Here is a 141,337-nt window from a genome sequence, read left to right on the forward strand (position 1 = left end):
AGGAAATGCAGCACAAACACAGCAGAATTCAGCGAGAGAGCAAGCACTGGTTTTGGGCACCTGTAAGACCCCAGAGGGACTGGACAGCCCTGGACAGACTGATTCCAGACACTCTCCAGAAGAACACTGCATCCTCCCTCTAGATTTTACAAATTAGATCAAAAAAAATCATTTAGAGGACCTCGTAAGGCCTTCAAATACTTCAAGAAGCATCCTGAGGCAAAAAAAATGAGCTTATTTTCAAGGTGTGCCGTGACTGTCACAGCCACTGGATGGGTTCAGCGCATCCACAGAGAGAATCTAATTTGCTGTCTGATCAGCAAACAGCTGGAAAAATCATGTAGCCATTGAAACAGTTCCACATGGAAGAGATTTACAGAACTGTAACTTCCCAAATGATTTAGAGAGCAGCAATCTTGGATATTGAATGAGACACGGGAGAAAAAAAAAAAAATTATCATTCGGTCCTTGAAGGATTTGCTAAACCTGCACCACAAACACAGTCCCTGGACAGGTGCAGGGGCAAACAGCAGATTCAAGACAGACGTAGTGGCAAACCCAATAATCTCCTAAATACCTAGTGTTACTCTAACATCTCTTCAGGTTTTTTGTTCTTGGAGGTTTCCTGCCTAAGCACCAACCAGATTAATTCTCTTTAGCTTGCAAAATCGGACAAGATCACAGCCTGGAGGGGAAAGGCTGCCATGATAAATATTTCATGGGCTACATCAATGAAATTTATTTTGCCAAGGAGAATGGAAGGAGAGGAAAAGCAGAGAAATAATTCATTAAAAGAACTTCAGCTTAGCAATGCTGGGGGGAAAAAAAAAAAAAAAAAACATGCTAGGAAAAAAGGAATTAAACACAGAGGTTTTAAATAGGTCAGAAGCTTAAGTACTCTTAACACATGGCAAAGTGACAAAGAGCTGAGCTTTTCAGAAAGAGAGTACAGCAATGTGTGTACTTAACAGTAATTCATCCCCTACCCAAGGAAATATCCCCAGACATACCAGTAACAGTTTCAGCTTCTTGCATGTCATCCAACTTGTAAGACCTGCTGAGTTCACTGAAGTGCCACTGCTCAAAACCCACTGCAGACTGCAACAAATACCTTGAGCTTTCCTTTATTTCTCAGAGGAAAACTTCTCCCTGTGTTCTACTGGATGGGGCAGTAAGTTTTGTTTTCCAGAAGACAAAAAGGCAACATCAAGAATTAAGGTACTGAAGACAAAGCTTAAACATTCCTGTACTGCAGTAACTCAGCAGAGCTGAAAATTTGCAGCTTCCATCATAGAATTTGCAAAAAATAAATGTTTATTCTCTCCTTCCTTCCACTGTTTGATGTAATTTGCAGTGGTGAACACAGTAACTCAGTTTTATGACACCTTTTCCATTTACTCCCCTGCCCCATCCAATCTGGACCTCTCACAACCAGGATCAGCAGGATGGGCAAGGAAAAACAGCAAAATCGTGTTGAGGCAAACTAAACAATCCAGGATCCAGTAACTCCCAAATTCTAATCCCAGATCTGCCAATGACTTGCTAAAGGGCTCTGAATCACTGGATTAGGGATTATTTTTTCTTAAGTGGGTAAATTAGAGAAAGACATACTGTGCAAAGAATGGAACAGTCTCGGGACAAGGAGGTGAAACGGCATTCAAACCCTTCACAGCTACTTCAGTGAGATCTGGTAACAGGTTACATATTCCAAAATTTACCTTTTCAGAAATCTTGTATTTAAAATTACTTAATAATTTTGTGGATGAAGTCACACTACTTAAACCTGGTAAAACAAAGAGATGGTGAGAAAAGCTGAATTATGTTACTAACCAAAACCAAACCCTCTCCCATCAGCAGAGCTGCCATGTGACAAACTGTTTAGTAACATCCAAAAGCCAAATTACTCCAACAGCGATGCTGGGCTGCCCTCTAGTGACGTCAGAAACCACTTCCAGCACCTGGATTTCTGAAACTCAACAGTCTCAGTCCCAGCTAAATTTTAGACAGATTTATTTATAACAGAAGAATCCTATAGCAAGCAACTTAATAAAGTGTGCTTTTGATTTAATTTTACTCTTCCATCCTAGAGTTTTTAGTTTAAGTTTAGCACTGCAATAAGATTAAACACTGTATTCAATTTAACACCTCCACGACATATTCTGCTTTTCCCAAGATTTGTGAATTCAAGTTCTCATCTTATAATGAATCTCTTGGAAAGCCATTTCAAAATCCATTACATCAGAAAACACACTATTTTGCTTTTTAAAACAGCATGACAAGAATGTAACGATAGGCTCATGTATTTCAAATTTTTGACATGGTTCTAGAATTTAATTTTTCTCATGCTCAGAGTGCATTTTCTGCGATGCCACTTTCAGGGACGGCTTAATGACTTCACTGCTGGTTACTGGGCCACCTTGGCTCTTGTTGTTATTGCCCCAAAAGTCACAGTTTATTCACAAAGCAGGGTTTGCATTGCAGCACATTCCTAGTCAACTTTTTGTTCACGTATTTAGGAAGAAAGAAGTGGCCACTTCATGAAGAGAGTGGTCAGAGTTGCAGGATTTGGCAGCAGATGAAGAACCAGCAACACAGTCCCTGCTGAGTGACCCTGATGGCATCAGAATTTCACAAATGATTTAAAAAAAAAAAAAAATCAAGTGATATTTAGGACTCTTTGTTTTCACAGAAAAAAATGACTGGGGTCTTCCTTAAGAATTAAAACCATGTTACAGGGAGTTATTTTGGGGACAGGAAGCACAACATGGGGTGGGTTTTCTTCACCTCTTGGTTTAGGCCATCTTTAAGCTACAGCTGACCCAGGAAGTTGGGCTGAACTTCAACACCTGCATCACCAGGGCTGAGGGGAATGTGCTCCTCCAGGGCAGCAAAAGGCTGTTCCCAACCCAGACTCAAATGAACCAGGCTGAGGGAAAAGCTCATGAGACAAGCATGAGGAGCAAAGGCCAGTTTACACAAAACTAATGCTTTCTTCTCCAGCACTGGAATATTTAATATTTCACAAGCCCATTATAACTAAAGACACCGAAGCATTTCTGCAAATCACCAGCGTGGGTGCCAAGCAATAAAATCTTAGTTGTGAGCATAAAAAAAAAGTACTGGAAAAAGTTGAAACGAGGTTTCCTGGCAACTTACCAGGTATATTTATTAAAAAACCCCAACATTCAAAAATACAGATGTTCTATTAGTATTTTGCAGCTTCCATATAAATAAGACTTGTTTGATTTTGTCAGCATACTCCTATCTGCAGGTTACAACACCTGGGGAAAGACCAGCACGGAGAACTTTGTTAATATTTTCCAAACACTGAGCCATCACAAAATTCTATGCAAGCTTAACATGCAGCAGTCAGACTTGCTTCCAGTCTGAACAAGTTCAGCTTCTCCTCGTTAACACATTTCTTGTCAAACAGAATTACTGTATTACTGCCAAGGCTACAGGTCTTTCCAGTTTCCCAAGAAGATGTTTAAGTGTTCAATAAAATCATATCTGCACACAAACTGCGCTTCAAACTTCTGTCATATTTGTAATCTGAATCTGAAGTGATGCAGACTCCTGTGGGCTCACTTACATGACTTCATAACAGGATCGAGCCAAACATCTGTCAGTGTAACAACACTGCTGAGATTGATTCAAATATAATCAATTACACTATCAATTAACTTCTGCTCAGTCCTGTTGACAGCAGCTTTTAGCTGAACCATCAACTTGCTCTAAGAGTATTATTAGAAAAGCTGGGATTGACCAGGCAAGCCCTACTCCAGCCCATCACTCTACATGAGTGATCCAGACCAGTTTCACATCAGGCAGTTTATGAATTTCTTCCTGCCATCTATACAGAGGTGGAGGTAGCAAAATGAAAATAAGGTTCCTCATGTCAATAGTTCACCTCAGTTACTGGTCCATTTTCTCCTGTATCTTCTTTTAAAAAGATGAATAATGCTTCAGCCTAAAGAAAAGAAAAAAAAAAACATTGAGACAGATCTAAAACTTCTCAGTAATCTGTTGAGTGACCAAGAAAAAGAAACAACTCTTCAGTAGTGTCACTCAGTATTCTTAGACAGCCTGAAACACAGGTGTGGTAAAGGTAGCAACCATTCACATGCTAGAGTTATTTGAAGTGCCTTTATAATACGCAGATCAAGTAAAGGACAAATCATGAGATTTATTTCCATTTTTAAACTTATTTAAGAGTCTTTCTATAAGTTCTCCCTGTCAAAATCTCATTCCAAAAATTTTTTCAAGTATCATGAAGTTCTGAGTTTAAAAAAAGAAATATTCCTGCTTAGAGTTATCGCTGCTCCTGACCACACCAGCAGGGGGAAGAAATGCCAGTGACAGCTTTGACAGGGCCATCTGCAACAACGTGTATTTCACAATCAGACAATAAACAAGGCTCATTCTCCAGAAGGGAAAACCAGCTCCACACTCTGTGAACTCATGGGGTGAAATTCGTATCACAGAGTCAAACCTTATCACTCATCAATCATCTGCCCCACCTCACAGAACATAAACATGTTACCTGGGATTAATGAGAGTAACTCAGCACCTACCTAAATAACAAGGCTTTGCCTTTGTTATTTGCCACAGAGAAATAGCCACTTCTGGGAGAGAAGTCCATAGACTGAGCAAGATAAATCTGTTTCCTTCTGAACACCGGGAAGTTTGAGAACACAGTATATGAAGGAATGTGCACCTATGGAGAAATAGGTCAGAAGCTACAATGAGGAAAAAGCCACCAAAAATAAAACTGAAGTACAAATTTAAAATTGAAGGTCAATGTTAAGCTCAAATGTTTAGTTCTATTCCTACCCTACATGAGTCTATATATAGAACTCTTACTGGAGAAAAGAGGCAGGGAACACATTATGAAGCCAGTTATTGTAATTCTTTTCTTTCTAAGCAATTACATGTAAGCAGTAAAAACAAGCCTCCAAACCCTCAGATTAATTCAACAGTTCCACTGCTGGCCAGAATTCTGACATGGCTGGCAAAATTTTAAATGAGCTAGGGAAAAAAAAAAACCACAGTGAGATGGTTACAGTTACCAGCTGCTGAAAATTCACATTCGTTGCTGAGTTGTATTTACAGAACTGAAACAGAATCATAGAATGGTTTGGGTTGGAAGGAACCTTAAGAGTTCATCTGGTTCCAACTGAGCAGGGACACCTTCCACTTGACCAAACTGCTCAGAGGCCCCATCCAGCCTGGCTTTGAACAGGTCCTGGCATTTAAAAGGGCGTTTTAAAAATGGAAAAAGGTAAATTAGACCATAAGACATTATTTTCAGAACAACTACACTAAAGAAAATAAACTTATATCCTTAAAATCTCCATTATCTTGTACATGTCCTGACCTAGTTGGTCTAGCACATTTATCTGCTTAATATCAGTTTTATTATGTCACCAGCAGTATTTTTATTAAGATTAAAAAAAAGCTTGTAATAAATGAAGCTGAACATACCAATTTCACAGCCTCATCAGCATCACGGGAAGCCACTGCCAAAATTTCCGTGGTGGGGTTGAAGGTCACACAGGTGGCAGAAGTAACAAGGTTCATTATGGCTTTAACTGGCTTAGGACGGTGTTCCTTGAGGCAGACATCAGTGGTATATAAATTCACAACCCCTGAAGATGAACTAAAGAAAGAAATAACAAAGATTATACGAAAAAGTAACGTTTCAGTGCATGTTACCTCGTTATCTCTAGCCACCGTTCACCTCAAAATGCAATTTACAATTCTTTACTGAACTTTGAAATAGCATTTTCTTTGGAGTTTGATTTTCCTTTGGACTTTATAACAGTATTTAGTGGAGGGGTTTAGGATTTTGTTGGTTTGAGGAGGTTTTTTTACTTACATATGAAGAGACTCAACTGTAGAGAGCCTTGATGAGCTCATCTCTTACCAGAATGAATTCAAAGCAATGACAGCTTGGTAACAAAACATTCTGAAATAATTTCAAGCTTTCAGTTGTAGGGTTTTTTATACCTGTAGAATAAGTTCACTTATAAATCCTTTTCCAGAGTGGGCTAAGGAAATATGTACTGTTCTTCAATATTTATGTGGCAGTTTCATTTAAAAGAATCAATACACTGGCTGAAGTTGCAGCTCATTAAATAAACTCAGAGAAACACTTTCAGCTTGTGGCTCTCAGCTGAGGCACCTTTTCAAAGTCTAATGTGCTATCCCTGCAGAAGTCAAATTCAGAGAACAGGAAAGAAAATTAAAAAGGGGGAAGACCCTGAATCAACATCCATATTGCAGAATTTGAGATTTCAAAATAAACTGAAGCCATATGTGACAACAGTAAACCAATAGCAGTGATGCTGGTGTGAGGTGTACTATGGCATTTTATATTTACACAGGAAAAAATTAAATTATCATCATAAACCAGGCAATACTCATCTACTCATATCTACTCTAAGCTTATCAGAACCATGTTCCTACACTCACCAGCCACCACTGAAGAGCTTCAAAATGAGATCAGAAGAACCTGCCAAACCCCGGTCAGTCACTTACCCACATGCCACATACTGGTTGTTTTTTGAAAGAGCAATGCACGTTCCTTCCAAAGAACCTTCATCTTCAAATTTGTGTAGACACTTCCTGCTTCTCACATCCCAAATGAAAACTTCACCTTCCTCTGGTTGCAGAAACAAATAGATTATAGGAACCATACATACACAACACTGCCTATTTTGTTAAGATACCTTTCATTAGATGACAACTAAAAGCTCATTTAAAGCGTCAAATGTATCAACATTATTACATTTTTAAAAAATAAAACAACTAAAGGCATCCTAAATTAGTTAACTCCATTCTTTCATTATTTACCTTTTGGTTGTGTTTTCGGGTCAGATACTGACACAGTTTTTACACAATCTTTGTAAAACACTTAAGTGACTTCTAAAAACTTCTGCAATTTGAAGGGAATTAGGATTAGTGCTGTTGGAATACTCACTTGAATAGCTGTATATTTTACTGCTGTCTGGAGTGAAAGCAGATGCAGTGCACCTTCCATTTACCTTCATAGTGCTGATCAGTTCCTTTGTCTGTAGGATGAAGAACAATGGTGACAGTGATTCTACCAAAAATCTGTAGGACAGTTGTTTCCTGTCCCACAAAAATTTTTATTTAGCTACCTTGGCATTCAAAGAACAAGCTCCTGAGTCCAACAACAGCTGGTCCAACAAACACTCATTTGCTCCCTCACTGAAGGGTCTGAGTTATACAACAGAACTGAACTTTCTTCTTTAAACTCTTCCCTTGTAAGAGTTTAAAACAAACCCAGCTGCCATCACATGGCATTTTAAAATTCAACTGCAAAAATTCACTGTGCATTATGAATCACAGTATCTGGCATGATTCATGAACACAGTACAGCAGCATGCACTACCACGATTCCCAAAAAAGCAGTCCCATATCTCTCCCACCCCCAGATGCCTGTTTGCATGCTGAGGCCATTCCTTTTGCCTGCACAAAGCTGAAGTTCAGCACTCACACAAGACTTTTTCCCAGCTCTGCCCTGAGCCCCAGAGGCCCCAAAGAGCTGCAGAGCAGAACAAGTTCTCAGACACCCCAAAATAATTCTCTAAAGCTGCAGTGAGTTGAGTCAGCAGCACATTTCTGAAGGTTGTCACAGTATGTGTCATGCCTTTGTTTCAACTGAAAGCTAGACTGCTTTGCGGATGGAATAGGGAAAGGGAAAAATACCAAGAAAGTCAAGCTACATGAACCATGAGGAGAAATTACCTTCATCGACAGCAAGTGAAGGTAACCTGAGGTTCCAATTAGCAGCATAAGTGATCCATCTGGAGAGAGCTCAAAGTTTCTGAGAAATCTTTCCTCCACACCTTTAAAAAGAGATGCAAAACTTGAAATAGGCATAATTTATTCTTTTGCCTCAACAGTCAGAGGTGTGATGAATATGAGTAGGGCCTGACTCCACTTCAGCTCTTCACTGCCATAATTCGCTGTCACAGCAGAGCTAAACTCAACTTTGCTTGTGTGTGACAATTAATGTTTAATATCCCAGAAAAACTAAAACTAAAGGGACTTGTTCCCTGAAGACAAGTTAAAAATATGACCTCCAACAATTCACTGCACTTTTTTTTAAAGCAAATTCATGTGCCATCTCTGTTTGGGAAGAGTTTCAACTACACCAAGGTGCTTACAGCACTGTAAAACCTACCTCGTACTTTGGGTATGGGAATAATATTTCCAGCCATCATGTCATACACAAAGAACATGCTGTGGTGAGTACCAGTGGCTATAACTTGTTCTCCATCAACACTGAAACGAGCCTTGTAAATTGGAAAACTCTCCAAATAGATGCTCTGTATTTTTGGATTCCTTATACCATCCACCTTAAAAAAAGAAAATAACGAACCAGGTTATCATATTGAGGAACATGCCAAATACTTTAAAATAGAAAAAACATACCAAGCAGCCAGTACAAGTAAGAGGTAAACCACCGTGAAGCATTAAACTCTTCCTCTCTTCCACAAATAACCTGCCCCTTGGCTCCTCACCCTATACAACAGGCACTCCCAGCCTTCCTGGATACACTTCACACCTCTTGCCCTTCCCTGTCTTGCCCATGCTTTGTTCAAATCATCACTAATATTGTGCTTTTTCTAAATGGAAACATTCGCTTTGAATTGTTCTTTTTTTCTTTTTCCTGCAGCCTTGTGGGATTATCAAATTCCACTTATGCCTGACCATTTCACTGATACTTGGCCATGATGAAAGTTCCTAAAGAGAGTTACGATCTTAGTTTTCAGAGGAGCAGGGCAGTGTCCCAGGATGAGCCCCTTCCTGCTGCAGTCCAGCCTCTCCATTCCCAGCATGATTTCACAGCAATATTAGAGTTCTAAATGCAAGTGGACTGCTGCCCACTCTACAGGCTTATGAACATTAGTTCATAACCTCATTAGTCCAAATCACTGCAAACCTTAAACCCAAATGTTTTTGAAAAACAAATCTTCAACTAAAAACTCGAATACAACTCAGTTTGCCTGTACTCTGTACATGCTTGATATGCAGTCACAGATGAACATGTCTTTCAAAGTGCCTTTAACCAAAGAATTTCCCTTTTTACACCACAGACATTACAACCCTGTGTACACAGGAAGAGGGAAAACAGTCTGTCAGTCCAGCCTATTTCAGATACACACATTTAAAAAAAAAAAAAAAGGGTTCTGTATTAGTGCCCATTTGCACAGAATAGGCTGGAATTCTTCACCTGGAAGAGCGACACAGACCGATCATGTCCTGCAGTCATGACCACTTGAGCTGAAGGATGGAACTGCACCGTCACCAGTTTTCCATTGGCGAAGCGCTCCTGGTTTGCAGGCAGGCAGGTGCTCATCTACAACACAGATCAAACAGGTTAAAAAAAAAAAACAAAGACTTATGCTGATAAAAAGCTCCCAATTCAATTAAAATCCTAATTTAAAGTTTAAATCCTAAACTAAAATCCTGTTATGAGATGCTACTTCAGGGTACATAAAAATACTAATTCAAAAAATACACCTCATTCATGTTTTCTTGTGAAATATTCAATTTGTCCAACATCTACCCTTAAGAGCTTCTAGTTATAGAAACAAGAAATTCACATAATCACTGATTTTACATAGCAACAACAATCAAAATAGGGATCAAAGTGGAAAGAGAAGCCTTATCTTTACCTTCAAAATTCCTCTTGGCAGGGACTCTGAGCTCGATATGAAATTGCCAGTCCTGCGTAGCAGATCATCATCTTCATCACTCTCACCTCATGAAACCAAAGCACGTGAAAACAGTCAATTGCACAAATATCCACAGCAAAACCTACAAATTCCTTACCAAAACAAGTTAAATCAAAGCACACCAAAGGAAGGAATAAAAGGTGGCTTATCCACCAGATTATTACACTACTGAAACCGAGAAAACATCAGAAATATTAATTTTTTCTTTAAGAAGCTGAACAAAGAATCACAGAAGAATTTATTAGAATAAGAATGGAATTATTTACTATCACTTGAAGATCTTTTGGATTTCTTCCTGTTTTCTAGATTAGCCCAGGCAGGAACTCCTCCCATGGCTTGCTGAAACCTTGCAAGAGAAAAGGGAAGAGACAAAAAAATAACTTTTGTGAGAAAGTAATTTCCCTCTGTGAGTTAAGTACTTAGAAGATACATCATCACAATTTCACAGGAACAGTAGTGCTTAGAACACTACGAAAGGTTTATACATTTTTTTAAGACTTCACAGTTTCTGGTGTAACTCCCCAGAAAACAAATTAATTTCTGCAGTTTGACTAAAACAAGTATTAAACAAATTAGTCCAGACAATGCTAATGCACATTTACATAAATGTCACACAAACGTATTTTATCTCAAAGAATCCCAGAATAGTTCGGGTTAGAAGGGACCTCTGGAGATCATCCAGCCCAAACCCCTCTGCCCAGGCAGGGTCACCTGGAGCAGGTGACACAGGAATGCATCCAGCTGGGTTTGGAATGTCTCCAGAGGGGGAGACTCCACACCCTCCCTGGGCAGCTGTTCCAGTGCTTTGCCACTTTCCATGGAAAGAAGTTCATCTTCATGCTGAGGTGGAACTTCTTGCATTTTAGTTTATGGCCGTTGCTTCTTGTCCTGTCACTGAGCACCACTGAAGAGTCTGGCACCATCCTCTGACACCCACCTTGGAGATATTAATCTGCATTCATGAGATCAATTATTTCACCTCAATAAAAAGTCAGCCAGAAAAACATTAATGAAACTCACTGTTCCTCAAGTCTTCTTTTCAGTTTTTTCTTAGTAAGTGTCTTCTCAGCATCGCTTTTCATGAAATCCTTCCTGTATTTATGGGTCATGTCAACACTAGAAGGGGGGGGGAACACACAGAGAACACGAAGATCATTCAAATCAAAGCCACTTACAGTCAAGGTAAGTTCCCAAGCTTGATACACAGCTCCCACCTGCAAACCCGAACTCACTTCTCCTCGGCTTCATCATCCTCATCCACCCAGGCCGGCTTTTTGGGCAACAAGTCGCCTTTCGCCTCATTTTCTACCTCTGAATCGCTGGAGTCTGCTTGGAGGCTTTTCCCCTCCGTGGCAGCAACCTGAAAACAACCGAACGGGGCCGAGTGAGCCCGGGTGGGGGGCAAGAGGGCAGGGAGGGGGCATTGACTCCCCGGGTCGGGGCAGGGCCGGGTCGTACCCTCGGGGGCCCGCCCAGGCGCCGCAGCAGCTCATCTTCCTCCACTCTGAGGCTGTCGCCGAACACCAGCTCCTCCAGCTCCCGCTCGGCGCCCGTCGCGCCGCTCACAGCCCTCAGGTGCCGGGCGCGCCGCTCCGCCTCCACCCGGGCCGCCACGGCCGCCGCCCGCTTCGGAGCCTTCGTTTTCGCCATTTTCGGCGCCTCGCCCGCTCGAGGCGGCTTCCTCGCTTTTTTCGCCGCCTTTATTTTGGGCGCTTTCTTCATTTCCGTGCTCCTCCGCTCCGTCCCGGCCGCCGCTCCCGGCATCGCTCCCCACGCCCGGAACCGGAACACGTGTGCTCCCGTCACGTGCCTCCCCACATGACCACGCCCCCCGCCCGCGATAGGCTGATCCACCGCCCCGCCCATTATATACGTTATCCAAGCACCGCCCCTTCCCCCGCGAGCCGCGGTCACGTGACCTTCTTTCTTTGCCTTCCATTCCCCCCCTCTCCCCCCCCGCCCACCCCGCGCTCCACGTGACGCGGCCGCGGCCGGGCCGCTCCATTGCGCGCCCGCGGGGGGGGAGGAGAATTCCCCAACGGGCAACCCCCCCAAGCACACGCTCTTCAGCGAGCCCTTACTGACCCCCCACAAGCCATCGCCTCGCCCGCTTTGCTCCTCATCAGCGGGCGCGGCCGCTCTTAACGCCCCACCTCGCCCGTGGCGCGCAGCCACCCCCGCCCCCCATGATGTGAATGGTTCCGCCCCCGGGGCGGCCGGGGGAGGGGGGGCACGGCCCTGGTCCCGCCCCTCGCTGCCCGAGCCCGTGGGGGGGCGTGTCCGCGCCTGCGCAGCCGCGCGCTCGTGTTGTTGATGTCCCGGCGGCCGCCGCCGGTCCCGGTCGGTCCGCGGCGCTCGGAGCGGCCGAACCGCCCGGGCCGCCCCCGCCCCGCCCCGTCCCGCCCGGCACGGCCCCCGCCGCGGGGCGCCCCAGCCGCACCGCCCCCGCGGGGGGCAGCGGGCACGGCCAGCGGGCGGCTCCTGCCCGTGAGGGCCTGATGGAAAGCACAAAGGAGCTGCTGGTGAGTGCGGCAGGAGCGGCCCCCGCGGGACCCCCCGCGCCTGAGGGAGGGTGAGGGGGGAGCGGCCTGAGGGAGGGGGAGCGATCCCCGCTGTTCGCGCTGAGGGGGCGGCCCCGCGGGGCGGGGGAGGGGGCCGGGGGCTTCTCCGGGCTGCTGGGGGGCGGCCCCCGGGGCCGGGGGGGTGTGCCCTCCCCGGAGCTCCCCGGGGCGCTGCTCGGGGCCGGCAGCCCCCGGCGGAGGGTCCCGGGGGGCAGCGGGAGGGCCCGGCCGGGGCACGTGGGGGCGGCTCGGCGGGACCCCTTTGTTGTGGCCAGGTTTTTGTCCTTTTCCCCTCCTCTCCCTCCTCCTGCCGTGGAGAAAAGTTCCAGCCCTCTATCCTCTCTCCTGCTCCGCAACTTCCTCGGGTACTCCCAGCCTAATTCAGAGTTTAGTTTTCCAGGCTCGTTTTAAACGCTGTGCACTTTTCTTTAATATCAGCGCTTCAAAAGTTTTGGATTCATTGTAGCCACTTCCTCGCTCCCTGCGATTTTTATGACCGCTGATATTGTGACTTTGTTCCCTTTGTGAGCAGCAGTAAACCCGTGAAACCAGTTTCGTTTTCAGGCTGTTGCTGGAAATGTTTTAAATGTTTAAAATTTAGCAAATTCTCAATTTCTGCCCCAGTGTGGCTTTAAAATTTAAAAGCCCTGCTACAGAAAGTATGCTGATTGTGGTTAAAAACTCCTGTGCGTGAAAAAGTAATTTATTTTAAAATAGCTATTAAAATGTGGGTGGCAACCGTTGTGATTTTTCACATCTAACCCCAGTTAAAACTAAAAGCTGCAGGGCAAGCTCCTGTATTTTAAATTAAAATAACAAGTTGGAGAACCTGCATTTACTTATTTTTTTGTATTTAACAATTTGATTTTGACTTGTAAGGAATGGAATAAGAACGCTATGAGAGAGTCTAATCTGGAACACTAAGTGGGGGAACTAAAACAATTTATTCCTTTTATGGCCTTTAGAAAGGCAATAAAATTTGATAGATTAATCGCCTTTATTCATTGCCTCTGTTTAGGGATAGTTTTGAGGAAGTGTGGCATGCAGGCTGTAGGGAACCATGCAGAGGTATATCCTCTCCTGTGTGGAAGTTACTCTTTATGCCTCAGGAGCAGTTTAGGAGTTGTTCTTGAGGAGGTGTGCGGGCTTGCACACGTGCAGAAGGATTTTAAGCTGGAAGTCAGAATTCTCTTCATTGCTCCCCAAAGAGCGAAGTGCCTCTGGCAGAATGAAAAGCAGAACAGGAGCTCCCTCTCATTGGTTTTTGTTTCTCTTACCTTCTAAAATTTGATTTAATTCTGCAAGGCTTTTGGTACCTTCTGCAAAACCACTGCTGCATTCCTGCATTTCCCAGGTAAGTGGGTACACCCTGGGCATGGGGGATCATTTGCTCAGGCTGGCTCTGAGCACGTGCAATGAACTCAGGTGTTGAAGACTTTGTTTTTTGGGTTGGTGGTGGGTTTTTTTTTTGGGGGGGGTTACATTTAAATTCGTTGTTTTGTTTGTTGTTCTGTTTGTTAATGGTAACACAGTGTTTAAAGTGAAGTATTTGCCTCTTCAAGATATTCCTGTAAGGGCTTTGTAGAAACATAATGGAGTTTGTAACAGATTTTCAGTTTTCTCAAAACTCAGATATTTCACATATTAATCATCACACCCCCCTCCAAAATCCCCTGCTAATTTGATATATTTTTTTATGAAAGAGTCTCCCCTCTTGTGTGAAACCCCCTGGGGAAGAGGCTATGGACAAAACCATTGGCAAACAGCAGAAACTGGCTTCAGACAAAATGCTGTCATACATAGCAAATGAAGAGACAGGAAAAAACATTTCTGTAATTTTCCAGCAGAGATTTTACTTATAATAAGAGTGGAAGGCACATTTCCAGATAGAGGTGAGTTGCTTATATAAAAAAAGTAAGTTTGGTTGGTTCTGATTTCCAGGAATCCCAATATGTTTAGCTTTGGGGGTTTTGGTTTGTTTGTTTTTAATGAAAGCTGAAAGTTTGTTTTCTTTAAATTGGTACCATGTTTGAATTTTCTTTTTTTGTCATGTTCTGAGGCACAATTAGGCTTCAGTTCCACAGGGACAAGCTGGGATTCTACTGTTAATTATTTTGGCCAGCTTATTTTCAGAAGAGTTGTAATAAATTAGTTCCATCGTCTCGTTTCTTTAATGCCAACATCCAAAACAGAGCTTGTAGCAAAAACATCAATGGACTTTTGAAAACAAAAGCTGTGCATCGGTTTTAAGACTAACTTGGAAATACATTTGGATCTGTTAAGGATATATGATTGAAGGGAATCTGTCTTATCACAGCCCCTTGGCTTGAAGGTTGTGGTGACCTCAGTGTTGACCTTGGCCTCAGATACCATCTGTCCATACTTCTGTCATGGTTTGGGGCTTTGGAGCTGAATACAGGCAGTGATCCCTCCGTTTAGGTGCTGCTGGGCCTTTATTAAGCTACAGCTCTTGTACTGGAAGCTCCAAATTGCTGCCATTCTAAATTCGTGCCCCAGATTGATACACTAGTAACAACAACCACTTGGAGTGGTGTGAAACCTTTCTGTGACTGTTTGGGATCATCCTCCCATGGCCAGGTGCACTTACCTGAGGGCAAGAGGTTTGGTTACATAATAAGTGGGTATTTTTTGTTGCGTTTCCCCCCTCAAAATGCTTTGTCGTAAGTTTTGACAATAATTGAGCAAATAGTCTTCATCAAGTCATTAAAGCCATTTCCTGAGTAAGTGTTTGATGTCTAATTAACGTTAAAGAGTTGTATTTTGTGTTTTGGCCATGCATTGCTTACCCTTTGTGACCGTTTTTTTATGCTATAAGAGTAGTTATTATACTCAAAGAACATATGCTGTAATGTACTGATCAAATTTATTGTGTGTGTGTATATATATGTATAAAGTATGTGCTAAAAGAGTGAGAAACTAGTTATTTTCATTTTTGTTTAGAGTTGCCTTCCTGCTTTTAGGGAAACCGGTTTCCTTAACTATATTCTTTTATCATACCATTTGCCTTATGTAATGGTTAATTAAGAGTATTTCTTAAAAATACTCTGTTGCCAAGTATTCACAGGGAGGAGAGGAAGAACAGGAAAATGGGAAGTTGGGCAGAATAAGAAAGCAGTTCTTAAGAGCTCCTTTCTCCACCCCTCCCTTCAGTAAAGAAAAGAATGCAAGAAACCCCCCGAGCAAATAGTGCTGCTCACCCCAGATTTGGTGTTGCTCTGACTGAAACCCTTCCCTGTTGAGGAGCCAGTAATCTTATTAGGAAAATCAGCCTTAGCCAGGGTGCTTCAAAGTTTGGCTTGTTCTTTTCTTTGTGCCTTGCTTCTGCTTAATGTACAGCTCGACTCTGCTAGTGGTGGAGTTTCTGCAGCTACTCCTCTTTTGGCATTAACCCACCTCAAGCTTCTGCTTTGTAGCAAGCCAAGCTCCTGCTCCAAGCAGTTCCTGTGGATAGGCAGGAAAATCTTCCCTCATTTGTTCAAAGGTGAACAACGCTGACTCGATTCTGTTTTGAGGAGAAGAAACCTCCCCAAAGCCTGATTTTTTTAGTCCTAAATCCAGTTTTGAAGAGTAGAAAACTGGCTTGTTGTTGATTTTCGGGTAGGTTTTGTTTGCATACCTGTGTTTTGAAGCTGCAGCTGCCGTGGTGAGGTGCTGCTTCAGACAGACAAGAACTCAGCCAGAGTTACTTGTCCTTCATGTGCCTAGAAATGACTTCCAGCATTACCTGTTCCATCATCTTCCCAGGCAGATGAGATGAGGCCCCTTGGTCTGTCAATTCCTGGATCCTCCTTTTGCCCTTTTTGAAGATAGGAGGGATAACAGCAAAGGAACAGAGTGTCTGCATGAGATAGATGGTTCCAAGTTCTTCATATCTGGTGAAGTTCACCACAGTATATTTAGAGACCACCAGCACTTGAGGAGCTGTCAGTGGTAGAGATTGAGGTCCTCCAAAATCAGGAACGGGCAAATTTTGTACCTAATGTTCAAAAGAGAAAGATGGAACCAGCCAACAAGAACTCAGCAGGAACTGCAGGCTGCTGCTGTACCAAAGCAGCTGCTTTATCTTGCTTATAATTCTGCTTGAGGCATAAATTGTCCTTCTTTTTTTTTTTTTAAGGATGTGGTTTTGACCTGTAGATTCAGAGCTATACCCCAGCTCTTTTAAGTTTCAGGTGTCAGAGCTCCTATTCTTTTATGGGCTCCATGCCAGTTCTGCAGGAAGGGTTATAGAACCTTCCACATCTTGTCCACTTATTTCTACAAATGCTGTGTTTCAACACGGGTTAAAAAAGAATCTTAGTGGTGTTTATTATCAAAATAGAAATGTTTTGGTCTTGTGTAGGAAAATTCCAGCATAGGTATTTGCATACCATCTTCCCTAACTTCCACCTACTTTTTGTGCACAAAATATTTGGTATTTTTTTTCCTGCAAACTTTATCTTTTCTGAGTCTCATGAAACATATTTTGAGTGGTTTCTCCAGAAATGCAATCCAGACAATAACTATAAATTAGCATTAAGAATGTCCTATGTAAATCATCTAGCAAACATGGTCATCTTCTGGCAGAAGCTTAGATAGAAATGTTTTATAGTAAAGTACAGTATTATTTTAAAACCGTAAGTAAAGCTGCTTTTTTGAGTTGTAAATCTGAGTAACAAAAATTTTGAATTGGAACTACGTGGCCAAATATTAAGAAAATGGAAAGGTGATGTGAGACTTGTTTTGGCAGTCTAGTTAAACTGAAAAACTTGATGATTACTACTTAGGAACTTGTATAATGCTAAAGAATGATTTTCTTAGTATAGGGCCCAACTTTCCATTTAGACAGAGAAAATGTTTTCCTTCTCATCTGTGGATTTTTTGGCAAAGAGGGCTTAGCAGTAACACTGAGGTTCTAAATGGATGTGACGCAAAAGAAGAACAAAAAGAGCCAAATGCAGTTGTGGTGTCTGTGATTGTCATCTTGGCCCTGCCTTCAGCCTGGTTCTGGTCCTTCACCTCACCCTCAGCTTCCCAGCCCTTCTTCCCCCTTCCCCTGCAGTGGGAGCAGAGCTGGCTGTAAAGGGTCTCTACTTTAACATTGGGAGTTGGAGGGACTGGGAATGGGCTGCACTTTAATTCCCTCTGAGCTGAGAGAGCATTTCAGACCTCTACCAGCAAAGCAACTGCCCTGTGAGTCCAGGGTTCTCCAGTCTGGAATGGGAAAAGGATGTCCCTGAGACTGCCTTGTACTGCAGCCTCCCATAAAGGGCTGAAGCCATAGAATTACCTTGATGTGGGATGAGGCCCTAATTAGTGAAATGAGGTCAGCTGACTTGGGGAGGATGAGGGAATGAAGGAGGAGATCCTTCACTGTGCTCTGAAACACCACTGGCATCGCTCCATAAAACCTTCTGGGCATCCTGGTGTTTCTGGTGGTGCTGTTGTGAGTGGTTCATATGGAATGACATTTTATTAGCAGAGATTGCGGTCAGGGGAACTTAAATATTGAGAGGTATTCAGGAGTTCATGAAACCTTGAGGAAGATGACTAGTTTTCATCTTCTGATCTGAACATTCCTGGCAGCGTTCACAGGATCCTGTATCCATGGCAACGTTGTGCTCAACTCCTGCCTTGAGCTGCACACACGTGCACTCACAAACAAGTCACTGGTGGTGCATGTTGGTGGCTGGTGGCACAGGGGAGATGGCACAGGTGACACTGCTGCCAGGGCAGGTCAGGGCTGGGCTTTGCCAGCCATGGCTCAGTGTTTCCTCTACCCAGGGGTACCATGGCCACTGCCTCCAGGGAGCTGTCAGGTTATGCCCTACCCTAAGCTTTGATTGGTTTTAATATCAATTTGAGGAATATGTGCATAACTGACATCACGCTGACTTTTTTTTGTTGTTTTGTTTCGGAGCTATTTAAGTGTGTTAAATGTGTTTGCCTTATTGCATAACTGGGTTTTTGGGTGAATTTTTTTTTTTTTTTTTAATAATTGAGTGCTAGCATTGGGTCAGTGTGGAAATCAGTTTTCCCTTTTAACTATTAGGAAATCCTTTCATAATAGGATTTATTCAGATTGCAAAGGAGAATAGAGAGTATTATAATAAAGGGATAGCAGGGCAGAAAAAGGCTCGGATGAGATCCAACAATAAAGATGTTCAGCATATACTCTCTAGGAAAGGGATTTGGGGAATTACCGTGATGAAATCTTAAAGCTATGAACCCAAACGCAATTTAAGAAGGAAAAGCCCAATCACATTATTATTTTTCTGTCTACATTGACTCTTAAATAAAATTAGATCTTAGAAGAGAAAGTAGAGGCAAAGGCTTTCTTAATTTTTCTTGTTTTCTTGGCTGCACTTCATTCTCCTAACTTGTGCTTCTCTTGTAGAATTTTTCTTTGTTTTTTCTTTATCTATTATTTCCTTTCAAACTTAGTAGATACTATTAAGGATTATGGAAATACTTTGAAATTTTAAAAAATATTTTTCTCAGCATAATGAGGGGAGTTTGTGTAGCAGTAGCCTTGTTTCCGTAGAGCTGTGTAAGATATTAATAAAGTGAAAATTGTCACTATCAAAATGCATGTGTTGGATGTGCCTCAGAAAAAATACACCAATTAATCTATTTCTTCTTTAGTGTCTTTGGAAATTGCTTAACTGTCATGCATTCATCAAGAATTTGTTTTTATCTGACTTCAGATTTTTTTGTTATAGAAAAAACTATTATGTAACAAGTTTTTTGTATATGACAGTGGCAAATTAGTCACCTTTCTATCTTTCAGCATTTGTACAGACCCCATTGCCATAGTAACTGAGCTCTTCATAATCATTAATGTATTAATCCCCAGAACATCCCTCTGAGGTGCAGAGGTGTTCCTGCTCCCCACAGGAAACAGTGATTTATGGATAAGCCCCCAAGCCAATGAGAGCAGAGATCCCCTCATTCCTGGTCCTGTGGTTTAAGTGCCCTCTTGGCTCAACTGCCTTTTCTCTGCCCAGCTTTCTCAAATGAATGAGTTGTAGTGGGATTGGCTGCAGCCATCTGGAATGTGCTCATTTGCATATAAGATCCGTGTGCCTGTCAGTATGCAGCACATCAGGTTTAATGAACTCTGAAGATAGCAAGGAAAAGAAATGTATGGATGGCTGCTGTGTGTTCTCAGTGGATTGGGAGGTAGATTTTCCTTCCTGTATATCACCATACCAGAACCTGGCCAGTTCAGATTATACCAGTGCTCATTTAATTGGCAATACATGGCCGTGCTGATAGAGCAGTTCCTTGAACATCTGCTTCTAAAGACTGACCTTTGCAACATTTTAAGCTTGACTTTGAAACGTTTGCATTCAGAATGTCCTGCTATTCTGTGGTGGTTTTGTTGTTTGGTTGTTTTCAATTTCCAGGCAGAACATACTTCGCGAGTGGAGAGGAAACGCCGAGACTCGTTCGGGATGTTTGACGGTTATGATAGTTGTAGTGAGGACACCAGCAGCAGCTCCAGTTCGGATGAGAGTGAGGAGGAGGTTGCTCCTTTGCCATCCAGTCTCCCAATTATCAAGAACAATGGGCAAGTTTATACTTATCCAGATGGCAAATCTGGCATGGGTAAGTAAGTGGTGTGTGAGCACGAAGAGTTACATAGTGATGTTTTTTAGACTGTAGTGTGAGTTGTGAGGGTCCAGTCAAAAATATGGGTCCCATCTGAAAAGGGACTAAAACAGCTGAAAGGGTTGGGCTTTGTTAGTTTTGGGAGGGGGGGAGTAATTTGTGTTTTGCTGCATTGAAATAAGATAGTTTTTGAATCCTCTTGACTGGAAAAAAAAAAAGTATGGGAACATCTGACCTCCCATCAAATTCGTGTTGTCTATATCTGCACATGCATGTGTATGTTCTCATGTGTATTGTTTTTATTCTTTGAGCTTTGAGGAAAGTCAGTGTGTTCTCTCCTGCCAGGGCATACCTTCTCTCTGCCCTTTATATTGTATATACACAATATATTAAATATATTTTCTATATTAATTGTATCTACAATATATTAAATATATTTCTTTCTGTAGTAGGAAAACTTGGTTATTGCTACTGTATAAAGCGTGTTAGTGTATATGTGTTCCCTTCCCACTAGCTGTGAGCTAGAGTATCCTGAGAAAATAAATCTAAAAGGAGAGGTTTCTTTTATTACTGGGAAAAAATATTTTATCCAAAATCATCACTGATCAGTAGAGCTCTCTAGATTAGTAGAGTTTTGGTGTTGTCTCGCTGGCATGAAATGGTCTCAGTTTTATTCATCATGGAACAACTGGATGGGCCACAGCTGTCCACTTCTGAAGCGTGTGTTTCCAGCCAGAAGAGAACATTGGTGGGCTGGGGTACTTTGAATATACTAATTTGTGAATCAAAAAAAGAGATCTGGTTTTATTTCATGTTGGACATATTAAATATTTAGAGGAAATGAAGCTTGACAGGCCCAGATTCAAAGCAGATGTTTCCTTGAGAACCATGAAAACACAGAAAGCTGCTTTAGCTGATTTAGCTGGGCCATTTACTCTTACCAGGAGTAAAATTAATTGGGAACAGAAGGGAGGCACCATTTCACCAGTGAACCTGAGGTGGTTGTTTCACTGACACAAGTGGCGGTGGTTTAAATTGTAAGTTCTTTTTCTGTGCAATTCCCTTCAGGGCCAAACCCTCAGAAACTGTTCAGTTGTACCACCACCAGGACCTTTATTTTGTCATCTCTGCTCTGAATTTTTGCTGAGGTTTTAATTCCCCTCTTAACACTGGTGTTTTTTCTCTCCTGATCAGCCACATGTGAGATGTGTGGGATGGTTGGTGTCCGTGACGCTTTTTACTCTAAAACAAAGCGCTTCTGCAGCGTGTCCTGCTCCAGAAGCTACTCCTCCAACTCCAAGAAGGCCAGCATTCTGGCCAGGCTTCAGGTAGCGGTACAGACCCCGTTTTCTTTACATCCTTACTGTCTGTGCTTGTGAAATGGGTGTGTTTGTAGAGCTTGCTGCACGTTGGAAGATAAAATTAAATTTTCACGTAAGTTAAAGCCACACTTTTAAGTCACAACTGTGTGAGTAACGAGCACATTGCTTTGCTCAGCGGTGTTGTTTGGTGAAAATTGTCGTTATCAAAATGAATTAAAAAATTATAGAGAATAGTCTCCTCAAGTAGTTCTTCTGCAAGAGAAAGTTCAGGAGAAACCTTCGGTCTGCATATGTAGTGACTTGGAATTCCATGCCTCTCATACCCAAAATGGAACAGGCTCCCCAGAGAAGTGGTCACAGCACCAAGCCTGACAGAGCTCAAGAGATGTTTAGACAATACTCTGGGACATATGTTGTGACTCTTGGGGATGATCCTGTCAAGGGCCAGGAGTTGGACTCGATGATCCTTATGGGTCCCTTCCAACTCAGCATATTCTGTGATTCTGTGAGAATATTTCCTTGCTTTAGAGAGCATAAAGGGGCTTTTTTTAGCATTGTTTGTGTTTCTGTTTTAAGGAGTTTCTTAACTATATAGATCTGCAAAATAGGGTTTTGTCTGTTCACTTAAAATATTAATCATCAAGGCATATTTGTAACGTTCAAAAAAAGATACAGAAATGTCAAGAAGTATCGTTGTATCCTATCTCAAATTCATTGCAACAAATGGCAAGAAATTGCTTTGGTATAAGTTAGATTAAACGTTCTTCCTTTTGACCTGCTTTTAAAAGGTATCTTTTTTTCAGGTAAACAACCATGAATCTATAAGGCTGTTCAAGTTGGAATGCTAGTACAAAAGTCATCTTTTGGACATTCTTTGCTACTGGTTTTTAAATTTATTTTATATTACATGTAGTTTTTGTGTTACTTAGTCAACTTCTCTTCTGTGTCGTTCTGATTTTTAGTTAAATCTACCAGAGATATGCTACAGACCTGTGGAAATTTCCTGATGGGAGTTTAGAAAGACGATATTTACTTTGGTTTTTTTGTTGTTTTAGGGTAAACCTCCAACAAAGAAGGCTAAAGTTCTACAAAAACAGCCCTTAGTGGCTAAATTAGCAGCATATGCCCAGTACCAGGCAACTCTGCAAAACCAGGCGAAGACGAAAGCAGGTAACAGCAAATAAACAGAGCTGAGGCAAAAATAATAAAAGATTTGTGACTCATTGGCAGCTTCCTAAATAAAAGAACTTTCTCTTAGCAGCTGTCCCCGTGGAAGGTTTCAGCTGGGGTAACTACATCAATAGCAATAGCTTTACAGCAGCTCCTGTTACCTGCTTTAAACATGTAAGTATTTCTCAGTATGTGTTTTCCTTGGGCGCGTGTTGCATGAGAGAGGGAGTCCAGGGGAATCCTTGGATTCATTTTTGCAAGATGTCCACATCCAAATATGTTTCGTGATCTTAGAAACCTGTATTGTAAACTCTGTTAGTGTGGCTGTTTTCTAGATAGATAAATATTTTTATCTGCCCTTTAAAACCATTCTGAACCCTACCAGTTATATATAAATCATCATATATACTCTCATAAACAAAAAGGAGGGCTCCTAAACACTTGTGGAGTTGTTTTTCTCAAGTTCAAGGCACAAAGAGTAACAACCCAACCAAGTCATGCTGTACTAGAAAAAGTTACAAAAGGTTTTTTAGATTAAGTCAGGCCTGCTCCATTGTGTTGGACTGATCTTTTGGTGACAGATTTGGGATGGTTTTTTTCTTAGTTTTTAGTCAGATTCTCCCTGTCACTTGTGCTTCCAGATAGGGTAGAAATATAAGAAAATAAAGGCTTATTAGAAATCTGAAATTAAAAAGGTTAGTTTTCTTTGTATTAGAGTTACAACAATTCCAAAAAAAAATACCTTCTGTAATGACTGAGGAAATAAGGGGATGAGGAAAATATTTAGCACCATCTGTCTTTAATGTGTTTGTTCAATTCCACTAATTAGACCTTGTTTAAAATATTGTCAGTACTTTCTGTCTCTTAAGTAAAAACTTTGACAGAAAGGGTTTTCTCAGCATATTTTTTTCTCTATTTGGGAAGTTGAAGTGTTCCAGCTTACAAAATTTTTGTTTTGCTCAAAATTATATGATGAAAGCTGAAATCAAAACAAACATTTTATTTCATGGAAGTTGTCCACGAGAGAGGAGAGAGACAGATTTTTCTGTCCAGCTCTGGAATTCATGCTGAGCCCTGTCAGCTCATAAATCAGTAGGAGTTGAGGGCTCCTGGCAGTTGGCACTTTGTGAATAGCACCCTTTATGCTCACAGGCCTTAACTATTACCCAGAACAGAGCCTTGCCTTAGTATAACTTTGGGAATTTGTATCAAATTCCAAGTGCTCCAGTCAGCATGTTTGCATTTTGCTTCCACAGTTAGGTACATGTTGAAGTGATTTCAGAAGTCCATGTCCATTGATAACGTGGGCTCTGCTTTTGGCACCCTTCAGTAGCTCCCACAGTCAGGTCACTTGGGAATTATGCTACAACATTCTATATTAAAAGGAGTTTTATCTCCATTTCTTCCTTCATGAAGCTGAATGATGAACCAATAACATAAAGCTATACCACACTAATGTTCAAATTTTACCTTGGAAGTTTTCACAAGCTTGGTGGCAACAGTGCCACTAAACCTGAAGGTTGTTTTTTTTCTCTCCACTTTTTCCTTTTTTATACAAAATAAAATGCAAATCCTGCAATTTGCTTTGGAGATTTCCACTTCTTTGGTAGACATGAGTTAGCGTTACAAGGGTGTGCTTTGCATTTAGCTTTACTGTAATTATTTCTTTGAAAAATAACAGTCAGAATCTGAAAATACATTTGTGTTCTCTTGGTAGATCCTTCTCTTTATCCCACTTTCCACTGATAGTTAACAGTGCTCTTTTTGTCTCTCTGGAAAGATTATTGCTGTTTTCTGTGTACTGTTGTTTTCATGTGTAAAAGTTTGCACTATTTGTTTGTTTACCATCCATATTATGGATTCCATACACATTTGTGTGTATGTGATGGAATATACAAAGCTTTTTCTGTTCAAAACCAAAGATTTGAGTTGACAGTTAAATCATGACATATCTACCCTTAAATTTGTTATTTAATAAAATATATTTAATTTACCGGTTATAATAACATTGATACTTTGGTTTGGTTTTTTTTCCCTGGGGTATTGTTTCTTCTTCAAGTTGGAACATTTACATTTTAGAATTCAAACATCTATATCTTGGAAGTTCTCTCTTTCTTCATGAGAAGAATTAATTTCTAAGTATTTTGATGTGTGTTTTGTGCTTCCCTGTTACCTTTATTCCAGACATCAGTGTTGAGTAACACTAATGAAATTCAGAGTATGACCATGCCAACCTTATAGTTCAGTAAACTGAAGTAGAGAACTGCTTTGGTTTGTCATGTACGAAACCTGTGACAAAGCCACAATTGCCATTTGTGCACCTTGCAGCTGCCTTTTTAGTCAAATTGCCTTAATCAGTCACTCAGCAGTAGCTGATGCAAGGAGAAAAACTCTTAATATTTTTAATCTTGTGTTATAGCTTAGTCACATGTTACAGGCTCATTGCTGACCTTCATTCCAGTTTCTTTCTCTAAACATTTTTTTACCTTTTTCTGTGTTTGCTTTTGTTAGCTCAAACCATTCCTAGAACTGAAAGCAAATAGAGTGCTTTGAGTTCTTTCTCACTACTACTTATTGTACAACTTAATGCACAATCAAGAGTAATTATTTTCTCCACTCTGTTGCTAGTGAGATGCACCTTTCCTGGAGTTCTTTCTTCCAGGTGAATTTTTTTCTGAGCCAGGAGATTTTCATTCCCTTGGTTTCTCATGTTATTCTGATAAATCCAGTGTAAGGGAGCATTTCCAGGATGCTGCACTGGGTGGCAGTGCTTTGCTTTGAACTTTGTGTTTTAAGCCCTTTTGCACATTTCTCCTCTGGCATTGCCTGTTGTCGGGGTACTGCTCACCCACCAGGTTTCAGCATTCCTTTCACTTGTGGAATGGTAGCATCCCTTGAAATTAAATCAGGATTTTAATGGCCAAGCCTGCAATCATGGCAATGCTGGTGCCATCCATAATCTTAAGAAGCCACTTATTTAACCCAGGAGATCTTTGCTCAGCTGGGCATGTGGGGATATTTGGCCTTTAGGTGCTCCTGTCCAACAGGCCCTCCCTGACTGCACCTTACCTTGCAGAGAAGGCACCTGCTGCTCACAGAGAGGCCCTCCCAGGTCATCTCCCGGAGCAGGAGGCCATGAACAACATCTTCCTTGTCTGGGAGGGACATGAAGTGGATCTCTTCGTCATGAGTCTGAAAGGTAAATTTGTTCTTACCTGTAAATGATGGTTCTGCTAGTTCACACTATGCCAATCCAGACTGCAGAGTCACCTTCCAGCCAGCAGAAAAATAAGAGTTAACACTTTTATAGTGCTTTTTGAGTTTGGAAAAGCACTGTGTAAACCTTGATTGATTAATGAGATGAGACAGAGGAGAGATGAAGGAAGATGGCTGTCACAGCCCTGGTTTATCCAGTCTTCCTCCTTTAAGAACATTCATAATGAGTGGAAAAAGCCAAGATGGTGCAGTGTGTAAACCATCCCTCAGGACAGTAAGGTTGTCTGGCATTTCAGAAGTGATGCTGCACAGGATGGCTTCCTTCTTTACAAGGCTGAGCCATATGGATTGGTGTAGGAGAACTAGCAGAACCAATATTTTCACAGACAAGGACAAATTTAACTTTCTGCTATTTCCCTCTATACCAATCCACGTTCTAGAAATAAAAATTTGTCACATTCCCATTTATGGGTTGATGTCAGGAGAAGTGCTCTGATATACTTCTCTCTCTGAATCAACTGAATAGATGAGCAGGCAGTAAAATATGTTTCAATTGAGTGCAGCTGGATTATTAAATTATTCAGCACTGCTATTTTTGATTGTTTGGCCTCATCTGAATGTCTATACAAGGCAACAAAATTTGCTAAAACATGCGGTTTGAAAAGTTTATTTCCCCAGTTGAATTCAAAAACCTACACGTACGTGTCAGCTTAGAGATGATAGTGAATATGGGATTCATATTGATTAAGAAGATGTATCTGCATATTTTGTGAGTGAAAATAAACTATCATCTTTTGAGTTAGATTTTCCTCTGTCTGCCGATTGGCAGAAGAGCTCTGTGGTCCAGACTGGTGTAGATGGGACATAGCAGAACATGAAGAGACCAGGCTTCAAGACTAAAAATTGGCATACTTGTAAAAACTTACATTTCCTTTAATAGTTAAAATTATTTTTAGTTTTGCATGCCTAGCCTGAATACTAGTGAGGGGTTTCCCTTATTAAGATAACTTTGGCTTTTAGTGCTGCTAGTTGCTATTGCTGATTGCCAGCAAAACTCCAATACTGTGCTTTCCAATCATTCAGGATTAAGCCAGATTTCTTCACTTGTGGCTCACAACAAAAATTCTGTGCAGTTGGAGGTTGTTCCCACAGAGTGGTCAAGTTCTCTGGGTGTGCAGAGAGCTTTGTAAATGAGACACAGTGTAGAACACTCTGCTCACTGCCTGCAGAGCCAGAGCATCCCTTCAGTTGTCCCTGTAATAGCTGGATAATCTTGGAACTGATAACAATTTATGTTTCTCAGAACACCTTAGAATTTATGACTTGTTCTAAAATACCCCAAATGTCAATCTTTCTATTGATGGTTCAAAGTTTAATGCAAAGGGAGTCACTTTCTAGCTTGTTACAAATATAACTTCAGTTGAGTAACTGTTAAGGTTTTAGATTTTTCAGCGCTGTGTATTTCTGATATCTTTGCAATACCATCTTCAGCTGTCTTTTCATGATGCCCTGTTCAACAAAACATTCTTCTTGAAATAGCAACCTAAATGTAATTTCTATCACCGGTTTCTACAAATCCTTAGGAGTTGATCAAGCTTGTTTGTTACTAACACATTCCTCACACAGGACTGTGAGGAGTCTTGCTGTTCCCTTCTGATGTTCATTAAAAAGGTGCCACTCAGAGCCTTCTGTTCTTTTTGCTTGCTTGATGGGGTGATCACTTGCAGGTGGTGTGAAAGCCTGTTCCTCTGAGAGGATGTGAACCAGTGGGTGATAAACCCCACCCTAATAAATCATCAGAATAGACCCAAGAAATAACTTCTAGTTATTTTTTTCCAGCCACATTTCTGATTTACAGAATTTAAAGATTTTCATGTCTGGGCTATAGGTATGAATTTAAAGTACTATAATTTTGTTGCAAGTAGAACTGCAGAGGAATTTTACCATTCTCACTAAAATTGGTAGTTTGTACCTCATTGAGACATAGTAGAATAAAGCTGACTTGTATGCAGATATTTAAACTTGGAATTGTGTAGGGTTTTTTCAGTAAATACACAGTAATAATTGGATACAATTACAATATTACTTATAAGCTTCAAGTCAAAACCAAAGTAGGTTCTCATAGAGTGTTTCCTAAACATATGTTTGTCATTTGTATATTGATTGTTTTTTGTCATTTGTATATTGAGTGTCTTTTTAAGTCACTCATACAACAGTGATATAACAAAAAATAATTATTTTCATGTGGTGAACTGGTGACTTTTTAACCCCAACCTTAAACGACAGGCACCTATGGGGACATGCTGGGGTGATATTGCAGAAGGAGTGCGAGTGGAGGTTCCAAACACTGACTGCAGCCTACCTACCAAAGTCTTCTGGATAGCTGGAATTGTGAAATTAGCAGGTAAGTACATTTTAGTTGAAATTATTAAAATAATCAAAAGAGCTGTGTGAAGGGAGCTAATAACTTAGTGATCACCTGTGTAACATTGACACTGGTCAGGTTGTCAGAGCTGTGTTAATAGGTTGTATATTGCAGTGCTGTCACTGTTACAGTGGCTGCAGTGATGCTTGAGAATCTCTGTTCTTGGTTTGGGTTTGGGTTTTTTTTGAATATTGCCTCAGAGCTGGCAATATAACAGCTGGCAAGTAGCCTCGTTATACAAATCACTTGTCTTGGTAAAAAGTTTAAAATTCAAGGTCTCAAATCTAAGCTACGAAAAAGCAGATATTGTGGGTAAATAATTTTTCCCCCCTACATATAACTTCTAAAGGTTTATAGTTGAAAAATTTTAATTAAAATTGACTTACATGATAGCACAAGCACATTTATCAAAGTAATCCATTTGTGCTTTAATAACATGCAGAAATGTGCCGTAGAAAAACGGCCTATGAAAAGTTGTAATCTAGAAAAACAATATAATATTCATCATGATTTGTAGAGAAATATTAATGCGCACTTCATGGTCTTGTTTAATTTTTGTATCTTCTTAAGTGGGATTGCTTTCTTTTCAGGCTACAATGCCCTGCTGAGATACGAAGGCTTTGAAAATGATTCAAGTCTTGACTTTTGGTGCAACGTTTGTGGGTCTGACATCCACCCAGTTGGTTGGTGTGCAACCAGTGGGAAGCCCCTAGTTCCTCCTCGAAGTATGTAAATTGTAGCCTTATTGATTGATACAAAACTCTCTTTGTTAAACTGAATTTGTTCATGGTCCAGATATCAAAGTATTCTTTTAACATAACTCCTTCGACAGTTATGAATAAATAATTTTAAGTTTTGGACTTGACTGATGTTGAAAGTGTTTCTTGGAGTAGCCCTTCTGATGCAACTTAGGTTTTAGGATCAGGGTGGAAGCAGTTCACTAATCAGTGATGGGAACATGCACTGATTTTGTTGGTATTTTGTTAATAAATTCTTTTCCCTGACCCATACAAATAATCTTGGGTAGCATTCATTCTCTAAAGAAGTTTTTTGTCATTATTGTCATCCAGGCCTTTTAACAGTCATCTGGGATTTCTTCTTTACATATTCCAGACTTTTAATACTGTCTCTAATGGACACAATTAAAAATCAGTGGCTTATTTTTTCCCCTTCATTTGCAACAGCCATCCAACACAAATACACAAACTGGAAAGCTTTTCTAGTGAAACGACTTACTGGTGCCAAAACACTTCCTCCTGACTTTTCTCAGAAGGTAAGGCTGATGCAATATCAATGATGTTCTATAAAAGAAATTGCAGCACAGTTGTGAAGAACTGAAATATTTTACAATGGCACATTAGCTCTTCTTATAATAAGGGTGATACAGTAATTTCTTCCCTTAGATACGGTTTTCCTTGGAATCTCTTCTCCAGTTATGTCCACACGTGTCAGTATGTGTTTGGAAAACTGTTTTCTCTAGAAAAAAATTAGTTGAAAAACTAGTTAGTCTACTTTAATTTTAAAATACCATATTAAAAAAAAAAAAAAAAAAAAAAAAAAAAAGAAAACTTTTTTCTAATTCAGGCATGACTTTAATCATAGACTATTTCAAGAAACTAAACAAAATGTGTTAACATAGCATGGATCTAGATGCAATGAAGTACATACTTTTAAATGTTTATATTTTTCATCTGCTCTGGACTATTTTTTTTTCTGGTTTTAAGTCATCTTCAACTGTGGCAGCTGCTGTATAGTGTGCTGTATGTTTACTTACTAATCTTGTGAGATGATGGTGCATATAGTTCTTAGTAGGAATATGAGACTTAATTTGTTGTTTTACACTGCATCTAATGTTTAAAAAATAACCACCCAAAAAACCTTGCTGCAGTTGTTAATTTTTGTTTAAAAATTGGCTCAGTTAGGAGCCAGATTAATTTGGCAAGATCTCAATACTTTGGGGAGTTCATAATGCAAATGGCAAGTGACAGATACTGATTTTTAACACAATCTATTGTCACAAAGCAGGTTAACATCTATTTCCATTCTCTTCATTTCTTCTGGTATGTTATGAAGAAATATATGAGCAGCCAGTTTGAATTATGTTGAAGATTTGTTTTCCATGCCTTTTATAATGAAGTATTTTAATCCTATTTTTAAAATGCTTTATTTAGAGTGGATGGCCAAGCAAGAAAAAAGTTGTTTATTGTTAAAATTGTGTCTCAAGGTAACTTTATCCATTGTTATCAACTGAACAAACTTTCATTATGTCAGTGGAAAGTTCCTGTAACCTATGTGAGAATTATATTAGGGGATGAACTTGATACAATTAAAACATTGTAGGGTCTGTTTTCTGAAACATTTCATTGCTCCCCACGTACAATGAAATAGAGGAGAAATAATCTGTGTCATTTCTGCAGGCAACAAGTATTTGAATTAAATGACAAGTGCATCAATACTGTGCTTTAATAGGCAGACAAACACGGAAAACCTGAGTATATTCTTACAGAATGGGGTTTTTTTCTGTCACTTTAAGGTGTCTGAGAGTATGCAGTACCCCTTCAAAACTTCCATGAGGGTAGAAGTTGTTGACAAAACACACCTTTGCCGAACAAGGGTGGCAGTGGTTGAGAGCGTCATTGGGGGCCGGCTGAGGTTGGTGTATGAAGAAAGTGAAGACAAAACTGATGACTTCTGGTGCCATATGTACAGTCCACTCATCCATCACATTGGCTGGTCTCGAAGCATAGGACACAGATTCAAAAGATCTGGTAAGGGTGTTTGTGTTTTGAGGTGTTTTGCGGTGTTGGCTGCAAAAAGTCTGACTCAAGCAGTTCTGTCACTTCATACAGTTCATAAAACTAGCTTGAATAATGATATTTAAAAGTGTGTATAACGTGGCCCAGGGGTTTAACCAGTTATATTACATTCAGAAGCTTAAGTTGAAATTATAATTAGTGTGTTGTACAACATTGGAAAAGGCAAAGTAACTCTTAGGTTGATTTGTAATACATCAATATCTAGAAGATTCAATGATAAATAGTGGTTGACAAACTGTTAGCATACATACTGTTTGCTCTGTTGGCAAAACTTCTGAATAATGTTATAATACTGCTATTTCTTGTAGATATTACAAAGAAACAGGATGGACATTTTGATGCACCCCCACACTTATTTATGAAGGTGAGTTTGGTAGCAAGAACACTGTTTGCTCAGAGTTGATTGAGGACCTTGAGTTGCTTTTGTGTGTAAAAACAGACCTGAAATTCTGCTATGCCCTGGAAATGTGCCCAGCATAAGTATTTCTGCTTGTATTACCCAATTTGACCTCCTTGCCATAAGCAGAGATGATAGAACGGGTATTTCAGTCTGTTGCTTTGGCAGTGTGGGGATTCTGTTTTGTTCCAGACTCATTAAATTCTTTGCTTCTGGTGCTGCTCTGTGATTCTTCAGGTAAAAGAGGTTGATGCAGCTGGAGAATGGTTTAAAGAAGGAATGAAATTGGAAGCTATAGACCCCTTAAACCTTTCGGCAATATGTGTGGCAACTATTAGGAAGGTAAGAAAACCAGTGTGGTTTTTGGTAGGCAGATGAGAATCTTTTTTCACTCGCTCACCTTTATGCAGTCTTGAAACAAAAAGCTCAAAACTAAAATCAATGCAGTTTGTTCACACAGTGAATGTTTATGGAATATGTCCATAAATTATATACAACTGCTGTGAAAAATGTACTTGTGTAAATTTGTTTTACATTAATCTCTGGAAATTCAGTCTTACCTTTAATTAGAATATGCTTGTGAGATTAATTTGCAGGGCAATCTTCTGCTAATTTACCAAGTGTTTTGCAACTGTTCAAAACCAAACCTCATCTTGCTGACTTGCAGCAGTCTATGAAGACATTTTAAGGATGTCCTTGATTGAAAGGGAGCCAATCCATGTGAGATCTGTTTTAAAAAAGAAAGAAAATATAAAAAGTAGCTTAGCAGGATTGTACAACCTTACCATTGAGGAATGTGGTTATGATTTTGAGTCTTTTATCTTATTAATGGTGTTCTGAATATCCTTGCAAGCTCAAGAGTAGACTGAGTTATAAAGCTTTAGGAGTAGAGCTGGTGCTCCCAAGAAAAAGTAGAGATCAGAAAAAGGAAATGTTCATCTCATAACTTTGCAGTTATCAAAGGTATATGTGACATTTGTACACAGTCCTCGAGACAGGTATGATTTAGGGGGTTTTTTTGTTAAAATTGAATGTCCTTCCAAGTGTTCTTCCATTATTACCGAGTTACTTTCACTCTTTTGAAACATGGCATGCTTGCTTTCTAGCCTGGTCACGCCATTCAAGGTACTTAATGTCAAATTTTGTTTCTCTTTACAAAGGTGTTAGCAGATGGCTATCTTATGATTGGGATTGATGGCTCAGAAGCAGCAGATGGGTCTGATTGGTTTTGTTACCATGCCACTTCCCCTTCTATTTTCCCTGTTGGTTTCTGTGAAATTAACATGATTGAACTAACTCCACCCAGAGGTACATATATAGCCTTCTGACCACGTTTATTTTGAATATTTCTCCGTGATATTGTATGTGCCATGTGTTTTGTTATTCAACTCAGTCTGCAGAATTTGTGTTGCTTTTTAGGGCTTTCTCAAGTCTGAAACAAATAGAATGGTGTTGCATCAAAGTAGTCTAAAACAGAAATAACTAACTTTTCATTTAGAAAAAGTCTAACTGAACATCTGACTGATTCTCTGGCTGAAATAATTTGCTTTAGCTTCAAGAAATTGAGGATTCTTTGAGCGAATAGGAATTACGGGAGTCACGAAAAGCCCTGTTCAAAATGTGCCTTTGCTTGGGAAGCCCTGGCCTCCAACAGGATTAATGAACATTGTAAAAAAATCTCAGACTTAGGCTGCTGAACAACAATACCAGTTAATTTTTTGGAAGAATATGCTCAAACTTGAGCTTTGAGGAAGCAGCCATGAGGGCTGTGCACTCCCTTCTGTGAGGAAAGCCTGTCTGCCCACTGGCACAGGTGCCTGTGGAAGACTTTGCCTTCCTTTTCCCATGTTACTGTCTTGGTCTGACAATTGATAAAGAGGATTGTAACCAGCTGTGTAATGGCAGGTGACAGTTGCTTTCCATGGATTCCTCTTGCAGGCTTCTAGTTGTATTTATTGAATTATTTTTCTGGGTAATAACTACAGAGACGATGTAATGCAACATGAAGAAAGTAATTTCATATCACCTTTGTTGTTGTACAGTAATGACTCTGTCACCTTTGAGTAAGTGGTAAGTGCACAGATTTGGACAGATTAATTTATTGCCTGGAAATTCATGGGCACCAGCATCCCTCCAAAAAAATGTGGTGCAAGAGGACTTTTGCAACAGAAGTATTTGTGGGAGGAAAATGCTTGTATATCAGTACATATCAGTCAATTTAGAAATAAAGACATGGAACTGAAGAGACAGAATAGCAAAACAACTTCCCTTCTCTAATGAGACTTGACCTTTTCACTCTTCAAACATTACTTAACAATAGTATGTGGATTTTATTGTTAGCACATTTATGATACTTGTGTGTTTCTTGTGTCCTGCAGCCTTATCTTTTATCCACATGTACATTTTCCCTGTTTCGTAACAGCCCTATGCCATCAGTGAGAGGAGATTATAAATCACACGTGCAATAATCTAAAAGTCATTTGAAAGAGGAATTAACAGCAGTAAAATACAGGCTATAATGCACATTAACATTTAAATAGGAAAAAAATGATCAAAGCTCCTTAGCTGTTATGAGAGGGGTATTTTGCTGTCCAAATTATGGGCTGGAAAGTGGACAGTTTCTTAATTCTGACTGCTCTGACAAAGCCCACGTGTACATGTCTCATGTGTGGTGAACAATTAAAGGACTTAAATACAAATACATTGTTCTAGCAGAGGAATGTTGCATTGAGAAGAGCATTAACATGCAGAACTGATTAATTATTACCCTTATTAATTGTTAGCTCTCCAGCTGCATCTGTTCATGCAGATATTCCATACCCCATTTGAACACTCTTATCCAATTTGCATTTAGCATTGTGGATAACTGAAGTTGCTGTGAAATCATTGGACTTTATAAGCTCATTCCTTTCAAACATCTTCATCTTCTACTGAAATCAGTGTAAGATGAAGATGCTTATGCACTTTGAAGAGAGGGATTGAATTTTGGGCTGTGAATGCTGAGTCTGGCCCTGCAGTGCTGAGCTGGGATTCAGTGGGAGCTCTCTGCCCATACATAGGTGAGATGCAGCTCCCCCATCTCCCACACTATTCCCACTGCACTGCAATCTTTTCAGGATGTCCATCACTACATATTACTAAAGAGAAACCTTCCAAGCTGCTATTGCTCCAGCTAGAATTGAGCATTTTTGAGCTAAAGCCCTTGTAGAAGTTGCCCAAAGTAAAAAATATTCCTGCGTGTTTTATGCACATTCAGTAGAAGCTCCATAGATTTGAGATATTGTTTTCTTTCCTTTATAATAGCTTTTAAAAAAATCCTCCCATCTTCCATTTTACTGTTTTTACTCTTACTAAACTTTTAAAATATCCATGTTTGTTCTTACTGTTATATTCCTAACAATTCAAGTGGTTCAATAGTGGAGCTCTTTCCCCACAGGAGAGACACTGGATGTGCTTAATGTAATGATCTGCTCTGGGCCATTTATATGGGGCATTTGTACAGATCCAGAATCTACATGAACAAAAACTTGCAGTATGAATCATTAATCTTAACATTAAATGATACCTTCTGGATTACCCAGAAGTTCATTCATCTTGTTTGTTGCAAATGGGCAATGTCCAGGTGCCTCTTTGTCCCTTAGACCAAAGCTCAGAGAATGGAAGTTTCTGATGTTAATGTTTTACTTCTTTGTTGTCATTTTAGCCATAACACAGTGCCAATGTGCTATTTTTGTTGTTATTCTTATGCACGAAGTTTGCAGTTGATGTATGATGATGTTGTTTAAAATTCACAGGTTATGCAAAACTCCCTTTTAAATGGTTTGACTACCTCAGGGAAACTGACTCAATAGCAGCACCTGTAAAGCTCTTCAATAAGGTAATAAAATTATACATATTTACACGTATAATTAGTAATTAGTAACATGTAATTAGTATTTTCTTTAAATTTCTGCCTTGTGCGTGGGATAGACTCATTTCATTAAATACAATTTTGAAAAACTAAGACACAGAGACTTTTGGAAATAAGAGCCACTTTGAGTATATGAAGCTTGAATATCTCCAAACTGTTAAATTAGTGCAGGGTACTTGAAGCATCATCAATGATATTTGGGGTTTTTCTGTAACAGGTTGAGATATTTGTTTCAACACTGCGCTTGAACTATTAATTACTCTGTTTATTTACTGATGTTTGCCTTGCTTGTGTTTGCTTTTCCAGGAAGTTCCAAACCACGGGTTTCATGTTGGAATGAAACTGGAGGCTGTTGATCTGATGGAGCCTCGCCTGGTATGTGTGGCCACAGTCACCCGCATCATCCATCGGCTCCTGAGGATACACTTTGACGGGTGGGAAGATGAGTATGATCAGTGGGTGGATTGTGAGTCCCCAGACCTGTATCCTGTGGGATGGTGTCAGCTCACTGGGTACCAGCTCCAGCCTCCAGCACCGCAGTGTAAGTTCCTCCTTTGTGGATAATGGAAATAATTGTCATGGATGCTGATTTTTCTACCCTCATCCTTTGCAATTTAGGTCTTCATGCATAAGAAAAATAGAATAAATTCTTGCTAACACTTCTCAGTTCTGGCTGATATCAGTGCAAATTTATGTTGCTTTAAGACTGCCAATATATCTGCTTTTCCTATGAATTTGGTGTAAGTCAGCATGTCCAGAGCTGTTCATGTGCAGAAGCATTTATATGGGAAGGCTGTATTTTATTTATTGCATCAAGACTTGTCCTATCAAGTCAACTGATAATAATTGATAACTGTATTTCAAGAACTGTTAGTTGGTTTAGTTGTTTAATGAGAGGGTAATAATACTTAGTGTTAGTAGTTTTATGCAAATTATTAAAAAAAAAAAAAAATAAAGGTATTGGGCCTTTGTTCAGTCACTAAGGAAAAAATTCTGTAACTGTGTAGCAGCTTTGACACGTCCTGAAGTGTTTTTCCAAAATATTAAACATCAGCTTTGAATTCTTAATTTTTTTACAGCATCAAGAGATAGCCAGTCAAGTTCATCCAAACAGAAGAAAAAAGCTAAATCGCAACAGTACAAAGGACATAAGAAAAGTGGGTGATAAAGTAGTGTTTGCACTTTTCCTGTCCTTTTGAAGTTTGTGGTCTCTCCTTAAGTCCCTGTTCTATTTGGAAATGTTTGTGTCTAAACAGGTGTTATGCTTAAAGGTGCAGTATGCCATAAAAGGAATGAGAATAACCATTTTTATAACTTGTGGGGGGTAGATGTTGCTAATAATAATAATAATAATAATCTATGAATTGTAGGTGGACAGCTGTTTCAGTTCAATAATAGAGTGTGTAGTTGTAGTGCTTGTACAAAATACTCAGATATCAACACAGTTTTACCTCTGCTCTTTGTAACACAGGTGGAGGCATAAGAATCAAGTTAGGGGATGAGAAAGAATGAGGTATAGAAAATTTAAATTATCATCCAGCTGGTTCCTTTTTGAAACAAAAGAGTGAATCACCAGGTTTTTTATATGAAGCATCTATGTAAATAAAGCTTTTATATTATTACTTTCAGAAACAATAAACAGCGTTGCTGGATGTGACTGTTCTTGTCACAGTTGAACATAATAAGGACATTTTTAAGAATTTGAAGTTTTCAAGTTCTTTCCACAGAGGCTGATTCCCTTGGAATCAAATTATCTTGATTTATTTAGACTTGTTTCCAGAGTGGTTTTTTGTTGTGTAGAGCTAATGTGAGGAATTAAAGCCTCATCTTCCTGGTAAATTTGTGAATGGATCTGTTAAAGCCAATTGGAACCTTCTTCACTAGTCCTTGGGAAAACAACCTTTGCTTTGTTGATCTTAGGACTTGAAAGGAAGTTGAGCAGTGAGTGCCACAGATAAAGCGGGTGTCTGGGAAGTTCTTTCAGCCTCTTGTTGGGTGCCTCAATCATTGCACTGTTTTTCCTTTCCACTGTTGGAGGAAATAACAGTAAAATCCAGATCCTTCTGAGAATCCTGCAGCAGTATTTTTTAAATAGAATTCAGGTACTGAAAAAATATCCAGGGAAAGCTGTGAGTGCCGTTGCCTTAAGGTAGGAAAACATGGCTCTATCATTAATTAGCTTTGTGTAGGATGTGTTTTGGAATAATTCTGGACTGTCTGAGCACATTTTGTTCAGCAAAGTATACTAGACCATCCTGCTCCTTACCTCATCCCTCTTCTTCCACCTCATACCTCTGAGAGTTTCCTCCCATCTCTTAGAGTGTGACACAAGCACTGGAAAGTGAACTTCCTCTTATCCAGTGCCACAGGAAGGAGGCTTATTCTAGTGGAATTTGTTCTTAATTTCTCACTAACCTGAAGTAAATGTTGGCTCTGAAAGCAAGGGAGAGCTTCTGGTAGTTTTTTGTACTGATTATTCAATACTAAGAAATCCTCTTTATCATCAGAAGATGAGAGAACAAGGTCATGAGCAGTTAGAGTTGGCTGCCTCCTGCATGGGGGATTTTCTAAGTAGGTTATGGCAACGAAAGTGCTGAGTCACAGGAAATAATACTAAAAAATTGTCTTCTAGGGCTTTTTCTTATTCAGCACTTGTAAATAATAAAAAAAAGCACATTATTTTGTGAAGGACTTCAGTCATAAAACTCTATAATCCTGCAGTGGTGCTTTTGCGGTAACATGACGAGTAACTGCAGGTGATTAACGAGAAACTCTGCATGTCCTAAATCAGATTATTTTTAGCAAAGAGGGGTTATCTCCACACATTTCTCATGTACTCCCAAAACAGCCCAGGATGTCACTGAGTCATTCTGCTGTGTATAATGTTGCAGATTTTTACTGCAGTGTGTCCCCTGCTTGCCGAGAGCAGGGGGAGAGAGTAGCATGTGTTCAGTGGGAAGGGGGGCTAATTGCTTTGTGAATGTTTTGTGGATGCTTTTGGGAATACTTGGGAATCACTCCCAATTCTGTTTCCAGTAGTGTTTATTTCAGGGGGTAGGGTTTTGTACCCTGTGCCTGCTGCTCAGAAAGCTGTGCAGGTGAATTCTTGAAGGGTAATTTGTGAGTTTGCTTAGACAATTAATTAATAATGAAGGGTGCAGCATCTCCTCGGATTGTCAGCTTTCTCATAGGTGTAAATATCAGAATAAGGTTACTGAAATGATAATTTGACCTTGCTATTTTAAAAGCTGGGGCTCTGTAGACACCTTTCTGCCTAATCAAGCTCTCTAAAAGGCTCATCCTGAAGTTGTCTTGTAAGAAGAATATTTAAGCATGGGGGTATCTTTAGCATACATATAATCCATTTAGTTTTTCAGGGCTAGGCTTTTGTTTGTTGTTGTCTGACAAGACTGAAGCATGAGCAGCCATAGTTTTGATACAGCTGAAAGCAGTGATGTTGTGTTACAGAGCTTGCATCCCTGATATCATAGAGAAATTGCCTGGGGCACAGAAGGGGAATATCTTAGTGATAAAGGAGGAACGTGATAATAATTTGTATGGGAAATGCTTTTGCAACATTTTTTCATGAATGCAGTGTGTAATTATTCAAAAGCATTTTAGAAGTTACTTTTTCTATACAATTAAATGCTCGTTTGTGTTTGTAAGGCACTGTAAAAATGGGAAACACCATTTTAAGGGAATTAAGAGCATGTCTTTTTACACTAGGATTTTGGAGGTGATAAACTTTGTTTGGAGAGGATTATTTCCCCAGAATCATCCTTTTGTCTTTTAGTCAGAGACACTGAAACAACTGCAGTTTCAAACCGAGCCAGGATGTGTTTGAGTGCCCAGCCAGAGCACTGGGTGTGACCATGCAGTGTAGCTGCAGCAGAAGCAATTTTACAGCACTTACATGTCACTGATAGAGTTTGAAATAAGTGGGTTACGGTGCTAAACAATGCCCTTGAAGTCCTACCAGCCCGTCTCTAGGAATCAGGGACTAAACTGTGGCTGTTGAGAACAATATTCCCAATAATAACTGAACAGAGCCATGTACAGACCCTTGTTTTCCAGAAGGGGGGAACACGAATCAGAGCCATTTCTCAGCTGAACAGTCAGAGTTACCCGATGCACTTAAACCCAAGCGTTTATTTTAGTTTGACTTGAAGTTTAGAGAGGAAGAGGCGAGTTGGGAAGAAACCTGTCAGTTTGTCCAGCCCACCCATGGCAGGTGAGGTGCTGAGGAGCTTCTCTGGGCATGACGAGTTGACTCCTCCTCCATATCGAGCCCTTCCAGCACAGACAGCCCCGGAGGCCTCCCAGGACTAGCCAAGAGTTCAGGCCCAACCTCCAAACAGGTAACTGGTCACAGCAATCTGTTACTGCACAGGGAAACCATGGACAGGGTGGAGAGCTTCACGTGGTCCAGCCTGTCATGTGCTGACTCATCAAATCTTTCTTTTTGCCTGATTTTTTTTTTCCTTTAAATTTTGTTTTATTTTCTGTTAGAGAGCTGCTCATTCTCACTGATGCACCACATCAGTGAATTAATCATAGGAAAGGGTTTAGAACAGAGCTCCTCCTTCGTAGGAAGGAGGCCGTGTTATTGTAGGTTGCTGAGAATCACAGAATCCCAGGGGAGCTCTGCAGGGTTTTTAAAATGCAAAAAATGCACCCTGTAAAACTGAATGGTAATGTGGATTTGGGAAGATTTGATGCAAGCAGGACACTAGTGTGGATTATCTTTTGCAGAGATAAATAAGTAACACAATAAATAAGTAACTATAGACAGTGAATAAGGATTTTTGCCTTTGTATCAGAAAAGTCAGGTACCTGGGAAAATATCTTCAGAATCTAAGTGTTACTTGAAATATTGTGGGTTACCAAGATAGAAGATATATTTTAAAGTGTGTAACTGTGCATCTCTGTGAGGGAGCAGGGGAAACCTCTAAATTTCATTTCTCAGTAATAATGGGGAAGTAGCTTAAAATTTTGATCTCTTTTAAGGACAGTGTACGTATTGTAAACAACCTTCAATTATAGAATTTCACTGCAAGGATTTGGCAGTTTTTTCTCTTCCCTTTTCTTAATATCTATGGCAACATAGTGTAGCAGGTAAACAAATTATTGTTCCCAAATATATTGTAGCAATACAATCTGTCAGACAAACTGGATGATGCTCTCCCTGCACCACAGTTGCCAGGTTGATAGATTTAGCTTCAGATTTGCTTGATTACTCCCTTAAACTTGCCTTAGACTGTGTAGGCTGCCATGTCAGCACTTTTCATTGCCAGTGGAATACATCCAGAGAGGTTTCTCTTGTCCACGTGTTATCCATTAACAAACTGGGACACGGGAACCTGCCTGCCACCTTTAGACCCTCAGGACAAATCTTTACTCTCTTCTGCAAACCTTTCAGCACTTACAAGGACTCCCTTAGCTTCACTTCAGCTTCCTCCTGGTTTGTATATGCCTTTTTGTTTAACAAACTTTGATGCAAAGGAGGAGCCTTGCTTGGGAGTGTTCTGAGGTGTTTGTTTCTGCACAACTGTTCTTCTCTTACTGCAAATCTACACCTGAATTGCATTTGTGTTGTGCAAAAACATGCCCAGTCTGAATTTCTGTCTCAGTAGATCTCAGAGCTCCTGTGGAGCTCCTGTGTTCTTTGGTTTCTGATAGTCAGTGCTTTTCTATGATAATCTGGGGGAACTTTTCAACATTCTGAGTTTTGGTGAGGTTGGACAAAGTCAGTTTTGTTGTGATGTAGCCTTGTCATTGCCCAAAGGTGTTTGTGTTTAAACTGAAACCAACCTTTTCAAGTCCAGGGAGGAGGAGAACATATAACCCTGATACCATCTAGTAAGTTCAGAACATGTTTGAGATTGGCCAGAACAGATTAATTGCATGCATAATCCTCAGCACCATCCACTGCCTCATGCTCCAGTAGCTGTAGGACAGATGTAGGCACAGCACAGGGGGTGTTTGTATGGCTTGGAATGGAAGCAGTGTAAGATTAATACTGTTCCCAGGGACTCACCTGACCTCTGGGCCACATTGCTCCATTCTGCCTTGGTATCTGGGGGTGCTGAATGTCGTGGCATCAGACACAATCTGTTGTTTCTCCAGGGAAATCATGGAGACAATTTAGAAAGGGAGTACCTTGCCCATCTGCATCCCTTCTCCTTCAGTCAGGTGACTTCCATTAGCTCTCTTTATGCTTCTCTTTCAAGTAACTCGGTGTGTAGCTTTCATAAGCTTTTCTTATGAAAGATAGTAGTTAAAAGCTGTATAACAGGGACAAATGAAGCACAGGATCATTAACTATCTTCCTGCTGGAGGGAGGAGGAGGAGGAGGATGTGCCTGCTGGCTTTCAGTTCTGTGTATCATTTGCTGAAGGTGTGAGCAGCACATCCAAGGAACCAGTTGTGTGTCCTATCGTTTAGGCAGCACTTTGTTGTCCTCCACAGATCGGGAATCTTGATCAGAGCTGGGCATAATACAGGGAAAAGTATTTGAGGAGAAAAAATGTAAGGAAGGGATTGTGGGCTGTGTAGGTGGGAGGAGGCATTAAGATACATTAACAATGTATACAAGCTTTATATTCAATAGTTATGAGCTTTAATACTCTTCTCATTCATTTGGTCATAGAGAATCATTTATTTTTGTGTAATCAACCCTTTAACATGGGTACTGCACCTTTAATGAAAGTTTACACGTTTTGTTTTCAGTGTTCTTTTCATTGTGCTCATATTTTGGTAATTGTCGCTATTCATTAATGAAACTGGGAAAGTAATTGTGACATTATTGCTATTCATAACATCTTTTTTTTATGTCTTAGATCTCATTTCAATTTTCTTTTGACAAAAGAAGAGAGAAGATGAAAACTGCAAAAAAAACTGTTTTGCTTGAATGAAACACCTTCTGGGATGTTAAAATTTTAATGATGGATTGAGAAATCTTTGTTGATATTTTTGCTTATCTTACATAGACTGTTTACAGTAACTGTGTTTATTTAGTGTGAATTGTAGGTTGGAAATGGCCAACAGTCAATCTCATTTTTACTTTCATAAAAACTAAATAGGAAGTCAAGACTGAAGTAAGTGTTGTTCTGAGCAAGAGTCATTATTGCTTTTAACCTGTTACTTTCTGAAACCAGGGGGTTAAAATAATAAATTCTTGAGAAAACCCTGTAGAGAATCTAGTATTGTAAGTGATCTGTTGAAATTAGGGCACAACTTAAAAGTTCAGTTTGTGGTCAGAAAGGATCTGCTTTCTGTGGGATCCTGAGTGTTAAAGAATGGCTAAAATGCAGAATATAAGAAAATGAGAAATCCAGGGTCTGTCCCAAATTTCAGTAATACTAAGTAAATTTAAGGAAGAGTTGCACTTAATATTTTACACATCCTTAATGTTACTTTTTTATTTCTAGTGACTTCATTGCAGCTGAAGGAGGAGTTGCTGGATGGAGAAGAGTACAGCTTCCTTCAGGGAGCGTCCGACCAGGAAAGCAACGGATCTGCCAGTTACTACATCAAACAGGAACCGTGAGGCAGCCTGGAGGAGTGAGAGGCAGAGGATTGGTGATAGGAAAAGAGCCTTTCTCCAAGTCTGACTGATGTTGTTCCCACTTGGATGGTGCAGTTCGGGTGACTGTGCCTGGGGCACTTTGCTGACTGTAGATGAGTTAGACTCAGTTCAGAATTTTTTGGAAGGGCGGGGAAACTATTTTAGTGAAAAAGATTTTTCAATTTATTAAAAACAAAAAAAAAATGGACACTTTTGTGTTGTATTTGAAGCTTTTGAAAGAATTTTGTAATATTTTCAAGTTCAGATTTATTGTGCATTGTTAACAAGAACTGAAATTCTAATTTTTTGGTAAGATTAAAGTTTAATTAGCATGGTTGTGGGAAGTGGTTGGAGGAAGATATAGTTGCAAATACAAATGAACTGTCATAACAAATGAACCTTTTTGGTACAAGTTGGGAGACTTTTAAGACTCTTGTGAACTGCACTGGTCACGCCTCTGTTTTTCATTGTGAAAATAAGGCATTTAAGCCCTAATTTAGAGGCATAAAATGTATGTGGAAGATAGTCCTGTAAAGCTCTACTCAGTGAGTAGCCCCAAGTGCAACGGAGCCATCACCTGAGGAGGATTTTAACTTTTCAAGATGTTTTTATTTAGTTTAAAATACCTTTTTTTTTTTTATGTATAAGGTTCTGGTTTTTAATGTTCCTTAGGGTCCGATTCAGTGCCCATTAATATCAGTAGCCTTGTCGTCAACTGCAGTGGGTGCTGGATTGGGTCTGCAAAGCTCTTGTCTGTACATGAATGTCTGTACTCTTGGAATGCTTCAGCACATGTTTACAGAGCCCTATGCCAAACTGGAACTTGAGAAAATTCCCTCATTTGGAAGATTAGTTTTAGCTCTGAATTTCAACTGAAGAAGCAGCTTAGATGGACAGTAACTAAGGACTCCCTTGGTGGAGGGAAGGAGCTTGTGAGTATTCTTCTGACTATCTTTTTCCATTCAGAAAGCCCTAGATGTTTCCTTACCATCCGAAATATTTATCTGTGGACATTCAGATCTGATGGTCCACGTGGTTTCATGTGAGCTGAAAGGAGCCATAAATGTTGTGGATTAAAAAATTACTTCAGCCCTGCATAGCCTGCAATATTCATGTCTTGCTGCAGTAGTGTAATGTGGGAGTTGAGACTTGAGAACAATATAAAATCATATATTTTTCAGTATATAATTCATAAACTGGATTTGCTTATTGCCTGGAATTCTTGTCTCACATCAAGCGTTCCATAAGCCCCACGTGTTCAACTGTCCTGACTTTTACGAGGTCACATAAAAGGGTAAAAATGATGACCAGTAAAACACAAGGTGTTTTTGCAGGAGCTCTTAATAATTTGGATTTTCTTTCCATATTTTTAACCTTTCACCATCTTTGTAAATGATCTCATTGGTGGAGTTGACGAGTGAAGTGGTTAAACAGCCCTGCAGAGCTGTGACTAGAAAAATGTGCATCAAGAGCTTTAGCTTTTACCAGTAAGGTTCATTAACTTAACTCTCAGGAATTAACTGCATATGTTCTATAAGTGCTTCTGGGTCTTCGCAGGTCCCCTTCAGAGCAGTACAATGATATCTGACTCTAGACCATAAATTAGGGCTTAAAAAAAAAAGAAAAGAAATCCATCCAAGTTTTAAACATCTGTGTTCCTACAGCCTAAGAGATGCTTTAAAGATATCAACCCAGAGAGCCCCAGGAGACCGTTTTTGTATATTGTTGTTTGAGCTTAAAAAAAAAAAAAAAGTGCATAGAAAGTTGAAAACCAGCAATTTGATTATTTTCTAAAATATTGCTCTAACTTTGGGTACATAGTATTGGTGATATGCACAGGTTTACCTCATTCTATGCAAGAGGGGTTAATTATGTAAAGTTTTGTATTTACTACTGGAAGTAAAACATGTCCTGTATAGTGTAGGAATGTCTGGAATTCTTTTCTCCCTTACTGGTAAAATTTCTTAAATAGCGACCCCTTTTTAACAACAGCTTCTTCTACTGACAGAATCTGGTAATCAGATTAGAAGTATCTATAACTTCAGGTGGTAAAGACATTATAGTTCTCTAAAATAGCCATGAAAAGGACTTTGTTGGGCCTGGTAGACTTCAAATACCTTATTTCAGATTCTGACCTGCCTGTGATGTTTCCTTTGAACAGCCTGGATTGGAGAAGTAGGATTAGAGACCATTGTAATGATACTTTGAGCCTTGATTATGGTTTGTTTCCCCCACCCCGTGTTCTCAAATTAATCCAGCTCTGCAAGCATTTATTTGGTTTGGTAAGTATAGCACTATTGATTTATTCATTTTTTTTTTTTTAAATGCAGCAACTTGCAGATTGTCCCAGTCAGCTGGAACAAGGTTCTCACAGTCTTGATTTCTTCTCTCACCAGCAGCTTCTGACTTCAGTAGAAAAACTTGCATCTATTTGTGTTTCATAATGTGGAAGGTCAGGCTGGAGTGAGGGAGGTGTATTGCCAGGTCACTACACCTTGGGTTCCTGAGTATTGTCCAGGCTCATCCCTGATTTCAGAGTTACAGTTGTCAAATGTCAAGAGGGAAAATTAGTCCTTAACACTTCCTGTGTTGGAGAAATGTGAGAATCTGTTTTGAAGTCTGTCAGTCTTTATAATATTCTTTTATTCATCAAACACTAAAGTCTGTGAGGTGACGTGTGTTCTTGGGTACCTGTGTGACTTCAGGAGTTGGTGAAATGTCTTTTGTGTTTCTGAACTCAAAATACACCTGAACTGTGTAATTCTCAAGTACAGTGACACCTGCCCTAAGCAAACCGCGCAAGGAGCTGCCTGAAGTCCCTTGCTCGGAAGAGGCTCAAGGAAGAGCTGAGTGGAGGGGTCTCGGCAGTGCCCGTGGGCCGGGGGTGTCCGTGGGGCAGCTCCCTGGGTTTGCCAAGCATTCCTGTGGCTCTGGGCACTGTTACCTTGGCTTTATTAAGCTGTGGTGCTTGGCTAAGAGAGCAGCAAGTGTTGGACACCTGAAACCTTCAATGGGGTCGAACTGGTTTCTGCATTTGGCACAGCAGGTTTTTATGACCGTGAGGTGGCACAAGTCCTTGTCCCTTTACTTGGCTGCTGCCCCTTTTTAATTGCTCCCAAATCTCTCTGCTGATCTTTGATTTTTATGTTATTTTACACACAACTCTCTAACCTGTTCCTTGCTGCGTCTGAGGAAAGCTACAGCAGTTATTGATTCCTTGTTCTACGGATACTAACACGGGTTTCAGTGTTTGTTTGGTTTTTTTATTGTTGTTTTATGTGATGTGAATACCCTCCCGTCAATATTTGTACGATGGTGCTAATATATTTGGTAACAATCCTTTATTGGGAAGGGATTTTAAAAAAACTGTGATTTCAGCTGAATTTTTTTTCTTCCTTTTGATTTTTGTTTTTCATATTTAAAACGAAAAGCCACAGCCATTTATACAAAAAAAGGCATCAGCTTTGGCCCCTGGGAAAATGTTGGGGCGGGAATCAAGATTAAACAAATGGGGTTTTTACATCATTTCTGTATGTATTTGATATATAGATCAATATCTGTACAAATTTAATCTTTTATTTTCTTGGTAATTTGTGTGGTCAATGAGAGAGTATTTAAAGCTTTCTCATGCAATGTACATAACTCAGTGAAGAAAATGCTTTTGGAGAAATTAATGTTACTTTCATTTTTACGAGACTGCAGATTTTCAGCATGGATGTGAAAAGCATTAAAATTATAACTTTGTGTACAAGATGAAAATAATTCACTAAATTTGCCTTTTTTACACAAAATAAAAATGATAAAAAGTCTTTTTCTGAATAGTGATTGTTTTGTTTAAAAGGCACTATTTGGCATACACATAAATGCACTCCAGCTTCTTTCTCTCAACAGAATGCAGATTAAAAAAACACGATTTGTAAAAGATAAATATTTTAAGTAACTGGGTATGTTGGTCTGACCACAAATAAACCATGTGAGATGCTGACCACAAGCTAAGGGTTTTAATATGAGATGGTGGCATTATATAAGCATTTAATAGAGAGCAAGCTTTGCACTTGGCTCTCATTTTATTTGGTATTAATAGTTGTGTAAGAAGGGAAACTGTGCAGTATCCCTTTTTTTTTTCCTTTAGCTCAGTTCAGCTGTGTTGGAAGCAGCTCCAGCCTCCTGTCAGCTCTCTGCAAAGGGGCTTTGCCACTGCCATGATTCCAGGAGCCTTCAAAGCAACTGCGCAAGGGACACAACTCCCTGGATTTTTATTCTGATGTGCCTGTACACAGCATTTCTGATTAACTGCTCCTTCTACAGGAGGGAAACACTGCATGTCTAAAATGACTTGTATGAGTATCTGAACGTGGGGTCTGCTGGAAGTGAATGCACCACAAGGAGTCAGTTCACACCCATTTATTGGACAGTCACTGTCAGCACTAAGATAACCGTGGTTGCTCCCAGGTCAGCAGCTGGAATGAGATGGTGCGTTAAAAGGCACAAATCCCTGCGGGAACTCGTCACTCGTAGATCCAGTCGTGGGCACAGGGCTTGAAGTCGATGAGCTCTGCGGGTTTGAACCACAGGTTGATCTCCTTCTGCGCGCTCTCCACGGAGTCGCTGCCGTGGATGATGTTTCTGTGGAAGGAGAAAAACATTGCTCCCTGTAAAAACACACTTCGAGCAACCTCGTCATTCTCCACATGCAAAAACTGGGATGAAGCATCTAGAGAGCTGCGAGACTATTGCTTTTATTTCAGGGCCAGTGTTCCACCACTCTGAGAGCTAATTAGGCCTAGCAGGGTCATTAGGGCGACTGTTCTACACCAGCCCCTGCCTGAGCTTACGTGCTGCTCTGAGGAGGAGCTGGATTTCAAACAGAGTCACTTTTGTACCATTTTCTTAAGTAGCAGTTATGGATTGTGACCTGCAAATGAAATACCATCAGATGAGGGTATCTACCACTAATTCTGGCTTTCCAGATATCAAAGACTGCCAACGGATTTCATGTTGGCAGTTAAAACATTGAGTAGTAGTTGGTTTTGATCTCAATTAATGAACTGAGTACAAACCTTCCCACTTGAATGCAGAAGTCACCACGGATGGTACCAGGCTTCGAGTCTGCAGGGTTTGTTTCCCCCAGCATTACTCTCCCAGTTTTAACCACATTGAGTCCTTCCCATACCTTAAGGCAAAAAGACAAAACCAGTCCTGTTAATCCATGCTTATACAAAATACCAAAGATTAATCTTTGCTAATAACATACTTTCCAAAGAAACAGGGGCTCTACCACTAAAAAAAACATTAACCTTGCCTAGATCATCTCTTAGGCCTGTAGGGGTGACTAGGGAAAAAAACCATATGAACTGGAAGTGAACCATCACCATTGTTACTCCAGTCAAGAAGATACTTTACCAAGCCTCAGACTTAAATAATGCACAAGGCCCACTCCAATGTCTTCTATTTTGGTAGGATAAGGACATCCTGATGAGCTGTAGGAGTTCCTAGTTAGATAGAGAGTCAAACCAGGAGATGCTACTGGAGCAAGTACATTGTTTTGAGGGGAGTGCAAGAAGGAATGACACAGAAGATGGGTTTCTGTGTCAGAGAGCCTCACCCTTTTTTGCCTAAAACAAAAGATTTTTGGTGTAGAAGATTTGCTCTCAGGAATTTTGCTTAATACATTAAGCATTTTAATACACATTTTATATGTGCACTTTCCTTCTTGTTAATATATAGTAATTTCCTGACTGTCTTAATTTTTTGTTTCTTTTGCCACTATCAGAACTGAGTAATTTGAAAAACTGTTTCTGTAACAGTATTTCTGAATAATTTAAAAAATTTACAGAGCAAGACAAATTTATTCAAGCAAGTCATCTTTAACTAAAATCAAGCCACTTACCATGGCCACAATAGGTCCAGAGTTCATGTATTTAACCAAACCAGGGAAGAAGGGTCGGTCTTTCAGGTCAGAGTAATGTTGTTTGAGAAGGTCTTCTGAGGCCTTTAAAAGGGCAGATGTAATATTAAATATCAGCATCTGAATATCATATCCCAAGAGGTGTTAGTGCTGCAAGACTATGGCACCGGTGACTGGGGGGTAATTAATGTTATCAGCAGGGCTGCAGTGCTGTTGTGGGTATCCATGTAAGCTCCTAACGTAAAATTAAAGGAGTGCACGGCCCCTTTGTCCTTTGTGGCAGTGCCACCGTTGCGAGCTGTCAACATTACTTCTTTGCATTGCAGTGACCCTCAGCGATAAGCAGCGCACGGGCTGCCTGGGTGCTGTTACCCAACACAACCTTTCAGTCAAGGTCGGTCCAGCTCTCAGTCGGGCTGCACCAAACCCTCTGGGCAAAACGTGCTTCCTTTGGACAGGGGGGAGATCCTGTGCTGGGCAGGAAGCTCGGCCTGATGCATCCGCTATCGGATTGCCATTCCGACGGAGAAAGAGCCGCAAAGGAAGATTGTCTGTGAGTGCCCAAGACATTCTGTGCGTACCCAAGACAATGTGTGTGTACCCAAGCCGCTCTGCGTGTGCCCAAGCCCCTCTCTGGCAGGCAAGGGAAGGCGTTTGGGGGGAAATGCGGGGACTCACGTGCACGAACTTCATGGCCACGAGCCGGAACCCTTTCTGCTCGAAGCGCTTGATGATCTCCCCGATCAGCCCCCGCTGGACGCCGTCGGGCTTGATGGCGATGAAGGTGCGCTCGGCGTTCCCAGCCATGGTCCTGCGGGCAGAGCGGGGCGACCATCGGCCTCAAGGTCGCCCGCCATGGCCGCGCCGCCCCGCCCGCCGCGCCCACGTGGCACGGCGGCGATGGGTGAGCCTCCCCCTGGCACCGCTGTGTGCCCCCGGCATCGCTGTGTGCCCCCGGCATCGCTGTGTGCCCCCCGCCCCGGCACCGACCCACCCGCCCGCCGCCCCCCGCGGGCCCCCCGAGCGCGGGGCCCGGCCCGGCCTCACCGCTCCGGAGCTCCCGCAGCCGCTGCCGCCCAAGGAAGAGGAGGAGAAGAAGGAGGAGGAGGAGGAGGGAGGGCGGCGGATCCCCCGCCCCGCGCAGAGGAGGAGCCGCCGGGCGAGCGGCGCTTCGGGGCGGGCCCGGCGGGGCGCGGGGAGCGCTTGGGAGCGCGCCCGGGAGCGCGCCCGGGGTCCCGCCCGCCCGCGGCCGCCAGCGCGGACAGGGACGAGACGGGACGGGACGGGACGCGATGGGATGGGATGGGGTAGGGTGGGATAGGACAGTGGCTCCTGGTGCCGTGCCCAGCGCTGCGCAACCTCGGCCGGCCCGGGGGGGGCTCTTGGCCGGGCTGTCCCCACCGCACCTGTCGCCTTCGCCTCCTCGAAAGCCGCCCGAGGGTTATTAGTTTACAGCTGCAGCAGCGGGGGCTTTAAGTCTTTAACACACTGAAGCGATTGCGGATGTTTAACTAAATAATTTTTTTTACTTATTGGTGCTGGCGCTGCCTTTTTCCTTTTTCAGATGTTCCTGCGGTCTGGCGGCGGATGGTGCAGCCAGCCTAGCACACCTGGAAAGCATATTTCTCACGGGAAAGTGATGTGGGATCTGTAACCCAGGGAAATTATCGGTGATTTTGCTGGGATTCAGGAAGATGAAGCTGAAAAACACAGATGTAAAACGACACGGTCCCTGTATGGTGTCTTAAGAAGAAGCGGGAAGGGTTGTTACTTTTTGTTATTAAACATTATGATAATTTGCCCTTTACTAGTTTACACAACACCTTTTCTCTTCCTGAGCGAGTTATAATCATACACAATCACTGCAGATGGGATATTAATGAAAAGCCCTTTGAAGTCCTTGTGCAGTCTCTTATTGATGGGACACTGACACTGGACCTGCTCGGGCACCTCAGCCATGCAGGAATGTTGCATTTCCCTGAGAGATGCTGACCTCCACCTCCTCCCAGTATCATCACATGAAAAATACTAATCAGCAGCTTTCTGACCACATCCCTCGATAACCCACGTTTCTCTATTTTGTAGTAATCAAATCAAGAAAAAGAAATCTCAAGTAACCTTTCAAGCAAAAATGGAACTAGAGACTATTCATCTCATGCCCAGGTTTGTCACATACTCCCTTTCCTCCAACACTTAACTTCAGTATTTATCTTCTATAACAGTGAATATTTTCAGAAGAGAAGCTCACAGCCTCACCTACGTACTTAGGGAATTTGTTTCATCTCCATATACTCATTGATAGAAGACAATATAATTAAAATATCTTTTTATTTCACTTAAGAAACAACAGTTGTTTCATTTTGTACCATCTCTTTAGGAGCTCAATATCTCTATGAAGTATCATAAGCATTCAGTTCAACATACATTGCACAGTTCATTATTTGAAACTCACCACAGGGAAAAAAAATCATGGGGTTGGAACAACTAATTCCATGAAACACTTGCTTGTAGTGAATATAATGTTGCAGGTAAATAAATACATAATATCAATCCCAACTCCTTCCTCATCCAGTACAACTTTTGCTGTTAAAAGTTCTGCAAGAGGACGATGTTTTCTCCTTTAGAAGCAGAGACCTCTACTGAAATACCTTCAGCATTATTCTGACTGTACTTCTTTACATCATTAAATTAATACAAAACAATATTGCCAAAGTCACTTCTGAGACATTTCATCCAAGGACAGTTTGCTTTGTAATGCCAACTACTAAGGAAAGGACACAAATGAGAACAAACCTAAATTATCAGACCCTAAATTATCAGCTGTTCAGCCAGCAAAGCAAACATCATTTATTGCTCTGTGCAGTGCCAGGGGGCTGCTGCAGTGAAGTGGCTGAAGGTAGATCTCCCTCATTCATCCTCACATTAATCTTCTTTTTACATAAAAGGGCATTTCATAAAGCCTGGCTGGTTAATCTTTCCTTAAAATGCTAAATAAATCCCATGTGGGGGGCGGGGGGTGGAAAGCAAGGTAAAACTGTTAGTGTGGAGGGCAGTTGTTATGTTAATCAGAGCTGAGCTCTGTGTACGGCCATAGAGCGTTTTGGGGGGAGAAACAGGCTTTTTTTCTGCAGCTGTTTTGGGCATGGGGCACACACGATATCAAATTCAGACCTCAACATTTGGACATGTTATCAATATACTCACATACCACCAGTTGTCCTTTAACATTTAAATAAAGTTAACTGCTAACACCAACCCATTTGCACGTTGAATTATTGGATATTTTTTTAACAGCAACAAAAAAATTTTTCTATTTACCAAAATACTCTCTATGGCTATAAAATGTTCCAGGAAAATATATATTTTTCATATGCTCTGTGTTTTAATCTCATATCTCTCAACCCCAGAGGCAGCTTTTTTTTAAAGTACAATTCCATCTATAACTTCACAGCTTTTAAATCAAAGCAGCAGCAAACACTGACTCTACTTAACGTTCACAACAACAGAGCAGTCTCACAGATTTCTGAGGTTTCTACCAGGGCTTTGGAATAGCTAAAGGCTGGCAGCTGCTCAGGGGCTGTAGGGATATCAGAAGATGCAGGCTCAGTGTTAGTCATAGATCCACTCATGAGCACAGCTTCGGTAATCAACCAGTTCTTCAGGAGTGAACCATAAATTGATCTCTGTCTCAGCGCTTTCCACAGAATCACTTCCGTGAATGATGTTCCTGGGAAAATAAAAGGTGGATAAAAGAGTAAGAGAATCCTCAAACTCAAAACAGAGCAAGCCTCTTGTTTAGAAGTGGTTTGCATTAGGGAGAGGAGCTTTAAGCATCTGTACAGCTGCAGCAGGCACAGCACAGTCCCAGCTTTGCTCCTTATTTTTGTCAATGGGGACAACCACGACTCAGTTTCCATCCCTAGAGCATAACATTACTTGGGCCCAGGGAAGGGCAGCTCCATGGGTAAGATAGAGAAGGATGGAGCACAGTTCCTCCATGTATCATGACAGAACACTTGATATTTATTGTCTTTGAATGATATCAAGAGTTTCAAAACATACCTTCCAACTTGAACACAGAAGTCACCACGAATAGTGCCAGGCTTGGAATCAAATGGATTAGTTTCTCCCAGCATCACCCTTCCTGTCTTAATCACGTTAAGACCTTCCCACACCTTAGAATAAAAAAAAAATTTAAAAAAATTAAAAAAAAAAATACATTCATTGAGATTATTAAATCTTAGCAGCAGATACTTTCCACAAGGACACAGGGCTGCCCATCATGGCAAAAGTCACCATCTGAATATTTGTTTTAGTGAGACATATTTTATCTCCAATTTTTCTGTCAGACTCATGAAGTGTCTGCTGACATTCTCCTCTAACAGCACATCTTCTTAATTACGGTATTTGAATCTAGGTTTTTAGGTCCTTTCAAAAGTAAACCAGAATTCAATAGGTACCACAGTCTCTTTGCAGGTAAGACAAGCAGTGTTTTTCTGAGCTGAGCTTCACTGTCAGGGACTCACCATGGCCACAACAGGTCCCGAGTGCATGTACTGCACCAGCCCATCATAGAAGGGCCGGTCCTTGAGGTCGATGTAGTGTTCTCTCAGAAGGTCTTCAGAGGCCTGTGTTAAAAACCAGCCAGACAAACAAAAAAAGCTCACTGTAAGAACTTAAGAGCATAGTGAAATCACAGAGATTAAGCACAGAGCGCTGGTAATCCGGAAACTTGCACGCACTTCAAAATTCCGAATTTCTAGCATCTTCCTTGGAGCAACTTCTGGTCTATATGAATTTGAACTGTTTGCTTTAACCACAGCTGAGCTTAGAAAAGTGTCTGCTACCAGTACAGATGGTTTATGTGACCTGGGATTTGTGGAAGATATTCAGAGATGTTTATTAGGCATGGGATGCACCTGAAACATTCTCTTCAGGCTAAGGACATCAGGTTACTAAAATTAGCATGCTTAGCATGCCTAAAGCATTTAGCCAGAGCTGGGAACTGGAACTTTTCCAGAAACACCCAAAACAAGACTTCTCAAAATTTCAGGTTTAAATATTCTGCAGTCTACATTTGTTGGTCCATCATGCTGCTGCTTTATTTGAAGGCTGCCAGTGATATGAAACAAAGGGGAGACATAGCAATTAAGGAGAGCTTACATGTATTAATTTCATGGCCACCAGTTTGAATCCCTTCTGCTCGAAGCGCTTGATGATCTCCCCGATCAGCCCCCTCTGGACTCCGTCGGGCTTGATGGCGATGAAGGTGCGCTCCTCGATGGAAGCCATCGTCCTGAGGGGGGAGAGAGGGAAGGGAAGTCGTTATCCCAGGAAGGGCAATCCCTGCCCTGTGTCTCCCGTAACATCGGCTGCATCTTAGGGACGGTAACCCACGGTCCCCACCGATCGCTGCACACAGGTTTTCACAAGTGCTGCGGGAGCGAGTTTAAAGCAGTTTTCCCAGTACAGAAACAATTAGCCAGCATTAAAATCAGCAAAGCTCCGAACGGAGGGGAAGGTAAAGACCGTCGCGGATCCACCTCCCAGCGCCGTGCAATAAATAAATCCACACAGGAGGAGTTTTCAGCGGGAGGAACCCGCTCGGCCGGAGGGCTCCGCGCCCCTGCGCGGGTGAGGAGCGCGGACACACCGCGCGGGGGGCTGCGGGGATGCTCCGCGGGGATGAGGGGCTGGGGGCTCTGCCCAGCTCTGCCCAGGACACCCTCCCGCTGCCCCCTCTTCCCGCCTCACCCTCTGGAGGTCCCGGCGGCTCCTGCAGCCCGTGTCACCCGCTGGTGGCTTTGCCACCGCTTTGTCTGCGCGGGGACCAGCCCGGCTTAGCCCCGAGTTCCCCCCCGCCCCCGCGGTTGCCATGGGGACAGCGCGGCCTCCCGCCTGCAGAGGACGCTGCTCCCCCCCCTCCATCGCCCCCCACCCGCATCGGGCCCGCCCCGCACCCGCCCAAGGCTTTTGGGGTATCCTGTTCCCTGCCAGCCCCGGCCGGGTCACACCGGCACCCACCGGGTGTCTGTTCTCCCCTAAGCCGGGGATGTCAGGCTGAGCCCTTCCAGCTTTTCATCCCGTTTTTTTTTGGATCCTGTTTTTTATATAACGGAAGGCATGTAATATTACCTCAATAAAAATATCATTATCATACTATTCTGCTCTAAGTTTCTGCTTTAAAGAAGGCCATTAGTTTTGTTAATGTTGGTGGTGTTGTTGTTTTGCTGGTTATACTACATCATTATACTGAATATTATTATATTTGATACTGTATTGGCTCTCTGAGCCCAAAGACCTTTCATCAATTTGACAACTGAACTGTTCTGCCTTTCGCGTTTTACTGCCTTTCAGAGAACTGAGGATAAAGCATCTGGACGGAAATCCGTGCTTGTCCTGCTTTTGTTTCCCAAACTGGGATGAACTTCCTGGGCTCCACTCCCTGGCTCTTCTTGAGAGCAAAGTTTCCCTTCCCTCTGGGCAGGACTTTGCTGCTGTTTAACAGGGGGAAGTTCAGCTTTTTGATAGCATGGATTTCCTTATTCAGGATCCCTTTTCTTTGCCACATTCCATGACACATCCATGTGCTACTTTTAGTTCTGGTGGGAGACTCCAGATCTGGCATAAGTATCTATTTATATGGTTACTAAGATTCAGGTTTCTTTTCCCCAGGTATGATCATGGTATGATGGACTCATTTTTCCAAGATGTCTGATTTAATAAATGATGTTTTAAAAACATTGTTTAACAAGTCCCCCTTGAAGTTATTTTGGACTTAAAATTTCTGATTATTCCCCTGACAGTGTCAATCCTCTATATTCTGTTGTTTCAATACACATTTCTTTGAGATGTTTTATACTACTAAAACTAATGCTCTAATCCTCACTATGGCAAAATAATACTTAAACATAAAAAAAAGGTCTCTAGAAACAGGATGTTTGGAAAAATATGAACTTAAAAGGAGCAACAGGACATCTATTTACAGCCTTGTTAAATCTATGCCATTTAATGATTAAAGCTTAGGACTTGCCCTAAGGTGGGCAAGCACTATTTCCAGCTTTACCATAGGTCTGCTCTGTGATCTTCGCCAAGTCTTTTAACCTCATTAAATAAGGGTCATCTTTGTCACTTCTGAGATTAATCCATGATTAACAGAGCAAGATGTGCATCATGTGGTACATGAAACACCACAGAACTTAGGCTTCCTTGTTATTTTTACTGTATAAATGAGCAGATTTATTGCTGTCTGAAAGTTCTACCAGATCACGAAATTACATTGACATTTACATGTTTATCTAAAATGTGAAGAAGCAGAGTCCACACAAATAATTTCCTAAAAACAGGCAGATCATGGGAGAGAAGTAAACCCCTGCAAAGTCCTCAGTGAGTGAATGAAGTGTAATTGCTGAGCTCAAACTGTTTACACATTCCTTAAAATGAGCAGAGATTTTTTTTTAAAACAGGCCCGAAGAAAAAGATTGACTGTGAATGTCTCCAGACTTCAGAAGAATTCAAACATAATTCTTATTTTGGGTGGTTTTGTCCCATCTGTGCATTGATCTCAGCTCACAGCCTCTGCCTGTACCACATTTGGGGGGTTCTCATTTTGTGCTGTGCCCCGCCTGCTCCTTATAACCAGACTCCTCAGTCTGACATGTTTTGTTGTTCAAGGCTTTACTACTCTTCATTTAGCTGAGTGCTGCTGTCATTAATCAGTCTTTACCTCAATTTCTGTTGTGCTTTAAGAAGTAAAGCACCACAGAATTAAGCTTTCACCAAAATTTCTTCCTCTGTGTGAAGTCCCAGGTAAGCTCTTCTCATCCCAGACTGATCCAAGGGCTTATTTTCTTCCCTGGTAAATTGCAAATCAATTTACTTTCAAGATAACTGTTTTTTCTAGGGATAGGTAATGTGATTTTTCTTATTATCCAGAAAACTTATTTGTCAGTCAGTTCTTTCCCCAAGAATGTGGTGGCATTTTACTCTGCTAGTTACCACATACAGCCACCACTTTCAAGCTACAAAGACAGTTCTATCAGGTTTCTTTGTGCTGTTTCATATGCTTGATTCATTTGCTAAATTGGCAGGTCATCAGGGTCCCTTAATCTCCTGGAAAGAAACTAGAATATCATTCCATACCGCCTTCAATTTTTAATTCATCCCTGAGTTTCTGATCTCACACTGAGTGCAAGGTGCACATCATAAAATGTGATCACTGTGGTAAGACTGTCAATAAGACACATTTTTACACCACTTAAACTCCCAGGTGACTTTTCTGCTCTCCATCTTTTTAAATACTTCATTATCCCACACTAGAGAACCCCCATATGACTAGAAAAAAACCCAAATGTCCCCTTTACCTGTGCTTGTCAGTCTGACTGCAACCGCGGTGGCAACGGCAGCTTGTTCAGTGATGCACCTGCTCTGTCTGGGAAAGAAAACCACATCCATACATTTTCCTGACAGAGACAGGATAAAAATAGCATATCCTCAGAGACCCCTTTGCTAAAGGCTGTCAGCAGACACCTTGACCCACTTCTGCCGTCTGTCAGAACACACGTCTTTGAGGTAACGTATTTGTGCCTTTTGCCAAGCAGGATGTCAGTGGCTATAAACCCTGCACAGACAAAAGGATCTCTGCAAGATTCCAGGGGATTGGTGCTTTTATCCTCACAATAATCTGCAGTTGTTTAGAGCTGTCCTCACGTTGTGCAGAGTTACACACGAACAACAACGTGGTGAGGTCCAGGTTAAGAGTTCACGGCATAATTAGCTGTGGCCTGCCCGGCGGGGGCAGGATGGAGTTCCCTCTCCACCTGGGCTGTTTGCAGCCTTCCTGCAGGATTTATTCAGGCTCAGGAAAGAAAAAACTCTAGTCAATAACTGCTACCCCAAGGGCTCTCAGTGCCTCCCACAACACAAACCACCGAGGTGAACAGGAACTGTGTATGACCCACACAGGGAGGGAGAAATCCCGAGGGACGGCTTCCCACGGCACTCCTGTGGCTGGGGAAGGCTTTAATCTGTGGCAAACAGCAGAAAAACACGGAGGAGTTGCAGTTTTTCCTCAGTGGACAACTGCTAAAGAGAAATAGGGAAAAATAATATCTTCTTTGGAATCTTTTCCAATAATTTAAATGAAAGTTTCACTCGAGGTGATGTATGAAAGCACCCATTGTCTTTTTAGAATTATTTTTTAGCTAAAATTATGTAAATTTTTGGTCAGAATTGAAAGACAAACAGCTTTACTTCTGTTGTGATTATAAATAAACTTGTATTTTAAGTAGCTGCAGCATGTCAAAATATTAGCTTAGGAGGATGATGTCTAAACAGAACTCAGAAGAAATCAAAAATATGGGGCTGAAGTATTTTCTCCTTTGTCATTCCTGCGCAGACTCACTAGCTGAGTACATAAAAAGAGATCACAGCACATGCATTTAAAGCACAGTTTCTGTCTCAAAACCATCCCAAATGAGAGAAAATACAGTGCAAACCTCTGCTGCTCTCCAGTGGAACTGAATGCAATCACCACACTTGAGAGTTCCATCACTTCTTGAGCTTTGGCACTTTTTAAAACACTCATTTCTTTGTTCCTGGGCTGCTGCCTGGCCAGTGGATTCCTCAGCTCCCTGTACATGGAATATCACTTAATTAAAAACAAGGATTTCCCCACATTTGAATTGTATGATAGAAATTGTGCCAGAGGAGGTTTAGGCTGGATATTAGGAAATGTTTGTTCACTGAGAGTGTGGTCCCTGGCACAGGCTGCCCAGGGCAGTGGTGGAGTCACCACCCCTGGAGAGACCTGAAAGACGTGCAGATGTGGCACTTGGGGACATGGTTTAGTGGTGGCCTTGGCAGTGCTGGGTTAATGGTTGGAGTTGATGACCTTTGGGATTTTTTCTAACCTAAATTGGATGGTGCTATGTAAAATGAGGGATGTGAAGCAACTCTGAAACTTTTCAATCTCAGTCCTTTGAAATTGAACCTGAATGTCTAAAACAGCTCACACTGTTCCTCGACGGAACACATGATCCAGAATGGAATTCACTGTTCCAAATCCTAGGAAAATCAATCTCTCTTAGCATGTGCAAGATGTCTTCTAATCTCTATTACTGCTAAGAAAACAGGATTTCTGATATTGATTTATCCGTAGACCTTATTAGAACTGAAAGTCCTTTTTGCCAATACAGCCAATACAGCACTTCCAAGCACGGCTTGCGAGCTGCGGAGTCCCAAAATCCGGGACCTAAAATCCTATCTCTGCCAGTCATCCCCCAGTGAATCACTTGATCTATTTATGCCTCCGTGGGTGCGATAAACAAATACCACCGCTGCCACGGGAGCCGCCAGACGGCACCGCCTGGCATCTCCCACCCCAACTGGGAGCTCTGCCCACGGGCAGGGCTGTTCTCTCCGGTGACCTGGAGCATCCTGGCCTGTATCAGGAATATCAGGAATACTGTAGCCAGCAGGAGCAGGACAGTGATTGTGCCCCTGTACTCGGCACTGGTGCTCCGTTCAGCTTTGGGCCCCTTGCTTCCCAAAGGACACTGAGGTGCTGGAGCGTGTCCAGAAAGGGAGAACACAGCTCGTGAAGACAGCAGACAACATGTCTGATGAGGAGCGGCTGAGGGAGTTGGGGGTGTTCGGTTTTCAGAAGAGGAGGCTCAGGGGGAACCTCATCACGCTCCACAACCATGCAGAAGGTTGTAGCGAGGTGGGGTCTCGTCTGCTGTGAGAGGACAAGGGGAAATGGCCTTAAGCTGAGACAGGGGAGGTTCAGTTTAGATACCAGAAAAAAACATTCCCACTGTCCGTCTGTTCTGACATTGGAACGGGCTGCCCAGGGCGGTGGTGGAGCCACCATGGGAGGCGTTCAGGAGGAGCTTAGTGACGGGGTTTGGTGGTTTGGTGGTTACAGTGCTGGGTTGATGGTTGGACTGGACGATCTTAAAGATCTTTTCCAGCCTCGATAGTCCCGTGACTCCGTGGCCCCCGACGTGTCCCCGACAGGACGGGATGACCCAGCCCCGCTCGGCTCGGCTTTTCCCATCTCCCAGCACCGGAGCCATGCGGGAACCTCCCCCGTGACGTCACCAAACAGCACCGCCCGCTCGATGACATCACCGCACATACCCCGCCCCTCGTGACGTCACGCACCACACAACCCCGCCCCCTCTTGACGTCACGGCGCGGCCCCGCCCGGCGCGGCGGGTGAGGTCAGAGGCGCGCGCCGCTGCCGCCCCGGCCGAGGCTCCGCCGCCGCCGCAGGAGGGGCCGGACCGAGCCCGGACCGAGCCCGGAGCCGCCGCCGTCCCCGCCGGGCCCCGCCAGGGCCCCGCGCTTCCCCCGCCGCGGCCATGGAGCTGGCGGACGGCGTGGTGTACCAGGAGGACCCCGGCGGGCCCGGCCCCGCCATGATGTCGGAGCGGGTGTCGGGGCTGGCGGGCTCCATCTACCGCGAGTTCGAGCGGCTCATCGGGCGCTACGACGAGGAGGTGGTGGCCGAGCTGATGCCGCTGGTGGTGGCCGTGCTGGAGAACCTGGACTCGGTGTGCGCGCACAGCCAGGAGACCAGCGTGGAGCTGGAGCTGCTGCGGGACGACAACGAGCAGCTGCTCACGCAGTACGAGCGGGAGAAGGCGCTGCGCAAACAGGCCGAGGAGGTGAGCGCGGAGCGCGGGGGCGGCGGCGCTGCCCGGGCTGGGGCCGCCCCGGGCGGAGGGCGAGGCAGAACCGGGGCCCGGCGAGGGGGAACCGGGGCCCGGGAAGCCCCAGCCGGGGCTGGGCGAGGGGCCGGAGCCACCGGTGACGAGCTGAGGTCGCGACGCCGCTCCGGGAGGAGGAGGAGAATGAGGAGGAGGAGGGAGCGCCCCGTCCCTGCCCGGTCCGAGCGGCTCGGCCTGCAGCGGGACTCGGGCGCGCTGTGCCCTCGGTGTTCGCAGCGTCTGCTCCCGGAGGGATCCCGGATAGCCCCTCCGGAGCGTTCCCCGGGCACAGCAAACAGGGACCCGTGCGGTCGCTGCGCTGTCGCGGCCCCTCCGGGTGCGCTCCGTGCCGGGAGCTGGATGTCGAGACCAATGGGTGTAAATGCCTTTTAGAGGGTATTTACAAAAAATAGTGGCGATGCACTCCGAAAACCGCAGAGATACACCGTGTCTAGGCTGAAGCTCTTCGGAGCCGGTGCATCAAGCCGCAGGCAGCAACAGGTGGTGGTGGACTGTTCAATGACATCGGCTCTGGCTTGAGACAGAGTCGCTATTAGATGGGCTTATTTCAATTTTTGTACTAAGAATCACTTTGGCATAAATAAACTCACAAAGCGTTGTCTCCGGTGAGATTATAAAACAATGCAATAGAAAGCAGCTGTGCAGGATAACTTCCTCCAGCTCTATTGTCTTGCCAAACTCCTGAAGGAAATTGGATTGACAGCATTATCTGTAATAGAACAAGCCATCTTACAAGTCTATTTCCAGACTTCTTGTCCCGTGCTTATCTCTCTTGTTGTGCTTGCCTTGTAAATTTTCCAAAAATCAGAGGAATAGTGATATGGAGGGTAAAGACAACACTGACAATGAAAGCTTAATTTGAAAAACATTAACCATGTAAAAACATTCATTTATGTTTCGGTTATAAATGAGTGCAAAATGTTGTCTGCTTATTATTATTCCAGGTCTTAGTTATGAAGTGCTGTGGTATGGATGATGCCCCCCCAGCTCTTGGTCTGAGTTACCATTCATCCTCCTTGTGAAACGTGGTTGTTTTATGTTGCCTTATGGACTTCAGTCAGGGGACTGTTGGCATAAAGACTTAATCACTAGCTTTGACACAAGCTGCACGTACAAGGCTTTTTAGGAAAACATATTTCTGTTGGGAGGAATAGGAAGGGACTGATAAATACTTTCTTAAACAATTCACAGGAAAATCAATCAGGCTTGAAACACAAGCAGCATTTGCCAGATTGAAAAAAGAAGACCTTGGGCAGTGGAACAAAAACTGTACCAACATGATGAAAGAGAATATGGGGTTAATTATGTTGCTGTGGTTCTTAAGGAGCTGTAGTGCCTGTGTTGGTAGTGCCATCTCCATTTCTGTGTGTCATGATAAATTAACTTAAGGGGACAAGCATTATGCAGTTTAAAACCCAGCACTCATGCTGCTAGACAGCTTCCTGATGCTTTCCAAAGTGCAGGTAGACCACAGATCATATTCTCATTTTAAGCACAAAGGTCCTTTTTGTGATGTGCTGAGGTCACTGGGCTGTACAGGTGTGAACGTGTCTGTCAGGTACAGAGTGGCATGTTCAGGAGAGGCACATGTTGTAGTCAGGCATGATTGTTACAGCTATTTTTGTGATGCTGGAGTAGCCTGATGGGGTTGAAATACAAGGAGGGAACAGGAATACAACACTATTTTTCGTGGACAGGAAGTTGCTGGCTTAGTGTGTTTCTTTTCTTTCATTGTGGAAGTTGCTTATGTAGGGTAATGGCAAAATGGAGAATTTTGAGCTACTGAGTTCAGTTTTTCATATCATCTAGTCACAGAATGATTTGGGTTGGAAGGGACCTTAAAGCTCATCTCATTCCATGAGCAGGGACACCTTCCACTATCCCAGGTTGCTCCAAGCCCCATCTGACCAGGCCTTGTACACTTCCAGGACTGGGGCAACCACAACTTCTCTGGGCAACCTGTGTCATCTGCTGTGACTGTCCTGAGGAATTAACATACCTTCTTTTACTTTCTGCTTGGTACTGTAGGAAATTTTGTGTGTAGCAGTGTCTTAATGAACATTAATAGTTTACTATCTGCATAGGAATCTCTTTACCCCGTTGTCCTAATTCACTTTCTTTATTTGCTGTGCTTAAAAAGCGTTACTACAGAAACGTCATGAAAGTTGTTGCCTGTAGACTACTGAAATAATTTATTTTTTTTGAGAGTCACCTTAATGGAAATTCTGGGCCTGTTTCTCAGTCCTGTGGGTAACAGTCCCAATTTTTGTAGTTGCTGTGAAGTGCCTTGTCTGACTTTTAATAGGGTAAGTTTTGTGATATCGCTGAAGGAATGGAGGAACCAGCTGTTCTGCTGTTCTGCTTCCAGTTCTGCATAACTTACCTTCCCACTTGGTGACTGGGAGGCACCACGTCCTGCCACAAAGAAGTGGGAGAGGAACCAGCACTTGGGGTTCTTTTACACACCCTAAGTGTTCCTTCTGTAGCCGTGACCTGCTTCAGTCCTGGGGGTATGGCTGGCAGGTGTTCTGTGTAGACTTGGCAACGGGATAAAATCTACTTTTAGCCATGTCAAGTTAATGCATCTTTTAGCTTTTCTGCTGCTGGTGGGATTAAACTGTTTTTGAAATATTTTGCAACCATGAAAAAGGATTTCCCACCACAAAAATTGGTTTAAGTGATAGCGTGAACTTGATGTCTGCCTTTTCTTACTGTTCCCAAAGTTAGCTTTCTTCTTTAGGATTGTATGTTAAGTAAACACTCAGCAGTAAGAGTTTAAGTATGTTTTATTTGAGAGAACAAAACTGGGATCCAGTTTACAGAAAGGTGTAAAATAATGTGGAAGTTACCGGGTTGTTTTCAGTTATATGTATTTTTCCCTGCCCCAAGTTCAGCTGAGCTGGCTGTGTAGTTGATTTTTTTTCTCCCTGCTCCGGGAGGAACATGCCAGTGGCTGGGAATCTGGCATCATTGCAGTGCAAGCTACTGAAGGACATGTCACAGGATAATAAAGATTGCCAAGTGGGTGGGAACCTGACATCGGATACGCTCAGTATTGCACCTGGGTCGTGTGACAGGAAAATAAGTCTGAACATAAAGAGACAGAAGATGACACAAATAGAGGAAAAAATGTTTCATTTGGCCAGTAACGTGCTGCTGAGTGATTCAGTGGTTGAGAGAGGGCTCCAAACGTGTGTGATGTGCCACTCTGGGGTCTGGGTTCGTATTTATTTGCAATTATCGCTGTAAACTTTAAAGTAGTTTTGAAACTGATGACATAAAGGCTTCTGAGTCTAACTGGTGAAGGACTTTTCACACTTTTATTGGAGCTCTTTAAGAACAGGTTGGACAAAGGTCTGTCTGAAATGACATGGTTGATCCTGCCTGGAGAAAATGGGACGGATTAAGTGGGAGTTGCCAAACATAGTTGCTGAAGGTATCACAGGCTTGGGTTTCAGCAGCAGGCACATGCAGAGGGAGGTGTGCATCACATCCTGTGCTTCCACCTCATCATAGCCTGATCAAAATTAACACTGAACATCAGAGCCTTGAAACAAGATGACCTTTTAAGGATCATTCTAGCTGTATCTTCTGTGATCTTGTGTAATTTGGTCTGATTGTTTTAAAGATGAACTTGTGTCCTTCAGCTTGTTCTTGGGGAAAAAAAAAAAGTCAAAAAAATCTCACTTCTCATTAGAGTTGTAAGATACATCATTGTGGCCCAGACAGGATGTCACTTAGAATGAGGAAAACCTAGATTTTTGTCTGTGTCAGTATTTTGTATAACCAGTGGCTGGGACTGAAATAAGAGGATGTCTAGTATCCATGTATTAAGTGCTTAATATGCTGCTGGATTTACATTAAACAATGCAAGCAATATGCAGTATTTGAGTATATTGTCAATGTAAATAAATAAATTAAAAAAAAGTCGCTTTATTTGGGTGCTCAGCCTGTCCTTGGCTGCTGTGGTGGTTTATCTGACTAGTCCTTCCATCATACTCATGCAGGCTTAGTCAGGGTGGGATGATCAATCTGCTGGGGCTGTGATAATACTATCACTGAAAGGAGAAATGAAACCAAATAGAAACATTCAAAGTCTAAAGTCCTCAGTCCCTGATTTGATCAGATCGGGTCTGGTTTTCAGGTAGGGTGAAAAAAACCAAAAACATCTGTAATTACAAAAATGCTTTGAAGAATTAGTAACATAAATTCAAACTTTAGGCAAATGAAGGCAAACTAGTGGAAGGTAACAAAACTGTTGTAGACAAAACAAGTTTTCCTACTTGCAGTTGAAGAACTTGAGAAGAAACACAAAATGATACTTGTCTTTAGTTTCATGAGTAACAATGACACTGATGGCTCTGAATGACTGTTTATTCATAATTGTCACTGGCCTTTTGCAAGCTATGAGACATGTCTGACTTGGGAAATCATCAGAGAAACAACTAAACAAAGATGTTACAGTTTTATAATTCTTCTTTCATGTTTTCCCATGTTTAGGGTAACAAACTGTGTTGGTCTTTAGCCCCAGTGCCAAACTTGCGTCAGACTTTGAAGCCCTTTTTGAAAAGGGAGTCTGCTAAGAATGGGCCAGACATGACTTGAATCTTTAATGTAAAAGGAGCAAAAGTCTGGTATCAGTGACTACAAAGGAGGTGTGAAACAAGCCTAAAGGTTGAGGTTTTCAACACTACATCAACAAATGAATATTCCCAAACTTTGTGTTGAGGAGGCAGGAGGACTTCTGCACATCTGAGGATTTTCAGGGTGATTTAGCCCCACAGCAGGGCTACCTGGGCTGCTGTCAGCTGTTCCCCAATTGTTTTGTGATGTAGCTTCAAGCACAGTCATATGAACACCATGCCTAGTCCTGTGATAGCTGCTGTGAGAGCTTGTCTGAAAGGAACTCTTGTTCCACTTCATAGATCTTTGCTGCATTTCTACATCTGAAGTACTTTTTAAGCAGGGCTGCTTCTGATGGCCCTGCTAAACTGAAGCTCTTTTCATAGGGTTAAGAATTTCTGCTTTTGTGAAAGCCCTAAATCACATTGGCTAAAACGTAGTAGGAGCTTGTTAATAGTTGATGTGTGAGCGTTTGAAGCAATTTCCCTACTAATTTTTCCTAGCAATAAATAGGAAAAAAATATTCAAATCACAATACTATTTTAAAGTTGCTGCTTCCAGTATCTCTTTGCTTCCATGTGGTGCCCAGCTGCAGCTTCCTTTCTGACCCTTGGATGTTTAGAGTTTTTCTCCAGAGGCTTCTGGTCCAGTTTTCCTCCTTGTTCCATGAACCTTGTGCATAACTTGTGTTGGTGGCCTTGCCTTCCTTGCAGTGCAGAGCACAGAGTGCTGCATGACCTCAGACATCTCTGGCTATTAGAAATATTCTTTGTGCTGCCAATACACATTGAACTCCTTAATTTGTTGGTCGTGAGAAACAGCAAAATATGTTTTAAAAACTACTATAATGGTGATTTGGTAATTTCAATATTGTGGAGTGTAAACAGTGATAGATTCGTCATAGAACTGCAGAATATTGTGAGACACAAAGTTGGCAGCTGAAGGTAGCAGAAGGTGAAGGTGATCAGCACAGTTGCAGAGTGCCCATAAAGACACTTCTGTGCAGTTGACAGATTGTAGGAGATGGTTATTAAGTGTTTGATGAAGACTGTGAGCATTTATAACCTATCTAAGGATAACAGAAGTTTGGTGGGAATGAAAAGATAGCATGTAATTTTGATTGGCACTGCTACTGCTACCCTGTTGCACTGTCTGTACCTTCATGGCTTACAGGTGGAAATAACTTCACTGCTGCTCAGTCAAACTGAGGGCACCAACACTCCTGGTATTCACATGTTGGCAGTTGTTGTACATGAAGTTAGAAAATAATGAAATAATCCATATTTCTGTTAATCCCAAGCAGGTTCTCTGAAGTAGTTGGCACTTAGTTAGTACACAGAGCATCCTAGCTTGGGTGTTGGATGGACCTGGTCTGAAATAGTCCTTTGAGTTTAAATGTGACCTGTGGGTCTGTTCAGGTGTTTTGGAAACCTGCTTGCACCTTCCTGGCTGTGAAGGGCTGTTGTGCTGCTCCCTACATGCTGCTTGAAGTGAAAGAACATACCTAGGAATGACTGTATAATTCTCTTTGGAGAAAGAACCTTACTCAGGATTAAGAAAAAACCCCAAACCTGTAATTAATTTATGGGTCTAACTTCACTCTTTGATTTTTTTGTTTGTTTGTTTGTTTGTTTAGAAATTCATTGAATTTGAAGATTCTCAAGAGCAAGAGAAAAAGGACTTACAGACCAGAGTGGAAGCATTGGAGTCACAAACTCGACAACTTGAACTAAAAGCAAAAAACTATGCTGATCAAAGTAAGTAAAATATGCTGCACTCCCTGTGAGTGATATTAGTGCATTTTAAGTTTTGTTCTGTAAAGTGATAACACATATGCTAAATATCTGTGCTATCTGACTCCTGTACTTTGACAGATAACTGGGTTTAACTCTTGTGCAAGTTTGTTTTCCTTAGAATTAAGGCGAACAAATTAAATATAATCTTGTGACTCGTAATCTGATTCTTCTGGTATCCTGCTTGTTTTGCTTGCCTTTTTGACTGTGCTATTTTCTTGTTTAGCAACTTTTTCAGGAGATACTTAGGACTTACTCCCTTGTTAGTGATGATAAAATAAGCTATTTATTTCCCCATTAAAACAGTGTCTGTGCTAAACTAAAGGTAGTCTCTTTGGGTTTAGAAGCACAGCTGGGATAAGAAGTGCATTGATTCTGATTCTCATTAGCTTTTATATAATTTTTCCTGAATTATTTATGAGGCATTTAGTTTTTATAGCAGAAGAGTTCAGGAAGAACACTTCCCTTTTTAGGGATGTTCTGTGTAATTTATTAAAAAAAACCCAAAAAACAACTTGTGTAAGCTTTGGAAAAAGATGACTGATCAGTTTTCCTGAAACACTGAAAGTATATTGTAGTGTAGACGTTCTGCTGGGCTGCTTTTTGTTCAGGTACACAGTCATTGGATGAAACTCCATCACCAGTTTTTCTGCCTTTCTGCTTCTCACTTCTAAGCTGCCTTCTGTTGATGTAAGACTGGTGTGTTCACGAGTTAATATATAGCTTTTATTGCTGGGCCATGCAGGAATGTAAAGTGAGACTGTGACAAGGCTGAGATAAGATCAGTTTCTAAAAGCAGGGTGCCAGTTGTCAAAATAGCCCCTTTTTACTATTGCTTTCCTTATTTCTACCCAGCCACATTTCCTGCCCACAGCACAGCAAATTATAGCTCTTTTCCAACTTAAGGTATTCCTGTAAAGTTGAATTTTCAGTGGCATGAGTGAGTTTATGGCAAGGTAGAAGTGTTAGTCCAGTAGTGTTAAGTTCAACACAGGTGGCCTGTAGAGTTGAATCTTCCTGAAATTTGAGTGGTTTAGAATGGTGTTTGCAAATCTTGAAGACATGTACTACCTCAGTTCCACTGCAGTTAAAATATTCCTGGATTCTGTACAGGCAGTGATGGAGGAACACTTCAGACAGTCTTTCCCAGTGAGGCCCAGGATGATTCTTTTTTTGTGAGTGTATCTTTATAGATCAAGTCAAGCTAAAATGGATAATTGTAAAGCACATTGCAGAGATTTGTCTCAGAAACGCTGTGATTCTTGTGAATGGAATTGTGTGTGTGTTTAAAAGCGGGAGAAGAGGGGGAAAAGAAAACATTGTGACAAGAGTTGAGTGGTCTGTTTTGGTAACAAAGACACTGTTTCCAGAAGGCCCGTGCTCTAAACCCACAGCCCAAACAACTTGTCAATGGGAGACCCTGCACTCTGACAACAAGATTATGGCATCAAGATTGCATCGTGCCCTATAGGCCATTACTTTTTCTGTCAATACAATAAAAAGTACAAACCAGTTGAACAAAAAAGAAAAATCATTTGGGTTTCTGGCAATGCACGTGGCAGCATACCTTGAGTTTCTCTTCTAGAAATTGCACTTGCCATGTATTGATAAAACCATTTTATGTTGCTCCATGAGTCTGTTTGTGTGAAATTCTCTGTTGTATTTGAAAGCTTAATATTCAAGGCAATGCATGATTTTAAACTTTCAATTATATATTATGTGTATATATGATAATAATGAAAGCATTTGCACAAGAAACTCAGTTGTTCCAGTAGAACCACTGAGGGTTGGCTAGAACTACTTTTTTTGTAAGAAATAATACTGTTAAAAACAGTTATCATAGCTACATAAAGCTCTGATGTTGGAGCATTGACTTTTAAACAGTTCCAAAATCTATTTATTGTAGAAAAAAAAAATCTTTTTCTTAGGGAAAAAACTCATGTGATAGCAAAATTGTATCTTTGGAGAAACAGTGGGGCTGGGTTGAACATTGAGTCTTGCTTATGCTTTGGGTTGATAAGCTGTCTGGGGCAACATGAAAGGCTGCTGGGAAGATTTGACATGCTGCTGATGCAGAGCAAGATCAAAGGGGACAGAAGCACATTTGTTGAACACCTAACAAATATTATGCAAGTGAACTGGTTTTTTTAGTGCTCCAAATTTCTAAGGTATGAAAACTATACTCGTGTCTGTATTCCTGAAGTAACCTAACTCTGCTGCATTGCTTTGTTTTGTTTTATAGACAAGACCATGATACCAAGATACCAATGTGTCACTTTAATTCACTGGGTACAGCTACAAATCTCTTATTTATATTTCTTTTTTCACTTCTACTTCCTATAGTACTGCCTGTGCATCTAAATTAGGCTCTGGTATTGCCAACTGTTACCACGTCAACATTCAAAACAGTGGTAGTGTTATCACTGGTAATGGGAGGGAGTTGCAAATGCCTGGCACAGAGCAAGTAAGCAAATAAAACCTGGCTTTGGAGTGCAGAGTCTGAGATGGCAAGAGGAGTTCATGGCATGGTTAATGGATTAGAATAGAAAACAGGTAAAACGTGATCCCACCTTGTACTGTGACTACAAGGCTTTTTGCTCCATGTAAACTCCTTGTGCTCTGTGTGGTTTTTTTCCTCAAATAAGCAAAGGCTGTGACAACAAGTTTTGTCCTTTTTAAAGTTCTGATTTGTTCTCTTGAACACCATCAGTTGTGAGGATTTGGTGAAGACTTGTCAGCCCTGGGATGGGGCAGCTCTGGAGTTTCATGGTCGAGTTCAGCATGATTGTAGATCTTTAAACGTGTGCCAGTTGAGATTGCTCAAGAAGCCATAGTTGTTTTGTCCTGAACTGTTAGTACTGGTTTGTGCAGTCTAAGTGATTGTCATGCTAAAGAGAAAAGGACATGTTTCTTTGCACTTGAATTTATCCCGTGGGATTACATCCATAACCTCGTATTCAACCTGCCAGGTTGGAATAAATCTGCCCTTTGAAATTAAAGAAGTGAAATGAGAAGCTTATTTTGCGTCAACCAGTTGCTAAGTTGCTGTGGTTCACTGACTTCTTTTCCCTGCATCAGAAATTGGAACAGTTGCTGTCAAGTACCTCCTGAATGAGGGGAGTACCGTGGTTTGTGCTTTCCTAGGAGGAAATGAAAGGAGGGAGAGATGACGGCATGACCTGGTGGCACCGCCAGGGAGACTGTGAGCCCCAGCAGGTGATGAAATCCTGGATGGTGGGAGCAGATGCACATGGAGTTACCAGCCTTGCATGACGTACAGCACCTGGTCCTGATATTTGGTGGGCTGTGACTGTTGCCTGAGTCAAGTTTGCTGCCAAAAAATGGTGCAGTGTGTGGCATCCTGGGATAATTCATTAAACTTCGTTAAATTGCTTAAAGGAGAGCAGAGGTGTAAGGATTTGCAGTGTCTGAGTGCAGGAATATGCTGCAGTGGTGAGGCTCTGTGGTCCAGCTCTTGTTTTGCAGTGCTGCTCCCCTCTGTAACTTCCCCTGGGTTGTCCCTGCCCTGGCATTGGTGTCTGTGCTGTCTGTGCAGGGAGGGGAGGGAAGGCACCACCCGTGCTCTTGGGACTCTGTGGCTTGTGGAAGGTAAAACAAGTTAAATAGCACAAAGTTCCTGGGGACTTGTTTAGGGCTGATGTTGGTACAGGCAGAGTTTTTAGGAGCTCTTGCTGGGGATTTTTAGTAAATTTTTACTGATTGTCAGCCTGTGTCTTCTGGCTTTATGACTTTAGAATTCATGTATTGTTTTCTGTTCTTGGCAGCAGAGGGCACCTGTGAATGTTGTGGAGGTGCACTGAGCATGGCAATGCCAGGTGTTCAATAAATACAAGTTTAACAGTTAAATTCTTTCCTTCTTCCCTTCATCGTGCTTGAGGCAGTCACCTGTCTTTGATACAATCTTATTAAATTAAAGAATTAAACATTTCTTACAAGAGCTCAAATGTATCTGACTTTCACATTATTTCAAGTCTTTGCTGTGGCGACACCCCCTAATTTTACTCATAATGGGTTTGCAGCATTAAAATATTTGAAATTTCAACCTTGGATCTGCAAAACCAGGCACACAGAGCTGTTAAAAACTTGTCATAGCAGTATGCAGCTCAGTTGGCCAGCAATACTCCGTGAAGGCACATGATACTCCCTGGGATACTGCTCAGTCTCCAGTTACAGAAAAGGGTAAGAGCCTCTCAGAGCTCATGTGATGTGCCAGTGAGTTCTGGGGGGGCTACAGAGGTTTGTTTTAGTCCCCTTCTTTGCCTCCCCTTTTGGGATTGTCATTTCTCTCTATATTACAGGCTGTAAGCTAATTAAATTTTTTTTTTTTTTTAATAAAAGATGACCGTAGTGTACTTTGAGTTACTATGGGAATGGAGCAGCTTTGGAGTAAGCTTTCTGGAGAAATCATTCTCAAAGTAACTTATTTATGAGAGGATCTGAAAAACACCATGTCTGCGTGGCTGAAGTGCTTTCTGATGGAGGTGGTAGGCTGTGGGAGTTGAAAGATTTGGTTCCTTTTCTGGATCTGCCTAATGCTAAAGTACAACCCAGAGAACATCCTGCGTCTGAGAAGACAACAGATTTATTTCCATACTTCAGTTTATCAAACATGAGCTTTGGAATTTGTGCTCAAGTTAGATTATATTTGGGGAAAACTATATTTGTAAAAAAGCCCAAACAAATCACTTCAAAACAAACAAACAAACAAAACGAAACCCAAACAAACATAATCCCAAGAAACAGGTCTTGATCTTCAGCTGCAGATATTGTGGCACAACTGCTGGGGTGATTGTATTTCCCATGTCAGGTGACATCGTGCTGCTGTTGCTTGCCCAAGGTTTTATTTGGGATATGAGACAGACACTTTGGCAGCTGACCTAAAAACATTTATTTTCCTCGGATTCTAAACAGAGCTGTTGCTTCGAGAGGAAATGCAAGACCAGGTTTTGCTGTGAACGTTCTGCAGATGTTATTTGATATTTTATTTTCCTCTGAGCTCTCTGGATACCAGCAGTGCTGTACTGTACACCCAGGCAGCCTCTTGGGAGACAGTCTGAAGGTATCCAGTATCTGAGATACACCTGCACAGAGGGGCAGCAGCAATTTATGTGGATCTATAGTTAACAGGGAAAATGTGGCATGAACTTTCAGCTGTGAAGCTTAACTTTTTTTGAGACTTGACTTGATCTGTGCACCTGGTGATTGTAAATAACCAAGGTGGCATCAAACACCTCTGTCAGTAAGTGCTGTTTCCAGGTATGGCTCAAATAGTGTTTATTCTAAAGAATACAGGGAAGCTGTTCGATAGATCCTGGAAAGTTGAAAAATACAGGTTTGTTCAGTGGGGATCTGGATTGTTACTACTGCATTTCCGAGGACTGAGAACAGCAGAACTAATTTGATGTCCAGCAAGGAAAGAACAGAACAACTTGAGATATTGTATTACTTGATTAGTAAATGTGGAGCTGTTTGCCCCTTATTCTCAGTCTGGTTGTTTCTCATCTCTGATGATCATCATCATCACTGGTTTGTTTACCAGGCAGATTCACTCTGCCCTTTCCTACCCTGTGCCTCAGGTATCATTCCCTACACCTGAGGAATCTTTCTTTGAGGAGAAGTGTGAGTATCAGTCTGCACCTGAAAGGAAGGTTTGCTTCTGACTGCATTTCTCAATGACTTTCCCATCTTATTCCCAAGTCCCTGCTGTGTGATTTTGGGAGCCAGCAGCCCACTAGATGGAGCAGGGGGTACAGCTGGTTCCAGAGCCTGCACTGAGCCAGGCTGTAGGACTCGAGGCTAAAATAAAATGGAGTAGGAAATTAGAGCGGTGGTTGGCCTGCTTTAAACTTGGCTATTAATATACCTGAACAAAAGTGATGAGAGGAGGTTGAAATCCACTGGCATATAATTAACTGCTCAGGTACGTTTTGAGAGCATTGTGCTAGTGGTTTAGGTGCTGGAGTTTGGTTGTTATAATGATCCTGTGGCTGTAAATGTTACAGCAATTAAGAAAATGGCTTTAAATGCCTCTTAGACTCTTACACTGCTGAGTTGTCGCTGGTTATGTGGCTTTAAAATCAAATCCAGTCTGCTATGGCTTCTCTTTTCACACTGACTTCATGTGGATTTTCTCAGAAAAGGACTGGCTTCAGTAGCCAAATGTACAGAGTATCCCACTGTTTGCAAAACAGTCAACCTAAAGTTTTCTCAGTGAAACACTTCTTTGTACAGAGACTGGGCAAGAAGTTGAATTTTTGACTTGATTTTTTTGTAGAAGTTGACGTGTATGTATCCTTAATCTCCTGGCATATGGTTGTGTTTATATTAAATGGTTGCATCAAAATGTTTAAGGAGATTTCCTTCAAGTTTTATGTCAGGTGTTTGGTGACAAGTCACAGGGATTTTGTGCACCTGAGACATCGCTCAGACTTGAACAGTCCAGAAGTGTCAGGGTAAGACCATTGCAGCTGCATGTGTTGATATTTATTATCAACACAGCATTCTTGACAGCTAAATTATCTTCATAATTGAAAGTGCCCTACTTATTAAACTGAGAGCTAGACCTGTAGTTCACAATAAGAGCCACTTGAGGATGTCGGTCTTGCCAAGGGGTTGAATTTATCTCTTGTTTTACAAATCAGTTTTCTGTGCTGCTTTGATTTCCAGGTCTTAACCACTTCCAGGTTAAACACTTGTCTGACAACTTCAGTCCATGGGTCATGTGTGCGCTCTTTAGCAACTGCTTTGTAGGTCACAAGGTCCTGCTGGATCTGTATCTTAACTTTGGTGTGGGAACCTGCATTTGAGAGTGGAGCTGGATGAAAGCTGTCCAAGGAGCCTTCAGATAGTCCTGGTGGTAGGAAAGGCTCATTAATGAGCTGGATCTCTGTCCTGGCTTGTGTAGGAGGAACCTGTAATTCCTCCTGAAGGCATCACACTGGTTGGATTTGCCATTCTAGCAGGTCTGTTTCTCTTTCTCCCCCTCAGGCTTGTCAGGAGTTTGAGGCAGAGGACAACATACAGATGAAGGGTGTTCCAAACTTGGTAAAAGCCATCAGACTTGGGAGGTAAGCTCTGACTTTTGAACAGGCAGGGTGGGCAGTTTTGCTGCCTGATTGCTCATAATGCTGTCAGGAGACAAACTCCAGAGGCTTCTGTCTAGTTTACCAGAATATTTAATCTCCCATTTTTAGACTTGTTTGGTTTGATTTGAGAGAACTTTGGTCAGCATTGGTATTTCAGGTCATTGAAGGTCTTAGGACATTGATGGTGCTGGAGAAGGTTGCAAGTAGGCCTTGGGCTTGAGTCTGTGGTGGTGTTCCAGTGGGATGCTTTCTCATCAGCCTAAAAGCACTAGAATATTTGCTTTTTCTTGCTCAAACTTATGATGCTTGAAGACTTTGGAATTTTTTTTCATATAAGCTTGTAATTATGAGTAGTGCAACTTTTTTGATGTGTTACATTTTGCACATCATATCTTAAACAATCTTGCAATGTAATATCCTCCATGATGTAAGAAGGATATGATGTCTTTATAAAGACATACTGCAACAGAGACAATGCTCTTGCTTTTAGGGTGTATATACTCAAATTAATTTTATCATCCTCCCATTAAGAATTTGACATCTTAGTGGAAAAAGTCTGAGACTGAAATATCAGAGGAACTTTTTGTATTGTTATTTAAGTCAGACTGATGGGAACCATGTCTGGCTGCCACTTGGCAGAGCCAGCTCCCAGCTCCATTCCTTGGGGTGTTATCAGGGCCAGACTTCCACTCTTTTGTGTGCTGGTGGATTAAAATGGAACTGGTGACAATTGGGTTGGAAATGGACTTCTGGGTGCCAAGGAAAGGCATTTTTTTTCCCTCTCCTTTTTGGTTTCCTGTTACTGCTGAAGGGGATATATCTTTAATAATGACTTAAGTTTCTCCAAGGTTTTGGGGCAAGAACTTAGTGGTCTTCCTTAAAGTTCTGTTCTACATCAGGTTCAGGCATCTTCTGTGTTCAAGTCAGTGGTGGTCTCTGATCCTCTGGGAGTATCTGATCTCTTGCACAATATTTGATTGGAAAAAGGAAGCATATTCAGTTGGTTGTTTTATCAAGATCTTATCTTGATGGGAGGCATGTTTTGGGTAGAATAGATTTCCAGTGTTGTCTCATCTTGCTGGTATTGGAAAAACCAGTTCTGAGGATTGTTAATGTGGTGTCTGTTGAGGATGTTTAACTTGGTGTACGTCCTCTTAGGACTGAAACTTCCAACTCTAGGACTGTAACGTGTTGCACAGCTGGAAGTGAATTCCAGAATGAAGTGTCCATTATATCATCTTTAACCTTTGTACCTGAGGGGAATTGTCATCAAACTATTGGCTCTATCCCCCACTATGCAGTGCCCTATCTATGTATATATTTGTCTTCTATGACTGGATCCAAGGAGCTGTTTAAAATTGGGCCACATAAATGTTTTAAAATGTTTTAAAATTTTATTCTTCATAGATGGAGAAAGTGGTGTGCTCCTTTTTGGAACCTCAACCCCTGTGCAAGGGTGTGTTGTATCCACAATACGGGAAATGCTTTTGTGGATTTCCTGAAGGTTGGTTATGGACAACTGTGAAGAAGGGTGTTTGTAACACCTGACATGGTGTTAATCTTCATTAAATGCTCTGTCAAGTGTTTTTTCCAGAATCCACTGGAAGAATTAATCTCCGGGGTTGTCTGCACTGCCTAGACATGAGTGTACCAAGCAGTGTGGGGTACTTGGTCTGTGTGCGAGTTCCTGATGAGGCTCTACTGACCTGTGGGAAAGCCCCTGGGACTGTGATGCACAGCCTGGGCATGGGGGGCTCATGTGGGAGCACAGTGTCACTGGAGGGGGTGTGGGCAGTGGAGCTGCCAAGTGGTTACTGCCAGGGTGTCTCTGCTGCTTAAAATCTAATTACTCATGACTAGGATGCTGGCCAGTCTAACACAGTGGGTAAAATATGGTTTGTTACGTCATTAACTATAAATTCTGACTCTTGTTTCTGTAGCCTCTTACCACATAACTTCCCTCTAAATGTATGAGGAGACTTAAAACAACTTGTGCCTCAAAATAATAAACCAAAATCTTCCATTCAATAAATATTGTGTTCTGCATTGCATCTCAAGAATACATATTTATGTATGTCTTGTGCTGTAAAATATATTTTTATATGTGTTGTGTTATAAATACCTGTACATCACTTGCTGCTGTTTGATCCAAAGAGCTTTTGTCCTGTTCGATGATGGCAGAAGTGGAAGTGTTCGATCTTGCATGAGTATAAATAACATTTGATGTAATACTTTTGGTCAGATATTTATAGGTGGAGTGCAAAAGGTTGTGTCAAGGAACTTAATGTTCTTATAAGAGCAAGATTAGATTAGGAGCTAAGAATGTTTACACAGATTTGAGTGAGCAGACAGTTATGTATTTTCAGTTCCAGCGTTTGACTCTGGCAAAGACCTTTCTTGATTGGAGCTTAATTAGGATAAAATACTGTGCCAGAATACAGATATGTGGAGCAAAAAGCAATGGTATATGGAGAATTAATTTTCAGAAGACCCAGTTGGCAACATGAAAATATGCAAATGGCAGAGAAGATCTTGGCATTTGTCTTCAGATAATGTGTGTCTGGCAATGAGTCTCTGGAGACATGTAACTATAAATTTGAATTTTCCCAGGGGTATTTAAACGTGGCAAGTGGAATAAAAGAAGCTCAGTTACACAACTTGATGCACATGCTTATGCCACATAAATATCATGCTCAAAAATACCTAAATAAAAAGGTGGAATTCACATCTAAGCAGCAAAAAATGTTTTGTGTTTGAATGAGAGGATAAGTTGTGTGAAGAAAGTTCCAAATTCTGTTAGCTTTTCAGCAGATTAATTGCACTGGGATATCACAGTTTATTTCAGCTCATTTCTTCCTAATATGAGCTTATTTTTTAAAGTTCTCCTAGATCTGCTTCATGTATTTTTGATTTCTTGGAATATCTGCAGAAATATTCAAATGTTTCCTTTCCCTACATCTATTGCCTTAATACTCAGAGAAATATGAGCAAATGTCTGTACCACATAGGACTTAAAACTGTTTTAACAAATACCTAGTTTGTTTGTCCTGACTAAACATTTCTGGAGATGGTGTGGGTACATTCTAGGAAACTAAAGTAGAGCCTTAACTGGAGTTCACGGCTTCATCCAGGGTCAGGTCTGATGTAGCTCTGCCTCTTCCCACAGTTTCTACATGCACATCTGAAACAATCTGGATTGGTGTGGGCAGTAAGATGGTCTTGAACATAAAAATCCCCTCTCACACTGGACCAGCAATCAGCAGGGGAAAATATTATTTGTGCTCTTTAGGGGAATGCAAATTGCAGGATCATGCTGCTGTGGATGAGCTTAGGAAGCTCAAGTGATGGGAGCTCAAAACCACGGGCACCGACATCTTTTTTATTGTGCTCTTGGCTATTCACCACTACGAATACTCTGGTCTGGTTGCCTGGTCCCAGGCAAGTCAACCTCATTGCCTAGAACTCTGAATTTAATTTTATTCTTGTGGTTTCTCTTCTTCCAGTTAGCAGACTTGAGGAGCGGGAGGCAGAACTCAAGAAGGAATACAATGCACTTCATTCAAGGCATACAGAGGTAGGTCATTGCAGCAAGATAACTTCAGAGTACCTGTGAAAATGTGGAAAACTTTGTATTGTGAGCAATTGGGAGAACTATTGGATGTTTTGGTTTGTACACTGGTATTTGCATGTTTGTACTGATGTTATTTGTAACCAGGCTTCGTTTGACAAAGTAGTTTTTCTCATTCACGTGTCTGTTCTTCCATGTTGACTTGGTTATGTGTTTGTCAGTTTTTATGCTTTGTCAGATACTAAGTTTTAAAAATCAGGAATTTGCTTCTCCATGTTTCAAAGGCAGTTCTTCAAGGCACACTAATAAACTTCAAAGAAATAGAAATGAAATTGCATTCTCTTACTCTTTCCAGCAATTTTCTGTGTTGGTTTTATTTGTACCATTGAAGGAACAAATACCTTCAAAACCTGGCCTTCTGAGATTAGTGATCAAAAGAATTCCCTGCCATACCTTACTGATAGCAATTGAAAACAGGATTGATGAAGAGGGAATGAGTTTGAATTTGGCAATTTAAATAAATAAGAGCCACGCTATTAAAGTTGGTTCCAAAGCATAAAAAAGGGACTTGCAGTGCTTTGATTTTCAGTAGCAGGTTGTCTTGCAGCCTGGCTTGTAGACGTATTTTAGTGGAGAAGTCACTGGGTTCTCTGAATTATTCTGGTTAATCTAGAGTCCCAATACTGAGCACAGTTCTTGTCCTTGCTCTGATTGATTTTTTGCCTTTGAAAGGGCAGGCAGCTGTTTTTAGATCACCCCCAAAGAGGGGAATGCCATTCTGACTGTTCCCAGCTCAAAAGACCCATGTGGGGAAAGGGGAAGCAGATACAGCTGTCAGATTTGGTTACCTTGAATACTTCCTCAGCAATCCTAAGTTGAGTGTGTTGTACTGACAGCAGCTGCAAGTGTCCTGGAACCACAACCAGCATGTAGTGCTCAAGTATTACGTGACAAGACTTCTACAGCTCTTAAATAAAAATATTTGTATATTTACTGAAATCCTGATGTATTTAAGATAACATTTATTACTGAATAGTTGCTTTAGAATGATGCATCTGCTGAAAACTGGAAATTTAAGTAAAATGAGAAGTAACAAATTGTAGTGTTACCCACTTAAGTTTTACATTCTTTTGAGCTGGAAGTACTTCAGAGTACTGGGTGCTTGCAGACTTTTGGTTATTGTGGTCAGGACCTGTGGGTATTGTCACAAGAGAACAGGTGGCACAGGTTTTTATTCAATCCTGTTTTGCAGAGTTCAAGATAACTAAATGTATTGGGCACCATTAATTCAACGAAATGCTAATGACGTGTTCTGAATGTCTTTTTACATAGGTTTTGCTCCAAAATGGACAACAGCCTCTGCTGGTTTGATTCAAATTTATTAAATGCTTTCACATCTTAAATTCACTCTTTGGTGTAGGGAGAGGTTTTTCCTTGGGCTTTCTTATTACTGAGGTGACTGTATCCTTTCTCCATAAATAAATTATAATGTAGCGTGGTATATCCATACCTCTGTGCTCCTAAAATCAGGTGTCATGTTTTCTGTGCTCCTCCCTTTTAATATGTTTGCCTCCTTTCTTTATTTTCCCACTCTAAGCATTTTTATTTCTTCCATTTTTAATGTTTCACCTCTTTCCTTGTGTTTAGTCAATTCCGACAACCCGAAATACTGAAAGAAAACAGGGTGATGAAGGAAAATTCATATTACATTGTTTTTAGAAGCTCACACCTTTAAATTTGGTTATTTTTACCTTTTTTTTTTCATATCTATAGACTTTGATGTCTGGCTGATAATAGTGCCCATCTCCCTCTATTCCCTTTGTTATTTCCAGCTTTCCTTTCTCCCAACAAACTGTAGTGTTTTAGGTCTGTGTAGTAACTTTTTTTCTTTTAATGCAAGATATTTTTTGGCAAATATCCAACCCACTTTCAGCATTTAGTTATCAGGTTTATTGACTCAAGTATTTCTATCAGAATACTTGTTTCTGAAACCTTTCTTTCTTCCATCCTTTTTTGGGAAGGGATACTTCCTTCATTCTGAATCAGCTTTACTGTTGTCTTTGCTAGTGATCCATCTTTGGTACTTGCTGAAATGGCAATTGTTTTTCTTTCAATGGACCAAGTAATGAACAGAGCATTAGAAAGATTTTTTATTATTTAGCTCTAAGATGTTGGCAGTGCTTACTTTGACAGATGTCATGTTAAAGATGTGACTTGACTGCATTTCATGCAGTCTTAATTTCTAGCAATTTTTCTCTGTTCTGCCTTCAGTATTTGTTTCCCTCCATCCTCCATTATTCCTTATTTCACAGCTGAATATTTCAGACTTCTATGTCTTTCTCTTCCAGCTCTTGACTTCACTGAGGCTCTAACCATATTCTTTCAGCCCTAATCCTTCCTTGTCTGTGGGGGCCTTTGCTGGAGTTCACTGCCCAGCAAACGTGCTGGCTCGGCAGCTCAGGGGGATGTTGCCCGAACAGTTTCAGTTGCAATGGACCAAAACCTGCAACTGAATCTCCAGGGGAAGTTGCCCCAGTGATGTGAACCAGAGAGCTGAATCCATCCCTCTCCTGCAGTGTGTGTGCCGTGCTGAGAGCTGGGAGCTCTCCTTGGAGCTCAGCCTGCCAGAGCCAGGGCTCTGCATTGCAGCTCCAGCCCCAGCCTGCCCTAGCAACAACAAGGTGTCTGCAGCTGCAGAGACAGCAGGGCTGCCCTGGCTGGGCAGAGCTCTGGGGAGAGGCTTTAGCCTTCCTCACCCTTCTGTTCAATTAACCTCTTGCTGCTCTCTGTGGAGTGGGAGGTGAGCTGGCTGGTGTGAGTGGAGTATATCCCCCTAAGCTTCCTTCCCCACTAAATCTGTACTTGAGCTAACTGGCTTGATTTTAAATGGATTAGGGTATGAGAACCTGAGCAGTTGAGCTGGCAGTTTGGAAGGTGGAGTGTAGCTGGGCATTTGTAGCAGGTAGTGAAGAGAATCAACTGTTCAGTCAGAACACGATGGATGCTGCCTGAATGTGTTCCTACATCCACGCTCCAGTTCCTTGTCTTTCCTGTGTTTGCAGTGTTTTGATCTTGTGCTGATCATCCCCTGTTCCAGTGCTCAGACTAGATGAGCAATAGAGCAGTGTGCTGGAGTTCCTGAGTTGGAATCTCTGGAATCTGACTGTGCAAAGTCTTGTTTCCATCCTTCTCTGACTGTAAAGGAGCAGATGCAGGAAGTAATCCTACAGCCAGGGGCAGTGTGCTGGGAACCAGAATGGACTGGTCTAATACAGAAATCTTCACATCTTTCCTCTATAGACTTAAAAGCTGCAACTGAGTGACAAAGTTCCTTTCTATCTCAAATACTATTCTGTTTAATAGAAATCTGAGTGGTTATATTGCCTGTATAAAAGCAGGCCTGTCTCTGCAAACATTTCCAAAATAAACTTCCCCCCCCCCCCCAGTTTAAGGAAGTTATTCTTTTTGTCCTTTGGAAACTCCAGGCTGAGATAGTTCGATATCTCTTTCCCTGACACACAGAATATGGGCTTAGTTTAATGAAGCATAATTGGGCCATGGAAGTTTCTCAGTGTTCTGCACTGATACAATGTGACAGAACAGTGAGCCTGTCTCTGGCATGGGGAACGGACTTTGTCAGGTTCATTTGGATAAACATATCCCCAGCAAGTCCCTGTGTAGGGAGACAGGAAGAGGAGGCTGGTGGAGGTGTCTAGTCACAATTATAGCCAAGCTTGGGTACCAGTCACAGAGTCTGTGAGACAAGACTTTAGATATCTGTTCAAGCAAATAGCTTTTTTGAAGCTTTATACTAAGCATTAACAGCTTGATCTATAAAACCTGGATTTAACTTCTTTACATATTACTGTATCTTCCAGCTACATCATCTTCTGTATGGATAAGGATGCGTCAAGCTCTCTAACAGGAATGATGCTTTTACTTAAGTGGCAAGTTCACCACAAATCCTCAAAGGAAAAAGGGAGTTACATGGAAGTATATTTAGGACTTTGGTTCTGAATCAAGGAGATTCTGGAAATATCTGTTACCTTAATAAATCTAGATTATTTGGGACACAGAAAGATCTATATATACACAGTTGGTTGAGCATTCCCAAAGGGAGGAGCTGCTGGTGCCAAGCCTGATTGGATCCACGGGATGAACAGTGAGGGCTGTAGCTCTGAGCCTGGTCTGACAGAGAGAGAGTTACTGAAACCTGTCCGGGGGGAGCTAAAGCAGTGACACAAAAAGGAAGGAGGAGCGAAAGAGCAAGGAAGGTATAAAGGAGATGCTCTCAACCTGGTTAAGGCAAAGGTGCAGGTAACGATATCCCCAACATGGCATATCCACATCTGTTTGTGACAAAGGAAGTGTCAGACTTGTGTACATTGGGAGTGGTTGTATTTGTAAGGGTAGGAACAGAAACGAGTGACAGGATTTTAAAATTGTCTTGGACTGAATGCTGAAGTTTAAGATGTAGAAAAACCTGTAACACTTCTGCAGTTGTAGAATTGTCACGTGCCATATGAGGAAACCAATCTGAGTATTTTCTTGAAGTGGAAAAGCTTTGCTTTTTGAAGGGAATGGATTTCATGTTCCTGCTGTAATGTGTTCAAAAGCTTGTTGTAGCCTGTACATGTGCCCTAAAATGACTAACACCTAAACTGTGAAATGCTGTTAACTAACTAGGGTAATTCTCCTAATTCTTCCAAGTTCTGGTTTTACCTTTAATCCCCTCAGCTGATGGTAATTGAGCAACATGTTTAATTACAGTGCTGAAGTGTTCAGTGTTTGTGGTGTCTTCCTTGGAACAATTGGTCGTATTCACAATACTGGACTTCATGAACAGGAGGATGAGCTGTCAGTAGTACAAGGTTATGGATGATTAAATATTGACTGTAGCTTTTACAGAAGAGAAGGGGGGTGGACATTGTCATTTATTTATCATTTGTCCTTCAGCTCAACTTCAGTAAGAATTGTGCTGAGTGGAAAGCAATTAAATCCATTGAAGTCTATTTTTAAGTTGTTGGTATTATTAAAACTTTTCTTTGGATAGCTGAGTAATCTCAAAACAGCAAAACTTCTGTTTAGGTCTTGAGCACTGAGAATTCTAGTGCCTTGATTCATTACATGGTTTTTTGGATATGGCACTTCAAGGATATGCTGAGCCTCGAGGGCCATTTAGGTTGAAAAGATCTTTGGCTGTGGTGTGATTAAAGCCCCAGTGGTTTTGGAGTGAGTCTTTAAAGTTTTATTGTAGATGAAGAGCTACAGTGAGCTTATTTCCCAAGAAGCTGTGGCTGGATCTGTGGAGAAACTGCCATGCAGCACTGCACCTGCACATACATTTGGGTTTTCATTTTATTTTTGTGCTCCTATAGCTTATGTGCTTTGTGCTGAAGTGTGTGACCTACAGATTGGCTTATTTTACCATCATCATCATTTTCAGCTGCAGGACAATGCTAAACTGCACAATCCTTTACATTGACCTGCCCTCCAGCCTCTGTCTGTGGGTAATAAATGTGATGAGACATTTCAGTAAACAGAAGAACAGACTGAGAGGAGGGGAAAAAGTAGGTTAAACCATGTACTTTGCAAAACATGAAAGTTGTGTGGGTTTTACTGACCCTACTCTTTTTTCCCCCTTGTGATAGTAGTCCCCTGGAGAGGTACTAGTTACTCAGCTCCCGTTCCCTGGCTGAAAAGCACAACCGTTGTTCTGTTTAAAATTTTATTTGAAGAAACCAGTTGGCCTGCTGCAAATGGAAGTGTTTGCAGGGGGGTCAGCTTCTGCTCAGCAATATCTCTCTCCCATGATGAGGGAAGCCAGGAGCTGGATACAGAATGTCTAATGTGCATTTTGAAGTTAGGCACTGTTGGGGTTTTTTTAATGCGCTGTTGGGTTTTTTTTTTCCCCCCTGGAATTCCTAAATTAATATGCATTGTAATAAACTTATGCAAAACTATGCAAAGGAACAATTGGAACACCTAGTTCTGGCTGCTTGGTGGAAATGGAAAAAACAGTAAATGTGGATAGTCGAAGGTGGAGCTTTCAGTCCTTTTGTTTGCCTCTCTGGGTGTGAGCAAGCATTAAAAATCAGAGAATAAATGCAATGGCCTGGTGAAACTGCTGTGTTTTGTTGGAGGATAAATGTACGCTTTTGACAGCAGTTCAAGTATATTATATAATGTTTCTCTAAAAATAGCAAGTTTTTTTTTTTCTTGTCTGAATTATATTTATTAGTTCAGGTGAATGCTGGGAAAAGCAGCATCTGTATGTAACCACCACTTAACCTAAATTACTGATTTATAGAATATCCATCAGGCAGGATATCTTAAGCCAGTTCACTTGATCAGAAAAATCTGAGACTAAGGAATATATATTCACAGGTAGCTAGTGCTGGCAGACAGTGTTTGAGGAGAAGCTGGCACTGAGGTCGGTGGCATCTGAAGGTCAAACTTGGGCACGTCAACCCTCACTTGAAAGTAATACGTGGATTTAGGTTTCCAGGTGCTGCTGAGTTCAGTCTTAGTGTGTGCAGCTGCCCCCAGAATAAAAGGTTATGTAACACTGGTTGTACAAATGGCTGCTAATATCACTATTCTAAGGTGTGTGTACACCCTTGGTAGAATAGTAGAAGAAATTACAGTTTTGAAGAATAGTTTGTTTTTTTTTTTTCTAGAGGAAGCCTTTAAGATGTGACCTGAATATGTCTCAGGAATAAAGTACACTGAATTCCTCTGCAGTACACCTGTAATTTCTTTCCTTCTTTCTTGTTCCTACTCCCCTGTTCAGTTGTGAACGTGAGTGCAGAAATGCTAAAAATACCAAATGCTGTGTAGGGTTCTCCTCAGGCTTTCCCTGTGTTAATTTGAGAGACATGTATCCAAGAGCCTCTTGGAGTGATGCAGTGATACCTGTTACTTCTCCCTGTGCATGTCCTGGATCACTTACCTGCTGAGAGCAGCATCCTCTGGCTGATGGGAGGCAGGGTTCATTAAATAAGTCATGACTGCAGCACTCAGCATGTTGGCCTGTGGCTGTCTCCTGTGAGAAAGCAAACCAGCTCTTCTTGAGTGCTAAAAACCCACAGCCACTCAGCCCTTTTTATGAGATGTCAGCCTAGATAATTTAAACCCAAACTTCACTTCTAGAAAATACAGAAAGCTGAAGTTTCTTTGAATTTTAGAAGGAAAAAGGAGAAGAGACTATGACTTTGTATTTCTGCCTACAGAAATAATCTGATTATTAGGTCATGGATTCAGTCTGTTTAATATCTGAGGTGCATATTGTCTGACCTTCACAGTACTCTGCAATTAGGCCATAGTGCCTATTATGTATCACATAATAAATGTTAATATCTACTGATCATAAAGGTCTTAGACTCCAAAATGGATTTGAAATGTACTTCTGTTCAAAACTCATGTTTGAAATATCACATACACTTTGTGTACCCTAAGGATGTTTCCTGTGCATCAATGCACAAGGAAGTTCTCCAATTTTTTTAGTTTATTATGGACTTCTCTTCTGGTTTGTGGTTTTACACACTGTATAATTTTGCTTCTTCCTTTATTTCTAATGTTTCTAAATGCTTTTACTATTTAGCATTACAGGGGGAGAATATATTGTATTGGTCAGGAATTATGCAGTTGTAGTAAATGTTATTAAATATTTCTTGCTGTTTCTGTCCTTTTGAACAGATGATTCACAATTATATGGAGCACTTGGAAAGAACCAAACTTCATCAGCTAACAGGGGGTGATCAGCTAGAATCCACAACACACAGTAGAATTAGGTAAGCTATTTATTACGCTCTCACCCTGAAATGAAAGAAAAAAAATCCTTTCATTTGTGTTTGCAAGACTTTGTTCTTTAATCCTACAACAACGGTTCGGCTGAATCGGAAAGATTTGTTGTATGATTGGAATGCGGGAGGAGAACAGCGTAGAAATCGGTGGAAAGAGGCTTTTGCTGTTGTGCTGCTAAACGTGGAGATACACTTTGGACATTAATTAGCCTAAAACAATTTCAGCTCTTTTTTTCTTTTTTTTTTGGGGGGTGTTTGCGTTGGGGTAGGCAGGGAAAATGTCAGCAGCTGTCCCGGCACAGCCGGAATCCTGCCGTGGCTTTTGTGCGTGGGGCGATGGAGGTGCGTACGTGGTACCCGCTCGTCCTGAGGGCTTGCTGTGAATATATTATGCAGATTTTGGAGCTTTGTAGCCTATGAACTCTGCGTGGAAGGCGGGAGAGCCGCTCCAGGGCTGGCTGTGTCCCTGCGCTGCTGCTGCATAGATGCTCCGGCGAGGGGGAGGAGAGCGGTGATGTCATTGCTCCGGAGCTGCTGCAGAGAGTGGAGCGCCGCGGCTGATGGCATTGTTTTTGTGGCGGCGGCTGAATGACAGACTTTGCCGACAAAGATACACCCTCGGCCCCTCCGTAGCCTTCCCGGTCGCGGCGTTCCACCATGCCAGGGCAGCGCCATGAATCCTGGATGCATGCTGCTGTTTGTGTTTGGCTTCGTTGGCGGGGCGGTGGTCATTAATTCCGCGATCCTGGTGTCGCTCTCGGTTCTGCTGCTCGTGCACTTTTCTATTTCTACTGGTGTGCCAGCTCTGACGCAGAACCTCCCAAGGATACTCAGGTACTCTGACCTACTGAACCCTGGCTTCGTGCTCTTCCTCTCTCCCTTCTTTCTGCTTTCCTTCCAAACGGAAAGAACGAGGATGAATTAGAGATGTAAATTATCTATAAGGATCAGCTTTTGCTGTAAACGTGTTTATGGACAGTATATTTCTTATACACTCAAAATTCATTGCCTTTAAGCGAGTACAAGGTCGGTTCACGGATCTCTTTCTTTTCTGTAGAGAGCTCTTATGGTGGTTTATTGTAACCTGCAAAAAAAGCTGCAGTGTTAATGTCACAGATAAAGCTCAGTGTATTGTCAGGTACTTGGCTGATCCTGTGTAGCATAAATGTATGCAGTCTGAGGCTTTGCACTCTTCAATTGCACTTTTTGGAATCAAAAATAATTACATAAGATCAGTTAATTGATGCTAAAACCACAGTAATTAGCTGATCACATTATTAAAAAAGATCTGATTATTGGTTGGTGGGGGAAGAAAAAAAAAATCTTTCATTATTTGAGCATTAGAGCTCCTAAAGCCTATTCACTATTGTTCAGCCAAATGTTATCCCCTCCTCTGTTTCTCTACTTGTATGGCAAGTTGCCAGCTGTCTGTCCCCCCCCTCAAGTTATGTTCTGTTTGTCCTACTTGCCTGGAGCAGTAGCAGACAGAGATGCATTAGAATATTGTGACCAAAAGTGATCCCAACATGGTGTAGTGCTATAATTCCAAACAGAAACCAGCTGGAAAAGTTTTGAAATGCAGCCTTCTGACCTGAAAACTTGACTTACTTTGACTGTGGTTGTAAACTTAATAATAAACTTAATTTAAACAGGAAAAAATGCTGGAAAACAGTGTTCTCTGGAACAGCTATCTGATTTTTCCTCCCTAATACACACAGTGCATGTACACTTTGTATGGTGTTATGCTTTTAACTTGGGTCTGTGAGCACAGAAGGATTGTTCCAAAGGTTTAAAGCCAATCAATACATAAAAGAAATAGCACTTTATACCAATAGCTGATAATGAACTTGTATGAATATCTAAGCACAAAGAAGTAAAATAAATTTAAAGTGTAACTCTTTTTAGACTGATATAGTTAGTAAGGCTGTGTTTGTTTTAAAAGGCGGGGAAAACCCAAACCTACAACAAATGACCCCCACTCTAAGCAAACAAACAAAAAAACCCCAAACAAAACCATAAACCACAAAGCATAATATTGAACTTTGTGTTCAGTAACTTATATGAGATTTTTTTAGATTTAAGCAGTCAGGTGGTTTAAGGGACAGATTTATTTTTGTAATGTGCTTTTGCTCCCATAGAGGGTATTTAATGGATTTGAGGGGCTTGGGGAAATGCTTTTTCCCGCCTCTAGTAATTTGTTTCAGGAATTGCAGGAATTAGAATTCAGTTCCTTAGTCTTTATTCATTAAAAAAAAAAAAAAAAAGATATAAATATGGGCTGAAGGAATCTAATTGTAGAAGAATTGTTTCTATTTTTTAACACTAGTCGGATTTTAGAACTGAGCATCTGGTTGCTTATCCTGAAGGTTCCTGTGAATGCTTCAGTGCATCACTACAGAATATTAGTTTAAGCTTTTAAAATACGTGTTTCCGTTCTGCTCACTGCGATATTTTTGGATATTTCTTGGGCACTGGGGGAGCAGTTCTTTGCTTTCCCGTCAACAATCAGTGCAATAAAGTGAAATTGCTTCAGTCTAATGAGATAATTTCTTTCAATGCAGACACTCACCTTCATTTCCAGAATTAGCCTCTTCTGCAAACTCCATTTACTGTGTAGCGTTGCAGTGCACCTGAAGTGTGGTTTAGCACATCAAAATACGTTTATTATAAGATTTATTTAAAATTAATCTGTAAAAAAAAAAAAGAGAGAGAGATGCCAGGTGTGAACATTTTTGGTACCCATTTAATATTCTCTGTTTTGAAGATTGGAGGGAAGATGAGCTTTGTGGCATGTCCTGCAAGGAAGGAAACCCGGGAGGGGATGCCCAAGGCCAGCCCCTCGCAGTACAGGCTTTATCTGCCCACTAAAGGGCAGCTTTTCTTCCTCCTTTTTGTTCTTGCACTTCTTACCCAATGAAACGGTCTCAGCCCGTCTTTTGACATAATCTCAGCCTCCGTGGTGTGTCTTTTGTTCCCCTCACGAATTGGAGCTGTGGGAAATCTAAAGAAAGGCAGAACCTGTCACAATAGTGGGAATCGTTGGAATCCAGCTCTGTTCAGCCCTGGGGGGGTTTCTCAGGAGGACTTTTCAGCACAGTCGGTTTGCAGATGTTGGAACATTATCTGATGGTTTTAATTTTATAACCATGACTGAATTTGCTTTACTCACATTGCTGCCTGCTTTGCTCTGCTCAACTCCTTCCCAAATAACGACCTAACTTGGAGTAATATTTATTTGAGAATTAGTTGCAACGGCTTTTGTGACAAGGAGCATCTTTGTACACCTGTACCAGAAGGGTTCATGCCACTTAAAATTGTTGGCTGTTCGAGCATTGTGTTTTTGGCAATGTAATATTTACCAAAAGGAGTTAACTGATTAATTGTTAAATACAATCCCTTCTTGACTAATTTTTCTTCAGAGTAAACAAACAAAACCAAACAATGCTTAGTGTTTGCTTTTCAGCACTCATTGTCATATTTTTGCATGTATTTGTATGCAAACAATTTATATGCAGATAATTTATATTTATATGCAGATACTAATTCTGCACAGGATTCTGCCTGGGATTTGTTTAATTTGTGAAAAGCCTTGCCACAGAGAGTGTATGTGTTTGTGATTTGACCTTTCACAATGCCAAATTGCGAGAACTTTGCCATCTCTTGTGGACACTTTTATCTTCTGCCTCTAGTATACTTAAAGCTGTGCTAGTTGATTACAGTTCTTTTTTTCTGCATTACGTTGTTCTGCCTGAACAAACACTTTGCTTTATCTCAGTTCGAGGCCTGGCTGATATTTTTCCTTTTCAGGGCTGGCTGTAGCATCCTATGAATGGCACTGCACACAATGGTTTTGTCTCTTGCTGGCAGGAAGAATGAATCCTTTTGTTCACTCATCACACTACTGACCTGGGGGCTGGGGGGTTTTTTTTGAGGGTCAACATACAAACCTGTGGAATTTCCAAATGTTGTTTGCCGTAGATAGGGAAGTGAAAAGAGTGAAGAGTTGGGATGAAGTAACTTGCCTTGCTGGAACAAGCTTTTGAGCGGTGAAAGAGTGTTGGACTGATCTTGGGTAAAACTGCCCAGCGTTTGGCTGGGCTGGTTTTAACGTCAGTAATTCCTTGACCCAGTTCTTTTCACTTAAACAAATCCATGTAATTCTTGTGATCTGCAGAAATAAAATACCCTGTGTTTTGAGAAGAGTTGGAGTTGAAGCTGATTATTTACAACTTTGGCCAATGCTTCAGTTGATGATTTAGCTGTTTGCCATTGTAGAAGTTACGTGGTACTGTATTTGGGGGGAAAAACATGGCAAAATTGTGTTTTTTTTAAGAGTGTCTGTGAAAACTAATTTAATCTGAAATAAGGAGACATTTTTGTCTTGGACTCTGGTTTGTATTCAATCTCTGTAAAACTTTTGTTTGCTATTGATTAGCTACACTGTAAATCAATAACTGCTATTTAAAGCCATGGAATTGACTGTTTGCAATCATGTGAAATGAGGAATTATTAGATACTGTGTGTGCTCCACTGTTTATTTATTAGAGCACAGTGTATGGATGTTTGAACCTATAATTTCACCACTTCCCTGCTGATTTTTCAGAGGGAAATAAATTGTGTGGCATCTGAAATGGCTGCTGACACCCTGTCTCCCTCTCAAACAGGAAGGAGCGTCCGATATCTCTGGGCATCTTCCCGTTACCTCCAGGAGATGCCCTTCTCACACCTGAGGCTCAGAGAGAAGCAGCAGAAACACCTGCATCAGAGCACTGGAAATTCCACGAGCTGAGCCAGCCACGGTCCCACACCAGCCTGAAGGTGAGCACAGCTTGGCTGCCCTCTTGCCGGGAGAAACTCTCACAGCACATCCTTGGCAGGATGAAAAAAAACAAAACCAAAACAAACTGAAAGGGAGGAGGGAACCCCTAAATCTTCTTTGTACAAGCCAGATGTGTTGCTTACTCGAATGGACTTTGAGGGAACTTTCTTACTGGAATAAACAGAATTTGGGTTGCATTTTCTGAATGAGTGGTTAATACACGTTAGGTCTGATCTTACTCCCAGCAGGGGGTCTTTTCTTTCTGACTGAGGACCCTTTCCAAAGGTTCCAACTTGGTTTTGCACACTAGGTGTGTAACTAGGTAGTGTAAACAGGATTAACACTGCTTTAGAAGCGAAGCTTTGGTTGCTCCATGGGCCGTGCTCTGCCTGCTGCCAGGTGTAAGGTGTAGGGAGGCCACGGAGTTGGGAATGACTGAACTTTCCTGGACTATCCTGTTATTATGAATTCCCTTACATGTAGCCTGGCTAGAATTCCTGCAATTGTTCTGTGTTCCAACAGTGAGAGGGTGGCACAGAACAAGCTGCAGGAATGGGGGAGTGGTGTTGGAGTGTGATGAGTCTGGCAGTCAGGACTCGGCTGCGCTCACAGCACAGCAGGAGGGGCATCTGCAGGGTGAAGAACTCCAGAATGTGTAAATCCTCCCTGTGTGCTTCTTGATGAGTTTTTTTGGAATACTATGGAAGTACTGTTATTTCTAGAAAGGCATGCAACTGGGGGAATTTCCTCCTAAGTGAATTTAATAACTACCTAGCAAGGGAATATTTAACTGATAAGAACTAAAAAAGCTATTCAGAAGTAATAGGAACCCCCCTTTTTTTTTTTTCCCCTCTAGAGGTCATGTGGACATAATGGGAAGTGTAAATAATGGTTAATTGTAAACATATCAAAGTAACAACATGAGTTTGATTCTAAAAATTTGTCACTTAAAAATAATCCTAGCCATGAGTTTGGGTCTTGAATTTGTGCTATTCCCTTCATGCATGAACATTTCATTAATGGTCATATATTCCTCTATAAATATCACCAAGAATGGGTGTCAGGGAGAAACCCAGGAGAAAAAAACCTGAGTGTTCTGTAGCTTGTACAGCAGTGACATTGCTGGGTATCACTGTAAGATGACACACAATTATCTACCAGTCATTTTCTTCTGCTCTTTTCTGCACAACATTGCAGGCGAGTTACTCCTTCAGGTTTAATTATTGAATTTTTAAGCTATTTTTTCCTTTTTTTTTTTTTTCTAAGGAAAAGTCTTTTAGAAACATGGCCAAAAAAAGTCAAATATACTAAGTCAACACAGCACTGACTTTCCAATGTTTAGGCTTTGAGATATTTTGATTAATTCAGTGCCACTTAATGGTATTGCTTTTCATTTTCTTCTAGATTAAACGTTCATGATAGTTTAATCCCTGCAGTTTCCAAGAGTAATCTGAAAAAATACCGTAGATAAATAAAGTCAGAAATATCAAATAGATGAGATTATTTGAAATTCCCTTAAGGAAAGGACCATTCTCTTCATTGTTTTTATTCACTGTTTTTTCTTGTGCTATCAAGCTGTTTTTCTTGAGCTTTGTGTGTGAATGTCAGTGATCAGTCTGTGCTGCATCAGTCAGTGGATGCTTTTGGAATACAAAGATGTAGAAATGTTTGAACAGAGCCAAGAGCTCTGTTGAGGTTTTATTCCTGGTTTGTGTGAACTGTGGATCCCCTCGGTAAGGGGCACCACTTCCTCCCTTCTGTATCTGCTCGCTGAACTATGAATCATTACCCAGTGGCTGAACTTCACCAATTCAAAAGGCAATTGGGTAACTTGCGTAGCTTTCTTCCCCTTTTCTTTTATTCCTCTGGAGGCATCTGTTAGTTGACTGTATTTCTGAATACTTTTGTCGGAATATCAAATATTAATAGTTGGTTATCCTGCAGTTTACTAACAAAGGAGGAGAACTGTCGGTAATTGATAGGCAGGTGTTGAAAGTGCTGAATTGTGTTTCTAGGGCTGGTAAATTCCATGTGGGAGTGTAGCTATAGGATGCAAGCTTTACATATACAGAAATGGGTGTTTTCCTCCCAAATTAAAATCTTATCTTTCGAGGAAGCACTGAAAGTAAAAATTTAGAAGTTACAATTCCTAGTAATCTTACGCTAAGTGCAAATGAGGGAATGTGTATCTATATACAGATCTCTTTTGTGTTTTTTTTTTTAAATAACCTTAAAATTTGGTTTCACTTCCTTCTCAGAGAGGGATACTAGCAGCATGCGGATTTGTGCTTTACAAAATCTGGTTGCTTCATTCTTGACAAGTTTGGGTATCCTGCAATAACACTTTAAATGTCACAGACTTCCAGGGCTTTGCTTTCACCTCTGATTCCCTCTGATTTTAGAAAACCCTAAAATATCTTCTTATCAAAACTTACCGTCCTGCCTTCATTTTGCACACACCAGCTTCAGGTTTCATCTTTATTTTCCCCAGCAAGACTCCTTTAACATTGTGAGCTAGAAAATATTGGCTTAAACAGACCAATTTGTTTTTATGTCTGCAGTGAGCTGTTCACTGTCATGTGCTGTTTAAGTCACCCTCAAATCATCTGGATGCTGGTGTGGGTCTGGCCATGAATGAGGGGTAAAATGTGAATGAAGGAGATGAGAGAAGGTCTAGAAAAGGGGCTGTTGGTTTACTCAGGTAGTGGCCTCTAATTGTATCAAACAGGGTCTAGCTTGTCCTCCCACCCAGTGTCTATTGTAGCTCTGAGTAATGGTCATAATCCTGAGTCCAGCAGCTGGATTAATTCCTGAATAAATGCCACACCTGTGGGCCTTGATACAGTCTCACTCTAAAGGCAGTTGTTGCCAGGAATCAGCTTCTAAGAAGGAACTATTTACTGATGTTCCATAGTGGATCTGAAATCTAACTGGACAGGCAGTCACTGCGGTTCCATGTCTCATTCCCAGTGTCATTCAGGGCTTGCAGTTCAGACTTTAAAGCACGTAAAAACAGTGTCAGTGAAGTGCTTGCAGATATCCCTGGAAGTGTCCAAGGCCAGGTTGGACGGGGCTTGGAGCAACCTGGCCTAGTGGAAGGTGTCCCTGCCCATGGAACTGGGTGGTCTTCAAGGTCCCTGTGATTATGATTCTGTGAGATCTTTTGTATCAGTTAAATCCATGTTCTGCATCAGTGCTCTGATCTCTGCTTTTTAAGAGGATGTTTCGAGATCCCATGTGCATTTTGAACAATTAGTTTTATAACGGCTTTGGGAAGATTCAGCAGTTCATTGTGCAGCTATAGAAGGATTATTAGTGTGGGAATGTTGCTTATTGTCTGGAAAGCTTAACAAAAAGCACCCTGAAATTGTGACTATAATTATCACCTGAGATCAAACATTGCTATGAAAAATAAAGGTATTCTTTATGCAACTGTAGCTGCCTTAAGAGAAGTGAAACAGCTGTAGTCTAAAGATGACTGTACTGGCCTAAAGTATTATTTATGTTCCTGTTTCTTTTCATTTGCGTAATTTTCAGTAAAATACAGTAATTTTGGTTTCTGATCTTTGGTTTATATGCCCAACTCTTCCCATAACACCTTAATTTGTTCATTTTTTTAATGGTAACTGTACAATTTTAGGATGAGCTCTCTGATGTCAGCCAGGCAGGCTCCAAATGTACTACTCCAGCATCCACAGCTGCTTCAGATGTGCCTGTGCTGCCTGCTGAAACTCCTCAGAAGGAAAATGTTGAAGGGCTTGCAAAGGACACAGAGATGTCGAATGACAAGGTGGACATAAGCAAGAATATTGAAGTACAGGCAGCTCAAGAGACAAGAAATGTGTCCACTGGTGAGCTGCTTTAAATTCTTAGTGCATGGTTACTATATATTAATCATGGTTACTCATGATTAATAGTTATTAAATATCTCATTGTGCCACAAAGGAGAAACATTGGGGTTTTTTTACTCTGTATTTTAAGGAGCACAAAGTATTGATAAGAGAGAGGTCTGTTGTTTATCAGTGGCTTCAGTCCCTTTTTCCTTAGAATCAGAATTATTTATGACATTTCCTTGGAATGGCACTTAGCTAGACACAAAAAGTCGAGAGATGATAGACATCTTGGTTCCACTTGCAGAAATATGGGAAATAACTACTGTTGGATGCCTTATGTTAAATTCAGGAGAGACTTAGAAATTCCAGTGTCTGCAATAGAGTACAAAATCTGGAGGTTTTCTCATTTATTACCTTGATAAGTTTTTGATCAGAAGTCTACTAAGTTGGTGATTGATTGATTAATGTAGTTAATGTCGTGGTGTTGTTATGGAGATGTACCACTTGCTTTGCCTTAGGGGGAAATGAAAATGAAGAAAAATCTGAAGTTCAGGCAATCATTGAGTCAACTCCAGAGTTGGATATGGATAAAGATCTCAGTGGATATAAGGGTTCCAGGTAAGTTGTGTGTTGTGATTTGAGTAAGAAGACAAATTTTAGAGTGTACTGTGTTTCAGTTTGGAACTTGGAACTTGTTAAGAAATTATGCCAGACTAAGATCCTGCATTATGTAATGAATCTTCTACTTCTGTGACCTTATTTCCACAAATTCCTCAGGAGGTTTTAAGTGCAACAAAAGTTCTTTATTCTATTGTTAAACCTGATGAATGTTCAGCGTATTTCATGCTGTAGCAGACTTCAGGGTACTTAAATATTCTTTACCTATTTCCAAGCAAAGGGTCTGTACCAAAGGCCTTTTTTTCCTAGATGAAGATTTCAAAGTACTAGCAGTTTCCAAACTGGACCCTTCTGCCTTCACCTGTATCTTTAAAATCTGGATTTATGACTGGCTTTGCAAATATTACAGAATTCATTTATCAGAGTCTGGTGGTGGAATCCCAGTTTTGACAGAACTTGTGTCTAGTCTGCTCCCTTTCAGGTTTTTGCTTGTGAAGGGTAACATTTCTTTCTAAAGGTCTGTAGCACCATAAAAATAAACAGATGCTGATTTAGTAGCTGGGGATGCCTGATCTTTGAGGCAAGCCCTAAACAATTCAGGGGGTAGTCACAAATCCTCCAAATACATTTTGTGTCTGTGTTTTTCATTCTTGTGATGAAATAGAAAAAATTACCTTGTGCAGTGAATGTTAATGGTGTAAGAGCTTTGTGTGAAAGGAGCCACTTCTCTGGGCAGAGGAATATTTTGATCTTTGACTCTTGTGTTCTCTTGCATTCATGTTATATTAAATGACTTCCAGTTTGGCTGAGCTGTCTGTTCTTCAGGCATTTGGACTAAGTCCTGATGGGGCTGAATTTCTACAGGCCAAAACTTGATATGCTTTAATTTATTAAAATCCTGACCAGCTGAATATGAGCACCTATGCCAAGTTTTGGATTTTGATGCCAACGTAGTATTTGAAAATAGAATCTAGGACTTGTAAGGCAACTGAAAGCTGCTGAGAATTTTACTTCTGGGTTCTGGTAGGGGTAACAAATGAACTACTGGTAAAGATGCAGAGAAAACTCTCTCCGTTGTGGTTGTGGGAATGTTTTCTGTCTGCTTTTTCACGCCTTGTTTGCTTCCCTGAGCAGCACTCCCACCAAAGGCATCGAGAACAAAGCGTTTGACCGCAACACAGAGTCACTCTTTGAAGAGCTGTCATCTGCTGGTTCTGGCCTAATTGGAGATGTGGATGAAGGTGCAGATTTGCTGGGTAAGGAAGGTTATTTAAAGATGCCGTGTGCAGGAATTTTCCTTGTTAGTGGAGTGCTTAATTATTCTTGCTGGATTTATTGTTAGGCTTCATTTGCATTAAAATCGTTTGAGCAGCATCCTGAGGTAGTCGTTGGAATTCAAACGGGAGAAAGTGTTCTTTCTTTCAATATAAAGATGTCAGCTTTAATCTTTTGGGGCATTTCTTAACACTATTCCCTATTTCATTTCTCCCTACATGTTCTCTAACACAAGGATTTTATCTCAAGGATTTTTGCCTTGAACTAGTTTTAGGTAGTTTAATTCAGATTGTGCCTGATCTGTCATGGCCTGGCTTTATCACCTCTTTAGGGATTTTAATTTGAAAGAGAATTGCAGCAAAATGCAATGGTGGTAATTTGAGAGTCAAACCATTAATTGAAAGGGGAGGGGAAACCCACATTTCTCTTCACCATCCAAGCAGCTTTCTGTTACTTCTGTGCTGACTGAACAAAGTGTAAGTTTGGGGAACATGAGTTGATCAAGAGCAAAAAGGTCATGAGAAGAATGATCTTTCCACAAGCAACATAAGATATTTTTGACCATATCATTGTTCAGGCCTCATTTCGAAATAATGCAAGCTGGTACTGTGGAATGTATAAAATGCAGATGCTGCTCTTGGTTGTTTTAGAAATGGGTTGTGTAGAGACAATCAGCAGCTTGTTTGCTTCTGTCCTCTGACCCAGCAAAAATACAGATTGTTAGCACTGGTTAGAACTCCTGTGTTGCAATCTGCATTTCTGGTTGTTCAGTGTCTCACCAGAAACGTGTTTTACATCAGGCAGGTGACATTTCTGCCAAGTGTTACTCACTGGGAGTAATGGGCCTGTCTCCAGTCTGAGATGGCTTTTCTTTGTTGTCACTCTGCTGAGCAGTGAGGATCTCCACATCCTTACTGGAACACACTTCATCCAAAACTCTTGGATGTCACTCCATTGTCACAGGGACAACTAATCACACATTCTGCATGCAAAAATACAGATACTGGAGAAATAATAACATAGAGCAACTTCCATACCTTAGATGATGTGATAAATGGATTAAACCAATCAAATTACTGTCAGGCTGTCCTGATCACAGTGCTTTGTTTTCCGTGGGCCAAAAATAATAACTTTGTATTAACTTATCAAACATTTGTCACTGACTTTATCACCATTTTCTGTAAAACTACTACTGGAAACAACCAGCGTGTGCAAACTAAGCACAGGATTATACCAGAGTTTGTTATGCAGAATGTGCTGGTCTCAAATTTTTACTCTAGAATTGTCATTTCACTTTGGGGACAATCATAGTCCAAACAGTGGCTGAAAATCCACATCTGCATCCAGGATAGTTGGTGGTTTTCAAGCTTTTGGATCTGTTCTGAGTGAGCATTAAACTTCAGTTTGGAGTTGTGTCAAAGCAGTTAATTGGGATTCTCTAATCTGTTTTCTCTTGGGCTGCATACCCAGGGGAATATTCTGGTGTGTATGCTTCTTTTTTAAAAAAATCTTTGAAATCTGTTGCTTCTCCAGTCAGGTGTTCTTGGCTGCTGCTCTCATAAAATACATTTCTCTGCTTTTTTTTTTCCCCTTGCTTGGTAACTTTTTTTTTTTTTTTTTGGCCTTTGCACTCTGGCTTTCTAATTTTTGTTCTTGCATTATAAAGGATCCCGAAACCTGTTGGAAATGAGCCTACCTACTTTTATCTGTGAATACTGAAAATGTTTAAAAAGCAATAGCTATTTGAACAAAAGCTCACTATGGCTGCAGTGTAGGGGATTTCTCCAGATATTCATGAAGTTAACAATAGCTGATCTAAGTTGCTTCACTATTAAATGTCACTTTTAATCCAAAACCCAGAGAGGGAAATTTCAAGAGGCAACTTTGACTTGCATGTCTATTTATAGATACCTTTTTTTCTTTGTTATCCAAATATCTTTTAAGTCTTCTGTTACCAAAGTTTCTTAGATTGTGTTCATAAAGTATTTTAAAAGGCCCCCACCATTAAGATACCTTTCTCATTCATTATGTTAGTCTTGAATTAACATAATTTCTGCTGTTATCACTGTAGTAATTATTTTGCTGTGCAAGATGCAAAATAATTATTCTCTCCTGAAAGTTTCTCTCTAAAATCCTACAAATTATATTAGGTGTGCCAAAAATAGGATAAGAAATTAATATTCAGAAATTTAAGTAATGTTGAAGTAGCTACATAAAAAGATAGGTTCACTTTTTTTCCATAGTAGTATATTAATTGGAAATGTTTCCTGACTGGCTTAGCGTTTCTTCCAAGTACTGAGCTTCTAAATTATTTCACAGAAAATGAGAGACTTTATTACTGATTTTTATAAGAGGTCCTAACCAGTAGAAATGGTTGTGACAGACTTAATTTCTTCAACATCTGTCCTTCGTGTAAATCCTGCTTCTAATCACATCACATTCCACTTCAGACTTTTGGTGGTGGCTTTGTTTTAATTCGCTCTTACTTCATAAGTCTAAATCTTTTATTGCTCTTCGCTCATACTACACCTTACATGAAATGTTTCTTGTTCTTGTTTTTGCTCTACATGGAATGCATGGGCATTAAAGACCATAATTTCTTTGGTAAGGTATCATTTGCTCTGGGGAAATCTGCAGGGCTTTCACAATCTGAGCTTTTATTCAGCATGTCTTGTGTCTGTAACTGATATACTTGTGTATCCAACGTGGTATAAAAGACAGCTGAGCATTTTAAACTTACTGTTTTGTGGACTAATACTTCTGCAATATGTGCTATGTTTGTTTTTTTACTTACTAGTATTGTAACATCTCCAAAATATAGAGGGCAGGTGGAGGCAGCACTGGTCACTAGCCAGGGATGCCTTTAATTGAAGTCAAATTGGGAGTAGGTGGAGGGGAAAGCTAATTATAGAAGGTAGGTTGGACCTGAAACTTCAGATAGCTCACAGTTCTCCTGACAAGTTTGTCATACTTAAAATTGAGCTGGCTTTAGACAGTGGCAAAACATAAGTTTTGTGAAAACATCCATTTTATCTGCTAATTTCATGTGTTTGTTTCCTTTGGAAAGGAATGGGACGAGAGGTTGAAAACCTTATTTTGGAAAACACTCAGCTGTTGGAGACAAAGTAAGTGAGACTGTTTATGTAAAAACACTGATTTTGTTATTTCATTATATCTTCATACACAGTAAAAATTATAAAAATATGCTTTCAGTTCCAAGTGCAGTGCTGGTATAAGTGTCTTGAATTTGAAGGTGTATTTGGCTAAATGTATAGCTGAGTTGGTATTCCTCTAGAAATTAAGGACCTAAGAAGCAAAAGCTGCTTTTATCTTTGTAAGGCTACAAGAAATGCAGTGCTCTGTCCTAATGAGATCATCTCCCTGTCAGAAGAGCTGTAAGTGCAGAGGCAAATCCATTGGAGCACTGTTGAGGAGTTTATTCCAAACAAACTGATTTATCAATACTTTTTTCTAATACAGGGGTGTGAATGTGTTTAAACATTTACAATTTGACAGGGGGCAGGGTTTGATCTCTTAGAAAGCTGTATTTTTTTGCAGCAGCTTTTATGAAGTGTGTAGGTCTTCAGGAATAAAATCAGGCTTGAAGCTGAACCATGAGCCCATGATCATCCTTGTAATGGTGTATTTTCCATGTTTGTGTAGAAATGCACTGAATGTAGTGAAGAATGATTTGATAGCAAAGGTGGATGAATTGACCTGTGAGAAGGATGTACTACAAGGTGAATTGGAGGCTGTAAAACAAGCAAAACAAAAGCTTGAAGAGAAGAACAAGGAACTGGAAGAAGAGCTGAGAAAGTAAGTTTAATTCCATGGTTGTGAAAAAGAAAGGAGAGAACCCGACTGTGATATTTAATGCAGCTGTTTTTTATTTTGTATTTAGAGCTCGTGCAGAAGCAGAGGAAGCAAGACAGAAAGCTAAAGAGGATGATGATGTAGGTGTATGTGTGTGTGTGTGTGTTTTCTTGTGTGTGTAATTCACAGTGGAACGTTAAAAATCCACATGTTTAGTGAGTGCTACTAAGCTTTACTGCTTAATAAGTAGTGGTAAAGTTCCTCCATGAATAGAAAAGACAGAAGGTCTAAAGAGCACAAGTAAACTTTAACTGACAGTGATCAGTTTTCCTTCTTTCCTCTCTGCCCATTATTGTGTCACATTCAGATTATATCAGATACAAAGGATGGGAGGAGAGGAAGACAAAATTGAGTTAGTTTTACAAAGCCCCAGATGGTCTGGAATCTGGAATTGTGGGAAGGCAGAGGGTGACTCTGCAAGGCCCTGCTTGTGCTCCCTTGTTCCTCCCATGTTTGCTTTGCTGTGTGCCCAGAGCGATGTCCCCACGGCGCAGCGGAAGCGTTTCACCCGCGTGGAGATGGCCCGTGTCCTGATGGAGAGGAACCAGTACAAGGAGAGGCTGATGGAGCTCCAGGAAGCTGTGCGATGGACTGAGATGATCAGGTGAAAGGCTCTTGTAAAGTCTTGGGCTGAGCCCCTTGGATTTTACAACCTCCTCGTTTTTAGCTGCAGGGTGATCTGGTCAGGAGAGTTAATTGCCTTCTGCTTTGTCTCCCTCATGCCCGTGAATAACTTTGTTTTTTAAATTGTGGGCATATAACTTGTCAAAATGGGTTCCTGGTGAGAGCTCAGTGAAAACTTGTTACTTCTTATGATGCAAAGTAAGCATCCTTTGAAGAAATGTGTGTATTTTGGAGCAGTTACAAAAGCTGATAATTTTAAATACCCCTACCAAACCAGAGTCGAGTGGTGCTGCCTGCTGGCCACGTACAGCAATGGCACTTAATTGTTCCCATTGTCCTCCTATCTGTGAGCCTTTGTAAAAATGCATATTCCCATCAGCCATGGCTTGTTTTTCTATAGCTATTGTCTGCTGTAAAATCCCTCTCCTATCTCTGTTAATGCATCTATGACTTCAGGAACACTTACTTTATCCCTTACTTACTGATATGTTGAAGAATTAGAGGCTTTAAAACAAAAAGCAATGGTTAAAATATTAAAAAATGTGAGGCAGAAGAATTTAAAGGGTTTGCTGCTTTCTTTTAGCTGTTTTCATTGCAAAGTGTTACACAGGTTTGTCTCTTCTGTCTGGAAAGCACTCCTTAAACACAACTGGTGTTTGGGATGCAAAGAAATGTGGATGTAGTATATTATGTAGTCTCAGTTTATCTAGTGGGAATGTCAGTGTCGTGCTCTGGTCAGAAAAGAAGTGGCAACGTGAAGAAACCGGCTTTGTTACCTGTTATCCTTTTCTTTAAAAATAAGAGTTACACACTGTTCCTTTCCCTTTTTTAATTGGTGCTGACTCAGTAAACTTGGAATTTATTTCTTGTAGAGCATCAAGAGAAAATCCAGCCATGCAAGAGAAGAAGAGATCGAGCATTTGGCAGTTGTAAGTATCGAAACACAACTCTCTGGCAAAAATAAATAAAAGATCCTAACCAATTAACTGGCACATTTGTGAATGTTAGCTAATTATCCTTTAAGATGTCTTAACTGTTCTCCTCTTGTTACCCAGTGTGCCAGCTTGGTAAGACTGGTCTAGGAGACAAAATGTATCGTAAACTGCATCACATAGTGAATGGTTGTGCACTTTGTGAAATTAAATGCCAAAGTGTTTGATTTTTTGAATTCTTTTTTCTAGTTGAATATGCACCAGGACTCTTGTCCTGAACATTTTTCTGGACTCTTTTTTTATGATGAATAGTAGAAACCTGAATAGCATGTGTGGATTGCATTTATTTCAGCTTCCTTTTCCTCTGTGAAGTACAGCTCAGTGATTGTTACATTGTCCTTGCTAACTTCAACTTCTTTAAATCTAAACCATTGCTTTTCACAACAAGATATTTGTAAAGTAATCATTTTAATGTTGTGGTTTGCTGATAACTCTCTATCTTTTTGCCCAGAAAGCGGTGGGGTTTTTAAAGTGCTCTCTGCATGAACTAATGTGCTTCATAAACTTGCTTTCCAGGTGTGATGTTGACATCCTAATATCTGTTGGTTCCCTGTAGATGTTAATTCAAGATGAAACTCCCATTAAATTTGATGAACAAATGGGATAATAATTCTTTTAAGGATTTTTCTTACTGACATGAATTTCTGTGCTTTGAGGGTGTTGCTGAGCGTGTGGTGGCTGCTGCTATGTTGGGCTCCAGTTTCTTAGTTTAACTGTCTTGAGCAGGCTGGCATATGCACTGTTTTGCCTGCACAGTCAAATCTGGATATATCTGACAAATCTTGTCTCTTTTTTTTTTTCCCTTTCTTCTAGTTTTAGCAGGCTCTTCAGTTCCTCCAGCAATACAGCAAAGAAACCAGAACCTCCTGTCAACGTTAAATACAATGCTCCAACCTCACACATTACTCCGTCAGTCAAGAAAAGAAGCAGCACCTTATCTCAATTACCCAGTGACAAATCTAAAGCCTTTGAATTCCTCAGTGAAGAGTAAGACATTTTAGTTTTATAATACTAGATATGCTCTATCAAGTGTTTACTCTTTTAATCCTCTGAGATTTACCATGCTGCTAAGTGTAGTGTTCTCCTGAAGTGAGTGTTGATACATAAGAACTCAAGATAGAGCAGGCTGAAACGTGCAGCAGTGGGTGAGTACTCAGGATACCTGACAGTAATATTCTACTTGGTAAATATCACTGTCTTTTCTTAAAAGTGCATTTAGGCACAGGAGGCAGCACTAAGTACACTTCTATATGCAAGTTTTGTAGCTAAGCAATAACTGTACAGGTACTTCAGTGGAAAATAACATGAGTCAGCCTAACAAGTATCTGTAAATACTTTTTTCTCCTGTGCTTCTCTTTGACAATATATTCTTTTGATGTACAACTTCTAAAGCTTCTAGTAGAGGTACATAACCCAAGTTAATTTTCTGTAAGGATGCTGGCAACAGACTTTCTGGTTGTGCCTTTCAGCAGTCCCTTAGAAACAGCCCACAGGAAACCTGGGAGTGTTTCTGGTGACCCAATTCCACAGAGATCTTGGTTATTGAGTTTAACATCAACTCCCATTGCACAAAGAGTTCTAAAGAGGTTTTTCAATAATGTTTCTTCTCCAGAACTGAAGCCAGTTTAGCCTCACGCAGGGAGCAGAAGAGGGAGCAGTATCGCCAGGTGAAAGCTCATGTTCAGAAGGAGGATGGCAGGGTGCAAGCATTTGGCTGGAGTCTACCTCAGAAGTACAAACAGGTATCATGTTTTCATGTGTAATGGTGACAACTTCATGGTTTGGGACATTTGAATGGAACATGACTTCACAGCTTGTGTTTGAGTGATTCCAGTGTTTTTTTGTTGAACTTTTGTAGTAAAGAATCTTTCGAAGGGAACAAGGCAAAACTCCTAATCTTGTTTAATAAAGTCTGAGCAACTGAAAGACTGTAAAAAAACTTTTCCATTCTGTTTTGTTTTGCTTTTTTAACCTAGGTGGCAAATGGTGGACAGGGTGAAAATAAGATGAAGAATTTGCCTGTGCCTGTTTACCTGAGACCTTTAGATGAGAAGGATACCTCTATGAAGGTAGGATATTTCCACTGGTGATAGAGAGACTTGCACAACCTATACCTTGAATATTTTTATCTTAGACTCAGGTATGTTCTTTTTGAAATCAAGTAGTTCCTTTTTAAAGCATAGTGAAGAAGAATTTAAACTTCAGTAGAAACGTACATGACTTTATTGAATTCCTTAAAATGGCCTGCAGTTATACAATAATGTTGATATTACTTAGCATATTTAACAATGATTGTGTCTTTTTTTTTTTTTTAGTTTAGAATTCAAGTGAAATATTTATTTTCCTTCCCAGCTGTGGTGTGCTGTAGGGGTGAACCTGTCAGGAGGGAAAACACGGGATGGTGGGTCTGTGGTTGGTGCCAGTGTGTTCTACAACGATGTGACTGGTGTGGATGCAGATGGCAACAAGCAGCAAACAGGATCTCAGAGTAGCTTAGATAAACTAGACCAGGAGCTCAAGGTAAGGTTCCTGTAAAGACATTATTCATAAATTTATGTAGTTAAACATCTTTACCATGTAGCTGTAGAGTAATGAAGTATTTTGTAATCAAGCTTATTGGTAACAAATATATTTTTCTTGGTAATCATCAACCCAAGATAGTTGGGTTACTGAATCCACCTACAAAAATTCTGTGATTCTTCCCTGTGTGCCAGCTTATTGGCAAATCCGAGTAGTAGATGAATTTTACATCAAATTGATGCATTGCTTATGCTAGTGCTGCCTCCTGTAAAAAACATTTATGACAAAACTGTTCATGTTCTGACTGCCATGACTGGAATTCAGGTTAAGGGTATAAAAACAAAGACTTAATTTTTAAGTGCTTTGGGACATCACATTAATCTGGGTCTACACTGAGTATGGCAAGCTGGTATGTCAGTAGTGTTCTTATTTCTAACTGTAGAATTTGCAGTATAATTATTTTCTATATGTTTTATGCAAATATGAAATATGAGGGAGGTTTATATTTCAAATGCATAGAGAACAAGTAGCTCCATGTAATTTTACAGTGGCACTGAAGATATTTAACTTAGCACATGTTTATGTATTCTTCTGTAGTTGAAAATGTAAGAACATGAAAGATTGAAGGTAATGGTTTTATTGTCCCCCTTCTTGTTGTTCATTTCTGTTCTGCCTTTTTTCTCCTTCAGGATCAGCAGAAGGAACTGAAACATCAGGAAGAATTATCCAGTCTAGTTTGGATCTGTACTAGCACACATTCTGCCACAAAAGTTATCATTATTGATGCAAATCAACCAGGAAATATTCTGGACAGTTTCATTGTTTGCAATTCTCATGTGCTTTGTATTGCCAGCGTGCCAGGTAAAGACTTGGGGATGTTTATCTCCTGCTTTTTTTATGTCTTACTCAGATTTTTCTTATGCTGGGTGAAAACCCAAAGATTTGTTAATTGGTGTGATAAAAATGCTGCTGCAACACAGCAATAGGAAGTGTTTAGTTGTGCAGAAAACTATTGCATTTTTACTTTACTGTTCCACTCTTTAGTTGGCTCTTGGCCTAAACCAACTCAAAGGTAGAGAGGTGTCAGCAGCCAAGAGTAACTGTTTTGTCTGATGTATTACAAATTGAGCAATGGTTCCAGTGCTTCATGGAACTGTGAACATCACAAAAAGAACAATGTGGTTTGCTTTTTTGATCTCTTCAGCCCCTTGAAGATAAGTAGCAAGTCTTGGAGCTTCCTGCAGAGGGAATCCTTGTTGCATTGAGAATATTATGAGTCTTAAAAGTATGAGGGGGGTTGTACAAGAGAAAAACAGCTTTTCTTCCAGAACAAAGGATCTGTTGCAGCTGAATTCTTTTTAAATATGTAGACAGGTATCCCTGCATATATACATTGTTATTAAATCTAATTTTAATGGAAAATGTAATTAAAGTTGAAATAAGCTGTTTGGAAAACTGCAGATTGAAGTATATTGTATGACAGTTCAAATGTGCGGCATATGTAGGCATTGCCTTTGTTTTGTGAGCTTTGTGACAATATCTTTTATATTTGTTGATCATGTTAAAATAAGCTTGTAGACAGGTACCTGCATGTTTGATGTCAGGTGCTGGAGAGTTCATTCAGTTTGAAGTTTAGATAGAAAAGTGACTGGGCTTTATCCCTATGAAAAACACACGGGTTTAATCTCTTCCAGGGGCCAGGGAAACAGACTATCCTGCAGGAGAAGAAGGATCTCAGGAAGCAGATCCCAGTCAGGTGGACAAGTCCTCTCTGTGTGGCAGCATGACCAGCAACAGCTCTGCTGAGACTGACAGCCTGCTGGGGGGCATCACCGTGGTGGGCTGCACTGCTGAGGGGCTCACGGGGGCACCTGCAGCTCAGGATGCCAACGGGGGCTCCCCAGTGGCAGAGAAACAGTCAGGTATGAAAATATCACAGCCCTGCCAGGGGTGGCCAAACACCTTCAGGTGTAACTGGAAATTACTGGTGAAACTGGATAATATAATAGTGTGTCTCTGTGGCCTGTGAGTCTGACATACTTTTAGTGTGTAAATGTAGCTGAAAACTCCGTGGAGGTGATAACTAACATTTGCTTCTTGCAAATGTTTTTGAGAGAACTCTCATGTGCACGGTTTAAGGAGAGCTTTTAATTTATTCAGTACTTGAAACACAGATCTTGCCAACAAATGACTGGAGAGAAGGTGAATAAATGCCTTGAATTTTGTCAAGTCTTACTAGAGATTTCAGTGAAGCTGCTTGTTTCGTAGACATTCTTACTGTTTTCTGTCATATGTCTTCAGAGCTGTATGGTGATGTGACTGGCAATGGATATGGGGTGATTGGATTTGTTCACTGCTGTTCTAGTTAATCACTTAAAGGACAATCTGTGCCATCAGTCACATCACTTTTTTATGCAGTTTAACCTGGGAAAGTTTAGGCATTTCTGATGTGATTTTCTAGTTAGATGAAATATAAAATCTGGATTATGACAGTCTGGTCACTTCAGTTTTAAGTATGAAGTTCTGGCTGTTTTAAATAATTGAGAATTCTGTCACAGTTGTTGAACATTTTTTTTTTCCCCCAATTTGTTTTGTTTACGTAGATATTGCAACGGAAAATAACTTAGGAGATGAGAACATTCCAACAGCAGAGGAGGCAACAGAAGCAACAGAAGTCAATGCAGGGACAGGAGAAGACACAGCTGATATTGCACAAACTGGAGTCTACACAGAGCATGTCTTTACAGATCCTTTGGGAGTGCAGCATACAACAGAGGCATCTCCAGTGTACCAGCCTAAGTACATAGTCTCAATCCTCATACCTCTTAAAATGTATTTAAAATGAAAACTATGACGTTTTTGGGAACATAGCATGGAGACAAAATGGCTACCTTTTGTTTTTCTTGTTAAGTGTGTTGAGATTTGTATAAGTAGTGTCTTGGTACAAGACACTCTATGCCTTGTGACTCTTCTACCATTCCTCAGATATCAACAATATTGACAGGCTTGAATGGAACCTGATTTTCCTTGTGTAAGAAAATGTCCACTTGAAGAAATTCATTGTTATTGTCATTTCATCTGTGTCATATTTTCATGCACAGTTATACCTTAAGTACTTCCAGAGCCAGTGTAGGAATTAGCAGCAATGAAGTAAATGCCTAGGTTATAGGCTGAGTAATCTGTGCACTCCATTAAATGTATCTTAACTGGGTTTTTTTTCTAGTACTGAGTCAGAGTTATATAAAGATGTTGCAGTTTTGCCAAATGAGCAAGATCTAGTGAGAGAAGAAGCACAGAAAATGAGTAGCCTTTTACCGACCATGTGGCTTGGAGCACAGAATGGATGGTAAGGAAGTGCTAATCTTGTTAAACTTATTTGCAGTAATTGCTTTAAACTTGCTTCTTGTGCCTACAGGCCTGATAACTGTCTCGAGTCAAGATTAAGGGCAGGAAGATCTCAAGAGAGCCAAAACCTCACAAGCTTTGCTGTATTTAGGCATTATAGAATTCAAAGAAAGCCTTGTAGGTGGTTAGGAAGCTCTTTTTCGTGGATAGCACTTTCATCTGCAGAAAAGTTTTGTGGGGTTTTTTTTGTAGTCAAAGAAATAGTTACGGTCTGATAATTCCATAACTTTCAGTATTTTGTTGTGCAAGAAAAATGTATTGAACTTTTTACTACAGATGGATCTGCAAAGAGGTTTGTAGTGCTTTAGGCCTTTGAAAAAACCACTCTGCTGCTCATGCAGTTCTTCCTTTCAGTCTGTACGTAGTTTCCAGTGGAAGATGAAAACTTATTTTCCCTTTGATTGTGGATTTCAGTTATAGGGGTTTTGCTTATGGTTGTTTTTGTCTGGTAGTGCTTTTAATCCCTCCTGATTTGTCTTTGCAGCCTGTATGTTCATTCGTCAGTGGCCCAGTGGAGGAAATGTGTTCATGCCATTAAACTTAAAGATTCTATTCTCAGTATTGTGTAAGTCCTGAAAGAATGTCATGTAAATCATAATGAATTTCTGTTAAAATACTGTCAAAGTAGTTTTATATTTCCTCCTCAGATATTGGGAATGTCAGTTGCCATAACTGCCTGCATGCTCTTTGAGGGACAGTGGAAAACATTCGGGGAGTAAGGAAAATAAAAAGGAACCTTGTATCTGTTGGAAATACGTAGCCCAAATGATGAGCTGTAGCTGTTTACTCAAAACAGTTACAGGTTGCTATCCTTGATGTTTTCTTCAGGCATTGTAGCTAGCTATATTTCAAGATTTTTGGACTGGATTTTGACACCTTGCTACATCCCTTTTCTTGAACTATATTGGAGAAATCAAAACAGTAGGGCTAACATGACTGTAAAAGTATGCTGTTTATACCTTACTTTAAACTTGCCCTTTGAGCAGTGCAGTCTAACAGTTTCTATTGTTGTGCCTCCTTTTTTCCCCAGACATGTAAAAGGAATAGTGTTGGTTGCACTGGCTGATGGAACATTGGCAATCTTTCACCGAGGAGTTGGTAAGCATTCTGTTAGATCTGGAAACCAGTGAAGCTGTAACAGTATTCAGGAAAGAAATGTGCCGTTTATGAGTAGTGTTTTGATAATGTATTCCCCAATGGGAATGTTTTTTACAGGTTGCCTTGAGAAATCTCTCTAGTTATTTCAGTTGGAGATTCAAGTACCATTTTTGCACTGTCCTGGTGCATTAATAGAATTTTTTCTTGCTCTGAAGTAGAGAATGGGATATATCTGAGATAAATAGTGAAAAGCCACTTGGAAAGTTCACTTTGATTATTATCTCTCTTACTTTTTCGTTATGCTCAGTAATTGTGTCTTCTGTTTAATTAGCGTTAATTGTCCCTGGCCAAGTCCTTCAATGAGAATTTTGTAAGCATCCCTTTCAGAATTTCTGCCCAAACCATTTATGAACAAGCTCCACAAATAGGACCTGGAGGGGAAAGTCTCATTATGAGTAACTGGAACTTATCTGTTGGCTTTTTTCCACAGCCTCTCTATTCATTTGCTCTTTACCTTGTGATGTTTAAATTCCTGTGCTCAGTATTTAAAAGAAATAAAAAGTTGCACAACACTAATGCAAATACTGGGGAAGATGCATCTGGGATGACGTTATGTTTTCAGTGGTTTTGTTTTGTTGATTTTTTTTAAGAACTCACTGTAGTGGCTTACAATCCTTAATGAATGTCAGGGATGATCTGTGGCTTAGCTCTGTCTACAGAAGAATTTTTTTGGTGTTGAATGAGCAAATTTGGTAGGCTTTTAGTAGATTTCAGGGGCCTTTTTCTATGATCCTGCAGCACATTTAAAAATACCCCCTTGCTGCATTGGCCAATATTTCCACGTTCAGCCAAGGCAGCAAGTGCCTCAGGCTGTGTGTTGTCATGTATACTGGTGCCTGGCCAAACAGTCCATTTAGCACTGGGTGACTTGCTGTTTTAAAAAATGTTTTACTGTGTTTTGAACATGAATCGTTGTACCTCCTTATTTTAAAAAAGCAGCATTTGGGATACTGATAGTTCCTATAACTCACTGCTCTTAATGAGGAGCCAAGCCATGAATTTGTATTGACTTACCCAGATTATTACAGTGTTTTAAAAAAAATTAGATCCTGTGCTTTTAAATTGTTCTTGATCTCATAGGAACCAATGTTTAGTTTTGCTTTTTCTTTTCCTTTTCCTTCTGCTTTCCAAGATGGTCAGTGGGATTTGACAAACTATCACCTCTTAGACCTGGGCCGGCCCCACCACTCGATACGGTGCATGACAGTGGTACATGACAAAGTCTGGTGTGGCTACAGGAACAAAATCTACGTTGTTCAACCAAAGGCCATGAAAATAGAGGTAAGCTAAAATGGTGATTAGAATAATTAAATGATGCTCTAAAGCCACAGCTCACACTGCAGAGTAACTCCAGAGAACACCTATTTTGTTCATCAGTACAGAAAGAAGCAACCAAACAAATTTGTTTTGGGAAATACTGTGACAATTTCTAAAGATGTTTTCACTTTTTTTTGGAAGACCTTAGGCCACGATGAGACAGTTTTCACTTACTAAAACCAATTTTTGAGTGGTTTAGTTCTTCACCTCTAGCTGGCCAGGAACTGGAAGTGTCCTTGCACTGAGCTTGTAAGACAAGCTCCCAACTTATACTCTTTTATGCCTCTTTTTATTCTTCACCTACCTGTAAACTTCTCTATAATCTGTCTTTGCATACATACTTCAGGGGTTTGTAAGTGTTAATCTTGAGTGTGCTCTCCCTGCAGTTAGAGTAATTTGTTTATGTAACGTATGTAATGTTCTACAGTTTTATCTGTACCTGACATCTCGAGTGCAGAAGGTGGCTGGGGTTTCTGCAAGCCTTTAGCAATATTAATGTTTCAGCTTCTCCTAATTGGCCTGAGACATGATCCAGATCTTTTGAGGTTGACTGCTCAGCAGTTCTGAAAATAATAACCACCCAATTAATAAGCTGTTTTTGTGAAGGCTGTATTTATATGGAAAAAGTGAAATGAAGTTCATGCAACAGGGGCATTCATTGACTGTTTTGCTGGTGAATAGTGTGTATTTTGTAGGGGTGGCTTTGTATGCAAGAGTCAATCATGGCAGAACTAGGAAGAGAAGCACTTTTTGGGCACATGCATCTTGTGCTGTGACAGCAGAACCTCAGACCAAAAAGGCTTCAGGTTGAAGAGAGACAGAAACCAGAGCAGGCTGGGATGTGATGTGTAAATGAAGACACAGTAAGAAACTACAGCTTTAAGATCAAACTCAGGGAGAGGAATCAGCAATTTTACTATTACTTTACCAGCACCATATGGTAGTTGTAACTAAGCTAAACATTATCTTGTGATCTTGCAGATCAGAGGGTTGTGGTTGACTTAAGAAAAGTGCCGGTACAGACGGTCTGAGAGTAACAGAGAAATCTTTCTTACTCTTTCCCATGTTTTCATCTTTTCAATTTTAAACTCCAATGTTTCATAGAAGTCATTTGATGCCCACCCAAGGAGGGAGAGCCAAGTGAGGCAGCTGGCCTGGGTGGGTGACGGGGTCTGGGTGTCCATTCGCCTGGACTCCACCCTGCGCCTCTACCACGCGCACACCTATCAGCACCTGCAGGATGTGGACATTGAGCCCTATGTAAGCAAAATGCTAGGTAAGTTTATGAGAAAAACTGGTGTGTTCTTACACCTCTTGCTGTCTGGAGCAAGCAGTTCTCACTGGGTGGGTGGAAGGGCCAGTCAGATCAGTTTGTGAAACCTTGAGTGTGGAAGGAGAAGCCTAAATCGGTGTGTAAAGCGTGATGAGGATGATGGATCATCTGTTCCAGTCTCTTGATCTTACCTGATGTTTAAAGTGCCCTTGAAAACTCAGAACTCATGAGAGAGCTAGTGGTTGGGTTGGGCAGGCACCAACAAAGAAACTGAAAACTTTCTCTTTTTTACTGTACCAATACTTTTTTTTTTTTTTAACCTGACAATGGGAAGAATTCACTATTTGCCTGGAAAAAATGCCTCTTTCTTCAAGAAAAGGCAAAATAGCAGATTTTTGTCGCTATTGAGCCTAATAAGCTGTCTGATTTCTTTTTTTTTATTAATATCTATGTAAGAGCAGTTTGCCCACCTACATAACACAACAAATACAGGTAATTGGGTTCTGGGAAATCCTTCCCAAGTCACTGCTGTGCCATTGCATTAACTGGTCAGCCTTGTGCTCCCCTCATCCTGCTAATGGATGAGAATTAATTTTAATGGATGAGAAACCATTATCTTTCATCTGGAAACTCACTTTTTTTTATGTGTGTGTTTTTTTTTTTTGGTAAGGCCCAAAAGATTTTACTGTGCAGCATTATGGAGCTGTTGTACCTCTTTTGCTTTCTCATAGTTAATGTTAGACTCTTGCAGTATAGGTTCACAACTTAATTACAGTATTGTAGACTTTAAGGTTATCTTTACAACTTAAATGTGCTCCTCTACTTTGTGTTTGAAATGGGAGGGAATTATTTGTCTGCGTGGTTTGGGAGATGGAGTTATGATTCTCTATTATAGAACTAAACTTATTCTTGCTCATAATTTTTGATGAAAAGCATCTTTTGTTTTTAGGTACTGGTAAACTGGGATTCTCATTTGTGAGAATCACAGCTCTTATGGTGTCTTGTAATCGTTTATGGGTAGGAACAGGAAATGGTGTCATCATCTCCATTCCATTAACAGAAAGTAAGTAAAATATAAATCAATAGCTCTGTGCAATATGCTGTAGACAGAAAAAAGAGTATTAAACACCATTCAGATGCTTGCTAATGGATAGAAAGCTTCACTGCCAGGTGTGAATCTTTCAGGTTTGTCACAGATTCGGGCCTGTGTGATGTTTAGCACCTAAATCTGTGCATGTGGTTACAATTACTACGAGCAAAAAAAAACACATTTCCAGAATCTCCTGTACTTCAATTTGATCAGTGTTGCTGTGACTTGAATCAAAGGGACACTTTGAAGCCTTCAAGGTGTTCTGAGCATTAGCAGCATTTACAGAAGTTTATTGCTTATAAGAGACATCTTTAGTTTTCTAATTAATGCTATTTTCGATTGCCATGTGATCACAAAGTAGATTTTTTTGTTTAATTTGAGCCAGTTGCTGTTGTTGCTAACACAATTTGTTTGGCTTTAGTTCTTAAGAATTCATCACAAAGTGGGTGAAAAGGACTGGAACAGCTTTAAAGGACATGTTGAGAGTTATAGGAGCTGTAAACACATTCTTCAAACAGGTCATTAACTTCTAGGTCAAATTTGAGTCATGTAAATCCAGGTATCTGCATAACAACAGACCCCAAACTCTTGTCATAGGCTGAAACTACTTGGGGGTGGGAGAGGAAACATTCAGTTGAACCCCAGGAGAGAGGGGCATTCCAGCTCAAGGGCAAAACAAATCCTAAATAGGTAAAGCTTGGGAGGAATCTCTGTGTAAATTGATTGCATTTAAATAACAACAAAAAAAGCCCTCAACACTTGTGCTGAGGCGAATTGTTCAAAGAGGTGAACAGAAGTTTCAGAAAATAGAACTCTGATAGTCCTAGTTGTACTGTGGTTACATAGAAAATGAGTGTAGGATGACAGGTGAAATTTTAGGGTCATTTAATAGTGAAAACTCTTCATGTTGTATCTGCTTTGTTGAACAGCACACACATGCATTGTTTCTCATACTGTTCCATTGCATTGTCCATCCATTCAGTAAATGTCTTTTTTTTGCATTGCATGAATGTACTAAGGAAGGACAGACTTCCTGTCATGAGTTTGAAATAGTTTAAATCATGCTTTCAAAAATTATAGCTCTTGATTTGCGTGAAGCTTAATTTGATGTTTCCAGAGGAGCTTGTGAACATGAAGAAATCCCTATTAAAGCTCTTCAGTTTCATCTCAGTTTTGTTAATTGTCGGTGGATCAGAACAGCCGTTTGGGGGTAGCCTGAGAGTGGGGTTGAGAACCCTTGGTAGGAATATCGATGGTTTTCAGAAGCAGTGATGGCATCTCTGAATTCCCTGGGTCTCAGTAGCTGGGCAGCTTTGACATCTGCAGATGATGTTTCAAAAGGGCACGTGAAAACACGAGTTGTTCTATATTATTTTGGAGCTTCCTGCCAAGGAAAGAGAGAAAGGGGAAACGTTGCTAATCAATAATAAACTTTAAAGTGAAAAGCACATGACAGTGGCAGTGCTTTTGTGTCCATTTTGTACTGAAACTTCTATAACAAGATGCTGTTCTTTGTGACTTTTGATTGAATCTTCTGTAATTAAATATCTGCTGTTTTTTAGGAGCTAAAATTTTAAGCTCTACCTTATCAAAAACCAAAATATGAGTGGTGGGTTCTCATTAATCCTTCTCCTCTACTGTCATACCTATCCATTTCCCCTTTCCTCCTTTCTCACTAGCTGTAATCCTCCACCAGGGACGTTTACTGGGGCTGCGGGGTAAGTGCAGATCCTGAACAAAAACCTATTTTCAGGCTTCTAATAGCCACTTCGAGGCTGTTTCCCACTCCTTTATAGATTTACCCTTTGTATGTTCCTAAATGTTTTTCCACTTGCAGTTACTGCATTGCAGCAGTTTTATGTTTGCTAAATGGCCACCAATCTGCTCAGCAGTTTAGCATATCATCCTGTGTTGCAGCTGAACTCTCATACAGACTTTGTTTTTCTTCCAGCCAATGTGATACCACATCTTATAACTTTGTCATTAATCCACATCATTTGCTGTCTTGTTACAAATCACCGTTTCTTTCACTACTTTGATAGTCTCTGGAATGGAGATGGCTTGTATGTCTAGCATGAGTACTCCTCTGTTTCGATGGATTTTAAAACTCAGTAAAAACTAGATGTAGAATTGTAATATAGGGTAGCTCCTTCGTGCCCACAGGTGGCTATTTTTGGAGAATATTTTGCTGGCAAGGGGATACCCTATGATTAGTTGGAATGCAAGTGTCTTTAATTATATGTTTAAGTACATTGAATTTGCTCCCACTGAAACACATTAGAGGTATTTATTTTCTATGAAAGATACAGTCCTTTCACAAATTATTTTTTTCCCAAAAGTAGGATATTGAAATCTGGTGTTTATGCTAGACTAATAAGAATCCTGCTCCATTTTCTGATGTACTTAAAATAACGAAGCATGCAATCTTTTTCTTTCCAGCTCTGTCTTGAATTGGCATTGCTGCCCTCCTGTTTCATTTTTATCTAAGTTGGCTTTAGCTTTTAGATGGTACCATAAGGTTTCTTAACAAATAACCGCTGCCGTCATTTGTGTGGTTTTTTTTTTTTTGAAGTAGAAAACAACTTCTCTTCTTTTCCAGCTAATAAAGCAGCAGCAGGCTCTGGAAACCGCCCGGGGAGTGTAATCCGTGTGTATGGAGATGAGAACAGTGACAAAGTGACCCCAGGGACGTTCATCCCCTACTGCTCCATGGCACACGCACAGCTTTGCTTCCACGGGCACCGCGACGCCGTGAAGTTCTTTGTCGCTGTACCAGGTGAGGTTTTGTTGCCATTCCTCAGGTGAAGCTGCCCCTTTTTTTATTTTATTTTATTTTTTTTCTTTTTCATTTTCTTGGTTAAACACGGTGTTTAGAAAGGGCATCAGAGTCAGTGTATGAAGTCATGCATTCAGGAACAATATATCATATTTCATTTACAAGGGCTTGTCTGATTGCTGAGTGCGGAGCTGTTTAATGGGAGGAAAAGGGTTTGGTCACAAGTAAGTGCTTTGCTTCCATCTGAAAAAGAAACACTGTGGTGAGTGCATGCCTATTAATAAGGTAGTCAACTGCTTTAGGCATCATGTCATCCACTTGATTTTACTCTCTGAGATATGGCCTAAAAATGTGGTTTTTTTTTTTTTTTTTTTTTTGATCCAGGTCAGGTTGTTTGCCCACAGAGTAGTGGTGGGACAGAGCTAACAGCTGATAAACAAGCCCAAGAGTCCTTCAACCAGAGTCCCTTAAAATCAATGTTGGTGATAAGTGGTGGAGAAGGATACATTGACTTCAGAATGGGTAAGAAACCTGAGCTTAAAATAAGTTGTAACCTCTTCATACACTGAAGGTCATTAACCACATAATAACTGCTGCTGTGATTGCAGAGTGCCTTTGTGGGGTCAGTATATACAGGTTTTATACTGCAAGGGTAGAAGTATTTTTATCCTGAGACACACCTTCAGCTTCTTCTCCTCAATAAACCATGACCTCTGGGATGACTGTTTTGAAAAGTTTTATTTGAAACTCTGCTTTGGAGTCATGTACCACCTTACTGTTTATGCTTTCAGTCTTCCTGTGACAGATTAATCTTCTGTCTCAATCTGCTGGAAAACATGTCCTTAGTTACTTAAAATGCAGACTGACTATAAAAACAAGTCATGCATTAAGTGAAGAATGCCCAATCTAAAAGTTACTCATTTTTGAGTGAGAAGGGGAAAAAAGAGATCACTGTTATCTCGGCATGCCCATCTTATTTGATCACTGCTTTTCTTGGATAGCACTTTTGTATGATCTAGCCCATAAAAGAATTCTTGTTGTAAACATTATTTTATTTTAACTCAGCTCTTTGTGGAAATAAACAGAGTGGTTCTGTGCTTAGAATCTGCAGCTGGAGACCTCGACCAAAAAATACATAAAAAGGTGTTGCAACTCTTAAACCTGGTTGTGACCTTTTGCCTAAATCTGTTTGTAGTCTTTCAAAACCAACCAAACAGCAGAACAACCCACAAATACCACTACAAAGGAAATTCCAGGAAGGCCAGCCCAAATTCTGTCATCCCAGTCAATGACAAACAGGTTCCTGCCGGTAACCCCGGCGGAGCTGTGCAGGAGGCAGGGCTTGGGGCAGTTCTGTGCCACACTGCAGTGAGGACTAAACCTCTGCACTTACTGCAAAGCAGCTGGAATAGCCACATTCCAAGTGTGCATTTTGCTGTCCCCGTGGCATGAGGCACAGCCATGGACTGAGCGTCAGTGCTGCAAGTCCATCAGCTCAGCCACTGCCACGTGAGCCCAGCAAACTGGCTCGGGGGCAACTTGGGGCTGTTCTGTGTTTGGATCCCACAGCCCTCCAAAGGAGTCTAACCAGAAAACCAGCCAGACTGTGATCTGAGACCTTGCTGAAGGTGTAGGTCATCTGATTAAACTGTACCACCAGACTGCCTCTGGACTGGTTGTTCTGGCTGTTTGTGTGCAGTTTTTGGTGTCTGGTCTGTTTGAACGGGTTTGATCCCAGTCAGCTCCTGTTGCCCAGAGTTCAGGTGCACTTACAAAACTGCTCTTCTCTTTTGAAGAGCAATAATGGAGAATATGCTTAAGGCTGTCTTTACCAGTGTGTGCAGAGCTGTGACAAGCTGGGATAACGGGAACAAGAGGAAAGAAGGAGAAAGGTTCATCATAGACATGAATGTTGCATTGTCTCACTTGTGCTCAATCACAGCTCTTGTTCCAGAGCATTTATATGTTTATCCCAGCACACTTTCTTGCAGCAAAACCATCTCAGTGTCTGCCTGGGAGGTGCTGCAAGTTTGCAAATTCAGTGGTTGTTTCTCTTCCTTAAAGAGTTCTAAGTAATGTAATGTGTAGAGTATGGATGCTTACAAAACTGCCATTAATTTTTGGGGCTGGAACTGAAGAAGATGGCCAGAAAAATACTAAGCTCTGAGATAATTATGCAACACACTCTGGGATGTATACATTCTCAGACTTTACTATTGTATGAGCATATGGTAACTACTGTCTTTTTAGTGTTTTTCATGTAGACATAGATGTCACTTCTCTCCCTGCATGTGTTGATGCTGTTCTGGTTATTGGCTGCCTCAGTCAAAACTGTTGTTTTCCAGGTGACGAAGGAGGAGAATCTGAACTCCTTGGAGAAGCTCTACCACTTGAACCTTCTGTAGCCAAAGCTGAGAGGAGTCACTTGATAGTGTGGCAAGTCATGTGTGGCAGTGAGTGAGCCTGTAGGATGCAGCTGGAGACCTTAAAAAAAAAAAAAAAAAAAAAAAAAAAAAAAAAAAAAAAAAAAAAAAAAAAAAAAAAAGGCCAAAAAAAAAAAAGCTTCTGCATGTTTTTTTTTTATTTTGTGAACCTGTTTCACTACATGATGTTGAAGCATTTCTTTGCTGTTTAACTTTATATTGCAAATTTGTCATACCTTTAACTATACAGGAATTAGCTTGTGCTGTTTTACTGCACCTGTGTTACATGGAACAGTATAAGGAAATCAGATCTTTCTCCAACTGGCGTGCACACCATAGTGAGCAGCTGAGGCATTACTTTCACTGTACCACAGCAATCTAACGTGTTCACTTCTTTGGTAGCCTCACTTGAGTTTGGCTTTGTTACAGCTGAGCTTCATTTCACTGTATAATGCATTGAGTAAAACAGCAAAGTTATTCCCAGAGTATTTAAAAAAAAAAATGGACAAATTGTAAGATGGATTATTAAGACTCATCCAAATATTCAGTGAGGGCTAAAGCAAACTGTGTATTTCAGCTTTTGATTTCAAACCTGGAAAATCTCGCTTACATAGTATAAACGGTTTAATTTCTTACATTCATCAGAGTTTTCAGGGCAAAGAGGGGACTGGATAGGAATTAAGAATACAATATTTAAATAAAATCACATTTTCATTATTGAACCTTAAAGTTTGAGAACTGCTGCCCTCAGTAATGAGCAATTTCGAGCATAATGTTTTTCCATCTCCCTGACATGGAACAACTGTTTCCAAAGGGTATTCTTAGGATGATTTAAATTGGAAAATAACTGCAAAATTCTTAAGCAGGGGATATGTTTTGTTCTTTTCTTGTCTTAACTCCTTATGTCCTAAGCACTAGAATGATCTTCTCTGCCTAGCTGGTCAAACTCATGAGGCACTACGTGTGTGAAGGTTGAAGACCTCGATTAGAGCATGAGAAAAGACTGAGAGTGTACAGGAAAAATGCATTCTGCCCAAGTGAGATCGTAAAGGAACTTTAGTGCCAGATGATTAGGTACAAAATGTATTTTTTGTAGCTCCATACCCCAATTTAGTAAAAAAAGAAATATAAAAAATAAAAATTTAGCAACAATATTATCAGGTAACACTAAGATTGAGAAAATTAATGAAAGTCAGGAGACTCTAATATTAGGCTGACATTCTGTCTACTCACCATCTATTTTTTTAACCATAAATGTGAGTTGAAGACTGTCTTCCTTTTGCATTGAAATTTCTACATTAGTATCAGACCTAAGTTAAAACACTTCATGATTTCTGTACTTCAGGATATTTAAAAACCCAGATTTGCTCTTTCATTTTGTCTCTGGAAAGTAAAAGTTTTGAGGGGTTTTAATGAACATCCAGCATGTACCCCCAAAAGGCTGGGACTGTTCAGATTGGCAGAGAAATTTAGTCACTTGATTATGGGAGAGAACTGAACAGTTTCAGAGGAGTAAATATAGAAACACTTTTTTAAAACTGCCTAAACATTTTTATGCAATAGGAGCAGTTCTGGTCTATCAGGCAAACATGTGTTTATATATTTTCTTAATTTTTTAAATGAACACATTTAGCTGAGGTCTATTGTGTAAATATATATTTAGGCAGCTTTTTCAAATGCATATCATAGCTGATAAACCAGAAAATCTCCATTCAGGTCTATTGGTTAGATTTATATGTATAAATACTTTTTAAGCGACATATTTTGTACACAGCTGTTCCTCTCGTAAATATGTATTTAGGACATGAACTATGTAGTAAAAATCCTTATTAAAGATGTCTAATATCTTGGTAGTATTTTTCTCTTCAGAATGCCAAAAGTGATGAGAGCATGTTGTTCATAATTTGCTTTCCAAATTCATCTTTAACGTCACTCTTAAAGTACTTTGGCTTGAATATAAAGTCTGGAAGCTTATTAAAAACTATACAAATACAGAAAGTAAAATGAGTCAACACTCTTAGACCTATTTTAAACTTATAGGCATGTATGCTGAACATGAAGCACATCTGAATTAACTTCTGGGATTGGATGTCTAAGAAAAATGCTGTCTAAACTTTTACTGTTGTGCAGAATCTTCACTGTGAGTGGTGCAGTTTCATCGCTTTTCCTGCCATTTTCTTGAATTTAATTTTTTATTTTTTTTTTTTCCCCTCTTTGGGAAACACAATCTCCAAAGTTTTTACTCACTGGTTGATTGTCACATTCTCATGTTCTCAGAAAAGAGAAAAAAAAAAAAAAAAGCGCACAATTCCGTTCCTTGGTTCTCGTGTGGGGTTTTATTTGTTGTTAGAGACGAGCTGTTTCCTCTGCAAACTGGAGCAGCTCAACCTGGCAAGCGTGTACCTGGTCCTTTGCCAAATGTAGCTGGTCCACCGTGCCATTTTAGTCACCTCAGTGGGCCAACTCCTGCAAATATTTCAGAGGATGATTGTTGCTGTCCAAAAGTTGGAAGGGTTTTGAAGCAGACGGTAGTTTTAACTGTGTACCACTGTGGGTGTAGATAAAAGGCATGTGCACTTCTCTGTATTTCTCATTTAAAAACTTCTATCCCCTGTCCTAAGGTACAGTAGATTAACTGGGTCCCTGTTGCCATCACAGTGCTCTGGGATGTATAAGCTCTCCTTAAGGTGTCTTTGAAGGGTGAATAAAGCACGTAAAGCCCAGGCACTGAGGTGACAATACACCCCTCCAATCCGTCTCAAGAATGTGTTTATGCATACACTCGTGATTAAAGCATCATATAAATAGGAGCTAATCTCTTGATAGCTACAGCTTGTTAATAGTTTGGAAACATTTCGAGCACAAAATATGCAGCACATGACTTGCCTGGGTAGGGGTTTTTTGCATGGTGAAGGTGAAGCTGCATCGTCCATTCCTTGGGAAGGCCTTCCTGCCTCGGATGGGATCGAGCTGACAGAGCGTAGACACTTTATCATAGGCTGCCTTAGTAACAAAACAAATGTTAAATCTCTTTTATTATACTAACTGTTCTAAAGAACGTGTGTCTTTTAAAAATGCTGTGTAACTGAATATTTATTTCCATGTGAGTATTATAAAAGTTACCAAAGGATTAAACCTGACTTAGCACTCTCTGTAAGTGGCCCTGTTGAGGTGGGGTCTTGTGAAGGCCCCGCCCTGTAAAACGAGACACGGTAAACTCAAATACAGTTCTTTAGGGAAATTAAATGTTTTTGTTTTTTTTTTCTAACAGGGTTATGCCATATTGTAACAGCCTATGTTGCACCTCAAAGCATTTTTCTATACACTAAATGTCTCTCCCGCCCTCTAACAAGATTAAGTTTCCTTTATTAATTTTGTTGATGCACATTTCTCAATCTTTTAAACATATATTTTAAACATTTTATGGTCTGTAATTTTGGAAAGTTTTGTCTGTTGGACACTTTACGCTGAATTTTACTTGCCTCTGTAATCTGAGATGGATACTACAGCGTTAAACTTGCTGTCTGTTAAAACTTGAGGCTTCTTTTCTGTGAGCAGAGGAGCTCATATAGCAGTGTAGTTATTTCAGTATTTATTTCTATTATTGAATCCATGGGGTTCAGAATGTAACTTTGTACATGAAATATATATAAATATGTATATGAAACATGCACCGGATCTGTGTGTTCTTTGCAGCCTCACGTTAATTTTGCAGGGTTTTTGTGCTACCAGAAGGCACAATAGTTGGGGATTTTACACCAACAGCTGGATGTTGCCATCATCACTACAGATAGTGATGTTTTTGAGTCAGCCTCTGGCCAGTCTCATCTGCTGTCTCATACTGGGCCCAAGCAAAATCTCTGAAGAAGAGCTTGGTTCACTGACTGGCTCCCAGATGATGCCATGATGTCTGTGCCTGCCTTGGGATATGGATCTGGGGAGATCTGCTTAGTGCAGCTTGGATGAAATGGGTGCTGGCACTGATTTATTTCTGAAGTCTTTTTAGCACAGGTTGATCAGAGCTCAAAACCTCGCTGGTTGCTGCTGCACAGCAAAGGAAACGCTGTGTTTTCAGGGCAGAAGAACGAGGACTTGGTGACTGCAGAAACAGAATACTTGGCCAGAGCCAGGTTTTAACTTTTCCCTGGCTCACCTGCCCCTTTCTAACCACGTTTGCCCCAGCAGTGTGTGTTGCTCAGTGTGTCCCACAAGCCCCTGGGGACGCCCGGGTACCCTTGTTCTAAGGGCTGGGGGTGGCACAGAGAGACCCTGCCGGGCTGTGGTGGGGGCACGATGGCCTCAGCCCCTGCCTGCCCTGCACCAGGGTGTGTGTGCAGTGTCACTGCTGCTTCTCTCAGCAGCAGCAAAGTGCCCACGTGAGGTTGTTCGGTACCTCTAGGATGTAAATACCTCAGACTTGCATGTGCAAACACGGGAATCCTCTGTGGCTCAGAACCACCAACACGGTACTAACTGGTAGCTTTATCATCCTGGTGCTTAAAAAAAGCACAGTAATTTTTGCTTACTTAGTGCTGAGTTTTTCTGCAAGATTTTCGCCTCTCCAGAGCAGATGTACTGATGAATTTCCCTCTCCTGGCAGTGTTTGTTCTGGGGCTGTGGCCGTTCCCAGACAGGTCACACACTGCACTGTGCTAAAGTGTGTGTGTGTGTGTGTGTGTGTGTGTATTAAATGGGAAGAATCATCATAAATCTTCGCTCTGGAAATGTTTCAGCTCTTCTGGCAGCCCTGGAGCCCCTCAGGTCCGTGCATAAGTAATTGAATTTTTCAGATCCTGTGTTGAGAGAGAAATGAGAATAGAGTTGTGAACTAGGCTAAGGTGTTATAAATGATTTTTGGAAACCAGAGCCATCAGAAATACCAAACCCTTCTGCAATGGATGTGGGGATAATGGGAAAAGCACTTAATCTTTCTGAGTCAGATTTTAAAATCTCTCAGTTGTTTCAGTCTCCTACACAAAGAGGTGTTCAGATCAGAATACTTACACTGCTGATACAGGAAGGGAGACTGTTTCAATGTGAATGCTTTAGTTGAAAAATACTTTTGGGTTGGGAATTAAACTCCAAACTTACTGAGGCGTACAGACTGTTACCCCCAAAATCCGGGATTCTTTTTGCCAACACCTTTTTCAGCATCCTGAGAGCTGTCTGAGCAATACAGTCTGGAACTGATATTGAACATCCTGATGATGTCGGTGCACAAGGGCCCCTTAATTCCATGCAGAACAGGCTGTGAGGGGCCTCTGGCCTCGGACCACACTCCAGCTCCTGGCAGGGCCTGCAGGACTCGCTGTGATTCTGCATCATGCATAACTCTTTGAAAAGCTGTTTTGAGGAGACAAACCAGAGACTTCCAATTGCTTCCTGCTTTTTAAAACCCTCTGTAAAGTGACAGTGGGAAAGGAGCTGATGGGAAGATGTGGATTGGTGCTTGTTATCCTCTGCGGGAGCTTCTGGCCAGGATGGAGCTCCAGGGGTGGGCGCAGCCCCAGTTTTAACACAAGATGGTGCTCTTACAATTCAAACACCACGTGGAGAGTGAGAGAAAACTCATTCTGCTGGAGTATTCTTTTCTTCCGGCCTTTATCTGAGCATCCAGGTCTCAGGTTCTCTCCAACAGCTCTCCAAGGTGCAGCTGTTGTGTCAGTGGTCCAAGCAAGGAAAGAACACGAGTGTTTGGTCAGCACAGAGTTCAAGAGGTGCTCCCCCCTGCCTTTGCCTCTTTGGAAGGTTGAGTTGAGTTGTTGGGATTTGTCTGGCTCTGGCTGCTCCAGAGCTGGGATCTCCAGCCTCATTCACTTAATGCTTAGGAAAGGAAAAGGTTTTCCTTCATCAGACAAAGATCCTGCTGGGCACTGGGAAGGAGCCAGGGTGGGTGGGGGCAGATAAGGCTCCTCAGCATTACAAGGGCTGAGCAGCTGCTTCCCAACGTCCCCCTGCCTGCTGCTTCTCCAGCCTTCAGGGAAGTTCTGTTCCAGGTTGCAGGTGGGATGTTAAGGACCCTCTCCATTCACTCCCTGCCTGCAGAACAGCAGTTCCCAATCCATGAGTCAGCAGCAGGTCTGGCTGCAGGGCTGAGGGGGCTGATGCTCCTCATTTCTTCCCCAGACCTTCCCCGACCCTCCTTCAATGCCACGGGATTTGGGCCATTTGAGGAGAGGGGTGGTGTTTCTGCAGTGAAAGGGAGTGCTGCTGCCATCTCCTGCTCCTGAATGCCACTGTGCCCAGGGGTGGTTTAGGCTGTCTCAGGTCTAGAGTTTAAATGAGAAAAAAAAAAAAGGGAAAAAAACACCCCCAAACAAACGAACAAACAAACAGATGTTGGAAACCTTCCCAGACTTCACATTTGCTTCTCACTTCCACCTTTTCAGTGCATGGAACTGAGATGGGAGCTCAGAGTCCTGGTGACCCTGGGGCCCTGCCCTGGCTCAGCACTGGCAGGGATGGAGCTGCCACCAGCCACGTCCTGGACCAGCAGGGTGATGGTGGCAGCTCTTCATTCTGGTGACATCATTAGGCTTTCCCAAAGCCTTGGCCTGCAGACATGGGAGTCTCCGTTTAAGACTAAATTAGGATGATGCTTGCTTTGAGTTTAAGGACCAAAAGAAAGCTGATGGATGCTGCCCTGGGTCAGAGCACATGTCCTGGTGTCTGGTCTGACAGAGGCTGAAAGCAACACCTGGAGGAGGGAGCAGGAGCATGGGGAGGTGATCCTTGATCCTGCTGCATCTTCAGGCTGGAAGACTCAGTTTCTGCTTTGTGGAAACAACTGGACTGATGGAAAATGATGCAGCTGTCTGCATCCCAGCAGGAATAAAAAGCAGGAAATCCGAGAGCTCAAACAACTTTACACTTGTTCTACCACTGCACAGGTGCTCCTGGCAGATGCTGTTGCAGGGATGTGGGTGCCACGCAACGGCGCTGTCCCTGCTCACTTGGGGCATTTGGATTCTGCTCCTGGGATGGCAGAGAGATGTCTGCAGGGAAGAAAAGCAGATGGATCAGGTGCGAAAACTTTCAGTCTTTCAGGCCAGACCTGGCAGCGGTGTGGGGTGGGTAACTGCACAGGGAAATGGTGTTAAAGGCTGATGGAGGAGGCTGAATCCAGGAGAGAAAAGGTGCTGAGGACTTTTTCGGCTTCTAATTGATGTGTTCAATGAGAGAACAGCAGGATGTGTGTGTGGGTGGGGAAAATTGAATTCTTGTCAAAATTGCCCAAAAGGTAATGAAAGTCCCTGAGATAAGAGAGAGGTGACTTGTGCAGCATCCACAAAGCCATTAGAGTCCGGTTGACTCACTTGCAAATAAACACTGTGTGGGTGCTCAGTAGCAAAAAAAGCTCTTCTGCCCTTTGCAGATGTTCCTGTGTCTCATTCCCCCTGGGGAGAGATGAAGGAAGGATGGATGGATGGATGGATGGATGGATGGATGGATGGATGGATGGATGGATGCTGCAACCTGGGTTCCCGTGCCCAGCCAGAGCTCAGAGGTTTGGGGAGCACAGGACCAGATCCCCACAGTGGCAAACCCAGCTCCAGACATGAGGTACCTGTCCTTGCCTTGCTCAGGGCTTTGCAGATTTCCATGTGTGGGAAGAGAAAACGAGAAAGGACATTTCTAGAGGGAAGGATGGCACCAGGAAAATCCTTGTTGCTGCCCAACTGGCACTAACATCACTACAGGAGTAAAGGCTTCATGCAGTGGGGGTAAGGAAACAGTTTTGCTGCTTTTTTTCATAATGACCTGCCATCATCAGCTGGACACAGCAAGTCAGATGACCGGTTTTTGGAAGCAGTTTTAAGAGTTCTCTGAACTTTTCAGGGGGCTCAGAATGTCATTTCACCATAGCAACCTGCAACTGCAATAAAGCCCAAAATGTCAACTCTGGGCCAAAGCTGTGGTTGAAGTGCAGTGAGTGAAGAGGTGGGAGGGCAGCTCCAGGCACACGGCTGGGGCACAGGGTGAGGTGGATCCTATTCTGTGATCCCTGTGGGGCTGCTCTTCCTGGGATGTTACAGCTCTTCAGACCCTTCCAGTCCAGGCTCCTCTGCCATCCTGGTTTGCAGAAAGCTCAGGATAGTCAAAAGCTATTTGGCACTGGGAGAAAGCGTTCTTCCTGTGTCAGGGCAAACACCAAGGGCCAAGATTGGGGTGGGGTTTTCCCACTGGGCACAGCCATGGTCTTCCTGAGAAATTAAAGGTTGGCACTTCCTGGCTCTCCTGCATCCCAGGGCAGGTGCCCACCCGCCCTCTGAGCTCCCGTCACTGACCATATGACTGCCCAACTGTGCTTTAGCAGAGCCCAAATCAAGAAATGCTACAAAAAGAGCTTAGTGGGAGGCTGGAATAGGAGCCCTCTCTAAGGCCAGTGGTAAATTACATAAGTCGGTAGGTCATAGCTCCAGCTAAACCTTTTATAGGCCATAAATCCACATTTCCTGGATTTTTATAGCTTCTGGTTAAACATATAAAAATACTTTGTGATTGGAATAAGCCAGTTGATCATCTCTTGACACAAATACTGTGCTGGGAAAAGGTCCTCATCCCACAAGTAGGGGGATGCACATCAGGGGAGGTTTCTAGAGGAAAGGTGGGCACAAGCAAAAACCAAGGCATTTCAATGTATGTTTAATACTGTGATCAAGGGACTTGGCCAGTGCCACATCACCATGTGGAGACACGACACTGTACCCTCCCTTTAAATAGTGTCAGCATCCAGCATCTTTGTTTCTGCAGGTTTTATGGCTGTGGAGAGGATGCAAGATCCTATTGGCTTCTAATGGCTTGGTGTTGTTTAGAGGGTTTATTTGCACGACAGCACTGTGCTTTCTGGGATGCTTTAGGAAGTGTAGTAATTAAATGTTTTTATCAAACATGCCCACTTGGGGAATGTTAAACATTTTCTATTGGAAGCTGCAATTCAGGGACTGTCCTGCTCCATTTAGGGTGGTGACAAGTGCTGGAGCAAAGTGCCAAGAGCTGAGCTGGTGGCCTGAGGATGAGCACCAGGCTGGGCTGTGTGCACTGATCCTCCTGGAGCAGGTTGGAAATTCAGTGTAGCTGCTGGCTGAGTGGCTGTGAGACCATGGTTTGGTACGTTTATTTTCTGTGGGGTGCTCGGGGAATTTGTGACTTGGCTTGTCACAGCACATGATTTCAATGGGGCCATTCATGTCCCCATGGGAAGCGTCTCTTGTGGGATTAAGAAACTGCAAGTCTTAAATCAAGGCTGAGAAGGGAGGAGAGAAATAAGATTTGCCCCCAGAATACCACAAAGTTCTTTATCACCACAGAGGAAGGACAAGGGTGGCAATGACGCCTTTAGACTTAAGGAGCTTTGTCAGAGCTGGGTGTCTCTACCACAGTTCAGACAACTCTCTGCTGCAGTCAAATACATCTCAGGGTCTTCTGGGTGTCACCCTCTCAAACAGAATCACATGATTTTTGGTTTGGGTTGGGAGGGATTTTAAAGATCATCCATTTCCAACCTCCCTGCCGTGGACAGGGACACTTTTCCACTAGACCAGGTTGCTCAAATCCCCGTCCAACCTGGCCTTCAACGTTTCCAGGGATGCTTCCTGCATCTAAGGCTCTTCCATTCTTCCCCAAAGAAGTCAAAGAATAACTGTAATTGTTAACATGGATCATTCAATTTGGAAGCTGGAAATGGTTTACCTACCCCAAAACCCTTGTCTGCTGGGGGATCAGCACAAAGCCAATGAGCATTTGGTTCTTTTCTTGCCTTGGTTGCTTTCCCCAGAAATCAGGACCCAGCTTTCCCTCCCCAGGTACCACAGCTGGGCTCGGCTGGGCTCAGCTCTCCAGAGTATCAGAAGGTCTGTTAAATGCAGCAGTAACTTGTGGAAATAAACAGGAAGAGGGACCTGTGGAGGCTCTGGAGGGATCTGTGTTATGCCTCAGGCAGGTCAGCTTTTCTCACCACTGGCTTGGAAGTTGATTTAAATGCCACAGATAAGGGGTCCCTTCATCTGGGGCTTTTCAGAGGTCACGCAAAGCAAGTCAGGACACTCTTACCCTTTTCACAACCAGTGTCTGCAGAAACCAATTTTATTCCCTTCTCATTTGCAGTAACCTCATGAGATTCTTACCACATCTCTCTTGGTCATCCATCTCCCACTAACCCTGGCTATCTCCCTCTATCTCCTTATGACCCACATTTTCTGGTTATTCCCATCCCTCCCTGGATTTTGCCTCCCCAGTTCAGTCTGAACAGTGCTGAGCAGAGCATGTCTGAGGTGTGACAGTCCCCATGAGATTTCCTAAACCACATGCAGAGGGGACCCCATGAGCCTGCAATCCTCCCTTGCTCCCTAGTCTTTTCCTGAGGATGTCCTGCCTACCTGACTGTTATTTTTTGCTGAAGGGTTTTTATTCTGCCTTTGTGATAACTTTCATCTGAAAACTCCGCTTTGACTCATTTTAATATTGTTACTATCTCAAACCTACTCCTTGTCACATATTTGGGGAGTAGGCAGGAGACATCCAAGACTCTGAAGCCAAAAATAAGGAGAATGAGAGAAAATAATATGATGACTTTGAAGCTCTTCTGACTCCAACCCAGTCTCGCTCTGCAGCCAGAGGTGCCTGGGGCTCCAGGCACGCAGTGGGTGCACCCTTGGAGCGTGGAGAGCCGTGGCCAGACAGCCAACATCAGCCTCCTCCTCCCAGGCCCAGTGCTGTGCTCCTGCTGGGCAGGACTGTGCTGGCTGTGCTGTGAAGTTGTCCACGGAGAGGCTGTAAATGCAGGATGTAAAGCAGGGGTGTGTGTGGGGGGGTGAAGATGGGGAACTGGGATCTGACTGGGTACCCACATGAGCTGAAAAGCGCTTTTGCAAAGGTGCCTGTGCTCACCTCAGTACCTTTGGCACACCTGGATCCCAGGCTGCTTCCAGCCAGCTCAGCTCTGGCCTTGCCACACGGGAGCTGTTCCCAGCACACAGGTTGCATGAAGCTTCTGCACAGGTCATGGGGAACACCAAACACACCATGTTCTTTATGGTTTGTAGCTGCTTTGACTTCTTTTAGCATCGTGTTTGATTAAGTCGTGTGTTTGTTTTTAAACACACCCCCCCCACACCCCATTTGATTTTGGTTTTAGCTACCACTTGTTCTTAGAGCTGAACTGGTTTTAAATGTCCTTATCCCAGTCTGAGCTTTCCCAGTCCCAGAAAAGAAAACGGATTAGCCGAGGGCTGTTGTGGTGTTGAATTTCTCCTCTATCGCGATGTCGTAATGCCTGAGTCAAAGGTTTCCAGGGAACAGCAGCTCAGTTAAATAATTCTGTTTCTGGAGGAGTTACAGAAGAAACTTTCCACTCAAACTCATGCACCATATCCTACATTTACAGAAAATAAATAGCAGAATAATTTGACTTGAGAGATGCATTTTAGCTGGCAGTGATATTTTGATCTGCTGGACACACTCCTGTGACCATTACAGAGTGTCACCAGGTCCTGCCCCTGCCCTGGACCCACGGGCTTTGGGGTGAGCACAGCAGAGGGGCTGGGAACCAAACCAGATGGGCCCCTTCTGCACATCCCTTGGGGAAGCTCACTGCTATAAAAACACCTTTCCCTGGTGAAATGGGGCACCCCAGGAATGGGCAGTCCCTCACAGCCAGGAGCAGCCAGTGCTGGTCCCAGCAAGGGGCTGGGAATTCCCTGTGGAAGGTGCAGCTGCCTGACAGGGGCAGCCAAGCAAGCAGGGATTGTGGTGTATCCAGGCTGGAAGATGGCTCAGAGCTGTGTCTTCTCCTTTCCAAGGAAGGAAATGATGATGTGCCTGAGCCTTCTGCTCCCTTCAAGCTGCTCCTGAAGCTTATCCATGCATCCATCTCCCAGCAGCTCCTGAGAGCTGCTGGGAATACAGCAGTGGGCTTGTACCCAAAGGGCTGGTGGGGGCCCTGGGCCAGTGCCTGCCTGCTCCTCCCTGGCATTTGCTCTCCATGAAGGAGGAGGTGGCTCATCCCCTGCTGTGGGGAAAACTCCACAGCTCCACGGTGGGGGATGAAAGGAGTGTGGTGGACCCCAATGCAGAGGAAGGGGAATGCCCCACCAGTGCCTGGCATCAGCCCATCACAGGACTGTCCATACATCTTCTATTTTCAGCGGTGTCCAACCAGGAGCCCAGGACATGCTGGAAGCCCAGGACACTCTGTCTGGACCCTTAAACCCCTGTGAGTTTCCTATTGCTGGAGAGGCACTTGCTTGATACCCAAAGATACTTGAGCAGTTAATAATGACCTATAACTCTGACAGATTGTATCACCACTATTTTTAGTGCTCTCGCTTCTGGTATGAGCCCTGTATCTGTCTCTTTTCAGCCTTTTATTTTCAGTTTCTTATTGCTGTTTCCTGAACTCATCTCCAGCACCAGGTGGGCAGCAGCTGGGGAAGTATTTTTATCTCTGGGTGGCACAATGAGACGGGTCTGAGGGTGCAGGGGGATGGGGCACCACTGGTGTGGGGGGACGGGCACTGCTGGTGTGGGGGGACGGGCACTGCTCTGCTCAGCCAGCAGCTGACACCCGGACAGGGCTGCAGCCAGCGTGTGGCAGCTGATCCCAACATCAGAGCCCCATCCCAGGGCAGCACCTGCACTCCAGGCACGGCCACTCCTGCTGGAAACTGAGTCCGTGGTGGGTCTGTCTCAGCTGTTTCCAAACACAGCTGAGGATACACAAACGGGGTGTTGTGTGGCTGTGGGGGTCTGGTTTGGGGGTTTGCACCGCTGAGGTGTGAGCTTGGTGAGCTCTCGGCACGGGAAGAGGCATCCCTGCTGCACGTGCCACACCCAGCATGGTCCTCCCTGCACGAGGGCAGTGGGATCATCCAGAGATGAGGCAGCAACAGGGTGACAAGGGCACAGGTTGGAGAAGAACTCGGAGTCCCTCCTCTAATCCTCCCAGCTCCTGGGAGGCGGGTGTTGTGTCATCCCTCCCTTGGCACCAGAGCCTCTGGCAGGGACCCAGTGAGCTGGACGGGACAGGAGAAGGAAATCTGGCCCTGGGGAGACAGCAGGGCTGGGAGAGGAATATCCCAAAGTTCCTGGCTGCTGACAGGGGTACAGAAATAGCCAGTGCCCAGTTCCCTAGAGAGTGGTACACAGCAGGGACATCCATAGGAAAACCCCCTGCTGAGGCAGTGACCTGGGCAGCTTCTTCCCTTCAGTGCTTCTTCTCCCAGCTGCTTCCCATTGTCTCTGGGTTTCCCAGCATCACTCCACCCTCTCTGTGCAATCCCCTTCCCTCTCCACAAGCCAGGAGTTCACCTGAAGGCCATCAGAGGGATTTAAGCCTTTGGCAGAGGAGGGAAGGGGTTTTGAAGAGAACTAAACCAGCCTTGCTGCTCCACATGAACTTCTGGGCCGAGTCTGTGCCCTGGGGTGTCCTGCAACATTTTATGGAATAACAAGGCACTTCCTGTAAGACAGCAATCTGGAAATGCCATTGTCACGGGGTGTTGGGGGATGTCTGTGCTGTAGGCACACAGCTAAGCCTGGCTTGGTGTGTGTGCAGCTCCTGTGCCCACATTGCCCCTGCACAGGTGTGTTACTGTTGGTGTTACTGCCACCACCAAGTCCCCCCAGCCAGCACCCAGGAGTGACTGCACCGACTCACAGCGTGGATTTGGTGTGGGAACACACAACCACACTCATCTGTAATAAATCAAGCCTGCAGCCCTGAAGCAAGACAACAGGAAGTCACAGCTCAAGCCTGTCCACAGGCAATCAGGATGTGCTCAGGTGAAGTTGAGTCCTCTCCAAACCCACGTCAGAGCTCTAAGAGCCTTTGCAGGATGTGTTCCTGGAGAAGATGCTTCCCTGGGTTGGAGTGAGAAGCCTGTCTGCTCTCTGGCTGCCCCTGCCATCAGCACTGCTCGGCCACAGGCAGCCACCTATCCCTCTGCTAATTAAGGTGTGGGAAGCACGTTCAAGGTGGTGCAAGACATCTGGTTACCTCAAAATGAATTTTCCCGACTTAATTACATTTCTCCTCCTGCAACATATGCTGAGGTGGAGCTGGGGATGGGACTGGTGATGGATGAAACAGGCAGAGGCACCAACAACAGGGTGGGCAGGGGCAGCGGGAAGCAGCATCTCGGATCTTGCTGGCATTTGTGGAGTGTACAACTGACAGGAACATTTTGGGGCTATGAATACAAGCTGACGTATGCATGTGAGTGCAAGCAATAATCCTGCTGGGATAGGACATGTGACTGCCTTCAGGAGAGGGAATTTTAGGCAGCCTCTTCCAAACAAAACCCCTTCATGTCAGGATCTGGCATTTGTTGTTGTCATGCACTTTCCTTTTTCATTGTTGCAGCTTTTTATGGCCTTTTTTTTTTTTGTACCAACCCTGGTGCTGAGATTGGGTTTATTTAGTGCTCTTTTTGTGCTGTAGCTCCCCTGCTGCTGAGCCCAGGATGCTTCCACCGGTCTTTACGGACTCGGTTTTAGCAGCAAACAGCGGATGGCTGCAGTCCTGGGATGAACATCAGAAAGGACCATGGGATTCTCCTTGACTGACAGGCTGATCAAATGGAATACCAGGGTATTTCTGCTAATTAGTTGCGACTCGTGGGCCGGTGATGTGTATCACTTACACACACGTATCTGCCTGCAGAGAGAGAGTGGCAGAGGGGGCTCTGAGCACACGGAGTCCCTGGGTGAGAGATTCACATCAAACCAGACAGTGTGGGAGGCCCAGATGCACAGTGAAGTGATGGGCCCAAAACTTCAGCTTTTTGAAAGCTCTTTTTTCTCTGCTAGCCCTTACAATTAACCCTTTGGACTGCCAAGTATTATTTAATACACGCATTGTATCTTCTCACTCATCTCTACTCATTTGGGTAGCAAGGCCTTTCTGTGTGTATTCTGTTGGTATGAAGAGGTTCACCAGTCCCCCTGGGCAAGGTATTCTGAGGATTGCCAGTGAGAATGTCCCTGTGCCTCAGAGAATGCAACTTGGGTAAGAAAACCAGGTTCAAACAGGGAGGTAAGGCAACCTGGAGCTGTGCTGCAGAGAGCACTGGCTCTATGTGGCTCCTCTAGACTGGAAATACAGCTTCAACTTGTGCTCATGGGATGAAAAAAATTAAGGAGAAAAGTGTTGGGTAAGGGTTATGTCCATAATGGGCCTCACCTGAGCTGTGGCTGGAAGCAGAAGCAAATTTCTCCTTGCTGGTGTGCTCCTTGGACAAAGATATTGCTTTTATTGCCTTTTTCATGTGTTACCTCTTTCATTTAGTGTATAGCTAAACCAGGCCATGGAGAAAAATACCCAAACACCGAGGAAGAGGGATGAGAGCCTGGACTCCCCCATCCTCCAACCCAATATGCCTAATGATCATCCTGGTCCTAAGAAAGCAGCAAGTTTGGAAACCGAAGCAGATGCTTTTGCAAGGGCTGGTAAAACCAAAACCAGCAGGAACTGGCTTGCTTATATTTTGATTTTTAAGTGTTTTTGAAGGATCTGTCCCATAAGGATCCTCAATGCTGTCAGCTCCAGCAGCTACCAGGTATTTAGCTGAGAGGTACTTTGGGAGGCAGAGGTTCAGAAGAGCATTCAGGCGTGTGCCCATTGGAATGGCATCCAAAAAAGTGGCTCAGAAACTTGCTTTCATTTGGGAAACACCCCAGCTCAGCAGGCATGCTTTATTGGAAAAAAGAATTTCAGCGCTGAAGGGTAGGATGGAGTTTTCTGCTCTGTAATTTTATCTGTGTGAGGGTTTGCAGTCATATTTCTGTATCCTCTCCTGCCATCAGTGACTAAAAATCTGGGGGTTGCATTTTATTTTTTTTTCCTTTATAGTTTCTTACCATTTAAAGAAAACAGCCTTCAAACGTTAACATTAAAAGGTCAAGGCAGGGAACCAGTTGCATTTCAGTAGCCTTCAGGCTTCAAAAAATACCAGGGATCTTGAACTCACAACACCGGAACGGTCAGGATGGGGTTGATGGAGACAAGAAATCTGGTTGCCCTTTTCCTTCAGCTGCAAAGGCCAGTTGGTGTTTGTGCTGCTCAGTGAAACGAGGGATCGGGGGGGAGAATTTGGTTTGTGACGGGGGTCGGCTGCGATGTGACGGCAGGAGCATCCCGCCGATGCCCGGGGTGATCTCCCCGCCGAGCAGGAATCCTGTCGGGGCTTGCCGGTGCCTCAGCTGTGATTCCTCGGATCGAATGTCACGATACGCGCCGTCCGCAGCTCTCCCTCCTCTCTGCAGCGCCCGGGGCAGCTGTGCTGGATGTCACCTTAGCCAGGGACCTGGATTACAACCTGGGAAACACTTGCAGCTTCCCAAGGAGCCTGGGATGGTGCCGGTTCCCTCCTCGTGAGAGCAGCCCCCAGGCAACCCCAGGGTGCAAATCCTGGGGGTGCAGCTCAGTGCTCTGAATATCACCCCTCAGGGGCAGTTTTCTTTACCGCGGCAGGTTTTACTTCATGTATTTATTTACTGTGAGTGACAGCAGTGCATTTTTACCCAAACACTTCTGTTCTGCTGCTTCAGAATTGATTTTGCAGCTCAGGCCGTGGGCTTCTGTGAAGATAAGCTGGAAGCAGCCCAGTCTCTGGCCTCTGACACTGGGAGGAGTTCGGATCTGGGTTTACTCAGCTTTGCTCGTCTCTCTTTATCATCAGCCAAACCAAAACCTTGGTTCCAGCTCCCCATGAATGGTGGTAAACTTTGGATCCAAACTCCTGCAATAAGCAGTTGTTTGCCCTGGCTGGAGGCTTAAGACTCTGGAGGAAAAGATATTTCTAGGTATTATTCCTAAACAGAGAATGGCAGTTGAAAGAAGAACCTCATCCAGACAACTCATATGTCCAACTCTTCGTCTTTCCAAAGGGGAAATGAGTAACTGGAATGAGACAACGAATGAGATAAATGATAATTAACTGGTACTGTGATGAACCTCATCAATCTGCCTCTGTGCACAACCTGCAAATTCATCTCCACTGCCATTCTGTGAGTTCTTAAAAGAGGCTGCGAGTTATTCCCCAAATCCCCTGAAACACAATTGGAATTGAGCAACCAATTCCCAGTGGTGTCATTTGAAAAATCCCAGCCCTATCCCTACAGGGAGGTAGAGCTCCAGGTTAAATATACCCTGACAAGGCTTGGATTTCTCTGTGTGGAACAGCAGCAGGGAGAGGGTGGTTGTGTCGTGCGTCATTAACAGCCCATTGAGCCTGTGGAGCCGCCAGGTTTGGTTACCGGTTCCTGGATAGCTGGGAGGTCAATTTGGCCACGAGAGCAGAGGTGGATTTAGAAATGAGCTCCGTGTTGCCTGACTGCTGCTACGAGTACTGACAACAATAGGCTGGCATGGGTGGAAAAGAGAAGACCTGGTAAAGGATCCTTTAAAAACATCCTCCAGTTGGAAACTGGAGGGCCCCAAGTGTGTGCCCAAGCCCCCAGATTTCTTTGAACCAGTGGATTCAGGCTTACACCCTGGTGAGGCTGGGGTCACCAGCCTCTCCCAGCACATGGACAGGGTTTGCAACCAGATCTGAGCTTGGCCTCACTGCCCCAGCCTCTCATCAGAGCCCTCTTGACAACGGGGAGATGCCTGCCTTGCAAAAGGCTCAGCCTGGGTCCTGGGGTTCAAACAGAAAGCACAGCAAAGAGCCAACAGCTCTGCCAGAATGACTTTTGAATCCACTGTTGGGGGATTTGCCTGAGGTAAAGCTCATGAAGAAATTCCCTCATCTTGGTCTCTGTGCAACCTTCTGGCTGCTTGAAACTTTAGACAGAAAAGAAATGAGAGAAACATCTGGAGACACCCTGCTATCTTTACTGCCTTAACTTGGATATAAAATACCAGGGAAGTCAATCTTCTGGCCGTATGTGTTCTCAAAGTGCAGCCAAGGGTGCAGTAAAGTGGGGATCACCCCTCTCTGGGCAGCAGCACCTCTGCACACTCACTCTTGTGTCTGTCCAGCCTCCAGGGAGCAAAAAAAAGCAGAAGATGCTCATTCTACCCCCTCCAGCTGTGCAAACCCAGATGTGCACAGGAAACTGAAACAGAAACTGGGCCACAGCAAAGGATGCACAGAAGGCACATGACACTGCATGTGTGTTTGTTTTTAAGATCATCTCTTCATCCTTTCTTCATTAAAAAGCAAATGGCATTTTACATCTCACAAGCTCTCCCTTTGCAGTTCTCTAGCAACCCTTCGTGTGTTAATTAGATCAACTTCACGGTTTCTTTATGAAGCGGGGAGGCTCCACAATCCCCATTCTTTAGGCAGATAAACCCTTGTCAAAGCAAACCAGCGCTCACTTGCTCGCTCACATGTGTGTCCCACACACGAGGGTGAGCCTGGCTGTTCCTCCCCCCTCTGCATGGCACAGGGACACGGCTCCAGTGGGATGGCTCACCTGGAAAGGCAGCACACACCCAAACCTCACACCTGCTCCTCCAATTTACACCTCAGTAGATGAGGCCGGGTGGGATCAGCGGGGATGCATTTTAATAATTTCCTTACAGGTGTTTTCAGAGGAAAGTCGTAAGGGAGGGGCTGATTGATGGCATCCCTCTGGCTGACATCCCAGTCCTGTCCCAGCCCTGATTCCCTGGGTGGGTGTGATGCTGAGAAGGACCAGTGGCCTTGCAGGCCAATTTGGCCCTGCCACCAAGCACAGCCACCACCGATGCCTTCAGCTGCCCTGGGGTGGGCTGGAAGGAGGAGGGGTGAGATGGTGAAGGTGTTGATGCAGAATGGAGGGAACATTTCCACAACTTGTAAATCCACCTGCAAGCTTGGGAAAGGCAGACTGAAATGTGTTTGCAAATATTTGGCATTTGTCAGCAAACTGTGATTGCTCACCCATTCAGAAGGAAAAAAAAAAAAAAAGGGCTATAAAACTAAATAGAAAGCCAAAACCTTAGTAGGTCTACAAACAGCATTCCCTAGATTTAAGCTCTGTCAGTGTGGCCACTTTCCCTGTATGAGGAATAACACAATTTCCACCTGCTACGTCACGTTCAGACATTGCACATCCAGGGTTTTGTGAAGATTAATTATGTTTATGCCATACGGTAGAGTTTTACCACTTAGCCGTGGATTTCCAGGAAGAGAGGTGGTTTCCTAAGGCATCGAGTAGGGCTCAGCACAGTCCAGTAAATAAGCTGATGACTCCCTTGGCTCTGCTCCTTGGGCATTTCTTAAAGTGCAGCCTCGGAGCACACTGTTCTTAAATCAAAGCATAAAAATAACCAAACCAGTATCGAGTGAATTGTAGCAGCTGGAGGAATGGAGGCAATAAAGAAAGTTAAAACAGCCCGATAACAATATCCCGTTACCAGAGAAGAATAAGCAACGCTCTGCAATGGTGAAATACAAAACCCTTCTTGTGAGGAGGCATTGATTTTCCCAAAAAGGGAAGGGAGAACAAACCGGAGCCGTAATGCAGCATGTGTGGGCACTGAGAGGGTATAACGATGACAGCACTGGACAAGTATCTCATCTCCAAAAGCTCAGGCTGCGTGACCTTTAGCAGCATTCAGGATTGTGTGTCTGTTTAGGATGTCATTAACAAGACAGGCTTCCTCCAGCCCAACAGTGTGTAGAAGTAATTGGAGCGGGTTTGAGGAGCGAGATTCCAGACTAGCTAGTCAACAAACTGGGAAAAGCAACATGTCACAAATAAACCCAACACAAAAAACTAGTTTTGGATAATGGCTCTTTACCCTGTGTTGAAGTTAGTAGCCTGGTTTCCACGACATGCTTAGTACAGATCCCCAGTGCTTGGTGTGCTGTAGAACCGAGGGTGGGATATGAACATTTTTTAGGCAAATTTAGATTAGCTGGAATAGTCCTCGGGATCTTGGTAGTTGGGCTCATGGAGGGTGGATGGCTGTGTGATTGCTGACAGCTTTGCAGTTGTGTGTGAGAGGGAGGGAGGGACGGCAGGGAAGTAAACCCAAGGTTTAGTACTCCAAAGGTAAGGGTGGTGCCACGAGCGTGTCTCTCATGGCTGGGTAAGTTATGGGTGGTGTTTGCAAGCCCCACTATAGAGTAGAATAATGAGGGTGAAGAATTGTAAGGTGTCTTGAAGACTGACATTAATTACCCACTAATTTTCTAGCTGTGATCCATGAAACACTTGTTGCTGATCCCCAGACAGATGGCTAGTCACATAGGACGGGCTTCTCCTCTTTATTTCCATCTGCTATATTTCATTAAGACAGCTAAAAATAAAAATATCCCTAACGTTATTTTTCCATGCAAGCTACTGCTACAGTGATTTGATGTGACTGTGAATAGAAGAGTTTCCAAGAGACAAGATTTTCTTAATTAATTTGTGATCTGTGGCATGAAAAGTGACTGCAAATCCCTACACGAGACTCATCCCGAGCATTACACTTACTTCCAAGTGGTATTTATCTAAAGGAATCAGTTCAAAACAAATTTTTTTTTTTTCTGGTGTAAGGGGAGAAAAGGGGCTGCTGTCTCTTCTGAGCAGAAGAAGTTGCTGTTTTTAGGTTCTAACCAGTTGTAGATGGCGCCTACGAAACGGAGATGTAATCAAGGAGATCCTTCAGGCATGAAGCCTTCTTTATGTAGTGGAAATATCTCCAGAAACAGCTTTTCTGCACAGCTCCAAGCCTCTTGTCAGCCAGCACGGTGCCCAAAAGCCCCCTTAGGGGGGAATGCACTTTTGGGAGGTTGTTTGGTTCTGTCTTTCACAGATTTTTTTTTGGCTCTAGCAAATGTGTCTTTGTGTGTGGGGAAGCTGGGTTCTTGCACACACAGCTCTACCAGTTTCAGAGTGTAGTTCCTGATGTACTGAAGTGTTTTTCTGGGAAGTTAAGGTCCCCTCTATCCAGATTGCAGTTTACTTATTTTCCAAAAGGGACAAAAGCCTGAACCATTTATGTGTTGATAATCCTTCCTAGTCCTTCCATGTCTTTCCCACAACTTCTCTCCGAAGGGCAGAGGCTCTCCCTTATTTCTTGATGAAGAATATTCAGCCTGTTTTAGAACAAGGAACTGTGAGGTGGCTAAAAAGCCCCAAAGGAAGCACAAACACAGGGAGCAGACAGCCCAGCAGTACAGCTTGGTGTGATGAGGAGCTCCAGGGACTCAGCTAACACTTGGTCTCCAGAACTGAAGGTGAAATGTGGGACTGGTATCTTAGACCTGGGCTATTTTTATCCTCAACTACACAAGCCATTGCCACAGACCTCCTGAATGGTGGCCACAGATGCTTGTGAGAGGTGAGCTCTATGACTTTACCCTTTCAGAGTTTTCAAGGGCCAAAGCAAGGGTGTTATTTTGGACACCACAACCCAAAGCACCACTCATACTGTGCCTTAGTGACACTGCCACAGCACAGGCGAGAAACTTAGTTCTCACCCCTCCTTTATCAGTTGCTTCAGCTTAGAAAAGCAGGCAATTTCCTCACCCTCCTGGCAATGTTCCCACGAGGAAATTCCTCCTCCCAAGGCGCAGTCACAGAGCCAGTCACACAATCCTTCCCTCTCTTGGGTCATGCCATTTCCCCATTTGCTCGGGCTCACCCCAGCCCGTCACCCCAGGAGAACCTTTGGCTCCGTTCTCCTGCCTGTTCTTCCTCCTCCAAGAGCAGTTATTTGAGTTCCACCCTAAGAGCACACTGACTTAGGCCCCAGTTTAGCAAAGAATTTTATCACATGCTTGAGTGCAGTTGACTTAGACCTTCAATCTGTTTTTAGCTTATCAGAGCAGGGGTGGGCAGAGCCCTCGTCCTCTTACGCACGCCCGGCTCTCGTGGAGCTCGGCCGTGGACGAGCAAAGAGCCATGTGCATAAAGTTGAGCAGGAACTCAGATAAGCAGGACTGCTGAACTGGCCTCCTTCCAGCTTGGTGCCATGCCTTTTAAGACCTAATTATCTCCACACAACACTGCAGAGGTGTCAGCCCTGTGGCTGTGACACAGCACAGGTTATTGGGTGATTCTACCCCAACTGGCCACTGCTGCACAGCAATTAAACTCTGTGTAGTCTGTGCCTTGCTCAAGCTTTGCTTTGGATAATAGGAACCCTGAATAAGGACTTCAGGGTTAATACTTAATAACTTAGGAGCAGGGAATGTGGCTAAAGCAGGCAAAAAACCAATGATTGCCTCCAGTCCAGACAAAAAAATAATGCAGTAATACTAGAGTCAGTATTTTATTCTGCTTAAACCACAGTGAAGTTGGACACAGCAGCACCTCATTTTCCTGTAGGGCCTCATTAGAAAGAGAACAAGGCTTAATGACAATAGCTAAAGAAACAGAAAGACACCATGGATTTCACTTAGCCACTTGGAACTTCTACCTTCAAAGTCTGGCATATTTAATTCAGCTCATATAAAAATTCCAGTGGTGAAGGGTGGAGAAAACTGAATGTTGAATGAAGACTTTTGTTTTCCTGAACAGAGCTGAAATGAAGAAGAAGCTGGGTGGTGACGATCAGATTTCTCCTATAGGTCAGAAGTTCAATGTATCATCAGATTTCATGTCATGGGGCTGTTCTGTTCCTAATTGCATCCAGCCAGGACTCTGCACATCATTGAGCTTTTACTCTGGGCTCCCTCCATAAGATATATACTGTAGTCAAAGTAGTAACTAAATCATTTTAAATGTACTTTTAAGGGTGAATCATTACCTTTCAGTTCAGAGCAGAAAATGAAATTAGTTGCTGGCTTGTGCTCATATAAAATACAAACCCCAATACTGAACTGGATTGTCTCTACAGCAAGTTTATTTTGCACAAATTTAATACGAGTATTAAGCTACAAACCTCTGGTAGCTGTGATCTCAGATTCAAAGGCATCTGGAATCTCACAGGGACGGAACCAAAACCCTGAGAAACGTGGCCTGAGGGCTCATGGCCCGACCCCAACCATCAGTTCTGGAGGGTGGATGAAAGAGGCTGAGCTGAGCTGAGCTCCTGTGGTAGGTGAGAGGGGGATCTGAGCAAGCAGCACTCTGCAGCACAGGTCCTGAGTGATCCCACTGCATAACTGCATGAATTATTTATACATCTTGGGGAGAGAAGCTATAGCCACATCTCAAGCTGAAATAAGGAAAAAACAAAAAAAAAACCAAAAACACCAAAAAACCAACAAACCCAACAGCTTAGCACTTAGCTGATGACTGACTTTTTGAATAATTTAAATTCGACAGAGACATCCATGGTGGACTAGCATGACCTCCTATGGACATCTGTTCATCTGCAGAATTAAATGAGACCGTGTGAGCTGCTTGCCCAACCAAATCACAATATTAAATTATGGCAGAGGAACATGAGCTGTTACGCAAGGGTGGTGTGGGGCCAGTGCTGAGAACAGAGCTGGGGTGTCTCACCTTTGTCCAGCAGCTAATGAAAGTTAAATTACCAATCCCAAACCAACTTTACATTGTGTATGTCTCCTCCAGAGCACCTCTCAGCACAACTCAGCTTTGAGAAGCCTGTCTCAGAGAGGCTTCACCCTTGCTACTTCCAGAACAGACCATCTTGCGACCTGCAACATGTTCTCTCCTTAGGAAATCATCTTCCAAACATTTTCATCCCGAAAATAGGGGTTTCACAGGTTTCAGCACGCTCTGGTTTCCCATGGTAGGAAGAATGAGGCTTTTGCTGGTGCTGCAGGATAGCTTTGGGATGCAGCTTGGGAGAGCAGCGGCAGCCAAGAGGAGCAGGGCTGCACAGAAGACACGTCTGTGCTCCTCGGATGCTGCGAATTTCTCCTAAAGCCAAGAAACCTGAAACTGCAGTGGCAAGTCAGACTTCCTCCCGCGGTGGAGTCGAGGCAGGCTAATTTTAGTCACCGTGTGCTATGCAAATCATCGTTCTGTAGCTGAGTTTATTTTTTAAAGTGCTGACTGCCAAACTTGCTGCAGGGCACAGGCTCTTCATATGGGTCTTAAAGAGGTTTGAAACCAGCCCTTCAGTCAGCGGGGCTACATTTCAGATACAGGGGTGGCAGTTCAAGGGGGGCCCTGGGAGAAAGCAAAATTTCAAT

General features: G+C 42.0%; 5 protein-coding genes across 22 annotated transcripts; 2 read left to right on the top strand and 3 right to left on the bottom strand.

Moving 5' to 3' along the window:
* Positions 1-3,145: 3,145 nt before the first annotated feature.
* On the bottom strand, positions 3,146-11,564 carry UTP18 (UTP18 small subunit processome component). Its single transcript, XM_027880603.1, has 14 exons — positions 11,229-11,564; positions 11,003-11,130; positions 10,791-10,886; positions 10,037-10,116; positions 9,711-9,796; positions 9,266-9,391; positions 8,213-8,387; positions 7,774-7,874; positions 6,983-7,073; positions 6,541-6,664; positions 5,485-5,659; positions 4,575-4,717; positions 3,911-3,970; positions 3,146-3,281 (listed from the first exon to the last, which is right to left on the bottom strand). Exons 1-13 carry the CDS (start codon positions 11,532-11,534, stop codon positions 3,946-3,948), a joined length of 1,656 nt encoding a protein of 551 aa, XP_027736404.1. The 5' UTR covers positions 11,535-11,564; the 3' UTR covers positions 3,146-3,281; positions 3,911-3,945.
* A 617-nt stretch (positions 11,565-12,181) lies between these two features.
* On the top strand, positions 12,182-46,577 carry MBTD1 (mbt domain containing 1). 6 transcript variants are annotated; one of them, XM_027880615.1, is made up of 18 exons: positions 12,182-12,292; positions 13,637-13,685; positions 14,035-14,223; positions 19,741-19,942; positions 21,140-21,279; positions 22,323-22,437; positions 22,526-22,611; positions 27,940-28,057; positions 28,669-28,803; positions 29,263-29,351; positions 30,612-30,846; positions 31,203-31,258; positions 31,529-31,633; positions 32,452-32,599; positions 35,086-35,168; positions 35,508-35,742; positions 36,281-36,358; positions 42,632-46,577. In XM_027880615.1, the coding sequence occupies exons 4-18, from the start codon at positions 19,789-19,791 to the stop codon at positions 42,748-42,750; spliced, it is 1,896 nt and encodes a 631-aa protein (XP_027736416.1). In that variant the 5' UTR covers positions 12,182-12,292; positions 13,637-13,685; positions 14,035-14,223; positions 19,741-19,788; the 3' UTR covers positions 42,751-46,577. The 6 variants fall into 6 exon arrangements, with proteins under 6 accessions (XP_027736416.1, XP_027736415.1, XP_027736419.1 ...); XM_027880614.1 differs by lacking the exon at positions 13,637-13,685; XM_027880618.1 differs by lacking the exon at positions 12,182-12,292 and having other exon boundaries at positions 12,524-14,223; positions 21,140-21,276.
* A 582-nt stretch (positions 46,578-47,159) lies between these two features.
* LOC114055940 (nucleoside diphosphate kinase) lies at positions 47,160-49,849 on the bottom strand. The gene is made up of 5 exons (XM_027880621.1): positions 49,724-49,849; positions 49,355-49,487; positions 48,659-48,760; positions 47,829-47,941; positions 47,160-47,394 (listed from the first exon to the last, which is right to left on the bottom strand). Exons 2-5 carry the CDS (start codon positions 49,481-49,483, stop codon positions 47,277-47,279), a joined length of 462 nt encoding a protein of 153 aa, XP_027736422.1. The 5' UTR covers positions 49,484-49,487; positions 49,724-49,849; the 3' UTR covers positions 47,160-47,276.
* A 2,053-nt stretch (positions 49,850-51,902) lies between these two features.
* LOC114055941 (nucleoside diphosphate kinase-like) lies at positions 51,903-58,290 on the bottom strand. Of its 5 annotated transcripts, none has more exons than XM_027880626.1 (6): positions 58,174-58,290; positions 57,040-57,107; positions 53,840-53,972; positions 53,203-53,304; positions 52,739-52,851; positions 51,903-52,403 (listed from the first exon to the last, which is right to left on the bottom strand). In XM_027880626.1, exons 3-6 carry the CDS (start codon positions 53,966-53,968, stop codon positions 52,286-52,288), a joined length of 462 nt encoding a protein of 153 aa, XP_027736427.1. In that variant the 5' UTR covers positions 53,969-53,972; positions 57,040-57,107; positions 58,174-58,290; the 3' UTR covers positions 51,903-52,285. The 5 variants fall into 5 exon arrangements, with proteins under 5 accessions (XP_027736427.1, XP_027736426.1, XP_027736428.1 ...); XM_027880625.1 differs by lacking the exon at positions 58,174-58,290 and adding an exon at positions 57,386-57,727; XM_027880627.1 differs by lacking the exons at positions 57,040-57,107; positions 58,174-58,290 and adding an exon at positions 57,386-57,728.
* A 1,752-nt stretch (positions 58,291-60,042) lies between these two features.
* Positions 60,043-120,973, top strand: SPAG9 (sperm associated antigen 9). 9 transcript variants are annotated; one of them, XM_027880605.1, is made up of 32 exons: positions 60,043-60,348; positions 66,671-66,791; positions 77,437-77,507; positions 85,200-85,294; positions 89,971-90,124; positions 93,766-93,976; positions 94,477-94,576; positions 95,711-95,832; positions 97,322-97,333; positions 98,919-98,976; positions 99,515-99,667; positions 99,753-99,804; positions 100,198-100,328; positions 101,221-101,277; positions 102,154-102,327; positions 102,953-103,082; positions 103,317-103,409; positions 103,693-103,860; positions 104,550-104,721; positions 105,555-105,782; positions 106,464-106,659; positions 107,084-107,206; positions 107,750-107,830; positions 108,296-108,363; positions 109,556-109,704; positions 110,845-111,016; positions 111,963-112,076; positions 113,783-113,821; positions 114,703-114,879; positions 115,264-115,401; positions 117,225-117,368; positions 117,401-120,973. In XM_027880605.1, the coding sequence occupies exons 1-31, from the start codon at positions 60,043-60,045 to the stop codon at positions 117,338-117,340; spliced, it is 3,981 nt and encodes a 1,326-aa protein (XP_027736406.1). In that variant the 3' UTR covers positions 117,341-117,368; positions 117,401-120,973. The 9 variants fall into 9 exon arrangements, with proteins under 9 accessions (XP_027736406.1, XP_027736405.1, XP_027736409.1 ...); XM_027880604.1 differs by having other exon boundaries at positions 117,225-120,973; XM_027880608.1 differs by lacking the exon at positions 113,783-113,821 and having other exon boundaries at positions 117,225-120,973.
* The last annotated feature ends 20,364 nt before the right edge of the window (positions 120,974-141,337 follow it).

This window comes from Empidonax traillii, unplaced genomic scaffold, assembly GCF_003031625.1.
Source record: "Empidonax traillii isolate 1590-97213 ecotype Southwest subspecies unplaced genomic scaffold, ASM303162v1 scaffold73:size1297144, whole genome shotgun sequence".
Taxonomy (NCBI): Eukaryota; Metazoa; Chordata; class Aves; order Passeriformes; family Tyrannidae; genus Empidonax; species Empidonax traillii.

Excerpts from the sequence above, each read along its gene's own strand:
- SPAG9 (XM_027880604.1), top strand. The coding sequence starts at position 60,043 with ATGGAGCTGGCGGACGGCGTGGTGTACCAGGAGGACCCCGGCGGGCCC. Across the intron at positions 99,668-99,752 it reads CTGGAAGAAGAGCTGAGAAA|AGCTCGTGCAGAAGCAGAGG; the intron begins GTAAGTTTAATT and ends TTTTGTATTTAG. Across the intron at positions 114,880-115,263 it reads GTTCTTTGTCGCTGTACCAG|GTCAGGTTGTTTGCCCACAG; the intron begins GTGAGGTTTTGT and ends TTTTTGATCCAG.
- LOC114055941 (XM_027880626.1), bottom strand. The coding sequence starts at position 53,968 with ATGGCTTCCATCGAGGAGCGCACCTTCATCGCCATCAAGCCCGACGGA. Across the intron at positions 52,852-53,202 it reads CGGGACCTGTTGTGGCCATG|GTGTGGGAAGGTCTTAACGT; the intron begins GTGAGTCCCTGA and ends TTTTATTCTAAG. Across the intron at positions 52,404-52,738 it reads TTCTGTGTTCAAGTTGGAAG|GAACATCATTCACGGAAGTG; the intron begins GTATGTTTTGAA and ends TTATTTTCCCAG.
- LOC114055940 (XM_027880621.1), bottom strand. The coding sequence starts at position 49,483 with ATGGCTGGGAACGCCGAGCGCACCTTCATCGCCATCAAGCCCGACGGC. Across the intron at positions 48,761-49,354 it reads TGGCCATGAAGTTCGTGCAC|GCCTCAGAAGACCTTCTCAA; the intron begins GTGAGTCCCCGC and ends GCCCTTTTAAAG. Across the intron at positions 47,942-48,658 it reads CTGGACCTATTGTGGCCATG|GTATGGGAAGGACTCAATGT; the intron begins GTAAGTGGCTTG and ends TTTTGCCTTAAG.
- UTP18 (XM_027880603.1), bottom strand. The coding sequence starts at position 11,534 with ATGCCGGGAGCGGCGGCCGGGACGGAGCGGAGGAGCACGGAAATGAAG. Across the intron at positions 7,875-8,212 it reads TCCCATACCCAAAGTACGAG|GTGTGGAGGAAAGATTTCTC; the intron begins GTAGGTTTTACA and ends CTCTTTTTAAAG. Across the intron at positions 7,074-7,773 it reads TTCACTTGCTGTCGATGAAG|ACAAAGGAACTGATCAGCAC; the intron begins GTAATTTCTCCT and ends TTCATCCTACAG.
- MBTD1 (XM_027880615.1), top strand. The coding sequence starts at position 19,789 with ATGTTTGACGGTTATGATAGTTGTAGTGAGGACACCAGCAGCAGCTCC. Across the intron at positions 22,612-27,939 it reads CTGTTACCTGCTTTAAACAT|GCACCTATGGGGACATGCTG; the intron begins GTAAGTATTTCT and ends CTTAAACGACAG. Across the intron at positions 30,847-31,202 it reads ACACAGATTCAAAAGATCTG|ATATTACAAAGAAACAGGAT; the intron begins GTAAGGGTGTTT and ends TATTTCTTGTAG.